The sequence below is a fragment of the Haliotis cracherodii genome, unplaced genomic scaffold (assembly GCF_022045235.1).
Source record: "Haliotis cracherodii isolate W230 unplaced genomic scaffold, xgHalCrac1.p SCAF_10, whole genome shotgun sequence".
Lineage (NCBI taxonomy): Eukaryota > Metazoa > Mollusca > Gastropoda > Lepetellida > Haliotidae > Haliotis > Haliotis cracherodii.
In genome coordinates, this window is record NW_027266265.1 from 49,088,209 (window position 1) to 49,232,387 (window position 144,179).

General features: G+C 40.7%; 6 protein-coding genes across 16 annotated transcripts; 3 read left to right on the top strand and 3 right to left on the bottom strand.

The window, feature by feature from the left end:
- Positions 1 to 3,070: 3,070 nt before the first annotated feature.
- LOC139451823 (probable tRNA N6-adenosine threonylcarbamoyltransferase) lies at positions 3,071 to 20,106 on the top strand. Its single transcript, XM_071233128.1, has 13 exons — positions 3,071 to 3,220; positions 4,355 to 4,494; positions 6,595 to 6,714; positions 7,755 to 7,856; positions 9,426 to 9,499; positions 10,799 to 10,894; positions 11,464 to 11,513; positions 12,000 to 12,078; positions 13,166 to 13,265; positions 14,215 to 14,271; positions 16,595 to 16,670; positions 17,938 to 18,036; positions 19,919 to 20,106. Exons 2-13 carry the CDS (start codon positions 4,380 to 4,382, stop codon positions 19,956 to 19,958), a joined length of 1,008 nt encoding a protein of 335 aa, XP_071089229.1. The 5' UTR covers positions 3,071 to 3,220; positions 4,355 to 4,379; the 3' UTR covers positions 19,959 to 20,106.
- A 3,718-nt stretch (positions 20,107 to 23,824) lies between these two features.
- Positions 23,825 to 81,692, top strand: LOC139454481 (protein phosphatase 1 regulatory subunit 16A-like). Of its 9 annotated transcripts, none has more exons than XM_071236218.1 (12): positions 23,825 to 23,911; positions 39,519 to 40,077; positions 43,783 to 43,853; positions 47,662 to 47,807; positions 50,670 to 50,773; positions 52,005 to 52,129; positions 53,066 to 53,191; positions 53,668 to 53,743; positions 54,467 to 54,578; positions 60,490 to 60,561; positions 71,453 to 71,567; positions 74,561 to 81,692. In XM_071236218.1, the coding sequence occupies exons 2-12, from the start codon at positions 39,807 to 39,809 to the stop codon at positions 75,290 to 75,292; spliced, it is 1,950 nt and encodes a 649-aa protein (XP_071092319.1). In that variant the 5' UTR covers positions 23,825 to 23,911; positions 39,519 to 39,806; the 3' UTR covers positions 75,293 to 81,692. The 9 variants fall into 9 exon arrangements, with proteins under 9 accessions (XP_071092319.1, XP_071092317.1, XP_071092313.1 ...); XM_071236216.1 differs by lacking the exon at positions 23,825 to 23,911 and adding an exon at positions 34,527 to 34,575; XM_071236212.1 differs by lacking the exon at positions 23,825 to 23,911 and adding an exon at positions 34,940 to 35,036.
- A 2,521-nt stretch (positions 81,693 to 84,213) lies between these two features.
- LOC139454483 (F-box/LRR-repeat protein 8-like) lies at positions 84,214 to 92,901 on the bottom strand. Of its 2 annotated transcripts, none has more exons than XM_071236224.1 (2): positions 92,842 to 92,901; positions 84,214 to 86,803 (listed from the first exon to the last, which is right to left on the bottom strand). In XM_071236224.1, the coding sequence occupies exon 2, from the start codon at positions 86,793 to 86,795 to the stop codon at positions 85,659 to 85,661; it is 1,137 nt and encodes a 378-aa protein (XP_071092325.1). In that variant the 5' UTR covers positions 86,796 to 86,803; positions 92,842 to 92,901; the 3' UTR covers positions 84,214 to 85,658. The 2 variants fall into 2 exon arrangements, with proteins under 2 accessions (XP_071092325.1, XP_071092324.1); XM_071236223.1 differs by lacking the exon at positions 92,842 to 92,901 and adding an exon at positions 88,102 to 88,243.
- LOC139454482 (F-box/LRR-repeat protein 8-like) lies at positions 91,415 to 96,726 on the bottom strand. Its single transcript, XM_071236222.1, has 2 exons — positions 96,633 to 96,726; positions 91,415 to 94,999 (listed from the first exon to the last, which is right to left on the bottom strand). The coding sequence occupies exon 2, from the start codon at positions 94,958 to 94,960 to the stop codon at positions 93,806 to 93,808; it is 1,155 nt and encodes a 384-aa protein (XP_071092323.1). The 5' UTR covers positions 94,961 to 94,999; positions 96,633 to 96,726; the 3' UTR covers positions 91,415 to 93,805.
- Positions 96,727 to 101,587: 4,861 nt separating this feature from the next.
- On the bottom strand, positions 101,588 to 116,330 carry LOC139451834 (syntaxin-16-like). 2 transcript variants are annotated; one of them, XM_071233137.1, is made up of 8 exons: positions 116,144 to 116,330; positions 112,843 to 112,937; positions 111,960 to 112,012; positions 110,034 to 110,140; positions 108,680 to 108,842; positions 107,171 to 107,277; positions 103,943 to 104,086; positions 101,588 to 102,609 (listed from the first exon to the last, which is right to left on the bottom strand). In XM_071233137.1, the coding sequence occupies exons 1-8, from the start codon at positions 116,222 to 116,224 to the stop codon at positions 102,427 to 102,429; spliced, it is 933 nt and encodes a 310-aa protein (XP_071089238.1). In that variant the 5' UTR covers positions 116,225 to 116,330; the 3' UTR covers positions 101,588 to 102,426. The 2 variants fall into 2 exon arrangements, with proteins under 2 accessions (XP_071089238.1, XP_071089245.1); XM_071233144.1 differs by lacking the exon at positions 112,843 to 112,937.
- A 5,441-nt stretch (positions 116,331 to 121,771) lies between these two features.
- On the top strand, positions 121,772 to 133,239 carry LOC139451852 (Fanconi anemia core complex-associated protein 24-like). Its single transcript, XM_071233153.1, has 7 exons — positions 121,772 to 121,787; positions 125,405 to 125,534; positions 128,100 to 128,239; positions 129,713 to 129,865; positions 130,684 to 130,828; positions 132,120 to 132,151; positions 132,645 to 133,239. Exons 2-7 carry the CDS (start codon positions 125,414 to 125,416, stop codon positions 132,708 to 132,710), a joined length of 657 nt encoding a protein of 218 aa, XP_071089254.1. The 5' UTR covers positions 121,772 to 121,787; positions 125,405 to 125,413; the 3' UTR covers positions 132,711 to 133,239.
- Positions 133,240 to 144,179: the final 10,940 nt, after the last annotated feature.

The window sequence follows — 144,179 nt, forward strand, 5'->3', positions numbered from 1 at the left end:
ATCATGTGATGGAGCAAAGATTAAACTTTGCTTTGTCATGATGAATCTACACTTTCATGTCGACACTGTAGATACTATTTGAAAGAAACAATAAATAAAGGCGTTATGCGGTATACCCCCCTCATCCCAGCCCACTCCGGGAAATATAATTATACGTACGTTCGATTAGTAAAATTTGAGTCAACCGATGTTACCACTTTTCTGGCAGCCAGGGTTGACAACATTCAACCTTAGTTAACCAGCGTTAATCAAGGGGAACTTAGGACAGTAACAAAAAACATCCCGCATATATAATGTAGCCTTAATAACAGATCGGGAGATCATATATCGGTATATGGTCTCTGGTTATAATAATATGGCCGCCAGGAGAAGGGTCAACACAACAGCAATTGCTATAAGTTACACACAACTACGTGAAGTTTACAATAGTTTCATTGCTAGTGTCAATAATACCCATGTACATTTATAATAATATCAATAATGTACATCTTTTGCCAACGCATGACCCCCGTACCACAAATATTTATTGTCTACCAAAGTTGTTTATCTTGCAAGTAACTACCCTTGAAGTGAATAGAAACTTTGAAAAAAGTGTTTCATTGCTTGACAAAGCCCAATCTCATTAAAATCAGATCTTAGTTCTCGCTACCGCTAAACAAAGCGGTAGCGAGAACTAAGATCTGATTTTAATGAGATTGGACAAAGCTTCCATTGTACCTTTTCTATTTTTAATGCATTTAAAAAGATGAAAAATGAACAATAACGCATTAAAGAACATTAAACGGGATGCAAATTAATCATCAAAGTTGTTTTATTGATTTAAGTTATTCTAAAGTATGTATGTCAACAATCGAAAGTTAAATTTCCCTGACACATTGATACATGTACAATCAATACATGGTTAATTGTATTCATTAAAATGTATATTCATCACTGAATCAATAAATAAAACTAATTAGCTTTAACGGAGACGTAACTTAATGGGGAGGCTGCTAACCAGAGTACAGCACCCCAGGGGTCCAGAGGTATGGACAACCTAGGTCACCGAAGTATGACGTAAATCGGTTAACATGAGCTAACATTGGGCAACCAAAGTTAACTTGGGTTCACCTGGGTCGTCCTGGGTTTTGAAATCGAACGCAAGCTGTGTCAACTTAATGGAATCGTATAGGAAACTACTAGTGAGTGAGTATGGTTTTACGGCGCATTTAGCAATATTCACCATGGAGAGGCCGGTGGCGGTGGTACTACCAAACTAAACTAAACTTCTTTGAGAGGCATTTGGAAGCTGGAGCACTAGGTAAGGATAACATATATGGATGAACAACTTTTTTTATGACAATTAGGAGCGACGTTTCGGTGTAGATTTTAACACCGTTATCAAGCAAGTGAAAGGCCTAGTGCTCTTTCTTTAGGCTGTTGTTGGGGTCTTTGTTGAGCTGCTTGTAGGCGATTGATCAGCGGATGTTGTCGGTTAAGGCATTGACGTGGGCTGTATCAGAGACCATAAAATAGATCTATTTTATGGTCCCTGGTTGTATCCATGGTGACAGTTGCCTTGCCTTTGTCTGCGGAGCGATGATGATATATAGTGTTGTCGGATTTTACAATATTCGGGATTTTCCTGTCATGATGAGTGAGGTTGGGTTTCTGGGGTTTGGGTGCTGGCAATATGGTGTCGCGGGAAGTCAACATACCCCCTGGGGCTAGTTGTAAACTCTTCTCGATGTTGGCGATGAATTCATCGTTGCTGGCCTGGATACTTGCTCGATACTTGGTGTTATAGAACCTACACTGAAACGTCGCTCCTAATTGTCATAAAGAACTTGTTCATCCATATACTAGTATCTTATCCTTACTTGGTACTAGATTAAAGACTTGAGTTCAAACACATGTGGGAATTACACAGGTATACACTACATTAGCTGCAGCTAATAGAGACAATGATTTGTTAGATCACAATTTTATGCTCTGCAAAAAGAACAGCTAATTGTGATGTGATCCAGTTTATTGCAATGCTCGGAAATGACTCTACATGGTAAACAAGAGCTGACTTTATAGTTGGCAGCTTACTGTGCATGAATGTATCGGCATATCTATATTTTTTCACCAAGATAAGGGATGTATCATGTATGAAGCTTGACGAGGCGTGCATCTGCTGTCGCTGCGCTTCTTGCTCTGCACATGTCATCTGAACTGACCAAACATTCATACTTTACATTCAATGCTATAATTTCACATTTTGAAAAAGGCACGATCATCTGCAGCAGATAGAAGAATTCAGAAAAAAAGTCTGTGATAAAGAATAAATTTATATTAATCTTCATGTTACATTTCTACATTTATGGCCCAGGTTATATTACAACATCTGTTATTACAAATGTTAAAAATAACTTTTATGGGGACATTATGCATGGTTAAATGATTATGAAAAAGTGCAGGACTTTGCAACTTTAGGTTTATATTTGCCGTCTCAAATTTCCAAAACCCAACACTTCCGTCATTTCATCACGCAGGCAGTAGTATTCGACATCCTCTACTTCTCCGGAAGTTGTTCCAAATTTTATAACAAAAAGACAGACATATATGATTCCAATCCTCTGTCATGTCATTCTTTGACATGCGTTTTAAAATAAATTGATCAAGATTAACTTTCTTCCTTGAACATTTAATCCATATCTTCGCAAAAAGAAAGTTTTTGCAAAATTATTTCGAAAAAGAAGTTAAAATAAAGTAATGATGAGGTCTAGGTTTTGTGCAGGGTGGGTGCCATTCTAAAAAGGCTCGCGGTTAAATACCTAACATTCATAAATATCATCCTGATTATTATTCAATTGCAGAGAGAAATCAAATTTACCAATAACAAGTTTTAGAGTACTAAAACAAAGCATGGTGATGAACAAAGTCATCTTGGATATATGTATAAATATTTATTTTGACAAACCAAAGACGTATATACGTCTTTGGACAAACCAATACCGCTTATACACAACTGTCGCAATGTATGTTCCATTGGGTTCACGGTTCGTTGTTTTCCGTCCATCTTTTCAAATAACCCACATGTATTTACTTCCGGTCAGGAAGCACATGTGTTTGTTGTTGTGATGTGACGCAATATAACATAATCTTCAGTCATTACATTTGTGTTAATTGAAATCACCAGTTTCCTTTGTTTCTATTTGTTCTTTTCAACGATCAGAGTCACCCGAGTAGAGTTTGGGTAAGATAACAGCGACAGTAGCGGTGTTGTGACTTTAGTGTGAGGACAAGAGTCATGAGTTCAAGGGCTGATACTGAACAAATTACTGTAGACAAACCATTCCCGAACCTAGCCTGCCTAGCATATATTAATAAGGTATATTTAGGATTTTTAAATATCTGAACTAGGATTAAGCACATGTCATAGTGTTTGTTGTTTAACGCCGCACTCCGCAAAGTTCCAGCAAGTTCTCTTTGACTCCTGTACCCTACATCAGCCTCAGAAATTGGTACTAGTCCTTTCGTCCTTACCAAACTGCCCAATAGTTAAAGTATCTTAAGGACTAGTAAAAAATTGCTCTTTTTAGGGGTTTTGCTGTACGTTATCATTATAAGGACTGGTGGACCAAAACTGTTAGTTTCTATCGCTCTAAACATGGTAAATAAAGAAGTTGTTATCCATAAATTATCTCTGCTTTGTCATTCCTCAACTTCTAAGTAATGCCTATCAAACAATTCAGCTGTCAAGTCTGGACAGATTAAACAAATGAACTTAATCACTGGTCACACAAATTAACCAAAGATATTGTGGAGAAATGAGTGAGTGAGTTTGATTTTACGCCGCTTTTAGCAATATTCCAGCAATATCACGGCAGGTGACACCAGAAATGGGCTTCACACATTGTACAAATGTCGGGAATCAAACCTGTTTCTTCAGCATGACAAGCAAACGCTTTAACCACTAGGCTACCCAACCACCCCTGGAGAAATGAAATGGTCATAATATCCACTACTGAATTGTGTATAGAGGAAGGAAAAGTGAGCAGAACACAAACGGGTGTCCTTACATTGAATAAATGTTAAAGGAACTGCAGATTTTTCAGTCGAGACCCTTGTGAGCTGACCAGCCTAATGTTGAAAGTGTGAAGAGACAGGTCATGCTTACCATGGTTACTGTACAAAGACATCATTATCCAGAATAATATTCACATACTTTTGTTCAAATTTGGTATTTATTAATAATACATTGACCACTTGGCAATGCTTAGAAACCTGCGCAATGTAGTTGTGAAAAGAACATTTGCATTACTTTCTTATGACCTTGCTTCATTCGTGTGATCACATGAATTATGTGTTGTATCTATTCTGACTTCAGCGTAATTGACTGTGCCTGCAGAACAATGGTGATAGCTATAGGTTTTGAAGGCAGCGCCAACAAGCTGGGCATTGGAATCATACAAGATGGAGTTGTCTTGTCAAATCCTCGCCATACCTACATCACACCACCAGGAGAAGGTAAGCTGGGTCTGTTTAGATCTACATGACATGCCTACTGTTATGAGTGACACAGTGTCTCAAGTAACAAAAGGAAGGGCCCTTCTCAGTTTGACTATTAAGAATATTTATTTATCACCAAAACCTACAATAGTTCAGTAAATACACAACTGCGAACACAATCTGGCAAACTAACATATATGTGGCAAAGCAAAATGGGTGAATACTCAACGTGATACAGAAACTCCTCCAATTGGACAAGGTCTGGATCATGGTCACAAGAATATTTCGATCACAGTTTGTTTAGCCAATGACACATTATGTACATCCTCAGTCTAATTCAAATAACAGTTCCACTTTCCTGTCACTCACAAATGATCGACATGACCGAACACATCACAAGATTCCATTGGTAGGAATGTCACAGACCGACATGACCAAATACATCACAAGATTCCATTGGTAGGAATGTCACAAACGGACATGACCGAATACATCACAAGATTCCATTGGTAGGAATGTCACAAACGGACATGACTGAATACATCACAAGATTCCACTGGTAGGAATATCACAGACTGACATGGTCAATACATCACAAGATTCCACTGGTAGGAGTGTCACAGACCGACATGACCGAATACATCACAAGATTCCATTGGTAGGAGTGTCACAGACCGACATGACCGAATACATCACAAGATTCCACTGGTAGGAATATCACAGACCGACATGGTCAATACATCACAAGATTCCACTGGTAGGAATGTCACAGACCGACATGGTCAATACATCACAAGATTCCATTGGTAGGAGTGTCACAGACCGACATGGTCAATACATCACAAGATTCCATTGGTAGGTGTGTCACAGACCGACATGGTCAATACATCACAAGATTCCACAGGTAGGAATGTCACAGACTGACATGGTCAATACGGGGACATAGTGAGTGTGAGACGTCCTGGATCTGTCTCAGCTCTCATGAGCAACTCTCTCAACTCTCAACACGTGGGGGTAGGTATACACGACCTGGCAGCTGGAGAGTGTGCAGGAGGTACCCAATGGATGCAGGTTTGCCACAGATACTGGTTGGTGCTGACAACTTGAGGTTGATAATCACAACAAATCTAGGCTTTGAATCCATGGCTGAACTAGGCTGGAATTTCTGGGCTCGATCGTAGCGCCACCAGTGGCTATTACGAGATATGTCCCTTCTATGCCCCTCCTATTGACAAATCTGATTCCACCTCTCATATCACTTGCATTTGCTCCAAACAAAATGGCAGTGGCCAGTGAAGACGATCTGATCGATAATCATGATTATGATAGTCTATATTGTATCAAAATAGGCCTTACTTCACGAAGTGCATAAAATCACAAAAGCACCTCGATTCAAAACATGCTCGCATCATTAAACATCGCATTTATGTCAACAATAAGACATTTTAGATAGCAGAAATACCAACTTAGACATATGCTGAAAACAAACAACTATGTATTCAACATCACTGTTTATTGAGCAGAATTTGTAACAAATGTCATTCAAACTCTTAATAACATCCTGTGAATTGTCACTGCTTGGGTCAAGACAAGAGTTCTACTCACTTACTAGTATGTCATCACTGATCACACCTGCAAGTCCAGACAGACGCCACCCACGCAACACAGTGTCTTTGTTCTTTGCGACTGCGTCAAAGGCTGATACAAGCCAGCGCATGTATTGTTTTAGCTGAAGTACTCTACTCACCGCTAATAAGTGGTGCTATTTGGTGTGTGATTGGATTAATGTAAGGTTGGATTAAAGTGAGGATTCTCCTGTAAACCTGACAGAGGATATTTCTTTAGATATACATCCACTGATGCTTGAGAGGAGGGGGTGTCGCATTCATATTGAGTCACATTTTTGGCTAGGGAGGGAGGCTTTGGAGACCCATTAATTTCACGATTTACAAAACTCAGGCCTCTTTAAGTTATGAGGTAAAAATCCATCACAGGGCATCTAGTGTAGAGTTATGGAAGTAAGACTGATGAATGTTCCCAGCTCCACATCTGCAATGTTCAGCTGGGGCAGCTGTACACTAAGCAGTGGTCTTCATCCATCATGTTGTGTTCCTGCAGGCTTCCTGCCGAGAGATACGGCCAAGCACCACAGGGAACACGTCCTGCAGGTTCTCCAGCAGGCTCTAGATGAAGCCAAGATCAACCCCCAGCAGATAGATGTGGTCTGTTACACTAAAGGTGGGTACATCTACTGTTTTTGACCCAGTTCGTCTATATTAAACAAGATGAATCTTTACAGACTATTTTCCTAACAACCAATACTAGTCCTAAAAGGCAGTCTAATGATTGAGCCTTGTTCAAAATGTTGTTGAGAATGGTTGGTTGGTTGGTTGGTTTGTTGTTTAATGGCGGACTCAGCAATATTCCAGCTGTATGATGGCGGTCCGTAAATAATCAAGTCTGGTCCAGACAAACCAGTGATTGATATAATGAGCATCGTTCCACGCAATTGGGATCAATGACATGCATCAACCAAGTCAGTGAGCCTGACCACCCGATCTCTTTAGTCGCCTTTTACGACAAGCATAGTCTCCTTTTACGGCAAGCATGGGTTGCTGAAGACCTGTTCTACCCCGGATCTTCACGGGTCTGTTGAGAATGGATTGTACTTGGATGGATTTTCTCTTTTGAAGACCCAGTTGTACCTTTGCTGACTTAATGTCATGAATAACCAGAGGCTGTTGGTTATCTATGCCAGGCCTATGAAGCATTGGGTTTTATGTTAATTTGATAAAATCAACAACAAACCTATCCATATCATCTGGGCATTGACCAGTCCCCACTTGGTGTTTTTATGTAACAGGTGGTGAGTGAGTTTGATTTGACGCCGCTTTTAGCAATATTCCGGCAATATCATGGGGGACACCAGAAATGGGCTCCACACATTGGACCCATGTTGGTAATCGAACCGGGGTCTTCGGCGTGACGAGCGAACACTTTTACCACTAGGCTACCCGACCGCCTCACCTTGTGATATCCATGTTAAGCTGTGCCATGTCATCCTTGGGCTAGCACTATGGAACCAGCATTAGTCCGGACTAGTACCAAACACACATGTGCATGCACGTTGCTATATAAGTGCAATGATCTTGAATGCGACGTTTAACCCAATTTTACCTCATATTTTATTGATTGGTAGTGTTTATATGGTATTTTTGTTATGCTTCATCCATGACATGTTTTGTATGACTTGGATATGGTTACTGATTGTGTTTCAGGGCCAGGGATGGGGGCGCCTCTAGTGTCCACTGCTATTGTGGCACGCACTGTGGCTCAGCTGTGGCAGAAACCCATAGTGGCGGTCAACCACTGCATTGGGCGTATCCTTGTGGCAATCTCTTGAGGAAGTGTCCCTTCCTTGTGTGTTGTTAACCCTTCCCATATCCCCACACACCACATCAAGGTTAAAGTCTTTCTACTTCTATATAGTGCATCAAGGCTAACATCTACTTATCCACATACATCCACCCCTAGCCTTGCTCCAAGGCTGTACTGAATGATAACTCCATGGATGTGTAGTAGTTCTATCCTCCTAAAAGGCAAGTCTAGATATGTGGACTAAGGACTGCTGTCTCTTACATGCAAAGCTTGTTATTATTTACATAATCTGGAAAGTATTGTTTCAAACTGATAAATATTGCCTTAGAGACTTGTGCAAGTCTAATCCACCCCTGTTGGGATTCTGGGTTAGAATTCGTTCTATGCTTGTTGGACGAGGTGACTAGATGGAAGGGGTGGTCAGACGCGGTGACCTAGTTGAATGAGCATCATCATAACACGACAGTATGGGACATACCTCATAATATCAATCACTGTTTTTTCTGAACTAGAATCAATTAGTAATAGGCTGGCGTCATGTGACTGGAATAACGCTGAGTGCAAACAAGCCAAACAAATATACATTTGTATATCCATGGCACATTCACGACTGGCTGGAAGTAGAAATTGCCCAGGAATATAATTATTATTTTATTTGTTTATTTAAAGGCAAGGGAAGACCTGGGTCAAGGTCTTGTAATGTTTCCCTTGTGTTGAGTGTCTCGGTGTACTGGTGGTATGAGGAACTTGATTCGTGGAGTCAGCAGTGATTGAATGACATCAGTAAAAGATGAGGACAATCAGTCCTCCTTTAATGTAGACCTATGTCATTTAGAAAAAGTTTAAACATGCCAGTATCCATTAGTGAGTTTCACTTCACGGACAGTAGTGCAGTTATATCGTCAAGATGTTAGGCAGTATGGTTGTTGTGAGACCTTTGATTCGGGGTAGAAGAATAGGTCTTCAGCAACCCATGCTTGCCGTGAAAGGGGACTATGCTTGTCGTAAGAGGTGACTAACGGGATCGGGTGGTCAGGCTCACTGACTTGGTTGATGCATGTCATCGTATCCCAATTGCGTGGATCGATGCTCATGATCTCAGTCACTGGATTGTCTGGTCCAGACTCGATTATTTACAGACCGCCGTCATATAGCTGAGTCCGGCGTACAATGACGAACCAACCAACCAAACCAACCAACTGTAAGTGAAGGAGTTGGCTTTTCCGCTGCAATAGTCCAGCTATGTCACGGTAGGGAACATCAGAACTGGGCCTTTGTTATGAGGCAGTATATTGTTGAAGATGTGTTTGGTGTGATTGTCAGTGGAAGCCAATGATTTTGTCACTGTCAAATGACCTGAAACAGGTCTGTTTTTGAATTCCGAATAGTGTTGGAAGCTGGCCGGGATTCTGTATTTTCAAATAGTAGATAAGACGCAAGGCAGCTTGCAGACCGTATCCATATCATGCATATAGCTGGAATATTGCTGAGTGCCATGTTAAACAACAAACAACAAACAAACAAACATACAAACAGACAATGGTAGTTGTGAAGCTCCTTATCCAGGTCAGACATAGAGATGGGGCGTCTGATCACGGGAGCCAAGAACCCTACAGTTCTGTATGTCAGTGGCGGGAACACGCAGGTCAGTCTGGTCTTAGATTAAACATCAATCATAGTGTTAGACACAGTCAGTTTTCTGCAAAAGTCTGTGGGGACACTGGTAAGAATAGGTCCCCAGCACTGTTGTACATGAATGATGTTTTGATTTGATTCTGTGTCACTGTACCCCAATGGAATGGGGCCTTGCTCTTAATATCAACCACTGGTTGCCTAGCTGGGACTCACTCATTTACAGACTGCCATGATATAGCTGAAATATTGCTGACTATGTTGTAAAACAACAAACAAGCAATGTTAAAACTTGTTTGTTTGTCAAGTAACTTGTTATGTTATGGATGAAGTAGTTATTTTCTTCCTCCAAATATTATTGTAACCATGTCTGAATTAAGCTGTCCATTAGTTTGAATCAGCTGTACCCTTTGACTACCTTCTGCTAGTGTGCAGACTTGAGTTATGTCTTGGATTGAACATAGATACAACCGAACCTCATTGTGTCCAGCTTGGAAGTGTCAAATTCGCGGTTGTCTTGAACTCTCCTTCCAATCCTTGGGAATTCCTACTTTATTTATCATCATTTATACATGAATCTTTTGAACTGAATGTTGTGAATTCCAGGTTGTCTTAAACTTATATGTGATTCCCACATATCCAAATTAAGCATGAAATTCCCCTTATGACTCGAACAGTTAAAAATAAATAAATGTTCACACACCCACACTTGCCAAACGTCAACTCTCTTAACACTCAATTGACTGACCTCACTGCGATCGCCGTAATTACATCAAAGACAGGATGGTTTCTACCAACATGCCAACACCCAATCGAGCCTCATTAACAGGCACATCTTACAAAGGTGCAAACTGATTTCTCCAGCGCATCAGCAGCAGGTTACTGAAGTGTTCTCACATGACTGCCGATGAGACGTGAAAATTGATTAAGATTATGTTAGTGAATCAATTATTCGAGCTATGACTTATACAATGATGCTTATGTGAGAGTGAGAGATCGATGCTACGCTTGAGTTGTGGCCCCTTTCACTACCAGCAGCCTAGACACCGAAATATACGTGTCTTGAAATCTAGTCTTGTGTTCAGACCTAGTAATAATCTGTCACACTAGAATGTTTGGTTTTCACTTTGTTGGTTGTCTCGAGCCCAGGTTAACGCAGACTTTTTTCCTGGTCCCCAGAAGTTTTGACACAATGAGGTTCAACTGTACATGCAGTGTATTCTGGAAACACAGGCCTTGTCTAGCGTATTGTTGTCGCTTGAGGTTCCATGAATTATTGTGTGATTTGGCAGACAGTGTGTCTCTGTTCCAGGTGATAGCATACTCTCATCGTAGGTATAGAATATTTGGTGAAACAATTGACATAGCTGTTGGAAACTGCTTGGATAGATTCGCCCGAGTTTTAAAGGTAAGGCATTAGCTTTTCTTAACTACAACCGAATATATATGAAAATGATGTTTACCTCGAGATGGTTTTTCTTTCTAACTCTCTGTGTAGCAAAGTTCATGCTAGTGTAATAATACCCTGTGCACTCACTCTCTGTGTTAAGCTGAATGATCAGGTGCAGTAAGGCTAATTACCCCTATGGTAAGAAATATCCGAGTTCATAAAATCACACCTTGTTTGAACACTAGTGCAGTTATCACTACATACACATCAGTGTATTGCTCACGTCATCCAGACGGCTTTGTTGACATCTTTCAACTCTTATTGTGATGTAAATTTGGAATGCCATCAAACTAGAGACGACATCATAGTTGAAGGTTGTTGACGTCATTCGACTCGTGTAAGAATTCATGTTTACCCGTGCTCTCGCGTGGGAAATAAAGAACTCAGACACTCATTTTGTAAACTTAGTATGAGACACATGCTGCTATGACAAACTCTCTATGTACTCTGTTTGGCTGAGTTATTGCTAGAGCAGAGAGCACATGTTATGTTGGAGGCCATTAATCCTCACCGTGTCTGCGTTGCAGTTGTCCAATGATCCCAGCCCAGGTTACAACATAGAGCAGATGGCTAAGAGGCAAGTAGTCCACTTTTGTCCACAACTGTTGCAGTCACTACCTTACTGCTGTACTGTATTGATGTGATGCATGTTACGTGCATATTGGCAACAGCAATCATAATCCGGAATAACAATTTCTCCTTTTGTATAACCCAGCGTGCATGCTGAGAGTATGCTATCACCTGCAACAGAGACACACTGCGCTAAAAACCCCTGTGTTTCCACCGAGATGTACACTGTGGCATGTTTGTCGTCTGCTTGAATGTCACCTTTTGCCTTGGTAGTACACTAGAACGGCTGGATGGCGTTGTACAAAACCTTAGAGGTACGACGGTCGTAAGCCTATGTTAAGGTATGGGAGTTACGATCACCTCAGCACTTAGATCGCTTTGTACAACGGCACCCTGGTTGTGTTTATGATAGTTAATCCTTGTCCTTGTAACCACTATTCACAGGAATCTTGTGTTGTTGTATTCACAGTGGTGGTGTTGTGTTTTTCTACAGAGGGAAGAAGTTCCTGGAGCTGCCATATGCCGTGAAGGGGATGGACGTTTCCTTCTCAGGACTACTGTCCTACATTGAGGTCAGTCACAGCGCTATTTGTGGAGGTTAAGATATCAAACATACTGTAATTCCTCTATTGGACGCTTGGGCGTCTCTTAGATTATTGAGGGCCCCTGACCCGGCATGTATTAGAGACCAAACATTAAATTAGACAAATGCAATACAGTTCTTATGGGTGGGTCTGCAGCCAATTGTTATGGATCCATATATTGGCTGTTGATGTATTCATACACATGGTTTTGGTGTGAAAAGACTGAATATATTTAAGAGAGGTTTCAGTAGGAAAAAGGATACCTCTTTTTAATCAATCAGAATACAGCATTCTTCAATGTCAGGGTAGAATTATCCATTATCTATGAATGAGTTTGGATTAACATCGCTTTGAACACATCTACACGAGGCAAGGGAGTTAACTGATTGTAAAAGTCCAGTTTCCACTCATGCCCAGCTAGGGTGCAATTTCATGGTTCAATCATAGCACCACCAGTGGCGATTACAGGTTATGTCCCTTCTATGTCCCTCCTATTGACCAATCAGATTGCATCTCTCTTATTACTTGCATTTGATTAAAACAAAAGGGCAGTCCAAGTCAAGATGATCTGATCGATAATCAGATCTTTTTTATAATAACATCGGTCTAACCTCGCGAAGTACATCAAATTGCTTGAGCACCTTGTTTAAACACATAAAAAGATTTGAAAAACATCTGTCGACACCCATTTGGTGGAACACTTGCTCTGCAAATTCTGCAGTCGACATGGCAGTCGCCATGTTGTTTATGAACTGCATGTTGATTTCATTCTGCGATTTTGATTGGACTCTGCATAGACTCGTTAGTCCAGCCAAAATATAACTCCATAATCTCAGCCCAGTTCAGCAAAGGTGGAAACCGGTGGGGCTAGGACGATCAACTGTGTGATCTGATACGTATCAAGATTTCTTACTCATGATACGATATGTATCACGATACTTGCATGTGCTCTTATCTGTGGTGTGCAAGCCATCTTTTTCATAGACAGATGGAGTGACATGTAGTACATCGCAGTGTATGTTTATGTGTACCTGGTTCTGAGGTGAGACATCACATGTAGCATCTGTGTATACAGGAGCGAGCCCCGCAGCTGATCAAGGCAGGGGAGTACACGCCAGAGGACCTGTGCTTCTCCCTGCAGGAAACTGTCTTCGCTATGCTGGTGGAGATAACAGGTGAGGCTAATCCGTCCCCAGATACAGATTACAGGTGCGTCTAATCCATTCTCAGGCGGAGATAACAGGTGAGACTATCCAAAAGGTGCAGACAACAGATGAGAATAATACATTCTCAGGTGCAGATTACAGGTGAGACTAATCTGTCCAAAAGGTGCATATTACAGGTGAGACTAATCAGTCCCCAGGTGAATATTACAGGTGAGACTAATCCGTCCCCAGGTGCAGATTACAGGTAAGGTTCATCAGTCCTCAGGTGCAGATTACAAGTGAGACTAAACCGTCCCCAGGTGCAGATTACAGGTGAGAGTAATCTGTCCCCAGGTGCAGATTACAGGTAAGGTTCAGCAGTCCTCAGGTTCAGATTACAAGTGAGACTAATCAGTCCCCAAGTGCAGATTACATGTGAGACTAATCCGTCTCCAGGGGCAGATTACAGGTAAGGTTCATCAGTCCTCAGGTTCAGATTACAAGTGAGACTAATCCGTACCCAGGTGCTGATTACAGGTGAGACTATTCTGTACCCTGGTGGAGATTACAGGTGAGACTAATCAGTCTCCAGATGCAGATTACTGGTGAAACTTACCTGTCCCCAGGTGGAGATTACAGGTGAGACTAATCCATCCCGGGTCGAGATTACATGTGAGACTAATCCTTCCCCAGGTGCAGATTACAGGTGAGGTTCATCAGTCCCCAGGTGAGGATTGCAAGTAAGACTAATCCATCCCCAGGGGCTGGTTACAGGTGAGACTGATTCGTCCCCAGGTGCAGATTGCAGGTGAGACTAATCCATCCCAGGTCGAGATTAGAGATTACTTAAATTTTTAATTGTGTGTTGTGTTTCTGTAACAGTAATGGCACATTGTTTACGATACTGAGAAGGAGGACCTGCATATGAGTATTTGAGCATGTGTTACGTTTCCTATAACCAGTGCTGTGTGTATTGCAGAGCGAGCCATGGCACACTGCAGGTCCGAGGAGGTGTTGATTGTGGGAGGAGTTGGCTGTGAGTCTTGACCTTCTCACCATGTTTCATGATACTTGCCATAGTAGTAATATTTCTAACACTGGCTTATATTCATAAGGGAAAGTGATGTAGAAATATCCCTGTGGTGATTCCAGGGAAGAATGGGTTTCCAATTTCCCATGCATGTCGTAATTGTTTGCAATCTCATTAAAATCAGATCTTAGTCCTCGCTACCGCCAAATAAAGATCTGAGGACATCCCATTTCGGGTCACGTCAGGCCAACCTTGCTCGAACTTTGACCGACCAATGGAATGACCAATCAGAAGGCAGCTTTCTCGTGCTTTACGGCACTAATTTCAAATTGGCGACTATGTTTCGAAACATATTTTGACAAATACTCGATTAAAAATTTGAAACATGGACAAAAATACATTCTGGAATGGATAATAGATAGTATAGATTGTATGGATTCAGTCGTTAAAATCGTAACTATCGTTCTGAATACCCGTGTTAAAGTTTTCGAGGATGCATGATTAGAAAGCACATTCCGACTGTCACTTTCATGATCTGGTAAGCGACGCTTTGATTGGTCGGATGAAAGGTCGTTCTGACGTGACCCCTACTGGGATGTCCTCAGATCTTTGTATTGTTGTAGCGAGAACTAAGGTCTGATTTTAATGAGATCAAATTGTTTGCTGTTTAATGCTGCACTCAGCAATATTCCTGCTATATGACAGTGGCCTACAGATAATTGAGTCTGGTTCAGAAAATCCAGTGATTGACATGAGCATTGAGCCACGCAATTGGGATACAATGATACGATGCAAATAACCAAGTTACGGATCCTGACCAGCTGATCTTTTTAGTCCCCTCTTATGACAAGCATAGGTTGCTGGGGACCTAGTCCAACTCGGAAATCCCACAGATTCCAGGGTTAAAACTTAACAGTTTTTGTCCACTAGTCCTTATAATGATAACATATAGCAAAACCCTTAAAATGGGCCAATTTCTACTAGTCCTTAGGACACTTTTACTATTGGGCAGTTTGGTAAGGACTACAGGACTAGTGCCAATTTGTAACGCTGGATTCCAGAAGTAGGTGCGCGTCTTGAGTTTGACACCTTGCTCTAACCATGTTTCACATTGTCCTTATAATGATAACATATAGCAAAACCCTTAAAATGGGCCAAATTCTACTAGTCCTTAGGACACTTTTACTATTGGGCAGTTTGGTAAGGACTACAGGACTAGTGCCAATTTCTAACACTGGATTCCAGAAGTACGTGCGCGTCATGAGTTTGACACCTTGCTCTAACCATGTTTCACATTGTTCAACATTGTGGTATCTTCTTGGATATAAGGTTGTAGAAATATCCTTGAGTGGATTTCGGGGTAGAATAGGCCCCCAGTATCCCATGCTTGTCTTAAGAGCTGCTCAAGGGGATCTGTGGTCTGACTGGTAGACTTGGTTGAATGCATGTCATCGTGCCTGATGGCGTGTGTTGTTGCTCATGCTTTTAGTCACTGGGATGTGTCGTCTGCATATTCACAGGCAGCTGAAAATCTTGCTGACTTGTCCTGAAGTCAGAGCAGACCGGCCTAATGGAAGCAATTGTTTTGCATGATTATGGGTATATATTACTGTAACTACGACATGGAGGATGACAATATATCTTTACACATTAAAGTGACCGTATCACCAGTTATGTATAGGGCTTTAATGTCTGCACTGAATATACTCAACTGGAAAAAGGTTTTTGCATTGATAGATATTTTCTCAATTAAAATTTTGAAAAATAAAATAATGAACATTCCAGAATGTCTAATTTATGGTTGGGATTGTATGGCAGCGCTTTCCACGTACTGTGCAATGCCTCCTCCGTTCAAATGTTTATCCTACAGAAGCGAGAGATAGACAATAATTTTGATGGAATCAGTCGTTCGGAATACCCTGTGTTAACATTTTCAAGGTTGCATGATCAGAAAACACATCCCGACTGTCGTTTTCACAATCTGGTAAGCGACGCTCTGATTGGTTGGATGAAAGGTCATTCTGGCGTAAGCCGTAATGGGATGTCCTCAGATTTTTGTTTAAGGATAGCAAGAACTAAGTTCTGATTTCAATGAGATTGATGAAGCTTTTAGCAATATTCAAGCAATATCACGGCGGGGGACACCAGAATTGGCCTTCACACATTGTACCCATGTCAAGAATCAAACCCGGATCTTCGGCGTGACAAGCACAAGGCTACCCCACCGCCTTCCTTCTTCATGAAGCAGGATAAGTTTGCATACATTTCGTCTTCAGACATATTCAAGTCACTCTGGTATCAGTACCTTAGGTCTGCCCTTCTGCTTCAGGCAATAAACGACTTCAAGACATGATGGAGAAGATGGCTGAAGAAAGGGAGGCAATTCTGTATGCTACAGATCAGAGGTGTGTGTACAAGAGTTAGCTCCCTTGAAGCATGTGCCTTCTCTCTGTGGACCAGCAGGGACTGGGTGGTCATCTCTAATTCTGAACATTTGAACAAAAATCTTGTTTGTTTCCTTTAGGTTAATAGACAGCTTAATGAAGGTGAAAATTAGATATGAGGTCTCACAGTACAGTCTTTTCTGAAATAACTTTGTAATCTAAGATTGTGAGTTTTTGTTTGTTGGTTTGTTGTTTAACGGCACACTCAGCAATATTCCAGCTATATGATGGCGGTCTGTAAATATTTAACTACACCGTCTAGTGATTGACACCATGAGCACCGTTCTACACAATTAATTGACATGCATCAACCAGGTCAGTGAGTCTGCCTATCCAATCCCGTTAGTCGCCTCTTACGATAATCATGGGTTTCTGAAGACTTATTCTTACCCAGATCTAGGACATGTCTGTATTCTGAAATGTACCATAAGTAAATCAGAATACACAAATTTACCCAAGTTTGTCAATTCTGTGGCACAAGTAGGCGTTTCTACACCTCAATGCGTGAAACCAGCTAGGTATTCTCGCGGAAGTACATCGTAATTACATGGTCATTTACCAATAATAAGCTCTGCTTTGAATCAGAGAAGGAATGTAGCTAAAATTGCCCATAACCTTGACATGTAGCTATAACTGAGGGACATGTTCATAGCTGTTGGATGTAGCTAGCTTTAGCTGGCATTTCAGTATGGAGTTGAGGTGTAGCTATTACTGACAAAACTACCTATGGTGTTACCAATTAAGCCTTGGTCCACATGCCCAAAGCAATCTTAGCGCTACGATGATAGTTACTAGCATACTTTAACATAGACTTACGATAGTCGTAGCGCCTAGAACGCTTTGTGCAAGTGGTCCCAGAACTCTAGATAAGCTGCGTATTTGTGTAATCAAGTTCTTTTAGTTTGTGTGGATCTCTCATAGACAGACGCCTCAGATGTTTTGCTTGGAAATGTCAAGGAATGACACTTGGTCCTTTTATTGAAAGAACTATTACACCCCCACGCAACACAAACCCCATTTTGCATCTTCAATACGTCGAGAATAATGGATAATCACTTCATTGTTATGGAGGTTAATGAACTGTAAACAAAAGAAAATGATGGATGTCTCTCCACTAGCCTATCACAGTGTAAACATGTATGAATATTTACCATATTTAAATTATTTTTTTTGATCTCCTTTAAAGCAAACTCGTTCGCTCACTACAGCAGAATATCTGTGTTTGCAGCTTCTGTATAGACAATGGTGCCATGATTGCCCAGGCCGGGTGGGAGATGTTTAAAGCCGGGCAGACAACTCCGCTAAACGAAACAAGCTGCACCCAGAGGTAGGAAAGGCAGTCTTAGATTACATGTCTCCGAAATGTCTTAGATCCATAGATTTACGAAAATCTCACAAATTGTTGCATGAACATACCTTATTTGACATAATAAGCACCCAGGGCGCTCTCAAAATTAGAATTAGGAGGCTCTTATTAGAGTATTATTTTGGTGAATTAAACAGTTGAAAGATTTCATGGTTTATGCTGACAGCCTGAAATGTTTACATAAGACAAATATATTTTTCCAGAATTAAATTGCCCATATTTAAGAGTGCATATAACACACAAGTGTGTATTATACATAAATAAATAAGTCTTTTGTACATTGATCAATTGGAAGGGCTGCTGATTGGGATTGTTCAATAGCAATGGGCGCTTATTAGAGCGGGGCCTTTATTACGTTGAATACGGTATATTGATTTTGGCAGTACATCTCAAAACACATCAAATGGGGATTCAAAATTGTATGACAAGATTGTTGTGGTTTGAAATCTCATGTAAAAGAATGTAATTTAATTTTTGTGCCCAACTTGCTAAATATTACCAACATTTGAATATGTGTTTTTAAAGTGTCGTCAATATACATTGTAACAGAGGATAGTATTCTGGAAAAGTCTTACCCCGGGGGTGGGGTACTCTTTAAAGCAGCTGTAATGGTTTCTGGAACTTTGTATTGTCAGGTGTGAGTGGAACTTTGTATTGTCAGGTGTGAGTCATACTTTGTGGTGTCATCCATGTGAACTGGACATTGTCTTTCATGTGTGATTTGGGGGCCCAGTTGTCTAAGGCGCCATGATTCACTGTGCAGAGTTGTGTCCCTTGGACACGCCAGAAACCTATGATTGTAGGTTCGAATCCCGGTTCGCCCCAATTATGTTTCTAGGTTTGTCAGCACCATACCCATGCTTGTGGGTTTCACCGAAGTTGTAAACGCCTGAGAGCTGCATCACTTCGGGCTTTCCTCCCACATTACGCTGACACACTGCGATATAACTGGAATACTGTTAAAAGCAACGTTAAACCCAACTCACTCACGGGATTCACTGTGCAGACTTCCATCCCTTGGTCGTGCCAGAAATCAGGGTCAATTAACAGTTTCATGCTGATTATGTCCTTTGTGTTGTCAGCACCAAACCTGTACTTTAGGTTTTGCTAAAGTAGTAATCGTCTTTGACCTGCATCACTTCAGTCTTTTCTCTCACATTAAGCTGACATGCCATGATATAACTAAAATACTGTTAAATAGGGCTGGCTAAAAAGATAGATAATCAGAATAATCGTTGATGTAAAGAAATATTAACGATTATCGATATGAAAATTGTATCATCGATAATATCCTACGTAAACAATTGTGATGAACTTTACCAAAACAGACTTGCTATTATCAAGCATGTCAATTGCCAAAGATGCAAAGCAAGTGTTTTTGTTATAACTTAAATGTCCACAAAAGGAATCCATGCATAAATGTGTCACCATTCACCAGTGGTATGAAGTATGTTGATTTCTGTCGGAGTTTTTTGCTTGTTTGCTCAAAGTTACTTCTCCGATATTTATCAAAAAAGGAGCGATATCTAGTTGTCAATTATCGATCTCTATTATCTGTATCGATAGCCAGCCCTACTGTTAAAAGTGGTGTTAACCAAACTCCCTCACTCACTTTCTTGAATCCGGGGGCGGTCGGGTAGCCTAGTGGTTAAAGCGTTCGCTCGTCACGCCGAAGACCGGGTTCGAATCCCGACATGGGTACAATATGTGAAGCCCATTTCCGGTGTCCACCGCTGTGATATTGCTGGAATATTGCTAAAAGCGGCGTAAAACCAAACTCACTCACTCACTCACTCTTGAATCCGACTTGTCTGTAATGACAGTGGTTTCAATGATATTTCAGGTTTCGAACAGATGAAGTTGAGGTGACATGGAGGAAGTGATGCCACTGAGCAGTGACATGCTGGAGATCGGACTTTGATGATATGGGACCAATATGTCCCCATCTGGACACACGGACTTGCCATGGTGCTGACACGAACATGTCATATGCTTTGTACATAGGAAACTGTAAATAAATATCTATTTGAATATATGCCTTAGCTTGTCACTTTGCTGGAAGCCATTGTACATGTGAGTCATGAAATAGAGCATTGACTGTGTTTTAGTCAAGTTTAAATACTTACCTTAAACAAACCAGATATATGTGGAGATAGGTGTGTGTTAGATTGTTGGTACTAAAAAACTCAAAAGTACCACCACATACGACTTTCAACATGTACATATTGCTCAAAATGTAAAGGACAGGACAGCTATCCAGTGACTAAGAGACTAATACCGGTATTCCGATCTGTCTAACTCTACCAGTTAGTTATCCCCCGACCCAACGAAATTGGCAGGGGATATTGAAATAGGGTCCGTCCGTGCATCAGTGTGTGTGTGCGTCCCGAAACCGTTTCTGGAGCATAACTCAGAAACCGTTAAGTATTTCCCCCATGAATCTTTGCATGTCTATCAGTCTCATGGTGAACTGGTGCCTTTTGCCATTTAGGAATTTTAAAAATGTTTATTTTTTACGTTTCCATGGCAACAAGTTGGACTTAGGTTCTATAAGGGTGGTGTTCGATTCCAGATGAAATTTTCCACATCTATCAGACACATGCTGAATTGTTGCCTTTTGCTATTAATGAATTTTAGAAATTTATTTAAGTAATAACACAACTCATTACAAATACAGTTACATATTCTGTCATAAACTGCAGAAGGCAAAACAACACCAGTAATAACTTTTTTAGTGCTGCAATCAGGCCATTTACAAAAAAGTCCAGTGAACATAGTTCACAGGAGCTAATACATTGCACACAACCTGACATGTCATATTGGCGGGGAATATGAGTATTTCATGCTTGTTCAGAATTACTCTAGAGCACCAAGCCCATGACTACTCTGTCCTTCAGACTTACACCAGGACAGCTAGGCAGTGATTCGGTGGGGTGGTTCCAGGTAGATTGGATTTAGGCCAGGGCCAACTGGTACAAGGCATTCTTAGTTGTATGGCTATAGTGAGTCTATGTTAAGGTATGGGAGTTACGATCATTGTAGTGCTAAGATCACTTTGTGCAAGTGGACCTAGGACAGGTAATAGATGACTCAAAGTTGTTCAAACACCAGGGGACCAGTGGGGTGGTAGCCTAGTGGTTAAAGCGTTCACTCGTAATGAGGTAGAACTGGGTTTGATTCCCCACATGGGTACAATGTGTGAAGCCCATTTCTGGCATAATTGCTGGAACGTTGCTAAAAATGGTGTAAAACCAAATTCACTCACTCACATAAACACCAGGACAGCTGGCCCGTTGATTCAAACAGATTCAGACACTGGGGTTAACTAGTCTGTTGGCTAAAACAGGTTCAGACACCAGGACAGCTAGCTCGCTGGTTCAAACATGTTAGTCAGAGGAAGCTCTTTGAACCCACATTGTAGCAGAGCAGCCTTGCCAAGTCAAGAAGTGTGCGAAGAGGCATTGTCATGAAGTAGTAGAACTTCAGCAGGCAGCATACCTCGCTGCTTTTCTTTGATAGAATCTCTCAGACGATGAAGCAAATCATCATAGTAGGCACCAGTAATCGTTTTTTGACTTTCTGGGTAATCAACAAGTATCATACCCTTTGCATCCCAGAACACAGTGGCCATAACTTTTTCACCAACTTGAATGTTTTTGGTGCTGGAGAACTGGAATAGTGCCATTCATCAAGGCTTGTTCTCCCAGCCTTAAACATAGCTGCCCAACATTTAACAGAGGAATAGTTAGGGCACTTGTCCCCATACAGTTGTGACACGTGGTCATTGATTTCTTGGAGAGTACTTTTCCCTTTAGTCGATAACTTGATGACTGCTCGGTACTCCATTTCTGTGTCGATTTCGACCCCTATCACGTCCAACTGGATGTCACTATTAAACAAACGGCCTCAACAGACCAAATACACTTGAAATGAACTACTCAAACAATGTACCACATCGACAAGTTCACTTTGTAAGGCCCATAGTTGAAAGTTACTGAGGCTTAGAACTTTATGACCAACCCTCGTATTGTTTATACCAAGGGGATCCTACAACTGACAACCTATATTTCAAATATTTACAGAACATCAGTTGCCGATTTTGGTCTATTATTGTGGTAATGTGTGACGCACCATGCAGGATTAAGCAATGTGCACTCACTCAATCGACAACCAGTAGACACTTACCTTTGTTTGTTTCACAAAAAAAACCTACGATGTGTCATATTGTTCACATTATGTCCACAGTTGAGACACGTGACACTACTATCAGTGAAGGAGTTTGCTTTTCCGCTGCAATAGTCAAGCTATGTCACTGTAGGGAACATCAGAACTGGGCCTTTGTTATGAGGCAGTATAGATTGTTGAAGATGTGTTTGGTGTGATTGTCAGTGGTAGCCAATGATTTTTTCACTGTCAAATAACCTGAAACAGGTCTGTTTTTGAATTCCGAATAGTGTTGGAAGCTGGCCAGGATTCTGTATTTTCAAATAGTAGCTAAGACGCAAGGCAGGTTGAACAGGGTCTCTCGTCGCCTTCGTGTCGCTTTTATATAGGTACAACCAGCTTTCTAGAAACTGTCTCATCCCGAAACATCTTGAACAACCTCGCTTGCCATGTTTGTCAACGTTCAATGGAGGTAACTGCTACACACTTCTTGTAACAACCTGTCCACCACAGCATTCTACATTGTACCAGCGCTTCAACCCGTGAAGATCCAGGGTAGAATAGGTCTTCAGCAACCAATCCTTGCCGTAAAAGACGACTAACGAGATCGGGTGGTCAGGCTCGCTGGCTTGGTTGATGCATGTCATCGATCCCGATTGCGTGGATCGATGCTCATGATATCAATCACTGGATTGTCTGGTCCAGGCTCAATTATTTACAGACCGCCGTCACATAACTGGAATATTTCTGAATGTAGTGTGAAACCAACCAACCAACCAAAAAAACCCAACCATACCGCGAATAGTGTGTGTCCGCCGAGATATGCGGCACATACTCAGGTAGGGTGTGGCATTTACATACCATACTCAAATAGACATGGGTTATGTGTAACAAGTTACGAAGAATTATTAATGTCAGGACACTTTAACTTGAAAAAAATGTAGATAGGCTAATGTCGCCCCCGCCTCGTCCCAGCTTAAAGAAATGGCTGATCTGTGGCCTCCGAAGACATGCTTTATGTAGGTAAATAATCTAGTATATGTTTTATTCTGGTATATCACCATACAGAAAACGGCTAACGAAATACACAAAACAGAAAAAAACAGGTCAAAAAGTAAAGTCCACCTCTGGGGTTCACAAGGCTACTTACTGATAACCACTTGGGCAACATTCGCACAGCCTTCCAAGGTTAGGCGGAACGCTCACTACAACTCTACATTATACATGAGGTAACAGTTGCACCATCACACACGCAGAATGTGCCGATGAAAAGGGTATGCGAAAAGAACGAGTCTGATTATCGAAGCACGGCGGACATTCTTTGGATTTTGCTTGATAACGTAAGCACTTCAACGTAAGCCTGCACAGTGTTATTACCGTAGAACATTTTTTGTACTCGTTTACAAGGAGTTTTCACTCCTTGTTTCCTTGATGTCAATTAGGCTTTCCGTCCCGAACTGTGTGCCTGAATGTGATTGGGTGACCAGGTCTTGCATAACTTGAAACAAGCTGGGTTGCTGAAGACCTGGACGCTTACTATTCCGAAGGTTGTCGTGCGGCCATGTGTTATATGATCTACTGTTGATCTGACGATAACCTCATGGTAACGGATAACGTACCTACGATGTGTTGGAATGTATTGGCATCCGCAATGAAACGTGTCGCATCCAAAGTAAGTGCCCGTTTCCTATAGATTAAATGTACGTGTGTGTGTGTGTGTGTGTGTGTGTGTGTGTGTGTGTGCGCGTGAGAGAGAGAGAGATGGTGTGTGTGTGTGTGTGTGTGTGTGTGTGTGTGTGTGTGTGTGTGTGTGTGTGTGTGTGTTGAAGCTCTCTTAGAACCCTGTCGTTTCCCACTTGACACAAACATTGTTCATGTTCCGAAGCACTGTGTTGTCACAAGCATTGTTCATGTCCAGAATACAGACGTTGTCACAAGCATTGTTCATGTCCAGAATACAGTCGTTGTCACAAGCATTGTTCATGTCCAGAATACAGTAGTTGTCACAAGCATTGTTCATGTCCAGAATACAGACGTTGTCGTAGGGATGGTTCATGGCTAGAGCACAGTGGTTGTCGTGGGGATGGTTCATGGCCAGAGTGCAGTGGTTGTCGTAGGGATGGTTCATGGCCAGAGTGCAGTGGTTGTCGCAGGGGTGGATCTTGGCCAGAGCACAGTGGTTGTCACAAGTATTGTTCATGACCAGAGCACAATGGTTGTCACCATCAGATTTGGTGTTTCAGTAGTGGTTTCATCGATGGGGATTACGGGGACGATGAGTCTACAGAGCCCCATTTTGTCGTAAAGGCTGACCAAACTAAATACGGTGTAAATCATCAACCGCTGGTTTGCCTGACCCAGGCTCGATTTCTAACAGGCAGCAGTTTTAGTATTGCTAAATACTGCGTAAACCAGCATTAAATAGTTGGATGGGCGACTCCGGCTTGACTCCTAAGAGGTTCTAGGGGTTCGGTCCTGCCCCACACTGAAGCACATGTTGTTCGAAATATGCCTCTGTTCACCAAGCAGTAAAACGGGTAGGATGAGATGGTAATGTGACAGTTAAACTTCTCGTGCCTGTCAAGGCAACTTTGGATGTATACTCCCCAGGGAGCTGAGAATGGAAATCGAGTGCACACTGATCCACGCTTTGAGCATGCACCGAGTATACGGAGGCTTGCACAATATACGTACACACATCACTATTTTTTATTTGATACAAATATGTCATATTCTAGTACATGCAACATTTCACCACAGAGCTCATTTTGATCCCATACGTTTCAGCTACTGTGACCTGCTGATCACCTCTTAATATGAGACCCTGGGAAATCCGGATTAGAATGCCTCTAGTTACCTTTGTGTATCGTCAGAGGGCTAAATAGCCCGAAAATGTGTCTGTCTGTCTGTCTGTCTGTCTGTTTGTTACTTAGCTTAGCCGATGGCGAGGGACATTGATCATCATATCAATCACTGTTTCTCTGATTAATTATCTAAATGCCGCCGTCATACAGCGGCAATATTGGTGAGTTCGGCATCAACCTCAGTCACTATATGGCTGAAATCATACCGATGCGACGATAGATTTTAACTCACTCACTCATTAACATCAACCAAACGAAACGTCTTAACATGCAAGATGAACTAGCGTTTTTGGTAATTGGAGTTCACCACAGTTGACATTTAGCTTTCCTAAAATAGAACACAAAGCTAGACATCCGGCCTAACTTCTTTACATTTAAAGTCCAATGGCCAGTGTACTGGTAGACATTCGAAGATGTATGCGAAATACATTGAACAAAAACTTCAGGGATCATGAATATTTTTGGTGATTTCTAAAAAATACTACAAAAATATCCCAAAAATTATTAATGATCCCTAACTTTTCTTGTTCAGTATACATGTATATAAATTCTCGTTCCCATTATACCCTATGATTGTCCAACGAGTTTTAATTATATATGTTCATGAACATTATATATATGTATTTCATGAACATAATATCTATGTTTTTCATGAACGCATTATATATACATTTCATGAACATAATATATATGTATTTCATGAACATGATATATATGTTTTTCATGAACGCATCATATATGTATTTCATGAACATAATATATATGTATTCCATGAACATAATATATATTTTTTCATGAACGTATTATATATGTATTTCATGAACAGCTGTAAACCAACACCCACGCTGTAATAACAATGTACTCTGTAACAACATCAAGCGTATTGTGTGTCACGTGGTAACCACAAGTAGGCTCAGACCAGGAAATGAAAGCGACTTCCTTTAGTTTGTATTGTTGGTATTTATTACGCTTGTAACAGTATATAATCACACACACATAAAAGAAAAAGAAACATTTGCAGCAAGTTTGACACAGTTAAGCTAAATCTTCAAAGACACTTCAGAAACATAATTCATTTGGTTATGTGTCAGCTAATTTTGAGTGATTGACTGTGTGTGGTTTTACGCATCTTTATATTGTTCTTATATTTTCATATATTGTACATCTGTATACCGTCCTTATCCAGATACTAGTGTCTGCTTAAATGCGGTTTATTTGTTCCCCGACCAGTAGATACGTATGCATTAAACTCAACTCCTTAGTTCATTGGGTCTCATTATATCAACCGCGGGTTTGTCTGGTCCAGACTCGAGTATTTACAGGACGCTATGATAAATCCTGAATATTGACTGCGACGTTAAACAACATTCACTCGTTGTTACTTGGAAACTGCGCTAAACAAGATGATAATAGGAGAAATACGAAAAGAGACAAGTGAGAATTGAGAAGGGTCGGAAGGTGGAAGAGAGGAGAAGATAAAGTATCAACAGAACGGGATTGTAGTGACACAGATTTCGGCGAATACCATATTACTGATTCCCGTGTTTATGCGAGAACGTTGAGCGATTACCACTGGAGCGTGAACAGGCGAGCCCGGTTCTCACGCTGGGCGACCCGCTGCGATAAAAGACAAGGAGTCAGCGAGCTGCCTTGCTACACACCTGTATAGAAAGTAGAGCCCTGCGTGAGATCATCCACAACCTGGCTACTAGGCCGCAGCCTCACCAACGGTATACCCAGTGCATTGATTTGAGGAGATTCTGGTTATTATTGTGACAGAATAGCAGCAAGCTGAGAAAAAATAAATGATTTGTGGTTCCTTATATGCCAACATATAAAGCTTAATATTGAGTGAGTTGAAATGTAACGTCGCGTCGGCATTATTTCAACCATATAGCGACAGCTCATTCTTGAAAAAGAAATGTATAATTAACAGAGGGCATTGCTCTGTAGGCACTCAGGGTACACTATGCTCCCTCAAACCCTTCACTCCTTCACGTACCACTCATTCAAAATATGTCCTCAAACCCTCTTAAAGTGTTCTTCCAAATGTATTACCCTACTCCTCCCACACTTCCAATCACTCGTAACTCCTCCACACTTCCCATCACTCGTAACTCCTCCACACTTCCCATCACTCGTAACTCCTCCACACTTCCCATCACTCGTAACTCCTCCCACACTTCCAATCACTCGTAACTCCTCCACACTTCCCATCACTCGTAACTCCTCCCTCACTTCCCATCACTCGTAACTCCTCCACACTTCCCATCACTCGTAACTCCTCCACACTTCCCATCACTCGTAACTTTTCCCACACTTCCCATCACTCGTAACTCCTCCACACTTCCAATCACTCGTAACTCCTCCACACTTCCCATCACTCGTAACTCCTCCACACTTCCCATCACTCGTAACTCCTCCACACTTCCCATCACTCGTAACTTTTCCCACACTTCCAATCACTCGTAACTCCTCCACACTTCCCATCACTCGTAACTCCTCCACACTTCCCATCACTCGTAACTTCTCCCACACTTCCAATCACTCGTAACTCCTCCACACTTCCAATCACTCGTAACTCCTCCCACACTTCCAATCACTCGTAACTCCTCCCACACTTCCCATCACTCGTAACTCCTCCCACACTTCCAATCACTCGTAAATCCTCCCACACTTTCAATCACTCGTAAATCCTCCCAAACTTCCAATCACTCGTAACTCCTCACACACTTCCCGTCACTCGTAACTCCTCCCACACTTCCAATCACTCGTTACTCCTCCACACTTCCAATCACTCATAACTCCTCCCACACTTCCCGTCACTCGTAACTCCTCCCACACTTCCCGTCACTCGTAACTTCTCCCATACTTCCCATCACTCGTAACTCCTCCCACACTTCCAATCACTCGTAAATCCTCCCAAATTTCCAATCACTCGTAACTCCTCCCAAATTTCCAATCACTCATAACTCCTCCACGCTGCCAATCACTCGTAACTCCTCCACACTTCCCGTCACTCGTAACTCCTCCCACACTTCCAATCACTCGTAACTCCTCCCACACTTCCAATCACTCGTAACTCCTCCCACACTTCCAATCACTCGTAACTCCTCACACACTTCCAATCACTCGTTACTCCTTCACACTTCCCATCACTCGTAACTCCTCCCAAACTTCCAATCACTCATAACTCCTCCCACACTTCCCGTCACTCGTAACTCCTCCCACACTTCCCGTCACTCGTAACTTCTCCCATACTTCCCATCACTCGTAACTCCTCCCACACTTCCAATCACTCGTAAATCCTCCCAAATTTCCAATCACTCGTAACTCCTCCCAAATTTCCAATCACTCATAACTCCTCCACGCTGCCAATCACTCGTAACTCCTCCACACTTCCCGTCACTCGTAACTCCTCCCACACTTCCAATCACTCGTAACTCCTCCCACACTTCCAATCACTCGTAACTCCTCCCACACTTCCAATCACTCGTAACTCCTCACACACTTCCAATCACTCGTTACTCCTTCACACTTCCCATCACTCGTAACTCCTCCCAAACTTCCAATCACTCGTAACTCCTCCACACTTCCAATCACTCGTAACTCCTCCAAACTTCCAATCACTCGTAACTTCTCCACACTTCCCGATCAACGATCAACAATATTCCAGCTATATGACGACGGGCTGGACCAATCTGGATCAGACAATGCAGTGATTGATATTTTGACCCACGCCGTCGGGTAAGATGACAGTCCATCAACCAAGTCGCCGTGCCTGACCACTCAATCCATTTGGTCGTCTCCCACAGTCAGGACAGGTTACTGGGGACGAGGTTTATCCCGGAATCTCCACTGGGTGACACAACGGTAAGCGCTGACCCAAACCACGTCGGCGCACAATCCAAAGGATCAATCACGTGACCGAACACGTCACCGATTACCTCGTGTATCATGCATCCATTCTATTATGATAAATAATAACAGAAGAGAGATATAATAGACTGAATAATCGAGGTTGTGTACGGCTATCTAAGGTATACCCAATTTTATCGGGTAGATGAAATATTTCCCTTAGTAAAGAGGAGTTTGTACCAAGGACTCGAATCACTGATTCGCTACTAAGTTAAAGAAAAGCTTTGCTTAGGAAGAATGTTTATATAATTTTCTCTTGTTAAGACGTCAACGACGACTGATGGCATGGGTCGTTCAGCTGATGTAAGAACTTTCTGACACGCGCCGTGCGGATGTAAGATATGAAATGATGATACTTCCGTATTCAACTTTGTATTATTATTATTATCCAGCTATAGTCAGCCTGGTATTGACATCTACCTTACCTGTACAACATTGTATCTTACACTCCTGTACAACATTGCATCTTACACTCCTGTACAACATTGTATCTTACACTCCTGTACAACATTGCATCTTACACTCCTGTACAACATTGTATCTTACACTCCTGTACGACATTGCATCTTACACTCCTGTACAACATTGTATCTTACACATCTGTACAACATTGTATCTTACACATCTGTACAACATTGCATCTTAAACCTCTGTACAACATTGTATCTTACACTCCTGTACAACATTGCATCTTACACACCTGTACAACATTGTATCTTACACTCCTGTACAACATTGCATCTTACACTCCTGTACAACATTGTATCTTACACTCCTGTACGACATTGCATCTTACACTCCTGTACAACATTGTATCTTACACATCTGTACAACATTGTATCTTACACATCTGTACAACATTGCATCTTAAACCTCTGTACAACATTGTATCTTACACATCTGTACAACATTGTATCTTAAACTCCTGAACAACATTGCATCGTACACACCTGTACAACATTGCATCTTACACTCCTGTACAACATTGCATCTTACACTCCTGTACAACATTGTATCGTACACTCCTGTAGAACGTTTTTCTTACACACCTGTACAACATTGCATCTTACACACCTGTACAGCATTTTATCTTACACTCCTGTAAAACATTGCATCTTACACACCTGTAGAACGTTTTTTCTTACACACCTGTACAACATTGCATCTTACACTCCTGTACAACATTGCATCTTACACACCTGTACAACATTGCATCTTAAACTCCTGTACAACATTGTACCTTACACTCCTGTACAACATTGCATCTTACACACCTGTAGAACGTTTTTTCTTACACACCTGTACAACATTGCATCTTACACACCTGTAGAACGTTTTTTCTTACACACCTGTACAACATTGCATCTTACACTCCTGTACAACATTGGATCTTACACACCAGTAGAACCTTTTTCTTACACACCTGTACAACATTGTATCTTACACTCCTGTACAACATTGTATCTTACACATCTGTACAACATTGTATCGTACACTCATGTGCAACATTGTATCTTAAACACCTGCCCAACTTTGTGTCTTACACACCTGTACAACATTGCATCTTACACTCATGTACAACATTGTATCTTACACACCTGTACAACATTTATCTTACACACCTGTAGAACCTTTTTCTTACACACCTGTTCAATATTGCATCTTACACACCTGTACAACATTGTATCGTACACTCCTGTACAACATTGTATCTTACACACCTGTAGAACATGATACATTGCACACCTGTACGTGATCATATGTTCACCTGTTTCAGGGCATGTGACGATATGCTTCCTATATACATTGTAACCTATGCAATCCCACACAGGTGTAAGTTCTAGGTCAAATATCTTTCCACGGCTCCTATTTCAATCTGACACACTCATGAAGCACACTTCTTAGACACTTTAAATATATATCTCGGTCTGAAAACACAGCTGTGTACCGGGAAGCGTTTCGCGGAGACAGGCAGACCAGCATACATACCAGTACATTAGTAAATGGGTGCCTTATAACCTGATGGACGGGTCCATTCACTATCACAAAATACAGAACACAATACAGTACATGCCGTTTACACCTCACGGGTGTGTCCATACACTGAACTCGGGGGTATACAGGTGTTGTACCTTATTATAAACTTCATCAACTTCATCCCAGTTACTAAGTTAGTATTATTAATAGTGTACGACATGGGTCGGAGAGCAACCATTGGCCCTTCTGACGTCAGTGTGGTTGCGACAGCCACCCCCGCCCTACTCCAGTAGGCTGGCTATCTGTGTAAATATTACATATATAGTAACTTGCAGGACAACATGATGTGTCATAGCTCAGTGTGTGTCATTATAACACTCCTGTCTACTCTTGTTCAAATGCGATGCTTATCCGGGTCTGGAGGGAAGGGAGAGGCCTCTCTCCATTTTTGCCACATATAATTTTACAGTATAAATGTGGTTGCCAACCCCCTTTTTGGTACGCAGGATTCGGGGGTCTATTTAGAGGGTATCCGGGACTTGGCAGTAGGGTACGCGGGACAGCAGATTCAACATTTGAAAAACATTAATGGTGTACGTAAAAGTTTTCATTATCATATAAAATATATTTTAATAAGTCGTCTAAGGCACCACGATTCGCTGTGCAGAGTTGCGTCCCTTGGGCACTCCAGAAACCTATGATTGTGGGTTCGAATCCGGTTCGCCCCGATTATGTTTCTAGGTTTGTCAGCACCATACCCGTGCTCCTGGGTTTCACCGAAGTGGTAAACGTCTGAGACCTGCATTACTTCGGGCTTTCCTCCCACATTAAGCCGACACGCCGTGGAATAACTGGAATATTGTTAAAAGCGACGTTAAACCCAACTCACTCACTCGATATCTTTTGGGTAATTTAAATTTCGAATCGCACCTTTTACTCAGTGCTGAAATATGTCTCATGTAGGATTCGGGATTCGGGAGGTGGCGGTTGGCACCCCCATAAGTCCTTGAATACCTATAATACCTTACATTATAATATGCACCCATCGTATCTCTGCAAGGGACGTGCGTGGCATGGTTGTCTTGATATCTTCGTGACACAACTACAGGTTATGGGTCTGCGTTGCTAGCACTGTGTGTAACAAGGGGACTACAATGGGCGTCAGCAATGGAGTGACTACAATGGAGTGATTCACCTCACTCTGGTTATTGCTTTGCGCACATAATTATTTCTGACAACTTGAGTGTGTGAGGGAGTGTGGTTTTACGCCGCTTTGGCAATATTTCAGCGATATCACGACGGGGAACATCAGAAATGAGCTTCACACATTGTACCCATGTGGGAAATCGAACCCGAGCCTTCGCCACGATGAGCGAAATCGTTAACCACTAGGCCACCCCATCGCCCCTCCGACAACTTGAATATAGCTGTGATATTGACGCTATGATAACTGAGATATAGCCTTGATGTTTCTCAGATATAGTCGAGATACAACCCTCATATCCATGAGACATAAAGTCGAGATGTCACGATAAGGCCAAATGTCACCGAGATGTGTACGGGTAGGTCATAGACATTATAAGCTAAGACATTATCGATCTTTTGTGTTAATGTCAAGCATGGGGATTCCGGAGCAGTACCTCATGCTTGTTAAGAGGACACAAACTCTATTCAGCATCAGCGATTCTATCGTAGCGCGCAGACTGTCGTAAGTCGTATCGTCTTAGCGCTATGGTGGCTTTTTGGAACAGGGACCTTGTTTCTGCCACCCATGTGTGTGACCTTTATTTAAAGGGGGGCTAGCCGAGGGATAATCAGCAGTCCCAGCAGGTTGGACTCAAGTCATTCAAACACGACTACCTAACTGCTACCAGGATATGTCTCAGTTTAACTCATGGCAACAACTCCAATGTCTTGACCTAGACTGGAATTGGGCATGAGAGCATGGAGCAGAGTCTCCCTTTAAAATCGTACACCGAGAGCGTGTACCGGCACTCACGCTGTCAAAAACTGATTATTTTCCGTGTGTGAGTGAGTTTGGTTTTACGCGTCTTTTTGAAGTATTCCAGCGGGGAACACCAGAAATGCGCTTTTTTGTATCTATGTGGGGAATCGAACCCGGGCGTTCGGCATGACGAGCGAATGCTTTAACTACAAGGCTAAACTACCGCCCGATTATCTTCAGAATGCTTGACATCAATATATATTAATGAGTGAGCTTAGGTGGCGGATACGTCGGTCATTGGTATTTTCTTATTTACAGGGCCTATTTTCACAGAGCTGGCAGGGTGGCCTAGTGGTTAAAGAGTTCACTAGTCACGCCGAAGGCCCGGGTTCGTTTCCACACATGGTCACAATGTGAGTGAAGTTGTGATATTGCTGGTATTTTCTAAAAGCGGCGTAAAACCATACTCAATCACTATAAAACAAAGCGATCTTTCTAGGTCTATGTAAGAGTGGTGGAGTGACGCTGGAGTCGTTTTATGGAGCGAGGATGTCATTATCCTTTCTTCTACCTGTTTTTTTATTATTTCAGATTACGTTACCTGGAGGGCCTGCGTGATGTGTATGATATTGTGCTATTGATATTTGGTGATAAGTTAGTTCAGAATCACGGGTTTTGTTACGTGCTGGTCAGCCATGCCTGCTATCCGTGGGCTATTTAGATATACCTAACAATCTACGAGGACTAATGGCTTATATGTTCTTGAATAATAGTTGTGTGTCTCGAGCAAACTGCTGGCGTCTTACAACATTCATTCAAGAGGAACGGATAATCCGTAACTCAAAGTGATAAGGAAGGCAATCATATTCAAAATATCAGCCCAATAAAAACCAGTTGTTCGGATGACGTAACGTGATAAATCAGTGACGTCATGAACATTGTGCTTCAGCCGGCCAATCAGGTTTGAGAAACTCAAATCAGCAAATAAAAGGGAGTTATTACCCTCGATCTCTTCAAGTTCTGTTTGTTTGTAGTTTAACGCCGCCCTCAGCAATATTCCAGCTATATGACGTCTGTAAATAATCGAGTCTGGACCAAACAATCCCGTGATTGACATCATGAGCATCGATCCACGCAATTGGGATCGATGACATGCATCAACCAAGTCAGCTTGCCTGGCCACGAGATCCCGTTAGTCGCCTCTTACGACAAAGCATAGTCGCCTTTTACGACAACCATGGGTTGATGAAGACCTATTCTACCCTAGATCTTGAAGTGGTAACATTGGTGTTATGTTAACTGTTTATCTTGTTGAATATACGTTAAGCAGTTGTAACAAGTGGTTGTCTCTAACTACTACCACAGCTGAAGTGCATCAGGTCATTATGTCAGCTAAGTTGGTGCGTGCATCGGGTGTAAATTACTGCTATAATAGTAGCTGGTGAACTCCGAGATCTTTAGTGCCAGCTTTTATTCTCTTTACGCATACCGTGTGCGTCAATTATAACAAACGTGCCAACGTGAACTATTATGCAGGTCTTTCTCTGCATAATCAACTATACATGCTGCAAGTCTCGACAGCGCCTTACGCGAGGCCGTTCGTTTCACTGCATATGGAGCAAGTCAAGGGCGGTATGTATATATATGCATGTCGAGAACAAGTTTGCAATCCGTCTGCACGTTGATAACTCGTTTATAAACCTGTGTTGACAACATTCGTCCTGCAACCCACTGCACCCATCCCTGCTTATAAACTCTACTTTGTTTACGAACGCCTGAGAAATGATTCATTATGTTCATTCTGCTGCAACACGCGACCCTGTAGCTAGTTGATTATAACATTAAACTAGCAGTTAGACGCTGTCATATAGCCTGATTTTCCTAACTGCTCCTATCGAGCTGACCTCGCACGTTCAATCCATGCCGTCACGACCTCATACCCGGCCTCTGTGTATTACCTGTTCATAACACACCTGACCAACACCTGTCACATGACATTGTCCTCCGTGCGTAGCGCCACCTACCGGTAAAATGTCTACCGGGACTTAATCTGTCGACCTTGCCTAATATCGTCACGATGACCGGGTTATGAGGTATGTACCTCACCTGCAAAAAGAATATATGGTTAGTTCAATACTTTGTGTATATATGTCTGCACGATGTTGTATTTGTGGCGAGAATGTCGCCCGATGGTCGAGTCAGAACTCAGGTCGACGCGACGAAGTGTGTCGTTTGGCCTCTATACTTGAGTTGTCGCATTGTAACGATTGTTGACAAGCCATCTACAGCTTACACAACCGAAGTAGCTTTAGTTTGTAATGGTTTCTGATCTTTCTACCTTAGAGAATACTTTCAAATGCCGTTTTTTATATGTTTACCACTTTGGTACGGATTGAGAAATATTTGACACACCTAAGGCGAGACAACACAACATCGGCTGTATATTGGATAGCTGAGCGGAAGTTCCGTTCGATGTCAGATCCAGCGGACTGGTCTCTAATGTTTTCTAAATGTTCGTGCACACAGTGATATTATGTAGAACATATGTTGTAGTGAACAGTGTAGGTGAATGTTTTTCTCGTGTAACGGTTAGCGAGCCAGGGAGAACTCGGTGGTGAGACAAGACTGATGTAGAGAGAGACATTACGCCAGTACAGGTATAGATCTAGGTCAGGTAAGATGAAGTTAAAGTAGACGAGTCACATACATACAGGTGGATTTAAGACGGATTACAGGTAGATCGGATTAGGTTATATAATCCTCTGCAAATATAAGCTCCCGTATTCAATGATGGAACACGCTAGATGTTACTAAGTCTCTGCAGGAAGTGATTTTACTGACGTAGCATTTTGATCATATAATCACTATTGTGAAAAAATGAATTTTTGTTTACTGAGTTGGACCCTATTTTATTGTATTTCATTGAAATTTGTACTGAATGTAATAGCACAATTTCAATTAGGAAACATTGTTACTGAGTGAGTGTTATTATGAAAGTATTTCATGTTTAAACATTGTAAACATAATGTGTTTTAGGTCCTACTTGATACAAACATATTCCAGCATGATACCTGGGATATTAATAAATATATATCACAACTGAAACAATATCATATATGTTAGAACAGTGTTAATAATTTCCTCTGCTACTGTATTCACATGTGCAATACTAAGATGGATTAAGTTAAAATAGGATTCAGTGATTATAAATACCTTATTTCAGTTGTATGTTCAATATCTTGTGAGGTGGAGCAGTCAACTGATTTAGGACTTATTGTGTGCTAGATGCCACACCAAATGAAAATATCATATATTTATTTTATGATATTGGAAAGAGTAGTTATTATTACTGTATATAAGTAAGAAAACAATAGAAATCTGACAGTTTATAATGTTATATGAACAAAATCAAAGTTGTACAACTGGCTTGACATACAGCTTGTTATGAACATGTTTATTCACTTGAACAAAATGTTTTTATTATTTTACACATTTCAAGGCTGCCATGATTACATGTCATGTTGTGATTATGTCTTTATACAATGCTGGGTGTGGCAATAAGTATGCTATACTTAGTGTTGCATAGAACTGATTGGTTAATCATTATTGTATAACAAGAATCGCTTTTCTGTTTTCTGTCAGTGGTGCTATCAAGATAGCCACAGGCTTTAGTGTTGTTGCTTATGATTGTGTAAATGTCATTTTCCATTCTTGATGGAACAGTAGATTTTCAAGGTGAAGGTCATCTGTACTCAATATCTCGTATGGCCACCATTAGAGTAAAAAACTGACTGGCATCATCGTCCCATGGAAGCAATCAGATCCCGGATTGTGGCCTGGGGAATGTTCACCTCCTCTGCCTGCTGTGTTTGTGCAAACTGTCGGAGGTTTTGTGGTTGTTGCTGACATGCTCACAGCCATTGATCCAGTGGATCCCATAAATGTTCGATTGGGTTTAAATCTGGAGATTTGGAGGGTAGGAAATGTGGCTGAAGAGTCTCATCCGTGGAATGTTGTGCCGTTAACTTCACCAGAACTTGCGCTAAGTCTGTTCTACCAGTGTAGGAGATTGCTGCCCACATGATCACACCACCACCGCCAAATCTGTCTTCCTGTATGCAGTTTTGTGCATAACTTTCCCCGCAACGCCTGTAAACACGTTGTCTATCATCCACACGGCCAGCATAAAACAGGACTCGTCACTGAACCAAACTTGTCTCCATCGCAGTTGTGGCCATACTTCGTGACCTTGACACCATTGATTTCACAGCCGATGATGCAAGTCCGCCAAATGACACCTCGAACTAGATGTCTAGTGGGAATACCTCCAGCATGTTAACATTTCCTCACTGCCTGGGCTGATATCCTACACAATCCTGCCGTATTTGTAGAGGTGGCTATGGTGGTTATATCACGGAAGTGACATAGATGTATGAATCGACTCGTGAAGTTCCGGGTTAGGACAGGTCTTCAGCAATCCATTCTTGCCATAAAAGGCGACTATGCTTGTTGTAAGAGGCGACTAACGGGTTTGGGTGGTCAGACTCGCTGACTTGTTTGATGCATGTCATTGGATCTCAATTGCATGGATCAATGCTCATGATGTCAATCACTGGATTGTCTGGTCCAGACTCGATTATTTACAGACCGCCGTCATATAGCTGGAATGTCTGATAAACGGTTCTTCAGTCTTGTAATGGTGCTTGGTGCTATGTGGGAAAACCAGGGTAAAGCTGAAGATGATTCTCCTGTTTGTAGTCGGCTGAGGGTGTTGTTTAGCATTGGGCTTCCGTCATTTGGGCTGTAAGATTGTGATGGCACGCAAATGAAAACCCAACGTGATGTTGTATGTGTATGTCATGTTGGTGTGAAGTGGTTCATGTAGATGTCTATGGCAACGTAAACCTCATTAGAATACTTTTTTATTTGTGCAAAATTTTCAAAGATTGAAAATTGTGAAGAGACAATGTTGCTTTTTTCGGCACTTGGATATGTATTGTTCAAGCAGCTGCACAACGTCTGGTGTTTGTCTGATGTTCTATCCATTGTTTTTTAAAGACATTGGTCACATTCATCCTGTAATGATGAAGGTCAAGTCAGTTTCTCCATTTTGCGCAAGTTATGCCAAGGGATGGCTGGACTGGCCTAGTGGTAATAGCAATCGCTCGTCATGCGGAAGACCCAGGCTCAATTCCCTTCATGGGTACTATGTGTGAAACCCATTCCTGGTGTACCTGTCATGGTATTACTGGAATATTTCTAAAAGCGGCGTAAAACCATACTCACTCACTCACTATTATGTCAGTGTTACTTGACATAATAGCGAGTGAGTGAGTATGGTTTTACACCGCTGTGCATCACTATATGTTAAATGAACAAAGCTATCATTGCAGTATGATGCAAGATGTGCTTTAATTTGTGTGAATACACATTTCGTGTCTTAATATGATGCAAAAGAAATAGCCACTCGACGTGTGAAGGAAACATTCCCTGATTAGAAGGGAAATAATAGTAGCTGCACTGAAATGTTTTTTAGTAGATTTGAATTTATTAATAAACCAGTTGTTTAAGACTTTTATATAATTGTACATACAAGCAGAAAATAGATATTTATGATTAATCTGACAGCCCCCGTTGTCTAGTGGTAGAGCATCCGCCCGGAGAGCGGAAGGTCCGGCGTTCGAGCCCCGGCCACATGAGACAAAAAGACGTTAAAAGATGGTGCTTGTTGTTACCCTGTCTGGCGCTCGGCATTAAGGGGCTAAAATAAGGACTGGTCGGCTCGGAGTCAGTATACTGTGTCAGTCCGGGCTAGTACAAGCAGCCACACAAACACACACGTACATGCACATCGCTATATAAGTGCAATAATCTTGGACGCTACGTTAAACCCCATTTCACCTCACCTTATGATTAATCTTCATGCTATTATACCCTTGTATGGTTTTGTATCAATAGTCGTATCGTGGCACATGATATTGTGGTGCACTAATTGTTCTGTGGATCTTAACACAGCCCTTGTTTCTGGGCTGGTTCTTGTGGACCGTGTCTGAAATCAATCTCATTAAAATCAGATCTTAGTTTTTGCTACCGTTAAACAAGGATCTGAGGACATCCCATTAGGGTTCACGTCAGAACGACCTTTCGCGATCTTTGACCAATCAATGAAATGACTGACAAGAAATCGACATTAGCCAATCAGAAGGCAGCTTTTTCAAGCTTTACAACACTAGTTTCAAACTGGCGACTATGCTTCGAAACATATTTTGACGTATTCTCGATTAAAATTTTTAAAACTGAATAAAAGAACATTCTGGAATGGCTTATAGATGGCCTATATTGTATGGATATAATATGAAACCTGTTACTGTCGTTCGGAACCCCCTCTGTTGAATATTTCGAGGTTGCATGATTAGAAAACACATTCCATGTGTCACTTTCATGATCTGGTAAGCGACGCTCTGACTTGTTAGATGAAAGGTTGTAATGGGATGTCCTCAGATCTTTGTTCAGTGATAGGGAGAACTAAGAACTCATTTTATTGAGATTGGTCTGATATCTGTTGTTTGTTTCAGGTGACTTGCAACTAGTCCACAGAGGACCAAGGTCGACTCCGCCCACCTTACAGGAGGCCCACTTGTAACCTACTGTTGGATGTACTTCATGTGGAGCCTCTCTCGGACAGCATAGGCAACTTCCTGTAGACGTAGGCCCTGTGTTGGCCTATGGGGAGCAGGTGTGGCTTGTCACCGGCAGACTCTGATTACTGTCCTTGGCTTCTGTGATGGGGCAGGACTCACTGTGTGGGCGTTACCTCTAGCTGTGTTCTCCTATACTTGTGATATCTGACTGACGCTGCCAGGATGACTGACCATAGCGAGCTGGTTAATGAGATGGCGTCCGTGGAAAGGATGTCCACTCAGGATCGGCTAAAACATGCTCGGAAACGGCGCACACAGCAGCTGAAAAAATTTAGCCAGTATGAGAAACACTTGGATAAGGAGTCAAAGAAGAAGAAATCTACATCTCAACAGAATTCTATCCAGAGACAGAAAAAAAAGAAAAATATCCGAGTCAAATTCATAAGTAGCATAGCATTGTTGGAGTCTGCTGCAAGAAATGACATTGAAGAAGGTAATAAATAACATTATTTACCAACAGTATTGTTACTAGCAGCTAGGGAGTGGGTTGACACAGAAGAAGGGAATAAATAACATTACCGGGTATTTACCAACAGTATTGTTACTAGCATCTAGGGAGTGGGTTGACACAGAAGAAGGGAATAAATAACATTATTTACCAACAGTATTGTTACTAGCAGCTAGGGAGTGGGTTGACACAGAAGAAGGGATTAAATAACATTTTTGACCAACAGTATTTGTTACTAGCAGCTAGACCTGTGAAGATCCGGGCTAGAATAGTTCTTCAGCAACCCATGCTTGCCGAAAAGAGGACTTTGCTTGTCATAAGAGGCAACCAACGGGATCAGGTGGTCAGGTTCGCTGACTTGGTTGATGCATGTAATCAATCCCAATTTTGTGGACTGATGCTCATGATGTCAATCACAGGATTGTTTGGTCCAGACTTGATTATTTACAGACTGCCATCATATAGCTGGAATATTGCTGAGTGCGGCGTTAAACCAAAAACCAGAAAAGCAAAACAAAAATTGCTAGGTACTTGGTTGACAGAGAAGACGGTAATCAATAGAGGATATCAGAACTAGTCACAAGTTTCATAAATTTGGTATGAAATGGGAACTTGTTTAGTATTATTTTTTTACTTACCGCTTATTACTTTAAAAAGATCACTTCTGTGTGTGAATAGGGAGATATCTACGCGATCACCAGCAAAATCCTATTGAGTTTAACAGAATCATTCTTCAAACACGTCGAAAGTTGACAGGTATTAATTTACTACCATACAGGGGCCTACCTTTAGCATTCAGGGGTCCATCCCACAAAGTTATCATATCGCTAAGGTTATCGTAGCTCCCATATTTTATCATAAACTTACGACTGTTGTTACACTATGATCGCTTTTTGGAATGGGGCCTTGCATCACAACGTTTACAATCACGTCACAATACCCTATGACATAAATCGTAAAATTTGGTTGCAAGACACTCTGGAGAAACAATGCCATGTCGAGTGTGCATGAGCTCTTCTCGGTGATATATCATCTCTACACGCAATGTTGTTGAATGAGCCAAGGGATGTTGAGAGTTTTCAATATTTGTTACTTTGTTGGTCAAACTTGTTCCATTAATTGTGTCTACTTTGTAAACTTGTTCTGGCAGAACATAAATATGCGCTTTGTTTTTCATCACTGTGTAATACCAGCTTATTGTTATTAAACGGGTGATGTCTTCAAGGGCGAGTAATAAATAACACTATTTACCAACATTATTGGTTCCAGCAGGTGGGTAGTTAGTGGACATTGAAAAAGACAAGAAATAACATTATTTACCAACAGTATTATCACTAGCTGCCAGGTTCATTGGTTGAAATGCTTGCACTTGTTCTTCCTTTCACCATGGTAACATGGAAATCTGTTGAGAATACTTCACATGCTCAGTGCAGTTAATCATTAATTATCATCCAGAATTTTAAAACCAATATCTTTGTACATGTTGTATTTAAAAGTTCCTAATTATTGATAATTACTGCCGACCTGTATCAATAATTCAGTATTGGCAAAACCGACAATTTTGTGACATCCATTGATTTCTTGTAGATAGCTTTTAACAAATACAGATGGAATATGGCAAAATTTGGTAATTTTCTCTTAAAATAAACAGCAAATTGTTGAAATGAAGTCAAGAGTTATCCGGATTTGATGATCAAACATGGATTTATCTAGACCTACTTGAAAGCTCATATGCAGCCTCAAGTCTGACGCAAATGTCAGTAAAAAGTCCCAAATTAGAATGAAATATTTGCCATGTCATTTTAGTATGGTAATAACAATGTTATCACTTTGCAGAGGGGTCTTGCTATTCACTGATAGCAGAACCAGTAAACATGAACAGGCTTTAATGTTTAGTGTTATGGTTTTGCATTGAGTGGAAGAATAAAAGTACCCCTGAATTTATGAAAATAAGGACTTTAAAGAAAATCCCTAATTTGAACAAACTTGTTTTATATCCAATTTGTCTGCCTAGGGAACTTTGTTTGGAATCCTTGAAAAATCCCTGTCAAATTCTTTTGTTCGCAGGTGAATGTAAGTCACTATTAATATGGTCACGAGTAACCATAGTAACATGACATTTGTTATGTCCTGGTTTGAATGTAGGTCAGTGTGAAATCAGTTATGACTTTCATTTTTTGTTTTTTATTTTATTTCTCTTTGGAGTTACGAGTTTCATTGGTAAGTGCCCGGCTCACAGTGCCTGGCTGCATTAACAGAGCATGAAGTAAATATTCAGGCCCACATTTGTTATGTCCAGGTTTGAATGTACGTCAATATGCAGTACGTCAAAATTTACATTACCAAATTTGTTATAGCCAGGTTTGAATGTACGTCAGTATGCAGCAAGTCAGTTATCACATCACCCAATTTGTTATATATGTACCAATGTTTGAACATATGTCAATATGCAGTATGTCAGTATTCACGTGACCAAATTTGTTATGTCAACTTTTTAAAGTGGATCAGTATGCAGCAAGCCAAAATTTACATGACCAAATTTGTTATAGCCAGATTTGAATGTTCGTCAGTATGCAGCAAGTCAGTTTTCACATGACCAGATTTGTTAAATAAAGGTTTCAATATAAGTCAGTATGCAACAAGTCAATAGTTGTAAGGATTGAATATTGGTCGACAGTGTAAATGTGAGGCATGTCAAGAGTTACCATGGTTGCATCAGCATGTTAGGGTTCCAATGTAGGTCACATGTGACAGGTATGAAGCAAGTTAAGAATTTCATGACCATGTTTATCATGTTTATGTCTAGATTTTAATGTAGGTCAACGTGAAGTAGATTTAACTTTTGATCTAACAGTTGGTTTATTGATTTAGTTATTTATGTTTGCAGAATGTCTCTATGTGATGGAAAACCCACATCTGAGGGTATATTTTCGATTTAAACCCAGTATTTGTGTTTTATTCCAAGGATGAGAGTTTTAATAAAAATCTTGCTGCGAATAGCTGCAAGATTGCTGATTGGGTGTTTGGCAATAACAATGGAATATCCATATGTTAAAGCATATTTGACTAGCTAGGGATATCAACTACAGCTCTGAAGGAGAAATTAGTGTCGTAAAGTGTTTAAATGATATGGCTTCATGTTTGCATCCAAACTTATGTTTGAGCCTGTGTACAATATGAGGGAGGTGAACCAGTTTTGTTTTGGTAGACATAACGCCCCAAAATATAATTTGGTTTAGTTGGAGCATTTTTGACATTTTGTCTGGATAAAGAGTAATCATACTGTTTTTAACAGAATTAATATAGAAGCTTTACAGATAACAAGGTGCTTCCTGTAAGTAATCTTTGTTGTGCAAAAGAAACAGACTATTTTTTGATCGGATGTTTGAATAAAAACTTTCTGTTTCCCTGAGGTAGGCTCTTGTGGTACCTGTGAAAACCGCTAAAAGCCAACTCAAAAGGTGGTCTAGGTGCACTGGCCAGATTTAACATAGACAATATCATCATGATGAATAAACTAGAATATCATCATGATAATATTCTGTGATATGTAATCTAGATAATTGGCAGTTTGCTGCCATGCAAGTCTATGTAAGCATGTTAAGCGCAGTAAGTGGTATGTGCTTACCATGGTTAATGGTTAATTTGTGGTGAAATGCTTAGTAAATGTTTGCATTGTGTTTTTTACAGTTCGGAATCTTTTACAAACCAAGACTGACCCTAATGTTACAAATGAAGATGGACTGACAGCATTACACCAGGTAAGGCTTAGTACCTGTACATGTTGTTGGATATTGCCATCCTCAGAAATTCATTTTTTAAACTAGTCCAGAGGACTTGAGGGAAAAAATATATTGACCTAGTCCTGCTTGAATGAGACAAAAATGTTACTGTGCTTAATTTGCTGTCAGTTTTATTCAGTTCCAGTTTGTAAAAAAACTGAAGCATTGAGAACTAGTTCAGAATTATGGCTTATGGGGACTACCATCATTATATGTTTACTTGTCCTCAGCATAATTTAGTAGTCTCAGGCTAGCAGGCTAGTGCGAATTTCGGGGGCTGTGTTTCTGCTATGTTGGTGCCCAGTTGTTCCATATGTCTAACATGTCTCAATCTTCAGCAACCTGTGTTTGTTGTTAGAAGCGACTAACGGAATCGGGTGGTCAGACTCGCTGACTTGGTTGATGCGTGTTATGTTATCCCAATAAGGTGGATCAATGCTTATGATGTCAATAACTGGATTGTCTGGTCCAGACTCGATTATTTACAGACCGCCGTCATATAGCTGCAATATTGCGGAGTGTGAAGTTTAACCTCAAACAAAAAAACGAATAACATGTCTCAGGCGTTGCAATTTCTGTGCAGAGCTCTGTCCCTTGGGTGTGCCAGAAACCTATGATATTGGGTTCACATCCGAGGTTCATTATGATTCGAAATACCTCTGATTATGTGTGTCACTAAACATGCCAGAGTGGTAAACATTTTAGATCTACCTCCTTTAGTAGTATGACGCTGTGAATAATACATATCTTTTAAGGGGGCACGGGTGGCCCAGTCGTCTAAGGCCCTGCGATTCGCTGTCCAGAGTGGCGTCTCTTGGACACGCCAGAAACCCATGATTGTGGGTTCGAATCCCGGTTCGCCCCGATTATGTTTCTAGGTTTGTCAGCACCATACCCGTGTTCGTGGGTTTCACCGAAGTGGTAAACGTCTGAGACGTGCATCACTTCGGGCTTTCCTCCCACATTAAGCTGACACGTCGCGATATAACTTGAATACTGTTAAAAGCGGCGTTAAACCCAACTCACTCACTCACTCACATATCTTTTAAAGTGATGTTGAACTCAATACACCATGATACACTACTGCAAGGTTTTAATCTTGTGTTTTATGTTTCGGGGAAAGGGGAAATGAACAGCGTACCAGAAGCAGTACAGGGAGAATATGATGCACTCACTCACCTTATCTGCTCCATTTGAAACAAAAACATCTTGAACAATGTGAAAGTTATCCTTGTGTCAAGAGGGTATTTCATACTTGCAATAGTTTGCTGATCGTGCCTAGATATCTATGCATGCCATGAAGATATGAGTTGTATTGATTCTAGGGCAACTGTCCACAAGGAAAAATATATATATATATGTACATATATAATATATGATATATGATAACTAAATAAGAAATAGTTGAAAATAAAGTAAGATAGAATAAAAATATGAATAATTTCTGTTTTTTATTTAACACTATAGGCCTATATTTGGAATTGTAGAACTATCTTGACGTGCCATATATTTTTTAACAATCATTTCTTTTTTTGGCATCAAGGTGCATGAACATGAGAAATATTCTGTACATAACCATGATAAGTAATCTCACTCTTGATATTTCGGATGGATATGTAGTACGCCATATATACAGTAGCAGTATAAGAATAAATATGAAATAGTTGCATCAATTATTATTTTCCGAAGTTTGGTGGGGGTACTTGCGGTGATAGATCCAGCCATTTTCCCTGCTCGTACACACTCATACTCATTCATAACTCTCTTGTAAAGGAGGGGACAGAATACTGTAAACAGGGAATTTTTTGCGACCTTTTTATTATTGTGAGTTTTGCGAACGATACTCAATCGCAAAAATTAAAAACGCAAAAATAAGTATAAATAATACATACATACTTTATTCATTGCAACACGTCATCAAATGTTGAAATCATCAACCAGAACTACAAGTTACTCAATAAGTTAAAAACACAAATGAATGCAGAATGGTCACACAATACATCACAAATGACAGTGTAAACAGACCAGTTAGTGTCACTGTTACCTCACAGTAATTCTGCCTTCTTCCAACCTCGCTTGATTGCATCAGTGTCCTTTGCAATTTTGTCCACACATGACATGACACTGAGTTGAGTCAATTATCGTATTTGATAACTGGTCGCAATCTCTTCCGGTCAACTTTCCGGCCAACTCAGAAAAACTAGCTTCGGCGAGAAGCTGTCTATTGTTTGGTACGCGAGGGGTCATCTCAACACGGCAACTCGCAAAAATATCTCGTCGCAGTATTGTCTTTGGCGTGGTATTCGCAATATTTTAACGGCGCAGAAATAAAGCTGTTTACAGTATTCCAGTGGGCACTTCAATGTGACTTTCCTGCACTCATGTTTGTCTAAGAACATCCAGATTCAACTGAAACAGAGATATCAGTGAACATGCTGAGCGTTTTCTATGTATAGTGGTCAGTGTTTGCTGTACTTACAGTGTGTACCTGTGAAGACCTGCATTAGAATTGGTCTTTAGGAACTAATGCTCGTTGTAAGAGGATTGGGTGGTCAGGCTCGCTGACTTGGTTGATGCTTGTCATCGTATCCCAATTGCATGGATTGATGCTCATGATGTCAATCACTGGATTGTCTGGTCCAGACTCGATTATTCACAGACCGCTGTAATATTGCCGAGTGCAGCCACAAACAACCTACTTGGACTGTGAGTGAGTGTGTGAGTGTGGTTTGACACCGCTTTTAGCAATATTCCAGCAATATCACGGCGGGGGACACCTGAAATGGGCTTCACACATTGTACCCATGTCGGGAATCGAACCCGGGTCTTCGGCGTGACGAGCGAACGCTTTATCCACTAGGCTACCCGACCGCCCCTACTTGGACTGTGACCACCATGGACGACAAAGTCTAGGTGGTGCTAATGACTCTCATCATGAGTGATAATGGTGTAGATGTCAGCCTACCAAAACGACCTCATAAATATGTTGTTGTGGTTTCAATTACACTTATTTTTAAAATAGAGTAGGCAATGGTAGGTAGGTATGTATTATTTTTAATATAAACCTACGACCATGTTGGCGAACTGTTTGATTGGCATTGATTTACTCTTGCTTGACAATGGAATAAGGATACATACCGAAACATCACATCATAGTAGAATAATGAAGTTTCATCCGTAACATATCTTGTCCTTACTGTTTAGAACTTCTGTAAACTATTATTGTAACAAAAAGTGAGTACTCATAAAAAAGTTAGGGTCATCACCTGAGATTTAAGTTAGGGTCATCACCTGAGATTAGTGTTGGTCTGGAAATCGGACCCTCATAGCTAGTGTTTTAGGCCAAACGACGTTTATACGTCCAAAAACTAAGAAAAAGAATAAGGCACAGTTTCCTAATTGGCCGGTAATGGATTGGGTATGGTGTGTGTTACGTTATTGAGTTGAATGATGTGACTGATTTCGTATTATTGTCTAATTTCAGTGGGTTACCATGGTTACTTCTTGTTGACATATATATGATTAGAAATGACTTCAACATATTCTTGCATTTATGGCGGTATCAACATAAAAACCAATATGCACATTTGCATAGCGCAAAAAAAACAACAAAGGATATATCAAGTGCATTGTTACATTGTTACCTATTTGTGATTTTTGCATGATTAAGGGGTATCCTGGGGTCCATAGGGTCTCTATAGTATTTGAATCTAGAGCTTCCAATTTTTACTTTTAGCATTTGACAGTTGACTTTCCATCTCTGATGTGTATGTTTCCTCCATTGCAGTGTTGTATTGATGACAACACAGAGCTACTGCAGCTGTTGCTAGACCATGGAGCTAATGTCAACGCCAAGGACAGCGAGTTGTGGACGCCGCTGCATGCTGCTGCCACCTGTGGACATGTGCATTTATGTAAACAGCTGATAGACAGGTAAGCTGCCATGACCTGTGACAGGAGCATTTGACCATGACAACAGCTGATAGACAGGTAAGCTGCCACGACCTGTGACAGAAAAATGTTGACCATGACAACAGGTGATAGAGAGGTAAGCTGCCATGACCTGTGACAGGAGCATTCGACCATGACAAAAGGTGATAGACATGTAAGCTGCCATGACCTGTGACAGGAGTATGTGGACTATGACAACAGGTGATAGACAGGTAAGCTGCCATGACCTGTGACAGGAGTACGTGGACTATGACAACAGGTGATAGACAGGTAAGCTGCCATGACCTGTGACAGGAGAACGTGGACTATGACAACAGGTGATAGACATGTAAGCTGCCATGACCTGTGACAGGAGAACGTGGACTATGACAACAGGTGATAGACAGGTAAGCTGCCATGACCTGTGACAGGAGAACGTGGACTATGACAACAGGTGATAGACAGGTAAGCTGCCGTGACCTGTGACAGGAGAACGTGGACTATGACAACAGGTGATAGACAGGTAAGCTGCCATGATCTGTGACAGTGACTGCACTGCCGGGACTTTGTGTGAAATCTTAAACATTATGTAGGGCAACACCCTCCTCTTAAACATTGTATTGGGCAACTCCCTCCACTTAAACATTGTATAGAGCAACACACCTCCAGATAAACATTGTATGGGGCAACACCTTCCACTTAAACATTGTATGGGGCAACACCCTCTACTTAAACATTGTATGAGGCAACATACCTCCAGATAAACATTTTATAGGGCAACACCCTCCATTTATACATTATATGGGGCAACACCTTCCACTTGAACATTGTGTGGGGGCAGATCTTCCACTTAAACATTGTATGAGGCAACATACCTCCAGATAAACATTATATGGGACAACACCCTCCACTTGAACATTGTATGGGGCAACACCCTCCACTTAAACATTGTATGAGGCAACACCCTCCACTTAAACATTGTATGGGACAACACCCTCCACTTAAACATTGTATGGGGCAACACCCTCCACTTGAACATTGTATGGGACAACACCCTCCACTTGAACATTGTATGGGACAACACCCTCTACTTGAACATTGTATGGGGCAACACACTCCACTTAAACATTGTATGGGGCAACACCTTCCACTTAAACATTGTATGGGGCAACACCCTCCACTTAAACATTGTATGGGGCAACACCCTCCACTTAAACATTGTATGGGGCAACACCCTCCACTTAAACATTGTATAGGGTAACACCCTCCTCTTAAACATTGTATGGGGCAACACCCTCTTCTTAAACATTGTATGGGGCAACACCCTCCTCTTAAACATTGTATAGGGCAACACACTCCACTTTAACATTGTATGGGGCAACACCCTCCACTTGAACATTGTATGGGACAACACCCTCTACTTGAACATTGTATGGGACAACACACTCCACTTAAACATTGTATGGGGCAACACCTTCCACTTAAACATTGTATGGGGCAACACCCTCCACTTAAACATCGTATGGGGCAACACCCTCCACTTAAACATTGTATGGGGCAACACCCTCCACTTAAACATTGTATAGGGTAACACCCTCCTCTTAAACATTGTATGGGGCAACACCCTCCACTTAAACATTGTATGGGGCAACACCCTCCTCTTAAACATTGTATGGGGCAACACCCTCCTCTTAAACATTGTATGGGGCAACACCCTCCTCTTAAACATTGTATTGGGCAACGCCCTCCTCTTAAACATTGTATGGGGCAACACCCTCCTCTTAAACATTGTATAGGGCAACACACTCCACTTAAACATTGTATGGGGCAACACCCTCCACTTTAACATTTTATGGGGCAACACCTTCCACTTAAACATTGTATGGGGCAACACAATCCACTTAAACATTGTATAGGGCAACACCCTCCACTTAAACATTGTATGGGGCAACACCCTCCACTTAAACATTGTATAGGGTAACACCCTCCTCTTAAACATTGTATGGGGCAACACCCTCCACTTAAACATTGTATGGGGCAACACCCTCCTCTTAAACATTGTATGGGGCAACACCCTCCTCTTAAACATTGTATGGGGCAACACCCTCCTCTTAAACATTGTATTGGGCAACGCCCTCCTCTTAAACATTGTATAGGGCAACACCCTCCTCTTAAACATTGTATAGGGCAACACACTCCACTTAAACATTGTATGGGGCAACACCCTCCACTTTAACATTTTATGGGGCAACACCTTCCACTTAAACATTGTATGGGGCAACACAATCCACTTAAACATTGTATGGGGCAACACCCTCCACTTAAACATTGTATGAGGCAACACCCTCCTCTTAAACATTGTATAGGGCAACACCCTCCTCTTAAACATTGTATGGGGCAACACCTTCCACTTAAACATTGTATGAGGCAACACCCTCCACTCAAACATTGTATGGGGCAACACCTTCCACTTAAACATTGTATGGGGCAACACCCTCCTCTTAAACATTGTATAGGGCAACACCCTCCACTTAAACATTGTATGGGGCAACACTCTCCTCTTAAACATTGTATAGGGCAACACCCTCCACTTAAACATTGTATAGGGCAACACCCTCCACTTAAACATTGTATGGGGACAGATCTTTCTCTTACACATTGTGTGGGGAAGCATCCTCCATTTAAACATTGTATAGTGCATTGCTCTTCGCTGAAACATGTATATGTTCTATAAGCAATGGCACTTATCTTGACCTTGTCTTCAGGTTGACTGGTAGTACAAGTTACAGTTTAACGATAGGCTTAGATATTTGTGAGTGTACTTCATGGCCCATTAGAGGTACAAAAACTATTGTTTTCTTTCAGGGGTGCTGAGTTGTTGGCTGTCAATGCTGATGGCAACATGCCATACGACATCTGTGAAGATGAGGAAACGTTAGACTATATAGAGACTCAGATGTCTATGAGAGGTACCCAGTCTTTTTTCAATTCTGTCGTTTGCACTCACCTTGACATCATGGTTATGCATGACTCTGCCGTTCTTGTCTTTCCATCCGATGGTAGTTAAATATCTCCATCTGAAAAACTATTGTGAACAATTACAATTGCACTTAGTATGATCTGTGTGTCCCTTATTTCAACAGAATAAGGATTTTCATTTTGGCCAAAGAAGATGGCTTGATAATTTATTCATGAAAAAATACAGACTTTATCTGAATGCGAAGTCTTCTTTTCTTGTATCTATGGACAGAATCATAAGAGACGTAAAGGCACCTTGTTCAAATTGATCTTGTAAAATTCAGATTGGTTGCCATTCAAAAATGTGAAACTGAAATCTGTAAGATATTGAACAACACTGTGGACACAGACATCTCAAATAAGTTAAAAGTGTTTAGCATAAAAGTTAAAGTTTAGGTAAATGATATTCATATTCATCTGCTATGAAATGTAAAACATTCACTCTGCAACTTGTACATCCATGGTTGAGAATATCTCCCAGCTCTTTAAGTCATTGGGGGGCGGTCGGGTAGCCTAGTGGTTATCGCTCGTCATGCCGAAGACCCGGGTTCGATTCCCGACATGGGTACAATGTGTGAAGCCCATTTCTGGTGTCCCCCACCGTGATATTGCTGGAATATTGCTAAAAGCGCCGTAAAACCCTACTCACTCACTCACTCACTCACTTTAAGTCATTGTGAACTTCTGAACCTGTGATGCTTGGATGATGAAGTGAGTTCAAATTATGTTAGACACTGTACATTAATCATATTAATTAACTTTATCCTATCCTCTCGTTGCTTTGTGGAAGGACAGCATGTGTATTAGATCCCTGTTTATGCAAGTTTTGTATGCTATTGTGGGCAAACATTTATGGTCTAAATGGTCATTTTGAAATTTGTTGATCCGAAAATTATTTGGCAATTTTATCCATGTGTTCATTCAGCTTGTTATAGAAATAGAATTGATAAAGAAAATATATAACCTACCATCTTACCCTGCTCTTCCCAACATGTGCGAATATTATTTTCAGACTAAACTTGATGAATGTGCAATGCTTTCAACAAAATTAAGAAAGTAATGGGCCTATATAAATTATATGATTACTAAAAGTCCTGTTTGATAGCTCATTGGTTGATATTCGTGACCAGATGAAGTCTTTGATCAAGTGACATGCCAATAGAATGTGTGTTGATCTTGCAGGCATCACACAGGAGCAGATAGACGAGACACGACTGGCCACAGAGAAGAGGATGTTGGACGACCTCAAGGCTGCGGGCAATGAACGCCGAGCCCTGGAACACCGGCTTGATGATGGAGTGACGCCTGTAAGTCTTTACATCAACTTGAATTCTCGCTAATTGACGTATGACAAAGAAGACACAATATATGGATAACGTCTTTTTTTACTGTGATGGCAACGTTTTGTTATGGATCCTTATATCGTTGGTAAGCAAGGGCAATGGTATATTGATCTGTACAGAATTGTCACCATTACAGTAAAATAAAGAAGTTGTTATCCATAAATTGTGTCTACTGTCTTACATCCACTGTTGTTGAGGCTCTGTGCATCAAGATCTGTATGGGAACCAGTAGCTCAATATGGTCTGTGTCTCAGGTTTCAACACAAAAATGGACAGCTAATTATATTTTTAAAAATATGTTAATGCCAATTCACCATGTTCTCTTTGATATTAGAGAAAATTTCAAAAAGTTTACCCGTTGATCCTTCGTAACTAACTCCTACCCATGTACGCAATGTCAATCAATAGGATCAACCCTTCTTCCGCAATGACTAGAAATGTTACGATATATATCAAACTATAGATGCATTGCTGTTGATTGCTCTACAATTTTAACATATCAATAGGAATTAAGACACCAATGGTACTGAAGATAGTGTGCATAACAATTGATTGTTTCAACAGACTCTATTAGTTATTAAAAAAATCAGCTTTGACAGTCAAATTTCAAACCTGCTGTGTGTTGATTAGCAAGGATTATGACTTCAGTTTAGAGTTACTTCCCTTTGGTTTGAGTAGCAACAAGAGGAAAATATCTGGCAATACTTAATTCAGTTTTATTACATTGGTTGTGTAATTATCAAGCCTTTTAGTTGTTTTAATACTATCGTAATACTGTTGCAATAGTGAATATAGCCCCAGTAGTCTCCCCTATTGAAGAGTAGAGTTAACTGTCAGTTTAGAGATGTCTGCTTGTGTTCTACTTTGTTGATTTTCACTCACTCTTACTTTTGTCCTCAGCTGCACATAGCCGCAGCCAATGGCTACATAGAAGTGGCCGACTATCTCCTGACCAATCATGTCGCTATCAACATGCGTGATGACGACTCATGGCAACCTATACATGCAGCAGCCTACTGGGGACAGGTGAGTTGCTGATGAACCAAACAGCTTGAAGTGAACTGTTGTCTGTTCCTGTTGGGGGCGGTGGGGTAGCCTAGTGGTTAAAGCGTTCGCTTGTCATGTTGAACATCTGGGTTCGATTCCCCACATGTTTTTAATGGTGTCCCTGCCATGATATTGCTAAAAGCTGTGAAAGACTTGCTCACTCACTCTAGCTGTTGGAGTCTGTTTGCGCTTCAAATATTCAAAATCATTTAGGTACAAGTAATATTGTTATGATGTGCTAAAATAATCATGATAATGATCACACTTCATGGTGTGAACATATATTTTGTCCTTAGTTCTCTTTCAAGAGCCCATTTCTGGTGTCCCCCGACGTGATATTGCTGGAATACTGCTAAAAGCGGCGTAAAACCATACTCACTCACTCTCTTTCAAGATGTATCCCTATGTTATTTATTGGAGCTGTTGATGAAAAAGAGCCTACATATCTTTTCCAGCCAGAGATTTTGGAACTCCTTGTCCAGAATGGAGCTGATCTTGATGCCAAAACACGAAATGGAGAGACTGCTTTTGGTATTTATCATGTTTATGAACCAACTGAGTTTACTTGGCTTGTCCTATGATTATGGGTTTGAATCCCGGTTCACCTGATTACGTTTCCAGGTTTGTCAGCACCAAACCCATCGTGATCATGGCTTTTACCAAAGTGGCAAACGTCTGAGACCTGAATCACATCGGGTTGTACTCCCACATTAAGCTGACATGCTGTGATGTATCTGCACTACTGTTCGAAGCGCCATGAAACCCAACTCACTCACTCACTACATATCTTGTCCTTGTCAAATAACTTCTGTAGTACTTTGATTTTATGGAGTTGTTCTGTAGGATATTGCACCCTCCCCAATATTATTTGGGGGTTCCTTATTATTCTTAGGTTATCATGCAGTGCAAAGACACAATAGTTAACATTTGTGCTGTTACATCTTACCACAAAGATGGATTTGCCCATGCTTTATTTTATCACCTCTGTATAGATTCGTTAATTCCTGACCTTGATTAAATATTGGCAGACGATGTCAATTGATCGTGCTTGTATCAAGCAGAACTTGAGCTTGCAGAGGAGAGAATGCTTGTTGTAAACCAAAATTGTGTAGAACACTTGAGATTAACAGTTGAAACAAATTTTTACTTGAATATTGAAACTCCCATTGTAAACTGATTTGCTTTTGTAGTGAATGGATCAGCTGTAACTTTGGTAACCACTTGATGTGTTTCTATCTATCTTTCCGTGACCAGATTTATGTGAGGATCCCGAGCTCAAACAGAAGATCCTTGACATGAAGGATGAGATTGAGACAACGCGGAACAATCGGTTGCCTCAGAGAAAACACCGTATTAGTACCAGAAGGTAGGAGGCACTGCATGCTTGTTTTGAAACCAGGCTACAGAGATGCACGGTGGGAACTCCACTGGCATAGAAGTAGGGATCATATGGGTTCTCAAATAGGGAGCTGAAGCAACATGTGGATGGTTCCTAGGGCGTCTAGGGCGTACGGGCTGGAAGCTTTTTGTAAATGGTGGTGCATACAGGTAGAGCACACTTAAAGATACCTGGACATACTCGTAGGCAGAGTATAAAGAAACGTGGGCATACAGGTAGGATCATATAAAGAAACGTGGACATACTCGTAGGGATCATATAAAGAAACGTGGACATACTCGTAGGGATCATATAAAGAAACGTGGACATACTCGTAGGGATCATATAAAGAAACGTGGACATACTCGCAGGGATCATTTAAAGAAACGTGGACATACTCGCAGGGATCATTTAAAGAAACGTGGACATACTCGTAGGGATCATATAAAGAAACGTGGACATACAGGTAGGGATCATATAAAGAAACGTTGACATACTCGTAGGCAGAGTATAAAGAAACATGGGCATACTCGTAGGGATCATATAAAGAAACATGGACATACTCGCAGGGATCATTTAAAGAAACGTGGACATACTCGTAGGGATCATATAAAGAAACGTGGACATACTGGTAGGGAGCTCTTAAAGAAATGGCGGCCCAGTTGTCTAAGGTGCCGCGGTTCACTGTGCAGAGTTGCACCCCTTAGGCACGCCGGAAAACTATGATTGTGGGTTCGATTCCCGGTTTGGCCCTATTATGTTTCTAGGTTTGTCAGCACCATACCCGTGCTCGTGGGTTTCATCGAAGTGGTAAACGTCTGAGACTTGCATCACTTCGGGCTTTCCTCCCACATTAAGCTGACATGCCGTGATATAACTGGAATACTGTTAAAAGTGGCGTTAAACCCAACTCGTTCACTCACTCTCACAGAAATATCTGCATGCAGGTTGGGAGATCTTTAAGAAATGTGTGCACACAGGTAGAGCTTTTAAGGATGTATGGCCATACAGGTAGAGTTTGTAAATGTGGGTATACACGTATTAAGCCTTTAATGAAACGTTTTTTCTATCGTCAAATTATGTTGAAGTTATTCGGATTTGTGAAATATGTGTGGCATGGGAGGCTCTTGATCAAGTAATCCCTAAATGACAAGTCCTGACACATCTGGAGACTGGTTTCAAATGCATGAATATATAATTGTGTATGTGTTTGATATTCACATGTGACACAGTATTTGACACATCAATATAACATAGAACAGTTATATCTTACAGTTGTCTGTACATTCATCTGGTAACTGCTAGAAACATGTGCTAGGCACAGATGTTCACATTTAGAAGATGTGGAAGTGTTGTCCCCTTGTCACAAATCCGTGTCACATTCGTGAATAAAGCATGTGTTTGAGTGGTGTTCATTAAGCCTATTGGTTGCTTTTTCTGGCCATGTAATCTGAAGTGAGCTTGTAGTAGTTGTCAACTGTATTGAAGGAAAGGACGAGTTGACGATGTATGCATTGTGACTTACTTGGAGTGAATAAGATTTGCATGGAAGTTGTTTTTGTTGTGTTGTCATACTGCTCAGGATAGATGTTCACTGACACAGTGTGTACTGTCCATAGAATGGCTGGATCTGCTGATCATGGCTTCAAATCCCTTATTATGGTTATTATCTTTGGTTTGTCTGAACCGGTGGGTTTCATAACTTCCATGGTCTAGCAGAGAGAGCATCTACCTGGAGTTTGATCCCTAGACACGTCATACCAAAATATATTAAAAGATGGAACTTGTTGTTACCCTACCTGGCGCTCGGCATTAATGGGATAAAACAAAAACTGGTCAGCTCAGTCAGTATGCTGTCTGAGTTGGGTATCATGTTAAACTGTGGTATGTCTTAAGGGGCAAGCACTATAAAATGGGCATTAGTTTGGACTAGTACAAGCAGACAAGCCCATACGTGCAGGCACATTTCTATACAAGTGCAGTGATATTGAACACAATATTAAACCCATTTTCATCTCATCTCGCCTCAATTCCGGCTGTCTTCCCATATCAAGCTCCCTACACAGAGACACTGAGTCAGACTACATTCCATTCATCGTTGTATGTTGTGTGTGTATGGGAGTAGTGTCTGTGTGTGCATCTTCCCTAGGCAAGGGAGTTAACTGACTGTCAAAGTCCAGTTTCCACCCTTGCTGAACAAGACTAGAATTTCAGGGCTCGATCGTAGCGCCAAGAGTGGCTATTACGAGTTATGTCCCTTCTGTGTTCCCCCTATTGACCAATCAGATTCCACCCCTTATATTACTTGCATTTGCTTCAAACAAAATGGTGGCGCCCAGTTAACACGATCTGATTGATAATCAAAATCTATATAGTGATAAAGTGGATCAAATCACGTTAGCACCTTGATTAAAAAGATGAAAAAATTTGAAAAATATCTATTGATCCTGAGTTGGCGGTACACATGCTATGCAAATCCTGCAATCGACTAAAACCTGTACTGCAGTTTACGAAATGGATGTCGATTTTATTACGAGATTGATTGGACTATGCGCAGACTTGTTAGTCCAGCCAAAATATGACTCCATAATTTCAGCCTAGTTCGGCAAGTGTAGAAACTGGACTTTTATAGTCAGTTGACACCCTTGCCTCGGGAAGATGCTGTGTGTGTGTGTGTGTGTGTGTGTGTCTGTGTGTATATTCATAGTCACATGTAAGGCGTGTATGTTGGCTAGTCCAACAATGCATGGGTAGATGGTTGGGTCTGTTGCATGACATTATTGTCCTCTGTAAAAGGAAAAATATTTCAAACAAATTAAACTGAGTGTCATAAGATTGTGATAAGAATCAGATACTGAAGACACTCTAAATATTTTGAGTTTATTTCATAATAGTATTCATAATAGTAATAGCATTTCCACTATCTTTGTAGTTATGAAATAAAGTTATTATATTATCTGTTTCCCTTATTATCATGGTTATTTTACCAAAGAATTTGCAGTATTGGATTTGTACTTGTTTCATGGCTGGCATCATCATGCTTATGTGCCCTGTGTAAAGCTAGGCTTGATGTTGGGTGCGATTATTGCTTGCCTGTATGTAGTGTCTTCTGCACTTGAACAAATGGAATATCTATACACGGTGGACATGATACTGATGCTACCTAATCCGTATGGTTCAGTGCTGTTGGCTGGCATCAGAACCTTTCTGTTCAATTAACATTTTGTAAGATCCAGCGAAAATCACCAAAGTGTAGTCAACTTGTTACTATTCTACTCAAAACAAGTTAAGGACCACCTGATTCTTTCATATTACTATATTTAATCAGTCCTGGCATGTCAGGTTAAGTACTGCTATATTACTACAGTTAATCTGTCATGGCAAGTTTGATTAAGTTTAGAAACATGAAAGAATCACTATTTTTAGTAGCATATTTGTGAACTGCAGTAAAGATATATTTTTTTAATCATTTTGTTCTTTCGGACACAATTGGCCAACCGTGCTACAGTTCTGTACAGAGCGGTGTTCCTTAGATGTGCCAGGAGATCCTGTTATCTGGGGTCAAATCCCTGATTTGCCCTAATTATGATCCTTGGCGTTTCAACACTGTAACGGTGCTTGGGATTCCAGCAGGGTGGTGAATGTCGAACTCCTGCATCACTTCAAACTTTCCTCCCACATTTAGCTGGCATTCTGTGATGTAACTGATGTACAGTTCAAAGCAGCGTAGAACACAACTCACGTATTGTGTTGTTGAATGCTGAATTGGATGACCTCATCAGCGTCCAGAGTTCATCAGTCTGACATTGTCCACAGTGTATGGGAATTCTTCATATGCACTCTGCCTGCCCTTCATTCAGATTAATTGTTTAACTTCTATTCCAGATTTCTTTGAGTTGTTTCTTGCCTTGATACATTTTACAAGACTACATGTGCATCCAGATAAAATAAATATATACTAAATATAAAAAACTGATTATCTATATTAATCTCTAATAAAACTAACTTGTCCACAGTCAGACTTTTCAAGCTCAACTGGCTGTCATGCATTTTCTGTCCTCTGTTCCTCTGTTTGTAAAACTCTTGATATCACAGCTTTTGCAAGTCAAACCAGTGTCTTGATATTTTGTTTGGTTAGGATCACATGACTTAAAAACAGAGTCTTTCAAGGGGGTTGATCTCAACCCTTCTGTTGGCATTTTGCTGTACCTAAGTTTTTATCTTAACTAGGGGTATTAGTTACTTTAGTGTTGAACTTGAATTTATACTTAATATAGAGGTTGTTGTTTATGCTTAATATAGAGGTCATCAATAAGTGTTTATGAAGTACTGTCATGTCTCTTCAAGTCCTTATCATCAATGAGATTTTAAATAAATAAAACTAGCTAAACTAGGTTGTAAGCTACTTGTTCTGTGTGTTTTTTCGGTGTAACTTGTAAAGGTCTTCAAAATTCAATGTTTGTTTGACAATCAGTTGAGCACAAACATGGTCTGAGGCTCTTGTCCTTCTGCCTAATATATGTACTTAACTGCATGCTACATACTTCCTACCTTCAGGTTGTTATCCATATGACATAGGTTCCACAATTAACTTTCCCTTAATGGTCTCTCTATCTCTCCAACCCCCCCTTACCCTTCACATGGTCTCTCAAAACCTCCAACTCACCTCACCTTGGCGGCCAATTTAGGGGAAAACAAGATATTTTTCAAACTTGGATTTTTTTAAATTTTCTTACTGTATTCGACGTAATAAGCGCCCTGCTCTAAAAAGCGCCCACGGTGATATTTGCTAATATATTGGCTAGTGCACAATCCAATTAGCACCCCTTCCTATTGATCAATGTACACAAGACTTATTTATTCGCGTATAATACGCACTTGTGTGTTATATGCACCCTTAATTATGGGCAATTAAATTCTGGAAAAATATATCTGTTGTATATAAACATTTCAGGCTGTCAGCATAAACCACGAAATATATCTTTCAACTCTGTTTTTTTTCACCAAAATAATATTCTAATAAGAGCCCCCTATTTCTAATTTTGAGAGCGCCCTTGGCGCTTATTACGTCGAATACGGTATTTTTGTAAGTTCTGTGGAATTTAGAAACTGTAGATTCAAATAAGGACTTTTACTGTTCTTTAGCTCCATATTTGTGGCCGAATATCAGCCTCTGAGCAGGCCTAGATATGTCCACTGTCATTCCAACACACTTTAACCTGACCAGATGGTTTCTCGATCTTTCCAACCCACCTTCAACTGCACTTGGTCACTCCATCAGTTAAACCCAGCTTTGATTATTACCCTTTGGTTCTCCATCTATCCAGCCTACTTTCAACACATCCTTGGAGTTCTAGGCCATGTAACAGTCACTGGTCCCACCTTTTACATATTATCCATGTGTCCAGTGATCATGGTTGAAGGTCAAACCTCTGTTGAAGGTTCTTTTGTACCCATGCCCAGTCTATCAGTTCAAATAACAAAGGCATTTTAGGCATGAACTTAAACCTGTAATAACAATAGGGCATGAAGTGAATCTTTTTGCCGAAATTATAAATTTACTAAACAAAAGAGCATGAACTTATTTTTTGCTGAAATGATAATTTATTATAACAAAGAGCATGAACATGACGAAGTTAGTCCTTTTCCCGAACTGATAAATCATTAAACAAAAGAGCATGAAGTGATTCTGTTGCTAAAAAAGGATAAATCTATCATAATGGAAGAGCATGAAGTTAATCAAGATGAAATAAGAGTCTCGAAAGACCATTTCCTGTAAGATTTGAATGCACATGAAGCTCTTGGAGTGTTCTCACCTCCAGCACCATGTAGGATGATGTATGAAATGATGCCACTAAGGCAGGCATGATCTCAAGCCTGATGCTGCTCTATATTTCAGCTTGACTCATTCCCCAGGGATGCTGTATAGCTCCAATTCCTCACTGAGTGAGAAAACTCCCAGTAGTCACAGGTTAGACATCACATGATAGATACCATATATATCATTGTAATATGTCTCTCAGTCTACTCTGCTGCACCATCTTCGCTTACCTTTCCACATCCCAGCATTATCCTTTGACTGCTTTAGTATTAACCAACCCTGCATTCTAATAATCAATCTCATCTCATAGATCAGACTTGTATGAGGTAGACCACTATTGTAACAGACTTAGGTTGTGTGTTTCCTTGACAGAAATATTAACCAGGTCAGATTTGCTGACGACTACAAGACTGTGTGTGCTGACCACTGAGGTGTACTGGCTTTAAGGTGTACTGACTATGGGCATGTACTGATATATATTTTACTGAGTTCCAGGTGTACTGACTACAGAATTGTACAGAACTGATGGTTGGATGGACAAGGATGTAGCTTACTGTAGGGTGTTCACTGATGGTTGGAAGGACAAGGGTGTAGCTGACTGTAGGGTGTTCACTGATGGTTGGAAGGACATGGGTGTAGCTGACTGTAGGGTGTTCACCGATGGTTGGAAGGACAAGGGTGTAGCTGACTGTAGGGTGTTCACTGATGGTTGGAAGGACAAGGGTGCAGCTGACTGTAGGGTGTTCACTGATGGTTGGAAGGACAAGGGTGTAGCTGACTGTAGGGTGTTCACTGATGGTTGGATGGACAAGGGTGTAGCTGACTAGGGTGTTCACAGGGTTGGATGGACAAGGATGTAGCTTACTGTAGGGTGTTCACGGATAGGTTTGATGGACAAAGGTGTTGCTGACTAGGATGTTCGCTGAGGGTTGGATGGACGAGGGTGCAGCTGACTGTAAAGTGTTCACTGATGGTTGGAAGGACAAGGGTGTAGCTGACTGTAGGGTGTTCACTGATGGTTGGAAGGACATGGGTGTAGCTGACTGTAGGGTGTTCACTGATGGTTGGAAGGACAAGGGTGCAGCTGACTGTAGGGTGTTCACTGATGGTTGGATGGACATGGGTGTAGCTGACTGTAGGGTGTTCACTGATGGTTGGAAGGACATGGGTGTAGCTGACTGTAGGGTGTTCACTGATGGTTGTATGGACAAAGGTGTTGCTGACTATGGTGTTCACTGATGGTTGGATGGACAAAGGTGTGGACGACTGTAGGGTGTTCACTGATGGTTGTATGGACAAAGGTGTTGCTGACTATGGTGTTCACTGATGGTTGGATGGACAAAGGTGTGGACGACTGTAGGTAGTTTACTGGTGGTTGGATGGACAAGGGTGTAGCTGACTGTAGGGTGTTCACTGATTGTTGGATCGCCAAAGGAGTAGACAACTGTAGGATGTTCACTGATGGTTTGGTGGGCATGGGTGTAGCTGACTGGTGGATGGACACAGGTATGGCTGACTGAAGGGTGTTCACTGATGGTATGATGCACAAAGGTGAAGCTGACTGTTGGGTGTTCACTGACTGTTTGATGGTATAAAGATACTTTCTGACTGAAGAGTATTTTCTGAGTTAGATGGACACACAAAGACACTGGCTGGCTGTAGGGTGTTGACTGTATGATGGACAGGCCTTTGCTGACAGAAGGCTACACTGTCTTAATTGCATTTTTTTACAGTATCATGAAGTGACTTCAGTAATGACAGTAGTAGGATGTACGGCCAGTAGGTTCTGAGTTTCTGTAGAGTGTACCCAAGTGTGGTGTCAGATGTTCTGACTGTAACAAGTGTAAGGTGCCAGGGGACTGTTGAAGGGACTGACACTCGGACAGAAGGATAAGACACCTGTATACTCTTGAACTTCAGAATGGCTAGGTTTACAAACACAGCTTTGGTCTCTGCATGGGGTATGAAGATAATTGGCAGGACGCCTGTACATGTCAAAATGCAATGAGATTATTCAGAAAGGACACTTACAAGAGTTCTATAGAATCTGTACATTAGATGCTGAAGAGAAGCTCTTTGAGTGCCTGAAATCTGTCTTAGCTGGCTGCTTTAGCCTCTGCATAACACACCTCCATACTGATTAACATTTCCCTCTCCTTCTAACAACAAGGTGTAACCCTGTGAGTTTGGCTCACGCTGCTGGCATTCACAAAATGGACCCTGTATCAGATTTGTGTATGAGAAACGTTTGTCTCAGTAGAAAAACAGTTTCTGTCCATGTTTTTGTGTCCTGTTTAGTGTGCATGATCTACATGTGAATTAATTCTAATTTTGATGTATCTACACACGTCTGCCAATGAAAATCTGCAGAGAGCAACAGAGCTATGTCATATGTACACCATTTAAATAGAAATAACCACTCACAAACTGAAAACAAGATCCAATCCCCATAAAGTGTGCCTCATAATGATTAAAACCCACATATTCAATGGAGACCGCTACGAACTGAAAGTGTACACACTTGGTTCGTTGTGGTCTGCGGGATTTACTAAATTTTGTTCAATTAAAAATGTGGTGGGTTTTAATCATTACGATTCACACTTTATGGGGATTAGATCTTTTGTAATTTATATGGCTATTTCTATTAATATGTGTACATATTCAATTAGGATGCGCTCTGCTGGTTTTCATTGGTAGGCCTGCACAAGACACGATGTGTTGCACTGTTATTGATTTGAGTTGTGATGGGTTGTGCGACAGGGACAGAAGCAAGGCTTGCTCATCTCGCATCAATGACATGAGTGACGTACGGTAAGGCAACCTTGTCCTCGTGACAGAACAGGTTATAATATTCATGGTTTCAAGCTCGCTACCAGAGGTTGATGGTGATGGCCTAACATTGTATTCTGCGTGGTTATTAACTGATGTTACTGGCTTGATAATAAATATAATTGATTTGTTTTGATTATCTTAAAGAGCAGATTTTCCCACATAGATGAGGGTGGTGGTAATTATAGATGTGTATGACAAACATGTTGTGTTTGTCCAATGGTTGCAGCATGTGGTCAGTTACCTGCCTTTGCAGCTGTCAGCCATCAGGTGCATGTGAAGTCTCCCGATTAGATGAGATTGAAAGTTATTTGAAGCTGGACATAGTACCATGTACATGAATGACCTTCAGCTAGATGCATGTACTATGGCAGAATTAGGTGTAATGATCTGTGACATAACTGATATATTGTTCAAAGTGGCTTTAAACCCAAGTCACTTGCTCAGGGCAAGATGAGGTGTTGATGTTTGATACATAGTTTGAGATTAAGTCAAGTTATGCTTGCCATTACTCTTATGTTTAGAGTTAGAGTGAGTGAGGGTCCACTCTAAGATTCAATTACCTCACTTCTTAACAAGCTGGTGAAATTACTATCATATGCTGATTAGGATATTGATAAAAAGGTTTTTGCATCACCTTTTTATGAACTTCAAAAACCTCAAAGTCATTATTTACGGAAACATTTCTGAAATATTATTAACTGTCTTATAGCTATTAGCATGATTAGTTTGAGTGAGCATGTATTACTGAAGGATTTAGATACATATTGAATAGTAACTATTTTGCAAAATGTACTTTGTAAATCTTTTGGACAAGGTCTGAATTGTTAACTGCATATCAATTTACCAGACAAGGCCATACAAAATGGTTGAGAAGTTGAACTCAACCATTAAAGCAATGTTGGCCATTATCGGGTCATGACGATATATCATATATAGAGTATACTTTTTTCTTTTCTTGTCACATAACATGTTTATCTCATTGAGTGATCTGCAAAGTTTATATTTTCATGAGTGGCACAGACACAAATGAAAATGTCAACTTTGCAGGTGACGAAATGAAATAAATATACACCAACCGTGAAAATATCTCCTTTCCCCCAGTCACTCGATGAGAGAAACATATTTCATGGAATATCGTATTTATTATATACTATTAAAAAAAAGTAGGGGATATTTCATTTTGCGATCATACTTGAAACAAATGCAAATGAATACGAGACAAAGTAATATAGATCCTTACAGAGGAAACATTTCCAGTGAAATTCAGCTCCCAAACACAACAATGGCAACCCCAGGATCTGCACGTGATGCGAGTGATGATCATGGGGGTTGAACACCACGACTTTGAATTTGAAGGTTATACCCACTGTGGAAGGAAATTTGAAGGTGGAAACATCAGTTTAATCATTTTGGAACTCAGAAAATTAAATTATTTCATTACATATGTAAAACCTTGAGACATATTTTTTTTTTTTCTTCCTACCTAACAGGCAGGGACATTTCACCACCCCTAGTTATTGCGACTTAAAAAGAAATTCTGTGTTTGCAGAATCTTAAGAGATTTAAACAAAAGCCAATAGAGGTCAATAAAATTAATTATAATAAATTTGGATATGATTATATACAAAATCTACTTCAACAAAAAATATTCTTGAATTCTATGAGACCACTGTTGGAAGCCAAAGAACACGCTAGTCAAGTAGCGAAAATCGTGTTTTGTGAAACGAAGTCTCCATTGACGAGTTACGTGAGAAACTTACAGTTTAAAACGAAAATGTTTCAAGAGAATAACAAATGGCAAGAAGCATTATTAACTCCATAAATGACTATCTGTAATTATTTTGCCTTGTCAGTGTGGAACTAGTGTAAAATGGAAGTCATCAGTTAGTGTATGGGCTTGACAAATGAGACAATTTGTGGGGTCATAACTTGTAAGACAATAATTCTACCAAAGTGTTATGTTCACTGCAGTGAAATATCAAGTGTTATGTCCACTGCAGTGAAAATATCACATTTCTCAACTTCAGAAAACATGTTATTTGACAAGAAAAGAGACAAATGTTTATTTCTTTCTTATTTTCTTGCATGATTTTCATGATGTTAATAGTGAAAATAGTTCCAGCATAAAGTGTAATTTCACTTGAGTGAAATATGGATTTTATATTTTCATAAAAAATTAGTATTTCATTATTAAATGCAGAATTTTTTTATATACTCTTTATATGTAGAAGTGTGTATGTTAGTTTGCAGTCTTGTTCCTAGTTACTGCCTATTGCATGGTGCAAATAATTACTGGAATAACAATATACACATAAACGACATAAGCTTTGCTTTGGTTAATGTTTGAATGCTGTGAAGCACTACTCCATATTGGATATCAGCGTTGCCTGTTACAATATAACATATATAGCAAGCCTTTCAACATATTTCTCTGTTATCATGTTATATTTATGTGAGTAATATCATCTACAATGAGATAATAAAGCAAACACATCAGGAACCCCAAGTGGGTAACTGGAGCTATTAGTCATGACGAGCTGGTAATTGAGACCACTTACTCATGAGTCAGTCAGTGGGCAGATGTAACTTGAGGACATCCGCAATTCAGTTTTTTTATATATATAGTCAGACAGTCTATATATGTGTAAAATGCATGGTTATTTTAAGTTCATCTGTTAATTTCTCTAAAAGTTGTTTTGATACAGGGGCGGTCGGGTAGTCTAGTGGTTAAAGCGTTCGCTCGTCACGCCGAAGACCCGGGTTCGAATCCCGACATGGGTACAATGTGTGAAGCCCATTTCTGGTGTCCCCCGCCGTGATATTGCTGGAATATTGCTAAAAGCGGCATAAAACCATACTCACTCACTGTTTTGATACAGATGATTTGCACTGTTTTTCCAAACAAACAAGAAGTTGATCATCAGGTAGTCATTAACATTATTACAATAATGTCTTCAGCTTGAGTCTCCATAGGAGATCTCATCAACTTCTGCACATTTACCAGGAGAAACCATCTCTTTGTTTCCATGAGAGCCAGAGATGTCATCTACTTGTTCCCCTGATAGTAGAGATGTCATCCACTTGTTCCCCTGATAGTAGAGATGTCATTCACTTGTTCCCCTGATAGTAGAGATGTCATCCACTTGTTCCTCTGATAGTAGAGATGTCATCCACTTGTTCCCCTGATAGTAGAGATGTCATTCACTTGTTCCCCTGATAGTAGAGATGTCATCCATTTGTTCCTCTGATAGTAGAGATGTCATCCACTTGTTCCCCTGATAGTAGAGATGTCATCCACTTGTTCCTCTGATAGTAGAGATGTGATCCACTTATTCCCCTGATAGTAGAGATGTCATCCACTTGTTCCCCTGATAGTAGAGATGTCATTCGCTTGTTCCCCTGATAGAAGAGATGTCATCCACTTGTTCCCCTGATAATAGAGATGTCATCTACTTGTTCCCCTGATAGTAGAGATGTCATTCACTTGTTCCCCTGATAGAAGAGATGTCATCCACTTATTCCCCTGATAGTAGAGATGTGATCCACTTGTTCCCCTGATAGTACAGATGTGATCCACTTGTTCCCCTGATAGTAGAGATGTCATCCATTTGTTCCCCTGATAGTAGATATGTCATCCATTTGTTCCCCTGATAGTAGATATGTCATCCTTGTGTTCCCCTGATAGTTGAGATGTCACCCACTTGTTCCCCTGATAGTAGATATGTCATCCACTTGTTCCTCTGATAGTAGAGATGTCACCCACTTGTTCCCCTGATAGTAGAGATGTCATCCATTTGTTCCTCTGATAGTAGAGATGTCACCCACTTGTTCCCCTGATAGTAGAGATGTGATCCACTTGTTCCCCTGATAGTACAGATGTGATCCACTTGTTCCCCTGATAGTAGAGATGTCATCCATTTGTTCCCCTGATAGTAGATATGTCATCCATTTGTTCCCCTGATAGTAGATATGTCATCCTTGTGTTCCCCTGATAGTAGAGATGTCACCCACTTGTTCCCCTGATAGTAGAGATGTCATCCATTTGTTCCCCTGATAGTAGATATGTCATCCATTTGTTCCCCTGATAGTAGATATGTCATCCTTGTGTTCCCCTGATAGTTGAGATGTCACCCACTTGTTCCCCTGATAGTAGAGATGTCATCCACTTGTTCCTCTGATAGTAGAGATGTCACCCACTTGTTCCCTGATAGTAGATATGTCATCCATTTGTTCCTCTGATAGTAGAGATGTCATTCACTTGTTCCCCTGATAGTAGAGATGTCATCCATTTGTTCCTCTGATAGTAGAGATGTCACCCACTTGTTCCCCTGATAGTAGAGATGTCATCCATTTGTTCCTCTGATAGTAGAGATGTCATTCACTTGTTCCCCTGATAGTAGAGATGTCATCCATTTGTTCCTCTGATAGTAGAGATGTCATCCACTTGTTCCCCTGATAGTAGAGATGTCATTCACTTGTTCCCCTGATCGTAGAGATGTCATCCACTTGTTCCCCTGATAGTAGAGATGTCATCCACTTGTTCCCCTGATAGTAGAGATGTCACCCACTTGTTCCCCTGATAGTAGAGATGTCATTCACTTGTTCCCCTGATCGTAGAGATGTCATCCACTTGTTCCCCTGATAGTAGAGATGTCACCCACTTGTTCTCCTGATAGTAGAGATGTCATCCACTTGTTCCCCTGATAGTAGAGATGTCATCCATTTGTTCCTCTGATAGTAGAGATGTCACCCACTTGTTCCCCTGATAGTAGAGATGTCACCCACTTGTTCCCCTGATAGTAGAGATGTCATTCACTTGTTCCCCTGATAGTAGAGATGTCATCCATTTGTTCCCCTGATAGTAGAGATGTCATCCACTTGTTCCCCTGATAGTAGATATGTCATCCACTTGTTCCCCTGATAGAAGAGATGTCATTCACTTGTTCCCCTGATAGAAGAGATGTCACCCACTTTTTCCCCTGATAGTAAAGATGTCACCCACTTGTTCCCCTGATAGTAGAGATGTCATCCTTGTGTTCCCCTGATAGTAGAGATGTCATCTACTTGTTCCCCTGATAATAGAGACGTGATCCACTTGTTCCCCTGATAGTAAAGATATCATTCACTTGTTCCCCTGATAGTAGAGATATCATTCACTTGTTCCCCTGATAGTAGAGATATCATTCACTTGTTCCCCTGATAGTAGAGATGTCATCCTTGTGTTCCCCTGATAGTAGAGATGTCATCCACTTGTTCCCCTGATAGTAGAGATGTCATCCACTTGTTCCCCTGATAGTAGAGATGTCATCCACTTGTTCCCCTGATAGAAGAGATGTCATTCACTTGTTCCCCTGATAGAAGAGATGCCATCCACTTGTTCCCCTGATAGTAGATATGTCATCCACTTATTCCCCTGATAGTAGAGATGTCATCTGCTTGTTCCCCTGATAGAAGATATGTCATCCACTTGTTCCCCTGATAGTAGATATGTCATCCACTTATTCCCCTGATAGTAGAGATGTCATCTGCTTGTTCCCCTGATCGTAGATATGTCATCCACTTATTCCCCTGATAGTAGAGATGTGATCCACTTGTTCCCCTGATAGTAGAGATGTGATCCACTTATTCCCCTGATAGTAGAGATGTCATCCACTTGTTCCTCTGACAGTAGAGATGTCACCCACTTGTTCCCCTGATAGTAGAGATGTCACCCGTGTGTTCCTCTTTTAGTAAAGATGTGATCCACACTCCCTGATAGCTACAGATGTCATCCACTTGTCCCCCTGATAGCTACAGATGTCATCCGCTTGTTCCCCTGATAGCTACAGATGTCACCCACTTGTCCTCCTGATAGTTGAGATGTCATCCACTTGTTCCCCTGATAGTAGAGATGTCATCCACTTGTTCTGATAGTAGAGATGTCATTCACTTGTTCCCCTGATAGTAGAGATGTCATTCACTTGTTCCCCTGATAGTAGAGATGTCATTCACTTGTTCCCCTGATAGTAGAGATGTCATTCACTTGTTCCCCTGATAGTAGAGATGTCATTCACTTGTTCCCCTGATAGTAGAGATGTCATTCACTTGTTCCCCTGATAGTAGAGATGTCACCCACTTGTCCTCCTGATAGTTGAGATGTCACCCACTTGTTCTCCTGATAGTTGAGATGTGATCCACTTTTTCCCCTGATAGCTACAGATGTCATCCGCTTGTTCCCCTGATAGCTACAGATGTCATCCGCTTGTTCCCCTGATAGCTACAGATGTCGATCATCCACTTGTTCCCCTGATAGCTACAGATGTCATCCACTTGTCCCCCTGATAGCTACAAATGTCACCCACTTGTTCTCCTGATAGAAGAGATGTCACCCGTGTGTTCCTCTTTTAGTAAAGATGTGATCCACTTTTTCCCCTGATAGCTACAGATGTGATCCACTTGTTCCCCTGATAGCTACAGATGTCATCCACTTGTTCCCCTGATAGCTACAGATGTCATCCACTTGTTCCCCTGATAGCTACAGATGTCATCCACTTGTCCCCCTGATAGCTACAGATGTCATCCACTTTTCCCCCTGAAGATAGAGATGTGATCCACTTGTCCCCCTGATAGCTACAGATGTTATCCGCTTGTTCCCCTGATAGCTACAGATGTCATCGCTTGTTCCCCTGTAGCTACAGATGTCATCCGCTTGTTCCCCTGATAGCTACAGATGTCATCCGCTTTTCCCCCTGATAGCTACAGATGTCATCCACTTGTCCCTCTGATAGCTACAGATGTCATCCACTTGTCCCCCTGATAGCTACAGATGTCATCCGCTTGTTCCCCTGATAGCTGCAGATGTCATCCGCTTGTTCCCCTGATAGCTGCAGATGTCATCCGCTTGTTCCCCTGATAGCTACAGATGTCATCCACTTGTCCCCCTGATAGCTACAGATGTCATCCACTTTTCCCCCTGAAGATAGAGATGTGATCTACTTGTTCCCCTGATAGCTACAGATGTCGTCCACTTGTTCCCCTGATAGCCAAAAATGTCATCCACTTGATTCCACTTTGTCCCATGTTATGTCAAATGTCTCATTGTCAGCTAAGAATGTCACACAATTGTGACACTTTTCTTGTGTGTTTCTTTTTCAATTGGAATCTTTGTTTAGCTGTATCTGTTGTCCAATAGTATGTGACCTTGCCATGCTTACTGTCACCTGTTCATTAATGACCTAACAGCTAACACTTCCTAAAGGGCACCTGTCATGCAAGAACTGGCAACTTAGTAGACCTGTTGTTTTCTAAATATATAATAACTGTCTGTGAGATTGTCACGTTTCATGGCAAAATGTGCATTTGTTAATGGTTTCATTTGGGTGTGTCGTTCAGATCATGTGTGCCAACATGTTCTGCACATGAGACGGTACGATCTCTGATGAAACAACAGATTATCACTAAATAGCACTAATGCATAGTGTAATGATATTTTAAGGGTTAATGCGTATCATGTCAGGTGACTCCACCAGAGAGATTGTCTGTATTTACCTTCATGATTACGAAACAGTTGGCAATATTTAGTGTATATTCTGTCTTGGCAGAAAACAACAATGTTTTGAATCTTGAAGTGTTATTGACACCTTTAAATCTTAAACTGGGGTTGAAACCAAAGTGAGAGATATTTAGGCTATGATTCCATGCCTGAAGACTCAAATTATAGTAATTTTTTAATCTATAAATCTTTTCCTTGTTAGTGTTGAACTTTGATATCCTTGATAACTTTTATTCAGTGTTTGGATCCAATCTTGTGTTCATGAAATATGCAGTGTAGAATAAATATAAAGAAAGATACCATTTTGAGCGATTACTTCCAGAGTATTATTTTGGCCAATGCCTGATAGACCAAGCATTTCGTTCTCTGGTGGGGCTGGGAGGTAATGTGTTTGAGAATATATATATTTTACAAATATGTTCTTCAACATGTTGAAGCAGTGACCACAAAAAAGTAGCCAGTCTTTCAATAACACCACACAGAATATCAAATGGTTATAATGATGAAATAAATAACACAAGTTTTAGAATCTTAGTTTTATATATTTCGGTTTTTGTTAAGTCATTGTGGTCATGACATTTATCACACAGCTGTTATCCCTTGTCTGGGATGACATTTCATTATCAGTTGGGACAATAATACCTGTATACCCTCCTGACATGTCGCCTCTGTTTCCAGTGCCTCCATCCGTCGCAGCAGTCTCCGCGGTGAGAAGAGTGTGTTGTTCAAGAAGGAGGCTAAAGAGGAAGCCCTACACTTTGGTCTGCTCCCAATGGAGGACAACGATGATGTGGTCAGTAGCCTGCATATGTCATATATTGCTGACACAGCACTTGTGAAGGAGGAGGGGCAAGAAATTCAGAATGTCGAGCTTCTGTAACCTGAGTAAATGCCATTATCTCAATACACCAGGGGCACTGGGGTAGCTTGCTATGATTGGGGTTAAGTGGTTACACTTTGGGACCTAACTGTTCGTGTATTTTATACAGTGACATGCTTGCTATCATTAGTTTCAACTACAGGTTTTCCTGGCCTGTACTAAATTAATAAAAGCCAACCTGATACAGCTGGCATATTGCAGATTGGCATGACACAGTAAAGTCACAGGCCCTTGTTCTTAAATACAGAATGCCACAATACATTCTTTTTTCTCAATGTGCACTTAATTGTCACAGTAGTAGTCAAATGACAGTATTTGACATCAGTAATCACTTTATATCTTGAGGCTAATGTGAAGAAAGACGGTTGGGTTGTGATTAAAACTATCACAGTACATGAAGCTGGCACCTTCCTTATCCGGGGAAGAGAATGCTTAACAATGTGCAAGGGGTACATGTATTAGTGACAATGAAAGCAGGTGAGGAATACCTATTGTGACTAATTCTTACGAAACTTCTACCTCATTTACATATCTGCCATAAATCCTGTCTTTTGGCTTCAATCACATGAACTAAAATTTTCAGATTTTCAACAGACGCTCTCTTCTCTTTCAATTACACGCAATTAATTGACGCCAAGCAGTCTTGTAACTACCCATGCTGTGACGTCACAATGGTGGCCATGTCACTTTTTGTCCTTTGTGTGCTACTTTAGTGGGAGTGACAATCTAGTACCTGGTAGTAGATCACATTAACCTAAGATTATTCTAATAACGGACATATAAATAAAAATATATTTAAAGTAATTGTGCTGCTGGAAGAGACTACACGCACGTGAGTATAGCTGATGTTGGGTTTGTGAGGTCGCCGTGCAGTCTCCCACCACCCCATGCACATTGGAGAAGAGATGTGAGAAATGCACCCACACATCTGAAGAGATATTCTCCAAAATGTCAGGGCTGCCTGCTCTCAACCTGAGCCTCATCCTACAACTCCCGAGTGAATAGCAGGAGATGATGAAAGACATGCTTGATTCTAAGCTGTCGGATATGGACACTAAGATCGCGACGGTAGCTCTGGCTGAGACTACCAGATCTTCGTCCACAGCCGAAAAGGGGAAGATCTACAAGCTGAGCCGCCAGCCCACGGGCCACGGCATGGAATCGCGGTTACCAACCCATGAACCAGTCACTAGACCAGAGAACAATACCATTCAGGAGCCGCACGGAATCCATGGACAGCCTGTTCACGTCAACCAGCCATACCTGACAGAAGCCATATGGCCCCACAGGCCTGCCTCCCATGGCATTCCAGCCGTCGGATAAGCCGACCGGCCAGCCAGCCAGCCATGAGGACTGCTACGGCATGGCTGCCGTTACCCAGGGGCTACAAGCCGGACGGAGACATATTATACTGGAGTCATGGTCACCGGAGGATGATGAGCCCTACGGGGCAGAAACTGAGGGATATGATTATCCATCCCCCATGGGAGATATCAAGGGCTACTCAGAGCCGGAATCAGAGATTTTGGAGGAGACTGACAGATCTTGTAGATCTTGTACACCCTTGATTTACTCTGCTTATTATGTGTAGGATGGATTAGAAGCAGCTTAAATATCATCTGTAACCATTTACCGGAAGTGGTGTCATTGCCGGAAGTGATAGAGAAACCGGAAGTGACATCAGCCGCAGATATAGCCGAACAAAGCCCTTCTAACAAGGAAATGACGTCTTTGGGGTAGAGATAGACCTTGTGAGACGTCATTACGAAAAAGGGGAAGTGACGTAATGACCGGTATTATAGGTCACTAATCCAAGTTAATTATGGTCAAAATCAGCAAATATAACGGTAAATCTAGTGATAATATCACATATTTGATGGATTATTGACATAGTTTTCGAATTTTCAAGACCTCAAGGGGAATTTCAGAGGAAATTATCTCAGTTGGATGAGAATCAGTACATTATGGTTTCTGTCAATTACACAGGGAGTTACTAGAGGCAGATCAAACCAGGGTGACCTGTGAAGATCCGGGGTAGAATAGGTCTTCAGCAACCGATGCTTGCCGTAAAAGGCGACTATACTTGTCGTAAAAGGCGACTAAAGGGATCAGGTGGTCAGGCACCCTGACTTGGTTGATGCATGCCATCGATCCCAATTATGTGGATCGATGCTCATGATGTCAATCAGTGGATTGTCTGGTCCAGACTCAATTATTTACAGACTGCCATCATATAGCTGTAATATTGCTGAGTGCAGCGTTAAACAACACACCATCCAACCAATCAAACCAGGGTCCCTCTGGTATATTCTGGCAGATATTTAATAGAGGTAGAAGTTTTGTAAGAATTATTGAACAATATATATCATTGTTAATAATTCTAAGAATATTACTACCTCACACCTCCCCAATTCATCTGCCTCTAGTAGAACATGAGGGAAAAAAGTAATATGGCCGCAATTGTGACGTCACGGCGTGGGTAGTTAAGAGACTACTTGGGGGCAACTAATTGTTAGTAATTGACAGACAGGAGGACGTCTGTTGAAAATCTGAAGATTTTAGTTTGTGTGATTGAAGCCAAAATACAGGATTTGTGGCAGATATGTAATAGAGGTAGTATTCTTAGAATTATTAACAATGATAGCTATTGTTTGATATTTTAGGAAAAAGGAAGCCATAAATAGCTCAATCTGGATACATATTAATCATCACATGAAGCTCATTTATCATGGTATGTTAAGGGTCACTGGGGTTTTCTTCACATGTATAAGGCATTGTAAGGCCACAGTGGTAGGGATTGTGGATTGTCACGTTACGTTAGGTCACAGAGCTTTCTTTAAGAGCATTAGCTCCATGAGACATGATGCAAAGACAACATAAATGTATGTTCCTTTAATTGCTTCCAGGATGATGATGACAAGGAGACATCCCCCATCACCGACATCGATGATGTAAAGGTGACCATATCAGATGATCAAGAACAGGATTCACGAGATGGACCTCCAAGCCGCCCAACCAGCACGGCAGTCTCATCTCGACCTACAAACTCTCAACCCACAGTGCAGAAGGAGGACTTCAAACGACCCCCTGCACAGGCTGCACCAACTTCCAAACCAGAAATGGCCAAATCTCAGCAGCCACGTCCACCTTCTGAAAGCCGCCCATCAGCAGAACATCGCCCAACGAGTGAAAATAGGTCTGTCCCTCAAGGTGACAAGGTTGTTCCTGGTGGTGCTGCAGAGCCAGGAGCTAGTGCCAGGGTTCCCCCAGGACAGCAATGGCAACCTGGAGCCCAACAACATGGGTCACAGTTTGGTACCCTGGCAGATCTCAAAAAGATTCGTACTGAGAAGCGTGTAGTAGATCCTCCACCAAGACCAAAAACACTTGATGATCATCTTCAGGACATGTTTTTAACCAGCTTACAAAAGGACCCTGTTATGCAAAGTACCAGTGTTCCGAAACCATCAGCGAAAGACAAAACACAAAATGGGCATAATAACAACAACCGAACATCAATGTCATCATCCAACCGCAATACCTATCCTCATGATGACGGTCGACTGAAGTCATTCAAGACTCATGCAGTGATTGGCGGGGATGATGATAAGGACACAAAATGCTGTGTAATATCATAGTAACTGGCCCAGCAGGATATGCTTGACACTGATACAGTGTTGCATGTTAACTGATCGAAGTAGTGATATGTCCTTAAGCAGAAAGATAGATTCTCTTTGAGAAATATTAATGCCATGTCATCCTGGAGAAATTGTTTGTGTTACCATGGTTACAAGCCATAAGAGACAGATGAGATTCTCTTTGAGAGATATTAATGGCATGTCATATTGGAGAAGTTATTCATGTTACCATGGTTACAAGCCACATGAGACAGATGCTTGTTGTGTCCTGAACCAGGAGAACGGTTTCCAGTACAGCGTACAAATGGCGTCACACTGATGGAGAATCAATGTGAATATTTTATTTGCAGAATTTTTCGTGTTATTCAAGAAATAGTCACAGATTACCATTACGTTTTGTCATCAGATGAAATCTGGTGATTAGGCCTTCACTACGTTGTCTACAGTATCATGCTTGAACTATTTAAGTTGCGCCATGTCATTGAAGTTTTAGTTGTTGAATGCATATATCCTTTCTTGTGGAACAGTTGTGGCTTATCATCAAGTCTGTGTTGACCATAGCACTGTCACATGCCACTGCCTTAATAAGCGTTATTTATCTTATGTAGACATCTTACTTTTAGTCTGGGCATGTCTGTATAACTCGACTCATAGTTTGCAAATATTAGCTTTATTTATTAGATTGAGCTGTAGTACATCCATTGTCGATTGCCCCTTCTGCCTGGGATCTTAGGCTGACTCAAATAATGTGCCCCTGCTGAAGACCTAGGGTCCGTTCAACAAAGCTATCGTAGTGCTAGGGTTATCGTAGCTCCCATACTTTAACGTAGACATACGACTGTCGTTGTGTTACGATCGCCTAGTGGAAGGGACCCAGCCTGCTCTCGTATGTACAATCCATCAACTGTTTGAGCTTTCATCTCCAGGGGCTGTCAACGACCTCATGCAATAGAACATGATTTGAGATGTTTTCTATGGCAAGCATTGTTTGCCGATATGAGTGCAAGTCGGATAGCTATGCAATAGGAGACATTCCACCTCCCCAACTCCAGCCATCCCCTTCCAAACACCACCTTGTGGTTGATATTGTGTCCTTCCCTCAGACATTCCAAAATTAGGCAGCACTTCTCTTTTGGGTTTTTTGGATTTGACCAAAAGCAACAATCAGAAAATGATATGAAATAATTTAGATGCATTTTTTGACAATGATAAATTACTAAATTCAAACATTACTGCAAATGTTTTATTTATATTAGTTGCTTAAATATACTGTATATAGTTTCTGCCCATTGCAAACACTTTTATCCAGAGAACAATGCCATCTATGAAATAATTTAGATGCATTTTTTGACAATGATAAATTACTAAATTCAAACATTACTGCAAATGTTTTATTTATATTAGTTGCTTAAATATACTGTATATAGTTTCTGCCCATTGCAAACACTTTTATCCAGAGAACAATGCCATCTATCACAGTGATACTACATGTTACTATAAAATGCAGTAAACACCTTGCACTTTAAGCAGATTTAGCAATTATTGTTACTGACTAAACTGATGAAGACAGTGAACTTAATGCTCAAAAAAATATTGAGATACACCAGTATATTTTATTTATATTTAAACCTAAGAAAGGTTAAAAAAAACCATGAAAACCATGAAAGCAAGAAGTGTTGCCTTACGTCCTCTACGTGTGAAAGTTTCCTGCAATCCTGTATGTGTTAAAGTGTTTCTTGTAATTGTATATATGCGTGAAAGCAGTTCTTGAGGCCTTTGAGTTTGAATGTTCAACCTGTTCAAAGCCCTGTGATGTGAATGTGTTTCCTTGAGACACTAGCACTATAGTGTTAGTGGGATTGTTCAACCTGTTTAAGCCCCTGTGGTATGAATGTGTTCCTAAATCTTTTAGTGAGCATGTGATTGTTCACGACATTTTAATATGATTGTGATCCTTCAAGACTGATATATATTAATATAATCCTTTATGCCCATTTGTGTGAATGTGATCTTTCAAGTTCTTTTAGTATGAATGTAATCCCTTTTCCCTTTTTTTTGTGAAAGTGTTTACGACCCTTTCGTGAGACTCAAGTAATGTGAAGGTGTTCCCAGTGTGTGAAATGGTCTCAAAATATTGCTGGCCAGGTGCGCCAGCTAGCCTTAAAAGTTACTAGTCAGTTTCAAATTTCAATAGCTTAAATATGTGACAGCTTATTTACCCTGAAATTTGATACTGCGAAAGTATCAATGAAGTTAACCCAAATTGCAAATCTGAGTCGACTATTTTGAAGGGGGTAACTCTGAGCTCGTAACCTTGCAAAATCAATTCATTACGATTGCTGGTTATACTGATATACAGAAAAGGGATAACTGTGCAAAACAAAATCTCCATTAACATTTCAGTAGCCAGTCGAGAATGTTTATCCCGACCGACAATTTGCTAGCCACGGGCTAGCAGGCAGGCAGCTATTTCGCACACTGGGCCTTCCTCAAAGCCTTCAAGTATGGCTATATTTCCTGGTGTGAAAGCGTTCCCAGCGATCCTGTGTATGTAAATGTGTCTTCTTCAGCAGTTTGTCACAAGGTTGTTATTTTTTATAGACTTCTGTACATAGAAGTATCTGCCTGTTATACCATTCATTGTGAAGCAACCCTGCGTTTTGTTAAATGGCACATTACTTGACGAAGGGTGCTAGGTGCAAACATTACATTATCAAGGTTCATGGAAAATAGGCATTTCTATGTTGTTATTGGTTGTTTTTTTAAACTTTGTATATAAACTAAACGGTATTGTTCTGTCAACTTTCCAGTACATTCCAGGTTGTATATAGCCATGTCAAATGAAGCACCGTCGGAACATATTGCCACCAAGTGATCACTTGCACGATGACATACCATTGAGTTAGTTAGCTCTTTCGCTTCGCCTTACCATTGAGTAAGGTCTTCATTGTCACATACCATTGAGCAAACAGAGGCAATGACATCAGGGTTATGTTTAGCTATTCTTTCAATCCATCACTTGCACCTACACAGAACTTGAGGTCTGAATCACAGAATACCCCAATTTCTCGGCCAAGAGATGGTGGGAATCCTCATGGTTAAGCGTCAGGCCGAAGGCCCTTGTTTGATTACCGTCATAGGTACAATATGTAAAGCCCATTTCTGGCATCCCCTGCCATGATATTGCAGGAATGTTGCTAAAAGCAGCGTAACACACTACTCGCTCACTCACTCACTCATTCTCTCTGACAAGCTCCTGGTGGCTCACCCTGGTGGTGCAAACGCTTAACCTCTCTATGTTAAACGTGTGTTTAGGGTGAACATTTAATCCACTAATACTTTAATATCCTTTGTATAACTGATAAACTCCCAGCCACTCAAACAAGCACATTCTTTGTAATCAGGAAATAATCAGTTTTATCTTTTGCTTATGGCTATACACTTCATCTACCAATAGTTTTATCAGTGTTGGTGCTATTTGGACTCCTGATAAAGCCAGTAACACGAATAGTTATTTGGGACTTCAGGATTTTATTAATCCATTGATGCACTGAACTTTTCATATCCTATTCTCAGTGTATGAAAGCTTTTCATTAGTTTTTAGTGTTTTTATGAAATTTTAAACCTTTTTATATTACAAAACAGAATTTGGTGCCCATGTGTATTTGTGACAAGGAAATATGTATGCAGTGAGAGCTACAACAGTTTGGTGGTCACTAGTGCTGGTGTATCTGACAGGGTAGTACATGCAGTGAGAGCATACCTGTAGGTGTAACATGTAGTCTAGGAGATAGAAAACGTAACTAGTAGTTGAGGGATGATTGAACCCTGGAAACATATTGAGGTATAGACAACAAACAACAGGCAGATCCAGGACTTTTTAAAGGGTGGGGAGTCAAGATTGGCACGTCATCTTGATGAAGTCACATGACTTTCAATAATAAAGAGATATATTTGTTGGGTGGGGGCCGGGATTTGTCATTTTTGAAAGCAAGGGGGTTGGACCACATGAAGTCATCCTCTCCACCAGCCTCTCCCCCCACGCCCCATGAATCAGGCACTGAAAAGCCTTGTCACTCACACCTCAGTAATTGCCCTCCGGAGAGTAGCCCTCACTGAAATATAGGTCTTCACATGCTTTAGTATAGTATATTTTAGAAGTATCTGAAATCAAATACATTGATATTAATACTGTTACTCCCATATGATTCAGTCAGAACCTTCTGCCCCTCAATGTTCATATTGCAAATAACATATCTTGCCTGCATTAGGACTACTCAGAATCTGACCTTGCTGCCATCAGGCCAGACTAAACTAGGTGTGTTCCTGGTGATCCTTATCTGGAGCCTTTGACCCTAAACCGTTTTTCGTGTTCTTTTGAAGTGGCACCAAAGCTATTAAAACCATCCTGGTATTGTCCATATTTTATGTCACAAGAGTTAATTTGCTGCTCATCACTTTAGTCAAACCAGTAATTATTTTCATTTTAAAACAGGCTTTTACTGACATACTGCAAATTACTGTTTTCAAAAGAAAACGCCCACAAAAACGGACTTACATATGCTTATTTTGGGATGGTCTGAAATAGGAAAGACATGTTGTTTAGGTCATCTCGCCCTGATGGATTTGGTTACCCTGATCACCATGGCGTTGGTTTGTCTGTCAGGAGTGGTGCCCCTTTGATACTGATCTGAGGGAGAATGAGTTGTAAGGAAAACATGAGCATACATATGACATTGTTTGAATCCCATGTTAATTCGATAGTTCTACATCTTCATTTGTCATTTTTGTAGCATGCCTTTTAAGTTTTAAAATATGAATATAACTTCCAAGTAAAGTATGGAAAAACTAATGAATTGAATTTAATGCATTTGAATTTTATGGCACATCTGAAAACATGATGTGACCATCACGTATTCTGTCAACTTACCTGAATGATATATGGGGAAGGAGGTATATAGTAGGTGGCAATTCTTCATTGCCAGGAACTGAAATGTTATAACTAGGTTTTGTCATTGGTGCATTAGCTAACAGTGTCCATGCTTGAGACACATTCAGACATTCTAAAACCATTGCAGAGCATTAGTCAGGAATCAAATGAAGACTTGTGAGATTGTTGTATGTGTTAGGGCTAATCAAATAGGTATGGCAAAAATTGGAAGACATATATTCCAAAGTGAACTAAGCATTGAGCACTTTGTCTATACAAAATGAAGTCGGGACTGAGCACATTTTCTGTACTGTGTATACAATGTCAAGTAGATAAATATCAGACCAGATTGCATCTTCCTGAGGCAAGGGACTTAACTGACTATAAAAATCCAGTTTCCATGCTTATCAAACAAGGCAGGAATTATGGAGTTATGTTTTGACACATGCAGATTTATCCTTGAGGGCATTTTGATCACTGGAGATATTTTTTGTAGCTTTTCTGCTTGACATTTGAGGAAGATTGAAGGCCTGCACTGAGCAGTGCCAAGTTAGTTTTGCTTGATATGTTAAAGAAATGTCCATTTTAGCCATGCCCATTTAGAGTAGCCACGTACATAGTGAAGTAAGTGTTTATCACTTAGTACCTTACCTCCCTTTATTTGTTAATGGCACAGGGAAGGCGTCAGTGAATTACCTCCCTTTGTTGGCCAATGGTAGTGAGCTATAGACGATTACATCCTTTGTTGGCTGACATTGCTGGAGTTGTACGAGTAGATTACATCGTTTGGTTGGCTGACAGGTCAGCAGATTACCTCCCTTTGTTGGTCAATGGTAGTGAGCTATAGACGATTACATCCTTTGTTGGCTGACATTGCTGGAGTTCTACGAGTAGATTACATCGTTTGGTTGGCTGACAGGTCAGTGGATTACCTCCCTTTGTTGGTCAATGGTAGTGAGCTATATTAATATATAATATAGACGATTACATCCTTTGTTGGCTGACATTGCTCCCTTTGTTGGCAGAACCAGAAAGATGTGGCAGTCTGGTTTAGATCTGGTAGAAAATGAGATGTCATAATAGTAGGGAGGATGCAAAATGCTGACTTAGGGTCATGTTAGGCAGTAAGAAATGTAAATGGTAAGTTGACTGTACATAGCCCCTGTTGTCAGTGATGCTTCCTTGATATTGGTAAGGTGTGCTGATGCATGTACCTTTGCTCATTTACTGCAGGCTGCTCCACTCCCAGAACATGGCTCACGCCATTCACTTTCTGAGGAATTGTTTATACATGTAATGTTATTCAAAAGGTATATTTTTAATATGTGAGTAATCAGAGACCTGTTACAAGAGCTGATGTCCTGAAGTGTGTGCCCCTGTTGACAGAGTCTTTGACACAATGGACATTAGCTGGACAGATGCCCTCTGTTGATTGGTGTGAAACGAAACAATGACAAGAAATAAATATTGCTTTTCACATTCCTGTTTGTTTGTTATGCATGGTATTGTCAGGAAGTGTTATTGGTGTGCGCGCGTGCGTAATATGCAGAGTTCTCTTTGTGTACAAAATTGCAACTTCTGGCTTTGCATTGGAATGGACATTACAATATGGGCTCAGTGATAAATAAATATAATCATCAATGTCACATCAGATGTATCAACTGTTGAAAAAACACACATCTCCTTCTTATAAATTGTACATTTGTATAACGCATCTTGTCAAGATATCCTGCTCAAGAGCGCTCCATCATATGCTGAGGAAGATGGTCTGGAGGGTTGAGTTGAAGCTGCTGACACCCACTGGAAGCTCATTCCATCGATCAGCGCCCGCTCTGCTACAGGTTCTGTGTCCATATGTTGCTGTCAGGGCCGGTGGAACCACCATCTGTAGTTACCACCAGATCACAATGCCTGTTAAGGCGGGTAGAGCCTTGTTGTTTAATGACATACTCAATATTCTAGCTATGTGACAGCGGTCTGTAAATAATCGAGTCTGGACCAGACAATCCAGTGATGGGCATCATGCGCATCAATCTATGCAATTGGGTTGCGATGACATACATGAACCAAGTCAGGGAGCCTGAACACCCAATACTGACTCTTAGGACAAGCATAGTCGCCTCATGGGTTTCTGAAGACCAATTCTAACCTGGATCTTCATGGTAAAACCTTGTAAGTTCTTGTAGGTACACTGGTGACAGACCATGGAAGAATTTGTTGACAAATACCAACATCTGGAACATGATTCTCTCCCTTACTGGTAGCCAATGCGGTTCTTTGAGGGCCAGTGTAATTAAAAGGACCTTATAGTCAACGAGTGAGTGAATATTGAAGAATATCGCATCTGCAATTTTGCAGCTTTTTATTCAAGGCCTAAACTTATCTTTCAAAAAGTTTTATTGTAGACATGTGGAGGACATTTCTGCATTAGATGCGACAGTGACAAAATTATGTCTGATGCAATCCCATAGTTTGACTTGCTTGTACCGTGTTTCATATTTTGTCAGGTGAACAATTTACTTGCCTTTGTATGTGTTTGTGACAGATGCCACCGGTTGAGCTGGATATGCTTGCCTTTTCGAGAACACCTGGTATAATCACTTTTTCATTGTGAATGGACTCTATTTTTTACGACCGCCTCCGTGGTCCAGTGGTAGAGCGTCCGCCCGGGGGTGGAAGGTTGGGTGTTCGATCGTGGCTGCGTCAAAAACGTTTAAAGATGGTACTTTGTGTTGCCGCGCTTGGCATAAAGGGGCTAAAACAAGGAGTGGTCGGCTCTGACTCAGTATACTATGTCTGAGTGGGGTATTCATGTGAAACCGTAGCATGCTATCTCAGAGAGCTAGCCATATATAATTAGCATTAGTATGGGCGAGTACAAGCAGCCGTACACACACTTGCATGCACGTCGCTGTATAAGTGCAATAATCATGGACACGACGTTAAACGCCATTTCACACGGATTTAACTCCTACATTTATTGTAACTGATATCCCATGAAAAAACTCGTTAAAATAAAGTCACAACTGATAGGCTATGAAGCATGTTTGGCTATTTATTTTTTTATCTTTTCAGTTGAGCCAAGTCGAGGAATTTTACTGTATCCGAAGAAGACAATTAGTTGCATGTAAACGCTCTCATTATAGGAGTCGGTCATGGGAAATCTCTATATACATTAGACACATGCAACAGGAATAATATTCCTCGTACTGACGACTTATGGGTGTATGTAAAAAAAGCAATGGAACTTGGTCATGGGAAACCGCCGTATGCTTTACTTTAATCACGATCAAACACAATACTTTTCCATAGGACCTGGGTCACTTCTGATAAAAACATCCTTGAAGTTGTATGATAAAAACACCCGCATTAATTCATTTTCAAAAGGTAGTACAACTGAAGATGTATAACATTGTAAACAATTCGCATTCGCACAGTGTTACCGGTTGCAATGAGGGTGATATATGCCCGTGAAGATCCCGGGTAGAACAGGTCTTCAGTAACCGATGCTTGTGGTAAAAGGCGACTAACGGGATCGGGTGGTCAGGCTCGCTGATTTGGTTGATGCATGTCATCGTATCCCAATTGCATGGATCGATGCACATGCCACCCATTACTGGATTGTCTGGTCCGGACTCGATTATTTACAGACCGCCGTCATACAGTTGAAATATTGCTATGATTCTATTTAATGATCCACTGCATATGGTGCGAAGTATTCCAAGATTCAATAACCATTCTTAAAACACTGTAGGTGCCTAATAATGCCTGAGTGAGCATAATCCAGCCGAGGCCAGGCAGACCGGTTGTTGACCGCATGGTACACGATCCACGCCTCTGGGGCATGATGACACACGATCAGCCAGGTCAGACACTGGAGCCTCACGATCCTCATTCTTCATTTCTCACATATTTTGCCCAAGAAACACCACGAGTAATTTGACTAAGTACAAGACATGGACAACGGTGCTGATGAAATTGTCCTTTCCTTGGACAATTGCTTTATTGGCGTCATTGAGGTTGTGAAGCTAGAACATCTCTACTGGTGGTGGTGCCCAGCTGGGCAAGATTCTAAAGTTGTTGATTGGCTTCAAAGTTACGAATAGATTAAGAATCGTATGAGTGACTTGATTTTCCACCTCATACATGCACCAACTAAGTACAACTGGGCTAACTGTGGTATCTAGGCATATTAGGTTTAAAAGAGGTGCCGGCTTTACTTGCTAAAACCTGGGAAAAGATCTCCTCAAATATACATGTGTAATTATCTGAACTGAAGCTATACCCATGTTATACCCAAATGATATTGTTCTTACAGTTGATGACATCACGATATTGTTCTTGTAGTTGATTTTTAATGAGGAATTGACTGGCTATTCTAAACGTGCGTTTAAAGAAGTAAAACCGACGCAACTTTAGGTCATTATGCAACACTAGAGAAATAAAACACCAACCATATTTAAACATGGTTTACGTCAGAGAAATCACTGGAATGTGTTGTTTCCGAAAGTAGAATCAAATCGCCCCTTTGGGCATTGTTGATTCTACTTCATGAATCAACAGATTCCAGTGATTTCTCCCTTACTGAAAGTTACAGTCCCTTTTAACATTCTACCATGGCGTTGATGAATGCTTGATTCTGATTGGTTAAAAAGGGGTTTTCTTTTTGCTACGGAAACCCCTTTCAACTACATGAAGCCTTTTCACCAAAGAACGTGCGCATGAATACATACAAAGCCTACATATCCCTAAAAAATAGCTGCCGATCGATCGTCCCCATATAAACTGTAAAACGAATATTTATTTCCTCTAATACACGCTGGGTCTCTAATACACGCCGAGTCAAGGGCTCTCGCGAAATTAATAGACGGCGTAGCGTCAAATAGAGGAAATACGGTAGTTTGATATCGGATGTTTGGGGCCTTCTAGGCCGCAACCCTGACTGCTTCGATGATGACATTTAAAGATTCTCTTCGGTTATTATTATTGGTTTGTAAATAACCAAACCGTGGCTGCGTTAATGCTTGTGATGATTATTTATTGGCTTTCCTGACACCTAAAGACTGCGATAACTTAAAGACTGATAAAAGTAGCGTTAAAGCATAGGAACTCAAGAACTCATTCACAAGGCAGGACGTCCCACGTGTGTAACCGATGTTTTACTCTGTGTCTTCATTATTTGCAAATCTGTGAAACAAAGAGTGAGGGAGCCTGTTTTTTCACACCGCCTTTATCCACATTCCAGCAATATCACTGCGGGAGACACCAGAAATACGTTTCACAAATTGTACCGATGTTGGAAATAGAACCCCGTGTGACGAGCGAACGCTTTAACCACCTATCTACCCCCACCGCTCTGTGAAACAATGACAGTTGGTCTTACTTAAAAAAACTTGTCCCATACAGGATAACGAAGTGGTTATCGTTCCTTTCATTTTAGTTGACTTCCGGATCTGGTTCCCACTTAAGGACATACGTTCCCCTCTCCTTCATGTCAGGACAGAGTGCCAGGATCTTGTCCACCACCGGCTTCTCCAGCACGCAGTACACCAACAGTGACGTCAGCCTTTGACACCTGGTGACCAAGTTGATGAGAGAGTCTCCGAGTTCAGCACAACACTGCGTGTGCAGCACCACCTTCTCCAGAGTCTTGCTGTAGAAGCTGGCTGCTAGATTCACCTCGTCGTTGAAGATGCCGCTAGCGATCTCGAAGCGAAGCTCTACAACTGGTATTTCCGGCTTCATTATTACAGCAATCTTATGCAAAGGACATGTATCAGTAAAAGTCAAACGTACTCTAAGATTCGGACACCTGGTGGTAAGATGTGTCCAAGCTTCAGATGACAGCTCCCCTATGTATGCTTGTTCCCATCTACACGCGATACTCAGATAGTCCAGAGGAGCGCGGTCGACTCGAGCTAAAGCTTCCAGAACTTGGTCAGTGAGGCTGCAATGGAAAAGTGCCAGATGTGTTAGGCTCCTGCATCTATCTGCAAGTCTTTCCACACAATCAGGAGGTACTTTGCAAATACGAACATTATTACTGATATCTAGAGATTGCAGTTGGGGGTTGTTTTCCGACAATAGGTCAAAAACAGTGTTGTCGTACGACACTGCCAGTCCACTAAGATGAACGTGTTTCATTTGCCGACTAACAGAGTCTGTCTGACGGTCAAACAACGCTTTCAAAGCATCTACAAACTCCTTGCCATTGTAGAAGAGAGGGTTGTCTCCCGTGAACTCAATACACAACTTCATCAACTGTCTTCCCTCGACGTGGGAGAGCACATAAAGGGCTTTACATGCATTGGCTCTGTTCTCCGCCTCACGCTGGTTTAACAGGATTCGCACGGTCCTCATGTGTTTGGCATACTGGTCGAGCCACTGAAGACATCGGCCGTCGTGAGGTTGCTGGAAGTTGAAGGTGGTGGTGTGCCAGAACTGGGGGCATCTGTAGCAACGCTGCCACGCTGTGCAGGTTCTGCCCGCCCTGGCTCTGTCTTCCAGGCTGAGGTAGGACATTATTGCAATGATGGCATGATCTGGCAGTGTGTCCCACGATACGTTGTCCATAGCAGGCGCTGTAATGGTGAAATGATTGAGCGTTAGGTGGCATGATACCCAAATCGGTATCATTGAATTATGTCGTGTTTTATAATGAACTGGTCATGCTACCAATAAACACATTTGAGATCGAAGAGGGAATATACTTGGGAATATAATAAACTACGCCAATGTTTCGTTTAGAATTAAAATGACATATTATTACTATTGTTTTAGGGACAACATTTGCTGTAAATATCAGAAATTGTTAAGTTGTTTTAACTAATGAAAATATGAAACATGAGTTTAAACTTTGAACCGGACTTACCGTTGAATGCACATTAGGATTTGTCTCCTGTAGTGCATCGCCACGTATTATTATCTTTCGAAGGGAGTAAGTTATTAAGTAAATGGAGGATCACCCCAAAACATATATCCGATTATATACGGAATTATTTCCGTTTTTAGGCCTATGGGCGTAATTACAGGTGGGCCTAAATAGGGAAATCCTGGTACATGCCTGACATAAAAAACAAAATTCTGATGCTGAGTATGGTGGTGGAACAAGGATAGCGAGCCTTGCCAATTTTAGATAATGTAGACTGATTTTGATTAAATAATATGGAGATATTTCGCAGTAATGGTACTGAACTATGACTACCGACATGGAGTAATGTGGAGAAGAATTTTATAATATCGTCTACATTAAAGATGGCAAGGTGAGCTAAAATGAAACAAAATTAGTTTAAGGAAGAGATTATATGGATGTCAACTTCTTTGTTATGAGGAACACAACGTTTCGGAGTATATGCTTACTCCTTCATCATTCACCTGATGAAGGAGTAAACATATACTCCGAAACATTGTGTTCCTCATAACAAAGAAGTTGACATCCATATATTCTTTTCCTGACGTGTATCACTTCTAAATGCCTTTCAAAGACAAAATTAGTTTAAATGCAATTAACATGAGACTTGAACAACAGTGGGACGTATATGCACTTAGAATAAACGGTCCTCATAACGGTTATCTCCCTGTGCGGCTTCGCGCGTACTACATGTACCTGCGACGGGTGGGGCCATATACAGATAATAGACATTGCTTGTAAAGGCATTATCGTCACATATTTTTAAAAAAGTCATGAATGGAAGGCATTCCATGCATCTCGGAATCGTTTCCCTCGCATGTCAATACCAGACGTACGTGTTACAACGAGGAAGCTATTTAGTACACTCAAGCCAGGCATGGTCCCCGCGTAATATAGGACAGCGGGTGGGTCACGCGTCCAAGGGCGAATATGACAACGACGATAGCGTGGATGTTACCTGTAACTTACCGTTATGTATGTCTGTATACAAGCACACACACGGCCCACGTCACTGTTGAATGGGTATAGGATTACCAACAGGTCCTGGGAACGGGATTTCAGTGTGAACGACAGCTGCCTTCTCCGCCACTGCGACAGCCTTTATACATGTTCGTTCTAAGGGTTACAAGCCGGGATGATACTGTTAGCCGTTCTCGAGATACGGAGATTGTCCATATAGGGATTGTCCATATAGGGGTATCTGATTCGCATAAATGTGCACATATATATGAAACTATCTCTGTTTGCTATATGAAGCTATCTACGATTGCTATATTAAACTATCTCCGATTGCTATATGAAACTATCTCTAATTGCTATATGAAACTATCTCTGTTTGCTATATGAAGCTATCTACGATTGAGAAAATGGATTGACTGGCTGTCCCCTGTTAATAAAACATAACTTTCTACTAATAGAATATTGGATTCCACAGGTATTAATGAATACTTATGACTTCTATAACACTCTTAGTAATAGTAGTGAATAATTTAATGCTGATTTTATAGCAAATGAACATTTTTGTGAGTCGTTAGATTTCCATTGTTTCAGAAATAGGTCATTGGGACAATGAGGGTTTGACATGTCGAACTATGGAACTATCTCCTATTGCTGTATGAAACTATCTCCGATTGGTGTATGAAACTATCTCCGATTGCTGTATGAAACTATCTCTGATTGCTGTATGAAAACATCTCCGTTTGCTATATGATGCTATCCCTGATTGCTATATGAATCTATCTCCGTTTACTATATGAAACTATCTCCGATTGGTATATAAAACTATCTCCGATTAGTGTATGAAACTATCTCCGATTGGTGTATGAAACTATCTCCGATTGCTGTATGAAACTATCTCTGATTGCTGTATGAAACCATCTCCGTTTGCTATATGATGCTATCCCTGATTGCTATATGAATCTATCTCCGTTTACTATATGAAACTATCTCCGATTGGTGTATGAAACTATCTCCGATTAGTGTATGAAACTATCTCCGATTGGTGTATGAAACTATCTCCGATTGCTGTATGAAACTATCTCTGATTGCTGTATGAAACCATCTCCGTTTGCTATATGATGCTATCTACGATTGCTATATGATGCTATCCCTGATTGCTATATGAATCTATCTCCGTTTACTATATGAAACTATCTCCGATTGGTGTATGAAACTATCTCCGATTAGTGTATGAAACTATCTCCGATTGGTGTATGAAACTATCTCCGATTGCTGTATAAAACTATCTCTGATTGCTGTATGAAACCATCTCCGTTTGCTATATGATGCTATCCCTGATTGCTATATGAATCTATCTCCGTTTACTATATGAAACTATCTCCGATTGGTGTATGAAACTATCTCCAATTGCTGTATGAAACTATCCCCGATTGCTATATGAATCTATCTCCGTTTACTATATGAAACTGTCTCCGATTGGTGTATGAAACTATCTACGATTGCTGTATGAAACTAGCTCCGATTGCTATATGATGCTATCTACGATTGCTATATGATGCTATCCCCGATTGCTATATGAATCTATCTCCGTTTACTATATGAAACTATCTCCGATTGGTGTATGAAAGTATCTCCGATTGGTGTATGAAACTATCTCCGATTGCTGTATGAAACTATCTCTGATTGCTGTATGAAACTATCTCCTATTGCTATATGATGCTATCCCCGATTGCTATATAAATCTATCTCCGTTTACTATATGAAACTATCTCCGATTGCTGTATGAAACTATCTCCTGTTGCTATATGATGTTATCTCCAATTGGTGTATGAAAGTATCTCCGATTGGTGTATGAAACTATCTCCGATTGCTGTATGAATCTATCTCCTATTGCTATATGATGCTATCTCCGATTGCTATATGAAGCTATCTACGATTGCTGTATGAAACTATCTCCGATTGCTATATGATGCTATCTACTATTGCTGTATGAAACTATCTCCGATTGCTATATGAAACTATCCCCGATTGCTATATGAAACTATCTCTGTTTGCTATATGAAGCTATCTACGATTGCTATATTAAACTATCTCCGATTGCTATATGAAACTATCTCTAATTGCTATATGAAACTATCTCTGTTTGCTATATGAAGCTATCTACGATTGCTATATCAAACTATCTCCGATTGCTATATGAAACTATCTCTAATTGCTATATGAAACTATCTGTGGTTGCTTTATGGAACTATCTGTGATTGGCATATGAAACTATGTGACTGGCATATGAAACTATCTGTGATTGGCATAAGGAATTATCTATGATTGGCATAGGAAACCCTCTATGTGACTTATTATTTTCGGTCACACGCAAAATATTTGTTTTTGAAAGGAGGACCCATACAAAAAAACAACAACACAGCGCACCCAGAATTTCTAATAAACAATTGAGTTTCTGTGGTGACATCTGAGGTCGGTCCTTCAGGTTAATCTTGAAGGCAGGCGTCGTTATTATTGGAGTGGGTGGAGTTTAATGACAATTTCAACATTCTTTTTAGTGATGATGCGGCTCAAGTAGACATTGGCGGGAATCCCAAAGTTACCTTTCTTGTAAAACCAATGAGTATGGCTATAATGCCGACAGATCAGGGATCATAATCGGGTTAAATTTGGCGTGCGGATCCTGGCAATGGGTAGCAACTCTGCACAATGTATTTATTGTGTCGCAGGCCAGTGGGGCACCCGTTTATCTTGAATGCGATGCCGTCCTTCCCGCCAGCCACCAATGACCAGATACCGCAAGGGATTTTATTACTGGAACTGAAAGTATGTTTGGTTGGTACATTTTGGAGTGAGTGAGTGAGTGAGTGGGTGGGTGGGTGGGTGGGTTTCGGACGGGTGAGTGAGTGAGTGAGTGATCCCAGATGTATACTACGGCCCAACCACAAAAACCGGTGACTAAAAGTATGAGCAACGATCCATCCCATCTGGGCACGAACGACATTGAATCAGTTAGGTCATACAGTCTTACCATCCCATCTGGGCACGATGACATTCATTAGCTTTGTCATACAGTCTGACCATCCCACCTGGGCACGATGACATTCAATCAGCTAAGTCATACAACCTGACCATCTAATTCTAGTGTTTTGTCGGCCCTGACAAGCATGGAGTAGTGCAGACATATTCTCATCCGGAATTCTGATAATACGGATGGTAAGTTTAGATAGTCGGAACCATGAGGTGTCCGAAACTTTGCACAGCTATCGGCAAATCGTGTAAGATAATTCACAACTAATAATGTACAATAGCATTTGCGAGTTTTATTTAAAAATATAACAAGGAAAAAAGGTGAACCCATTGCAACATACATACCATCTTTTACATTTCATCTGTTTAATACATACTGATATTTTATACAGCAAGTTAACCATCCTCGATTACTAAATGTGTCATAGCTCCATTGTATTGTTTACTAATATATACTGAAGCCATTCGCCACCTCCCCTTGAAGATACTTGCCGTAAAAGGCAACCATGCTTGTCGTAAGCTGTGACTATGCTTGTAAAAGGCGACTATGCTTTTCGTAAAAGGCGACTTTGCTTGCCGTAAGCTTTGACTATGCTTGTAAAAGGCGACTATGCTTTTCGTAAAAGGCGACTTTGCTTGCCGTAAAAGGCGACCATGCTTGTCGTAAGCTGTGACTATGCTTGTAAAAGGCGACTATGCTTTTCGTAAAAGGCGACTTTGCTTTCCGTAAAAGGCGACCATGCTTGTCGTAAGCTGTGACTATGCTTGTAAAAGGCGACTATGCTTTTCGTAAAAGGCGACTTTGCTTGACGTAAAAGGCGACCATGCTTGTCGTAAGTTGTGACTATGCTTGTAACAGGCGACTATGCATTTCGTAAAAGGCTACTTTGCTTGTCGTAAAAGGCGACAATGCTTGTCGTAAGCGGAGACTGCTTGTAAAAGGCGACGATGCTTTTCGTAAAAGGCAACTTTGCTTGTCGTAAAAGGCGACCATGCTTGTCGTAAGCTGAGACTATGCTTGTAAAAGGAGACTACGCTTTTCGTGAAAGCGACTTCTCTTGTCGTAAAAAGCGACCATGCTGGTCGTAAGCTGAGACTATGCATTTGTAAAAGGCGACTATGCTTGTAAAAGGCGACCTTGCTTTTCGTAAAAGGGGACTATGCTTGTCGTTAGAGGCGACTATGCTTGTCGTAAGCCGAGTCTATGCCTGTAAAAGGCGACTATGCTTGTAAAAGGCGACTATGCTTGTCGTGAAAGGCAACTATGCTTGTCGTAAGAGACGACTATACTTGTAAAAGGCGACGATGCTTGTCATAAAAGGCGACAATGCTTGTCGTGAAAGGCGATTATGCTTGTCGTAAGAGAAAACTATGGTTGTAAAAGGCGATTATGCTTGTCGTGCAAGGCAGCTACGCTTGTCGTAAAAGGCAACTATCCTTGTCGTAAGAGGTGACTATGCTTGTAAAAGGCGATTATACTTGTCGTAAGAGAAAACTATGATTGTTGTAAGAGGCGACAATGCTTGTCGTAAAGGGCAACTATCCTTGTCGTAAGAGGTTAGAGGCGACAATGCGTGTAAAAGGCGACTATGCTTTTCGTAAAAGGCGACTATGCTTGTCGTATGTGGCGACTATGCTTGTCGTATGTGGCGACTATGCTTGCCGTAAAAGGCGATTATACTTGTCGTAAGTAAGAAAAGTAACCTGTCGTCTACTCACCAGTGTACAGCGTTCTCCGCTATCCTCAACTCTCCATATAAAGGCACACTTATCTGTCAGTTATTTATAGAATTCGAGTCAGCTATGGGTGAGTGAGGCGCGGTATTAACCGACTCCAGCAGTGTAGCTACCACTGTGATGATACTGCTGGACTGGGTGTACACATGGAATAAATCTGGGTCAGACCTGTGTCGATTGCTTTCACCACATGGCTACACCGGAGCAGCCCATGCTTGCCGTAAAGGGCGACTATGCTTGTCGAAAGAGGCGACTAACAGTATCGGGTGGTCAGGCTAACTGCCTTGGTTGATGCATGTGATCGTATCCCAAATGCGTACATCGATACTCATGATGTCAAGCATGGGTTGTTGAAGACCAATTCTAACCCGAAATCTTCACGGGACTCCAGGGTAATGATCATATCAGAATGGAGATACAATACACTGGGTAGACGAGGATGTACGCTAGCATTCGTTTCAACGATTTCGAATCAGAGTTGCTGTGAAACGCGAGGATAAAGTTGGATGATCATATCGTTGTCCTTTACAATGGGAAATCAGCATCAAACATACAATAGAAAACTTTCAAATAGAGATGAAAAGAAATCATGATTTGTTTGCGATTATATACACATCCTCCTCAATTCCGGATATGCACATTTTGACATATGCAGTCGGTGTGTTTAGCGTTTTCGATTTTATACACATATAATTAATTACAGCTGGTGCTCATTTAATATGCATTATGTATGTTCTCTCATTGTGGGAAATAGTCATTTTGTTCAACTGGCGTCCGACATGAACAAACGTTTGGGGTCACATCCTCCTCAATTCACATTATGACACATGCAGTCGGTGTGTTTAGCGTTTGTGATAATAAAATTACTGAAGAATTTGTTTCTGAATATTGTCCACTGGTCACACTCCTTCGTTAGATGTGATGAGGGGCCGTTGAACACATATACTTAGTCCCCTTCTTCTACGCCTACAACCCAAGGTTCCGGTTCCTGCTCCCACTTGAGGATGTACGTGCCCTTCTCCTTCATGTCAGGACAGAGTGCCAGGATCTTGTCCACCACCGTCTTCTCCAGCACGCAGTACACCAACAGTGACGTCAACCTTTGACACCTGGTCCCCAAGTTGATGAGAGAGTCTCCGAGTTGAGGAGAGTTCCTTGTCTGAAGCACCACCTTCTCCAGTGTCTTGCTGTAGAAGCTGGCTGCCAGGTTCACCTCGTCGTAGATGTATGTAAAGGTCTCCAAACGAAGCTCTACTACTGGGATTTCTGGCTTCAGTATTACAGCAACCATGCGCAGCGGACACGTGTGGTCAAATCCAAGCACGACCCTCAGCTGTGGACACTGCTTGACCAGTTCGGACCAGGCCTCTGACGTCAAGTCTTGAATGTATTTCTGTTCCCTTCTGCACAGAATAGCAAGATGCTTCAGTGGTTTGCGCTCGGCCTCCGCTAACGATGAGAGAACGCTATCCGACATGCTGCAGTGGAAGAGGCGGAGGTCGGTGAGTTTTCTACACCTTTGTACAAGCCTCTGAACACACTCAGGTGAGATCTTGCACACGAGGTTCCGGTTCAGAATATTTAAAGATTCAAGCTGTGGGTTGTTCTCAGACAAAACATCAAATACACTATCATCATATGCTACAGATATTCCGCTTAGGTCTATGTGGCGGAACTGAACTTTCTGGGATTCCATTCGACACCCAAACAAAGTTTTCAGCTCATCTACAAACTCCTGGCCAGCGTAAAACAGCGGATTTTCCCCCGTGAACTTTATGTGCAATGATGTCAACCTTCTTTCTTCTGCGTGGCACAGTTTATGGAGAGCTGTGCACGCATTTGCTCTGTTCTCCGTCTCATGCTGGTTTAACTGGATTCGCACGGTCCTCATGTGTTTGGCATACTGGTCGAGCCACGGAAGACATCGGCCGTCGTGAGGTTGCTGGAAGTTGAAGGTGGAGGTGTACCACAGCTGGGGGCATCTGTAACAACGCTGCCAGTCCGTGCAGGTTCTGCCCGCTCTGGATCTGTCTTCCCGACTGAGGTAGGAGAGTATCTTGACCACAATGTGGTCGGGCAACGACGAGGGGGATGGCTCCATCGTAGCTACCACGGGTGCTTTAGTGTAACACTACAGGTGCTGAAAAATACACAAGGTCACAATGACGTAATGGTTATGCCATTTCTGAATCACAACATACAACAGGCTCCTACTGTGTCACTATCACGCTATGGTGCCCCTCCATCAATTGTCCAACTCAGGTGTCATTAGCCTCCCCATGGTGCATCTAGCCTCCAATCGTGCTACTCGCTTCCCTGATGTAAGTCGCAATGGTGTCACTAGCCTCCATCTAAATGTCACAAGACTTCCTGTGGTATCATTAGCCTCATATGTTGTCAATAGCTTCCATATGGTGTCGACCGCCTCCGTGGTCTAAAGGTAGAGCGTCTGTACGGAGAGCGAAAGGTCGGGGGTTTGATCCCCGGCCGCGTCATGCCAAAAGACGTTTAAACTTGATACTTGTTGTTACCCTGCCTGTCGCTCGGTATCAAGGAGCTACAGCAATGACTGGTCGGCTCGGAGTCAGTTTATACTGTGTCTGAGTGACGCATTCATGTAAAGCTGAGGCATGGTAACTCAGTGGGCTAGCACTATATAATCGGCATGTCCGACTCGTACAAGGAGCCACACACAAACACACACGTCCACGCACGTCGCTGTACAGGTGCAATAATCTTGGACGCGACATTAAAGCTACTTTTAGTTGACCTCACCCTATGGTTTCACTCGCCTTTCTGTGGTCATTAGCCAACGTGTTTTGTCACTAGTCTCCCTTTGGGTCACTAGCCTCCCTGTGGTGTCGCTCGCCTCAATGTGGTATCAGTCGTCGCCTCCCTCTGGTGTCATTATCGTCCCTATTGTGTCATAAGCCTCTCTATAGTGACATTAGCCTCCTTATAGTGTCATAGCCTCCCTTGATGGCATGTGCCACGCTATTGAGTCATTACCCACACTATAGTGTCACTACAAACTGGGGGCGGTCGGGTAGCCTAGTGGTAAAGCGTTCACTTGTCACGTCGAAGACCCGGGTTCGAATCCCGACATGGGTACAATGTGTGAAGCCCATTTCTGGTGTCCCCCGCCGTGATATTGCTAGAATATTGCTAAAAGCGGCGTAAAACCATACTCACTCACTACATACTGACGGTTATTTGTTCTTAAAGTGTTGGCTCCCTTTGACAGTGACCAGGATTCGATCACAACTCTACTACCATGGTACACCTTATCATACTCTGGCATAGTCAGAATCACTGCTAAAGACTCATAAAACAATTACCCCTTATTCACTTGTAATTGTATATTTGAATGTACATAATGCCTGATAACGTGGTATTTTACGACTACTTCTTTTACAGTTACCTCCCTTGATTAACTGCTCCATTCCGACTCGACGCAATTTATGGACTTGCTACATCCTTTGTGCTGTGTACAGGACACACCGTCTACGACAAGATGTGGCCAACACACACATTGTAAAATAATGTTATAGGTATATCAGAATATCACCGCGCAAGGTAATGTCACGCCCTGGCCCATCAATTCACGTGTTTCCACAGGTATCAACTCGGGACCAGTAATTGAAACATGGAAGTCTACAGTAAATATACTATTTTCCACACAAACAGTTTAGAGATGCAACATTCCATGTACATCTGATTATAGTGATATGAGAACCAATAAAGGTTGAAAATGTCACCTGTCGCCTACTCACCAGTGTACAGCGTACTTCGAACCTGTTGTAAATATTACTCGCACAACAGAGTTAACTCCGCTGTTCTCAACTCTCCATATATAGGCACACTTATCTGTCAGTTATTTATAGAATTCGAGTCAGCTATGGGTGAGTGAGGCGCGGTATTAACCGACTCCAGCAGTGTAGCTACCACTGTGATGATACTGCTAGACTGGGTGTAAAAATTGAATAAATATGGGTCAGATCTGGGTCGATTGCTTTCACCACATGGCTACACCTGAGCAACCCATGCTTGTCGTAAAGGGCGACTGACTATGCTTGTCCTCAGGCTCGCTGACTTGGTTGATGCATGTCATCGATCCCAATTGTGTGGATCGATGCTCATGATGTAAATCACTGGATTGTCTGGTCCAGACTCGATTATTTACAGAGCACCGTCATATAGCTGGAATATTGCTGAGTGCGGCGTTAAACAACAAAGAAACAAAACCGGTTTAGTTGTGTTAGTATCTATATATTACACATAAAGTTTAGATCCCATTTTCAGATACGTACTTCTTATCTTCTCGCTTATTGATTGTTTGTTGTTTTATGCCGCACTCAGCAACATTCCAGCCATATAACGGCGGTCTGTAAAAAATCAAGTCTTGACCAAACAATCCAATGATTGACATCATGAGCATCGATCTAGGCAATTAGATTTTGTTTGTTTATGTTTAGCGCCGCACTCAGCAATATTCCAGCTATTGCGCTAGGATACGATCTCATGCATTAACCAGGTCAGCGAGTCTGACCACCCGATCCGTTAGTCGCCTGTTACGACAAGCATGGTTGCTGAAGACCTATATTCTCTACCTGGATCTTCTCGGTTATTGATTTGAGTCAAATGACTTGTCAGGCAACAGGGAATCTCACAAAATCACTCGAGGAAGGGAAGTTCACTTTGAAATGGTGGTGTTTCGTGTTGAAATTATGAAAACATTTGTGGGAAACTAAACATATATGAAATGCTTACATGGTTTATGATAATCGATTTGTGTGAAATATCGCTTCAGTTTCTCGGGTTTAGGTGAATGCTTGTGTGGATGCCTACGGTTTTTCATAAGAAATGGATTGTCAAGTCGTAACATCAACTCTCTCCATTTGCAGAGGCAACATTTATTAAGTTGAATTTATTATTGGTTCTAGCTCCTTAAGATTTGGTTGGTTGGTTTGTTGTTTAACGCCGCACTCGGCAATATTCCAGCTATATGACGGCGGTCTGTAAATAATCGAGTCTGGATCAGACAATCCAGCGATTGACATCATGGGCATCGATCCACGCAATTGGGATAGATGACATGTATCAACCAAGTCAGCGAGCCTGACCACCCGAACCCGTTAGTCACCTCTTACGAGTGCAGTCACCTTTACGACAAGCGTGAGTTGCTGAAGACCTATTCTACCCCGGATATTTACAATCAATCAATCAATATTGATTGATATTTACAGCTCCTTAAGGAGAGGTTTCAGACAATTTACCGATATGGATAATGGAGGTTAGGTTATGAGCGACACAAGGCTGCCAACACCCTTTGGGTAAGCGGGATTCGTGGGTTTGTTTTAAGAGTATTCATGATTCAACAGTATGGTACGCAGGGCGCAAATAAGATCGTATTTGGTACGTTGACTCATGCAATATTTTCGATACTTTTTCAGTAACTTAACTGTTTGCGTAAGGCCTCCGTCTCGTGGTATAAAACCTAACGCCAGACGCATGAACCACACATGTACCCTGAGTTATACGGCTCCAACGTATTATAGACAATGATAGGTTGTCTATTGGATAGTTACTGATGTAAGACTAACCACTAATAGACAATGATTGGTTGTCTATTGGATAGTTACTGATGTAAGACTAACCACTAATAGACAATGACTCGTTGACTCTTGGATAGTTACTGATGTGTGACTAACCACTAATAGACAATGATAGGTTGTATATTGGATTGTTACTGATGTAAGACTAACCACTAATAGACAATGACTGGTTGACTATTGGATAGTTACTGATGTGTGACCAACCACTAATAGACAATGATAGGTTGTCTATTGGATAGTTACTGATATGTGACTAACAACTAACAGGCAATGATTGGTTGTCTATTGGATAGTTACTAATGTGTGACTAACAACTAACAGGCAATGATTGGTTGTCTACTGGATAGTTACTGATGTGTGACTATCAACTAACAGGCAATGATTGGTTGTCTATTGGATAGTTACTGATGTGTGACTAACAACTAACAGGCAATGATTGGTTGTCTACTGGATAGTTACTGATGTGTGACAAACCACCAAAAGGCAAATCTATTTTGTCTATTTGGTAGTTACTGCCATGTGAATAACTACAGTACTAATAGCCTATGATTAGGTGTCTATTGGATAGTTACTGATGTAAGACTAACCACTAATAGACAATGACTCGTTGACTATTGGATAATTGCTGATGTGTGACCAACCACTAATAGACAATGATAGGTTGTCTATTGGATAGTTACTTATGTGTGACTAACCACTAATAGGCAATGATTGGTTGACTATTTGATAGTTACTGAAATGTGACTAACAACTAACAGGCAATGATTGGTTGTCTATTGGATAGTTACTGATGTGTGACAAACAACTAACATCAATGATTGGTTGTCTATTGGATAGTAACTGATGTGTGACTAACAACTAACAGGCAATGATTGGTTGTCTACTGGATAGTTACTGATGTGCGACAAACCACCAAAAGGCAAATAACCACGAACAGGCAATGACTGATTGTCTATTTGGTAGTTACTGCCATGTGAATAACTACAGTACTAATAGCCAATGATTAGGTGTCTATTGGATAGTTACTGATGGGTGATTAACCTCCAATGGACAATGAACAGTTGTCTATTGGATAATTGCTATGTGTGAATAACTACGAATGGACAATCGCCTATTGGATAAAACTGCTGTGAATAACCACTAACTGACAAGAATGGTTTGTAACCGTTTTGCAGCTCATCTTTAACAGCAACAAGTACAACAAAATCACTCATTTGACCATGTGTTTATCTGATATATATTGCAACGTTTGATGACAATAAATATTTACAACAACATAATATACAAACAGTCAGTAGATACAAAGATATACATTATGTACATACACAACTTACACACATCCGTTCCAAATTACAGAGATATTTGAATAGCTTTAAGCGGAATGATTGTAAGATATACAGTTCATATAGCCACATGCTCACTTCCGGAATGATGCAAGGTTCCAACACCAGTAGCTGTACCAGGTGGAACACATGTCCTCACACCTACCAACAGGACAGAAACCCATCATACCAAGGGACATTGATCATGCTGATGATGACTGGGACAGTGAAGTTTAGGCCATTATTTAAAAAAAAGTTATCATCGATGCAGGTACAATATTTCAACTCCTGGTAATATGAAAACATGTATACTACTCAAAAGATGTTAAGGACCACCTGATTCTTTCATGTTACTATGGTTATTCTGCCATGACAGATTAACTATAATATGAAAGAATCGGATTATCCTTCACTTCTGTTGAGTTGTATAAACAACAAATGACACGTTATTTATCGCAGTCATGACACACAAAATGTGACTACTCCATGTTTTTTAAAGAAGCATCAGTATCGCTTAAGATGACGCTCAATTTGAAACTCATATACTAGTATTTCCAAACCGTTTACTCAGACTTTGCCAGAAAGAATTCTGTGATCCAACAATTAAATAATAAATTGTCTCATTTTAAAAATATTTTATCATAAAATGCTTCCATCAGTCACAACTGCAGTGATGTAGCAGTCCTTGTGAATCAATGTCAGCTGCAATTATTCTTCAGATGTCATGAATCATTAAGCAGAAACGAACCACTGACTCACTTTTTCCTCCTTCAATGGCAAGCAAGGGTTTGTTTGATCTTTAATGCTGCGGTCAGCACAATGTCAGCTATATGACAGCTGTCTGTAAATAATTGAATCTGGTCCAGACAATCCAGTGATTGATATTGTGAGAAAGGATCCATGCCGTGGAGTAAGAGATACCCAATCAACCAAGTCACCAAGCCTGACCGCCCGATCTGTATTGTCGCATCTTATGACCAGCATAGTTGCTAGGAACCTATTCCAACAAGGAATATTTCCCCACGGGATGGCTTGTGGGTGAGTTTGGTTTAGCCCACTGTGAACCATATTTAAGTCATATCACTGTGTGGGAGGAACAATCCGCAGATACTCACACCACAAAGGGAAACAACTCTGCACAGCATACTGCAGTGCCTTAGAACCCATGCCCTCATCGCTCAAATTGTCGATTGTCTCCAGTTGATGTTCGCCCATAAAGTTAAGAATAAAACTCAACACTGATTAAAGCCCTGTCCATCCTATGTCACCATGCCCAAACATCCTGGTCAGTGATACACCACATATGTCAATGGTCCTGTATTTTACTCTCATAATAATGTACCCACAATGTCTTCTTCACATTCAATTGATGATTCACACAACCAATAAAAAAGACTGAACGTTTGAACTTTTGTGGCTCAGTTCTGTTGCTCATTTTGTTGATGAAATGTTTCTGGTTGAGTAATTACTTGGATGCAGATCCAAATAGCTTTCTTTGCCATACAACTATCCTAGGTCTTTCATTTTTAATTATCTACTTGACAGTTTTTTCCCCTTTCAGATACAAATAAATTTAATTTTGTTTTTAAAAGTCTGTTTCTTTGATTGTTTGTTGTTTAACGCCACACTCAGCAATATTCCAGCTATATTACAGCGGTCTGTAAATAAATGAGTCTGGACCAGACAATCCAGTGACTGACATCATGATCATCGATCGACGCAACTAGGATACAATGAGATGCATCAACCAAGTCAGCGAGCCTGACCACCTGATCCCATGAGTCACCTCTTACGACAACAATAGTCGCCTTTTACGGCAAGCATGGGTTGCTGAAGACTTAAATTGGTAGGGTTAAAATAATAAAACCAATGATCACTTTCACAACCATTAAAGAGCACATTCTGGAACCACTAAGCAACAGTTACATTTATTACAGACTTTTATACACTATATGTTACCACGGTTACAGACCTTGACAATTATCCTATGCTCTTGATCCTAACATTTTTAATTAGAGAAGTATTAACAGACTGAGCCGTAAGGAACATGACGGTCCTCATAATTCTCATGTTGTTCCATATTTGTTAAAGTTTACATTGGTGTGTCCATAAACTAAGTAATTAAAACAAGATGCCTTAAGGTAGGGAAGGTACAACAGTTGTATTGTAAAGATCCCTTTGTGGAACAGAGTCCTGGGTACACTTCACATGATGATCTTAGCGCTATAACTCTGATACTTAAACATAGACTTACGACAGTCGTAGCGCTAAGATCATTTCGTGCAAGTGGGCCCTGGGCCCGTTACACAAAGCGATCTTAGAGCTACGATTGTCGTAAGTCAGTGTTAAAGAATGGGAGTTACGATCGACTTAGCGCTAAGATCACTTTGTTGAACGGGGCCCTGGTCGAGTGCTAGCTGAGAGCTTTAAGGGGGACCACCATGAAGACAAGACCTGTAGGAGCCTGTAGTTAAGAACATGTAAGTCTTGTCTTGACCCTTGTCTGCCATCACAGCTCTCGGCTAATCCAGGGCCTGCTACTTTGTGCAACACCGTCAGTTATATTTACAAACCTGTACAATCTGTAGACTACGACATAAGTTACCTGAAGACTAAATCACAATTGAATGTTAACTTTTTACAGCAATTAATACGATGACTAGAAATATGATAAGGACAGCCAAGACGATTATTATGTACATTTTTCGGTTCTTCTTTTGGTATTTTTCTGCCTTCTGTAACTGCTGCAGACCCTTCTCGACGGCGACGGAGGAATGTTCTATGTTGTAGTCAATTCTGTCCAGAAGGCTGCCCTGCAACACAGACACATAGTAGGGGTGCACTGGTACATCGTGAGTTTTCATGCAACAATACGATACATATACAATTTTGACTGTATTGATACAAGATGATACACTTGCTAAAATAAATTATTTACTACTCATTTAATCAGTCAGAGACTGCAAAATGTGTTGTGATTAGCGTTTCATTTTCACTACTAAATATAGCCACTATGAACATGTGTCTACAGCTAGCCTTTCCCTTTGAACCTGCTCTGAAATATTTATAGCCAAGACGTTTCCACAAGATTTGATGAAAATATGAGCATCGCGAGCTATGTATCATGATACTTATTGCATCATAACCTTTCTGTATTTTTTCACCCCTACATCATAGTGAGTGAGTGAGCGAGTGATTTGGCTTCAACATTGCTTTTAACAGTATTTTAGTGATATCACAGCTTGTCAGCTTAATGTGGGATGAAACCCTGAAGAGATGCAGGTCTCAGACGTTTACCACTTTGTTAAGAGCCACAAGCACGGGTATGGTGCTTACATACCTAGAAACATAATCGGGGTGAACCAGGATTTGGACCCCCGATCATAAGTTTCTCGAGTGCCCATGGGACGCAACTCTGCACAGCAGATTGCGCCTTAGACGACTGGGCCACCTGTGCGCCCAACTGGGGAGGAACCACTCACTTATACATTGATGCTGGAGGTAAATCAATACCCCCAAACTCCAAGCCCTTTGATACGATTTACGAACATACAGGCCTGTATGACAATATTTGATGGTACAAAACACATAATTTTCGCTTTCTTAATGTACGAATAAAAGATGTGTTCTGTTTATAATCATTTACCAGTAGTCAAATTTATACCGAAACATGGCCTTTGTGTTGATACTTTGGCGTTTAAAGATATGTTTCATGTCATGAAAAGTATATCAAGATAAGTATCATGTCACGAAAAGTGTATCAAAATATGTATCGTATCTTCAGCCCTCTGTACCATTTCACGATACACAACTTTCGACCTGACTATAGAATTGTAAGACTAACTAGTGACATGAACATGATGAAACAATATGTCAAATCATGTCCATATATCTTAATGTACCACATACAGTAGCTCTGCACATCAGACTTCAGTGCATCGCGGCACTGACACAGTATGATATTTGCTGTGCAGAGTTGTGTCCCTTAGGTGTGCCAGAAACTAATGACTGAGGGCATGAATCCTGGTATATGGATGTTGGAACAGTCAGTGTAAGTGGATGCAGTTTACATCTAAGCAAACGGTTATGATACATAATCTATCGGTCAATATTTATTCATCAAAAGATACTACACTCTTCTCCTACCTGATCTACTATCATCGACGATAAGTCTTTAAAGATTTCATTAAGATCCATGATTGAGCGGACAATCTGGGACACCTCCTTCTCCCTTGTCTGCACCATTGTTGTGTTGTCCTCCACCAGCAGGATCTGGTCAGCAGTGAAGCCCTGAAACATCATCGGTCAGTCAGTCAGGAAATCACTGAACAGAATGCAAGTGCACCAAGCTTGTATTACTACACATGCTCTGTTGATACTGGTGTTTATCATCCCAAACCGGCTCCTACAGGAGATATCGCTGCAATGAAATTGCATCACAATGCTTGGCAGACCATCGCTATGTCACAATCAAATGACATCACTAATGGCTCTGCTACTTAAGGTGTTACTGTTAGTAGTCCATTTTACACTTAAGACACTGCTATCCCCAGCCAGTCATACCAAAAGATGTTAAAAGATGGTACTTGTTGTTACCCTGTCTGGCGCTCGGCATTAAGGGGCTAAAACAAGGACTGGCCAGCTCAGAGTCAGCATACTGTGTCTGAGTGGGGGATTCATGTTAAACTGCGGTATGGTATGTCAGTGTGATAGCACTATAAATTGGCATCAGTCTGAACTAGTACAAGCAGTCACACACACACACACACACACACATGCATGCACATCGCTATATAAGTGCAATAATCTTGGTCGCGACGTTAAGCCCAATTTCACCTCCCCTCACCTCTTCTAAGACCCTGCTTATTACTGTCTACGAACTGAAAAAGTTGGAAGAATGATTTTGGATGATAAATAGAATCACATCCTTGTGCCTTTTGATATCAAATATATCTACAGGAGTCGATAAAAGTTTAAAACTCTGAGGCTGACTTGGGTGAGATACTTCATTTATCATCCCAAACTGGCTTCCACTGGAAATACCACTTGGGTGAGATCAAGCCAAATCTGCTAGGAAATACTGATACAATGATATTGCATCACAGACTATCATGACCTCATCGGTTACAATGATGTGACAATCAAATTACATCAGTAATATCTACAACTAAGGTGAGCTCACAAGACGTTTTGGACACATTCATGCATATTCATTTTCGTGACATACATGCATTTACATGGTCCAAACCACCTTTGACCATGGCTATGCATGAATGCTGCTGAAAGGTATTGGGGTTACCTGAACTATTTACACTCAAGACACAGGTTACTACTGTTTACAAAGTTAAAAAGTAGGAAAAATGATTTTGGATGACATATAACATCTCAGTCTTGTGTCATTTCAAATGAAATAAATCATCCCTCATCGATAAAAGTTGAAAACTCCTCAGGAAGACTGAGTTTTAAACTTTTATCGACTTGAGTTGATATATTTGATATCAACCATATAACAAAACACCTTATTAACTTGTTTATTTAGCTGGACCAAGTGTTCCTACTATATCAGGTCTGGACAGGGTATGTTTACACAAAAGTGAGTGAGTGAGTTCAGTTTAAAGCCGATTTTTTACACTATTCGAGTTATATTGCGGCGTGTCAGCTTAATGTGTAAGGAAAGCCCGAAGTGATGCAGGTCTCAGACGCTTACAACTTTGGTGAAACCAACGAGCATGGGTATGGTGCTGACAAACCTAGAAACATAATCGGGGCGAACCAGGATTTGAACCCACAATCATAGGTTTCTGGCCTGCACTCACCCAGTCATATATATCATCATCACAGCCAGCACTGAACTCACCCGGTCGTATATGTCATCATCACAGCCATCACTGAACTCACCCAGTCGTATATGTCATCATCACAGCCAGCACTGAACTCACCCAGTCGTACATGTCATCATCACAGACAGCACTGAACTCACCCGGTCGTATATGTCATCATCACAGCCAGCACTGAACTCACCCAGTCGTATATGTCATCATCACAGCCAGCACTGAACTCACCCAGTCGTATATGTCATCATCACAGCCAGCACTGAACTCACCCAGTCGTATATGTCATCATCACAGCCAGCACTGAACTCACCCGGTCCTATATGTCATCATCACAGCCATCACTGAACTCACCCGGTTGTATATGTCATCATCACAGCCAGCACTGAACTCACCCGGTCGTATATGTCATCATCACAGCCAGCACTGAACTCACCCAGTCGTATATGTCATCATCACAGCCAGCACTGAACTCACCCAGTCGTATATGTCATCATCACAGCCAGCACTGAACTCACCCGGTCCTATATGTCATCATCACAGCCAGCACTGAACTCACCCAGTCGTATATGTCATCATCACAGCCAGCACTGAACTCACCCGGTCGTATATGTCATCATCACAGCCAGCACTGAACTCACCCGGTCGTACATGTCATCATCACAGCCAGCACTGAACTCACCCGGTCGTATATGTCATCATCACAGCCAGCACTGAACTCACCCGGTCGTATATGTCATCATCACAGCCAGCACTGAGCTCACCCAGTCATATATATCATCATCACAGCCATCACTGAACTCACCCAGTCATATATGTCATCATCACAGCCAGCACTGAACTCACCCAGTTGTATATGTCATCATCACAGCCAGCACTGAGCTCACCCAGTCATATATGTCATCATCACAGCCATCACTGAACTCACCCGGTCGTATATGTCATCATCACAGCCAGCACTGAGCTCACCCAGTCATATATGTCATCATCACAGCCAGCACTGAACTCACCCAGTCGTATATGTCATCATCACAGCCATCACTGAACTCACCCAGTCGTATATGTCATCATCACAGACAGCACTGAACTCACCCGGTCGTATATGTCATCACCACACCCAGCACTGAACTCACCCGGTTGTATATGTCATAATGACAGCCAGCACTGAACTCACCCGGTCCTATATGTCATCATCACAGCCAGCACTGAACTCACCCAGTCATATATGACATCATCACAGCCAGCACTGAACTCACCCAGTCATATATGTCATCATCACAGCCAGCACTGAACACACCCGGTCCTATATGTCATCATCACAGCCAGCACTGAACTCACCCAGTCATATATGTCATCATCACAGCCAGCACTGAACACACCCGGTCCTATATGTCATCATCACAGTCAGCACTGAACTCACCCAGTCGTATATGTCATCATCACAGCCAGCACTGAACTCACCCGGTCGTATATGTCATCATCACAGCCAGCATTGAACACACCCGGTCGTATATGTCATCATCACAGCCAGCACTGAACTCACCCGGTCGTATATGTCATCATCAGCAATATTTACTTCCTCCATCATGGAATCCGGACCGATACTGGTGCCAAAATACTGTCGTGACCGCTCCTCCCTTGTCTTCAACTCTACATAGAAACATCTCAGTATTACATACTCTGTGTAAAATGCACATCAATTTGAGAAAATTTTCATTTTCAATAAATTACAATGTACCCGCCATCTATTACCCTAAACTATACATCCTTCTATGTCTCTAACCCTACATCCTTCTATGTCCATTACCCTGCATCCTTGTGTGTCCCTAACCCTGCATCCTTGTGTGTCCCTAACCCTGCATCCTTCTATGTCTCTAACCCTGCATCCTTCTGTGTCCCTAACCCTGCATCCTTCTATGACTATTACCCTGCACCCTTCTGTGTCCCTAACCCTGCATCCTTCTGTGTCCCTAACCCTGCATCCTTCTGTGTCCCTAACCCTGCACCCTTCTGTGTCCCTTATCCTGCATCCTTCTGTGTCACTTATCCTGCATCCTTCTGTGTCCCTAACCCTGCACCCTTCTGTGTCCCTAACCCTGCATCCTTCTGTGTCCCTAACCCTGCATCCTTCTGTGTCCCTAACCCTGCATCCTTCTGTGTCCCTAACCCTGCATCCTTCTGTGTCCCTTACCCTGCATCCTTCTGTGTCCCTAACCCTGCATCCTTCTGTGTCCCTAACCCTGCATCCTTCTGTGTCCCTAACCCTGAACCCTTCTGTGTTCCTTACCCTGAATCCTTCAGTGTCCCTTATCCTGCACCCTTCTGTGTCCCTAACCCTGCACCCTTCTGCGTCCCTAACCCTGCACACTTCTGTGTCCCTAACCCTGCACCCTTCTGCGTCCCTAACCCTGCACCCTTCTGCATCCCTAACCCTGCACCCTTCTGCGTCCCTAACCCTGCACCCTTCTGCGTCCCTAACCCTGCACCCATCTGCGTCCCTAACCCTGCACCCTTCTGTGTCCCTAACCCTGCACCCTTTTGCATCCCTAACCCTGCACCCTTCTGCGTCCCTAACCCTGCACCCTTCTGTGTCCCTAACCCTGCACCCTTCTGCGTCCCTAACCCTGCACACTTCTGTGTCCCTAACCCTGCACCCTTCTGCGTCCCTAACCCTGCAACCTTCTGCATCCCTAACCCTGCACCCTTCTGCGTCCCTAACCCTGCACCCTTCTGCGTCCCTAACCCTGCACCCATCTGCGTCCCTAACCCTGCACCCTTCTGTGTCCCTAACCCTGCACCCTTCTGCATCCCTAACCCTGCACCCTTCTGCATCCCTAACCCTGCACCCTTCTGCGTCCCTAACCCTGCACCCTTCTATGCCCATTACCCTGCATCCTTCTATGTCCATTACCCTGCATCTTTTTGTGTCCCTGAACATCCCTAATTCTTGCAGCCACACTATAGCTCTTGTAAGAAAATTTTGAGGTGAAATATCTAAACATGCTAAACATAATCATACATAAAACATTTAATCAGCCAATGAAAAACTCACTTCTGAGATAATTTGATTGACTTTTCCGGAAATTTGTGGACATTTCCTGGATAGCACGTGCTAAGGATGACAAAATGTTCGCTGACAGACGCTTCTCTTGGTTGGTCCCATGCAAGCTTCTGGAGCCTATGGAATGGACTAATCTCTGACACCTGGTAAACATCTGAAATAAATAAGTGATCATATGTAAAGTCTTGCATTGGACGACCAAAAGTAAAACACAAACTAATCCTACAGATGTATGTGTGTTGAGTTACAAGCCTGAACTTTGCTTTCTACCTTTACACGATGAATACAGGAACGACTGTCCTTAGCAGCAACCTTCAAGGTATGCACGACCAGATTAACACGATTATTGCTGCCAGTTCAACAGGCTGTACATAAAACCAGGGTTTCACGTGAGGCATAAATGTGAGTCCAGAACTCATAAATGTTGAGATTGGTCGTAAAAACATAATATACTGCGTCTTGAAGGACGCTCAATAATATTCACAGTACCTACAGCGCATAAAGAGCAGTTATGGTTGTCTTGTAATTTCATCCATCAATCATGACAACTGTCCACATGATCATTGATTCATTCCAGGCTCTAAGAAATTATCAAAACGTACAGGACACTACACCATTCCATTACTTTACAGGACTCTCATACTGCCTGCAAGGACCCTTAAAACTGATAATTAGGATACCCCTAGACCCCGACTTTCGTAAGTCAAAGTAAACTCACAGGACATTAGGTGTTTTTTTGGCTGTTTGTTGTTTAACGCCGCACTCGGCAAATTCCAGCTATATGACAGCAGTCTGTAAATAATCGAGTCTGGACCAGACAATCCAGTGACCATCATGAGCATCAATCCATCTAATTGGGATCAATGACATGCATCAACCAAGTCAGCGATCCTGACCCTCCGATCCCATCGGTCGCCTCTTACGACAAGCATGGGTTGGTGAAGACCTATTTTACCCGGATCTTCACGGGCCCAGGACATAGGCAATGATCCAAGCATAAGCAATGACCCAAGCCATTTCAGAATGACCACCCAAACTCAATTTCAGTTTGATGGTTAACACAACACTCAGCAATATTCAAACTGTAATGACAGCGGCCTGTAAATAATTGAGTCTGCACCAGACAATCCAGTGATTGACATTATGAGCAATGATCAACACACTGGCCTACGATGACACAAAATCAACCAAGTCACTGAGCCTCACCACCCGATCCATTTGGCCGCCTCTTATGACCTATTCGAACCGGAATCCCCACAGAATCATTTTAGTTTTCTCTTGTTACAAGCATGAGTCCCTGTGATATATTCCGACCGTTACTCTCCACAGGGTTGGTAACCGGTACCTGAGTTATTTCTTGGGTCTGGATCTCAATGGCATGTTCCTCATCTACACTGTCGTCTAATGTTGGTCGATTCAAATGTTTGTCATGGAGAGCAGACAACTCCTTCACTGAAACAAACACACACATACATGATACTTACACTTAACACTAAGAAGGTGTTGGATGCTACATCAATCTCATTAAAATCAGATCTTAGTTCTCGCTACCGCTAAACAAAGATTTTAGGACATCCCATTGCGGGTCATTGGAATGACCAATCAGAAGGCAGCTTTCTCATGCTTTACTGCACTAATTTCAAATTGGCGACTACGCTTCGAAACATATTTGGACAAATTCTCTATTACAAATTATGAAACCTGAACAAAAAACAATCTGGAATGGATAATAGATTGTCTAGATTGTAAGGATTCAGTCGTTAAACCCGTAACTATCATACAGATTACCCCATGTTAAAGTTTTCAAGATTGCATGATTAGAAATCACATTCCAACTGTCACCTTCATAACCTGGTAAGCGACGCACTGATTGGTCGGATGAAAGGTCCTTCTGATGTGACCCCTAATGGAATGTCTTCAGATCTTTGTTTAGCGGTAGCGAGAACTAAGGTCTGATTTTAATGAGATTGGATGCTACATGTACTTAAGAACAATAGCCAATACACAATAAGGGACAATAACTGAAATTGAAGTGGGCCCACCATGATCAGTCAGAAAACCGTCGATGGTTGGATTAGAACTCCTAGCCAGTTCAAAATATGCAAGCCAGTATTCATTAATTTAGTTAACATTATTAACAATCACTTGCAGTAACATCTAAAAGGCTAACAACATCAATATTGTGACAACCTGATGCATTCACTATAAAATCGTCCTGAAGACGAAACCGCAGTTTGCTACTTGTGCTTTATCACCAACAATCTCATTGCTGTCAAATATAGCTGAACAGTAGGGCTGTTACGATTCACTCGCATATTCGGGGAATCGAACCGTATCCATTCATGAATTAAATTCGTTATTCGTGGCCTCTAGGATTGAATATTTAAGAATATGCAATCATGTGCATTTACATACCCTGTACCTAGAAATATCCATAAGAACATTATTTGCATAGATTTCTTTAAAGACAACACTCTTATAATATTTAATTTGACAGGATTGTGGTCACTGGTCCTTGTCACATTTGAGCAGATACTGGTATGGATAAGTGGATAAGTGCAGTATATAAATCTATAATATATCAATATTTAACAAACCACGTCAAAGAATTTATGTTGTTATTGTTTCACTGAATATAACAAATACTACATCAGCTGCTGACATGTTATTGTATTCATGATTTAATAATCGTATTCGTTACCCTATATTCGTGATACGAATCGTATTTTAAATATACATGTATTTAGTAATTGCTGCAACTAAAATAACATGATATTGGAATACATTATTCCTGACAAAAAAATAGTTTCAGATACAATTGTTCTCGATCCTTGCATCAAATCTTTTAAAGTTCTATCATTGGGTAAGTTTTAACCGAATCACCAATAGATCCCAAGAAAACATGTGCACAGCTGATTGCTGTTTCGAGCTTAGTTACACATGGTAATCTTAATCCCTCCATGTAAAACAATGCCTAGCAGAACAAGAAATATAATTTAAATGGTAAATCAATATGCCTGGTGATTTTTTATCTCAAATTTGTACTGACCAAGTTTCTTATCACCCGTTCGGTTACCGGAATTCGCTGAAGGGGTACGGTGTAATTTTTTCTGCTCATAGTATTTGAATTAAATTTTTTCCAAAATACTGAATCCACTAGAGGGGGTCGCGCATTATACTTGGGTGCACAATATACTGGTACTCAAGAAAACAAAATATGAGCACATCAAAAGATTCATGATGAAACTCACATGAGAAACAAACTATTTACCTCTTTGTTTGATTCGGGATATTTCAAATTGGACCTCCTCCACACCATCAACCCTGCAGCAGATAAACATGTGATGTACAATCAACCTTTCAACCCAGTTTACCATGTGAAATACAGTCAACCTTTCAACCCAGTTTACCATGTAAAATACAACCAACCTTTCAACCCAGTTTACCATGTGATATAGTGAGTGAGTGAGTGAGTGAGTGAGTGAGTGAGTGAGTGAGTGAGTGAGTGAGTGAGTGAGTGAGTGCGTGAGTGAGTGAGTTATAATAAATAAAATAATAGGGGTGAAATGATGCAGCGAGGTCACAATACAACATTTTTCATGATACATAGGTCATGATACGATACGTATTGTGATACACATATTTACGTCAAATTGTGTGGACACTTCTTGATAATAAATATTTCAGAGCTAGTTCTAAAGGAAAAGCTAGCTGTAGATACAAGTTTGTAGTGGCTATATTTAGTTGTGAACTTGGAACGCTAATTACAACACAAAATTGCTGTGGGGTCATTAAACGAGTTGTAAGTAATATATTTTAGCATGTGCATTGTCTTGTATCTATACAGAAGAAAACATATGGTGTACGGTCGCATGAAATCTTATGATGCATCAATGTATCATTTCACCCCTATTAAATAACAGAAATTATCTTCAAAAGCTATTTGAACATCCTGAAAATTGTGTACTTTTGCCACAATGGCCTACTGACATGACAATATCATGACAATTTGTTGACTGTCACCTGACTTCCTTGTATATGCATATGCTGACTGGTGGGCTATTCAAATGGGGACACAATGAGTTGACATGATTGGTGTACTAATGGATACCCACCATATATCTATTCTATCTAAAAACAGTTGCAATACCCACCATTCTGGAGGCAGTCGAGATGACCTTGTCGAAGCAATCCCCAGTTCAGGGTCAACAGAAGCAGAACCCATGAGTGCCATGCGGTCATCTGCTGTCTGAAAATACCAACCAGACCTGTGAAGACCACCAGACTTGCAGGTTGTGTAAAGTGCTGTGCAAGTCAACATTTGCTCAATGATTTTCCTCGAGACTAACTGCAGTAGGACATACTTAAAATTTTATCAACTCTTGATCATGTTGATACGACATTATTCTAAATCTTTACCAAATTTGAAAAATAGGGTCGTTAAGGCATTTTTGATAGAAGACCTTTCATCATTTGTGGTGACATATATATGTAACAAGGACTAAATACAGTTTGGAACATCATGCACATGACCAATCCAAATGACGGCAGGTTCTGAGTTCGAGCACACTTTAGACTTGCTCTCTGATTGGTTGATCAGAGTACGATGTTGCCAGCAGCACATCATATTGTTAGAAGTCACGGCTGCACAATGGGTATCCTTTCATAACGTACTAGAAATAGATACATTCATTATTTGTGTTGAGAAATCAAGAGATATGAAACTGATTCTTCAACATCAAAATGAAAATCATGGAAAGTGAAAGAACCAATTTTGTGACATAAACACCATTTTTTATCAATAATCTGGACAAGTGGTATTTTTAGTGTTTACTTGTCCAGGGACAGGTTCACAATCATTCACTTGATTCACTGTTTCAGAGACAATTCCATAAATAGCCTCTGCTTGTTTCAGTGAAACTTGAAAAAAATATGGATTTATCTCTGATTACATTTGATAACTTTTGGAGAGAGGTGAGATAATTAATCAAAACTCACAACTAACTCCTAAGATTGCAATGGGTGTTTTTATCGGAAAGGGCAGGGGTAGAAACTAACATTTTTAGTCCACTGTTCCTTACAATGATTACATATAGCAAAACCCTAAAAAATGGCAAATTTCTACTAGTTCTTATGATACCTTAACTATTGGGCAGATTGGCAAGGACTACAGGACTAGTGCCAATTTCTAAGGCTGAAGGGTAATTAACCCTAGGGATTGTAATGGGATGCTTGATCTTCAAGTTAGTATTCAGGGTAGCCTTAACTAGACTCATATACTCTCCAAAATAAAGTCCTGCATAAGGTTAAATAGAAACAACCGTATAAAGGAACCCTCAAGCACTAAGAAACTCTCAAGTCTCAGTTTCTTTCCTCGACTTAAAAAGGGGATTATAATAGTAGGGCTGGGACAGGTAACTGGGGTCAGGTGGGTACTGTGCAGGACCAGTGTGTACCCATAGGATTACCTGGACTCGTGGTAGGTCACGTGATATATATTGTTTCATGAAAAAGAAATATCTAGAACTCTATGTTTAGACTGTTTAGTCACTTGTGTTCGCATTTCTTTCTGACTATGCACACATTTTATTTCTTACTTTTATTTGTTTGAATAAAGATAAAACTTCAGTCAACTTTAGTGTATGCATGACTTGATGGTTTTATAAGTGTATCTAAATACATATTTTCCAGGGCTATGGTCAAACTATTCCCAATTAGACATTTTGTACATTTCTCTTGAAACCTACAGTGGGTACCCAGGAAGGGTCGGGTACCCAGATAGTAAACTTGGACTTGTCCCAGCCCTAAAAAATAGGCTGCTAGCGCTGAGAAGGGATGGGAACGGGATTCATGTTTCACAAAAACATGCTCTGGGGTCTCTGCGTGCTGTCACTGAATCCCTGCAAAGAGCCTTTTATACAGCCACTTTGAAGATATATTGTCAAACAACTCACTGTTGCAGATGTAGTAGCAAAACAATATGTAAAGCGCACCGAAAGGCTTGCATTAGGGCAGTCTGTTCTGATTTTAGAATAACAGTGTTTGTTAAGAAACAAACAAAACGTCTGGTCACGTGATATGCAAATTACCCTCTGGCAGTGGTGTTACGCTAAGTCACCACTGCGCCGGAGTGTGACTAAATATCACGAATATGTTTCAGTTTAGCTACTATCATAATGGACATGTTACTGTTTCCTCAGCACATCATGTTTCAATTATCCATGTATTGTATCATGTATCCCATCCCCAACTAAATAAGGGTTATAGCTATTACGGCACCTCAGCAAAACGTCACCCGGTGAAAACAGCACTGATTGGTGAAATCGGCACCTTGCCGCAAGTGAAAACGGCTACTTTTGCCTTGCGAAAACGGCACCATATAATTGTGAAACGTTACATTAGAAATTAGCCTCTATTTCAACTAGATCTATATTCCAACTAAGCCTGTACGTAACTCAAATTATTGTGAAAACATAGTATGCTTTAAAGTGAAATAAATGAAATCATACTCACATCGCCACTTACAAACACAAATAATTGTGAAATGTTAAAATAAGTTTCCTCCAATTTACTCGCCGACTCTGATTGGGAGGCACAACAAACTTATTGTGAAAATGTTATATGCTTTGAAGTTTTAAGTACCTATTCAATTTAACTTAATGTCAACATGGTCAAGCTGAAACTGTATCACAATTATTCACAATGGCTTTTTGATGTGTTGCATGCGAGAAGAATGTAAGAAAAAATCAACATGCTGTATTATGTGACATAAATTGTTATCGTTATTAAAAATAGATATGCCGTTTTCGCTAGAGAAATCGGTGACGTTTTAGCCTGCCCCCACTAAATAACACAACTATGTGTATCGTTGAAGCTCAAGCAAAGTATTTACCGTATTCTACATAATAAGCGCCCACTCAAATAATTTGCTAATATATTGGCTAAACAATCCCAATTAGCACCCCTTCCAATTGATCAATGTACACAAGACTTGTGTACGCACTCGTGTGTTATATGCACCCTAAATTATCGGCAATTAAATTCTGGAAACAGATATTTGTCGTATATAAACATTTCAGGCTGTCAGCATAAACCACAAAATTTATCCTTTAACTCTTTTTTTTTTTACCAAAATAATATTACATAATATTGTAATAAGAGCCCCCTAATTCTAATTTTGAGAGCCCCCTGGTCGCTTATTACGTCGAATACGGTATTTCCTTTCACCTGTTATTGTTATTGTTATGTTAATTTGTGTTTAGTCTATATATTTGGGGAGGAAATACATGTGCATGATATCTGGCAGTACATGACAAGAAAGCATGTACATATTTAAGATCTGACATTTTGTTTTTCCTGTTTCTCCCATATGAATTATACCCTGTAGCAGCTATGAAGCTGAGCGGTCTGCTTACATCGTATGATAATTAGGCCTAAGTCAGTGTCACAACTCACTTGTTCTGAAAAGATGTGGCGACTTTGCAAGGCATTATTTCTCATTAGAATGAACACTTCAGTGAGACTTCTTGTCGCCATTATGGCAGAAGACCCGGGAATCGGGTGATCTTCACTAATCAAAACGACCAGATGATTCAAAACGATAAACGTGTTGTCGGTTCCATTATGTCATTTCTTATGATAGAAGGGGCCTGAAGATTCCGTTCCTTTTCCGGTGTGGTCGCTTACACCGTTATCTAAGCTCCCTGCAGCGAACTTAAAGGTAGCACGCGCGCTGCTTTGGAGTTTGGAGCTAAGCCATGCTTTTTCGGATATTTAAAATGTGTTATTTAGGAGATAAACATACTGTGTTTTCAGTGTAGAGCTAGGTTACCTGTAGATTTAACCCCGCTAAATTGAATTTGGAACCGAACGCGCAGCGGTTTCAAATGTTAAATTTAGCGCGGTTAAATCTACAGGTAACCTAGCTCTACATTGAAAACACAGTATGTTTATCTCCAATCTACCATGACTAAATAAAACGCGAACTCTTTGGTGTTAGCAAATATACTGAGTGAAGCGGCATGGGTTGAGTTCAGTGTTTTGAGTGGGTTATCGATCTGAATTACGGAATCACCGAACAAAATATGGTGCTGTATATACTCAAGCAATTTGTTTACACCGTAATACTTCATTCGAACATATGACAGGCATTGAAAGCATATAAGCACGGCAACTTGGTAAGCTAACATGAGGTGGGCATTCCTAAAGAAAACAAAGCAAGCTTTGCAAGGCTTTCGCTCGATACATCGCGAGTCACCATCATGACGTCATATCGCTCATTGTGACGCAAAGGATATGACGTCACAGTCGTATATAGAAAAGCGCCACAATTCCAAACTCTCTGTTGTCTCCAAATGTAAATACATTCCCTTTGTTGATTTCTGTCGTTTTTTTCAGCACGAAATGTATTGCCACACATCCTTTGAATATTGTAGTAACCGCATCTGTGCATTTTGTAACCTGTAATTGTAGGTATAATTATTTAAATATGCCTACCGACAGTGACTGAAAATAGTACTTTTTTATGAATATTAGCTTCCGCGGTGATGCGGCCGTCAAACCAGCTGTTTCAATCAGAGGGGGTTTATTGTGATTTAATAGCCTCTGATTGATCAATCAGAATCGAGTAAATTCCAAATTCATGGTAGAATTCTTATACTATTCTACCATGAATTTGGAATTTATATATGTGTATACGTGTCGTTATATCGAAGAACTCATGGAAGCACGCACATTTATCTACGATCTGTCCGCCGTATAACGTACAGAGGTTCTCACCTATAATAACCATGCTTGCTCTCGTGCTTTGCTTACAGTTTATATTGATCAGTATGACGAAATATGTACATGCCATTTCGTAAATTCTAAATACCTCTGTCCACATTCCATCCGCCTACTCTGAACCCATTAAGCAATACGCCCCCATTATGTATACTTAATCCTCTTCCATTGGCTTCCTGTCTTATTGGCTTCTCTACCATGTGTTCTCTGTTCATCAAGTTGCTACAGTGTTATCCTTCTAGTTATTGAGAGGCATTTAGAAGTGATCACAGAAGGAAGAGAATTTATAGATGTCAACTTCTTTATTAAGAGGAATACAACATTTCGGAGTATATACTTACAGTCAACTACGGTTATAACGAACTCGCTTATAACGAACTGACGGATATAACGAACTTACATTTTGGTCCCGATTATTTGCTGAAATTATGCTGTATATATGCTTATAACAAACTACGGTTATAACGAACTAAAATAAGAAGTCCCTTTGAGTTCGTTATAACCGAGGTGTACTGTACTCCTTCCCCTGATGAAGGAGTAGGCATATACTCCGCGTCGTGTGTATGCTTACTCCTTCATCAGGTGAAGGAGTAAGTATATACTCCGAAAATGTTGTATTCCTCATAACAAGGAAGTTGACATCCATAACTTCTCTTCCTTATTATCTTTGTGTTTTCATTACTTAACCTACTCATGTTAATCTCTCTCATGTATGCAATTGTTGTTAATGTTAATCCCCCACCTACTATATAGATTCTGTACCATGTTCATTATTCAGCCTTGCTTGACAACGGTTTTAGGACTTTTGCCGAAACGTCGCCTTTACATGCAATAACTAAAGAAGTTGCTATCCATACATTGTGTGTACTTTGTCATCGGTCAACTTCTAAATAATGCCGATCAAACAATTCAGTGTGGTCCTGTGAAGATCCGAGTAGAGAAGTGGTCTTCAGCAACCCATGCTTGTCGTAAGAGGAGGGTGGTCAGGCCCGCTGACTTAGTTGATGCATGCCATGTTATCCCAATTGCCTAGATCGATGCCCATGATGTCAAGCACTGCATTGTCTGCTCCAAATATTATTTATAGATCGCTGTCATATTGCCGGAATATTGCTGAGTGCGGCGTTAAATAACAAACAAACAAACAAACAAATAGTGCGACTGTATCACTGAGCAGACTGAGATTAGTTCCGGTATACAGTGTTATTTCACACGAGGGAAACATAACCAATATTTATCATCACTTACTTAAGAAATATACGACGCCTAGGAGTTGTATACTGTACCCAAAAAACACTGCAGAATTATTTAAACCATGAGGGGCGCGCCCCCGTGTAGTTTATTGTCCCTGCAGTATTTTATTGTACGGTAAACAACGACCACGAGTCGTTTATTTTTTATATCAACATCATGTACAGCATTTTAAAGATGTAAATATAATGTACGAGCTTTAAAATATTTAGCCGTATTCCGAATGTACTCAATTTACGTTTTGAAAACCAAATGTAGTACATTGTTGGCAGTAAAATTACCTGAGAGAGATTTTGATAGTCTGGAATCCCCCCTTTTAAAAATGGTGGATCCGCCCCGGTAACACAATAATACTATTGTATACTGCCATTGGAATTGAATAATGTTCCAGACTATTCGCTTGGTTTTCCCACCATCGTCAACATGGATTTGACCCAGTGATGTGCGACATGACCTCCACGCTCCAAAATGTGAGCGTATCCTGCCCCACCGGTGACACACTTCACAAACACATGCAAAGGCAAGTCAATTGTTCACCTGAAAAGGGAACATATGGTTCAAGTCAAAAGTGCTAATTACATCTGAAATCATTTTAGTCACCGTGGCGTCATATTTGAAAATGCACTCCATATGTCTACCATAAAATATTTTGAAAGTTTTACAGATGCCTTGAGCGTTGTAATCTTAAGCTTGATTAAAAAAACTTTCGAGCAAGAGTCGTAGAAAGAGCATGCTCGATTGAACCTCATGAGTTGTAAAATGTAGATTACTCGACATGAAGGGAATGTTTACTATTGAAATGTTGAAGTCTCTTGTCATACTGTCCTGTGGAGAATTCTGAATCTTTATGCATAGATCTCCTTTATTTCTAGTTCCGGTGGATAAATTAGTGGAAGAGTGAGTGGGTGAGTTTCATTTTACTCCGCTTTTAGCATTATGCCAGCAATATAAAGGCGGGGTACACCAGAAATGGGCTTCACACATTGTACCCATGTACAGCTTACGTGAAAGAACCACCACGACCACCTCTATAACTACGGCAATACCAGGATGGCGTAGGATATCAGCCAAGACAGCGGGGAACCGTTTAGGCGCTGAGGGTATTCGCGTTTGACGACTAGTTTGAGGTGTCATTTTGACGAACCTGCATCGTGGGCTGCGACATCAATGTTGTAAAGGTCACAGCCTATGGAGAAAAGTTTGGTTTAGTGACGATTCACGTTTTATGCTTTGTCTTTCTGATGGTAGACGTCGTGTTCACTTACAGGCGTCGCTGGGAATGTTATGCACGACACTGCATATACATGAAGTGGACAGCTGCAGGTTTTTGGTGGTAGCGTGTTGATATAGGCGTCCATCTCCTACACTTGTAGAACAAACTTGGTGTACATTCTGTGGAATTTTAACGAATGGGACACGGATGGGATTATTCGGCTACATGTCCTTCCCATTACCAATAAACGAAAATCATTTTCGAAGACAACGCCCGACCTCACACGGCAAGACTGATAATAACCTTTTTCAGGAATCACAAAAATGGTCCTGCCATGGCCCTCCAGGTCTCCAGATTCAAAACGAAATCGAATATGTATTGGATCCACTGGATCAACGGCTGTGTGCACGTCAGCAACCACAAAACCCCTCGACAATTGGCACAGGCACTGCATGCGGAGTGGGTGAACATTCCCCAGGCCACAATTCGGGATCTGATTATTTCCACGAGACGACGATGCCATTCAGTTTTGGACTCAAATGGTAGCCAGGTACAAGATATTGAGGAACAGATGACCTTCACCTTGTAAATCTACTGTTCCAAGTGTACCATAAGGAACCTGAGTCAGTGCCAAAGAACTGTGCCAATTTTGAACATTCGATTACCATCTGTTGATTATTCATATGATATATAAATTATATATGTAAAAACACTTTTGCCTTTGCAGAGTATATTTAGATAATAAGTTAAAAATAGAACTTTTTTCAATTATCCATGTTTCCAGTTGTGATAAATTTGTACCGATCCCCCTGATTCGATGTGTCAATTTATGCCCCCCCCCCCTTCCCCCCCGCGCCCAATCAACACCAGAATCAAAGAGCATAAAACCTCCACCATCAAATCCGACAGCAAATCAGCCATCTCGGACCATATCATCAACTGTCCCAATCACATCATCAACTGGGACAACGTCCAAATCCTCGCCAACAACCTCCATGACTTCACCAAAAGAAAACTAACAGAAGCAGTCCATATTCGCCGCCACAAGCCATCAATCAACAGAGATCAAGGCTATTTCATCCCATCCGCCTACTATGAACTCATCAACCAATAATCACCTGTTTATTGGCTTCATGCCCCCATTGGCTTCTAGCTATGTGTTTTCTGTCCATCGTGTTGTGACAGCATAATCCCTTTGTTGTCACACCTACCTATGTTATCCCACTCTTGTATGCCCTTGTTGTTACTGTTAATCCTCTATTGTTAATCATCCACTTGCTATATATATTCTGCACTATGTCCCTCATTCAGTCTTGCTTGACAACGGTATAAGGATCTATACCGAAACGTCGCCTTTTTACAGTATTAAAGAAGTTGTTATCCATAAAAATTGTGTCTATTTTACCTGAATTGAAGTCCTTGTAAATGTTTCGACGTTTTGAGCATTATGAATATGATTGCTAAGTGGAAAGAACTTGAGGTGAAACTTGTATTCATCTTTTAACTATATCATTCCTGGGATATGAAAACTGATGTATCACACACAGATAACATCACCAAGTATAATCACAAGACATTGAATAACCACATGCATCACTTGTAAGGAGAATTAAGTTAAGAATTACTCCCAGGTTATAAAGCTGCAGTCATTTGATATTTGCACTAATTAGAATAAACACATACAGTTCATACGCATACAAGATACAGATACATTCTTGGAATAAAAAAAACTACAAACAAAATAAAACAAAATGGAAAGGTCGCATTGAAATACTTGTTTTAGTGGTATTCTAATTCGTGATCTGGCAATCAGTTATAGCCTCCCTTTGACGTTCATGGCGGCTTTTGCGAAAGGTAAAGTTACACTTTTCATGTAATAACAAACATGCGAAGCTTTAAAAACATAAGGCCAGTGAAATTGGTCCCGTCCATAATTTTTAATAGGTATCCACTTATCTACCTTAGTTATGTGTATGTGCTCGTGTGTGTGAATCAAGAAAATTTCGGTGCTGCACAGTTCACTGTTTTGAGACTCGAAAGTGGTCGTCACATTGGTGAAATGTAAACGATGACACACATCCAATTTTCAACAGTGATATGTGCATTAATATTTCGTGTCAGCTCACTGTTGTCCGAAATCGTACACATAATACATGGAATTAAACAACCACGTTAATGAAATACCATTAGCATCTATATTGTAGCAAATTTAAGACGCACATGTCGCCAATTATGCCCCGTTTTCTACCACTGTATTATGGTGGATTTAAAGGAATAATTGAACACCCAGTATAAAAAAGATAGATGTAATAATTTTGGCAAAATAATTGATTTATTCCAATCTAGTGTTTTTTAACTATGTGTGTGCTTGTAAAATTGTTGGGTCTAAATGGCATAATAATAAAGAATATGTTCATTTTTTATTTTGAATGAATTTGGTACAACAGCATACACATCCATGTGTAGAGCGGGGGTGGCAGTACCAGGACATCGGGTTTTCCCCACAGGCCATTTAAAAATTTGTCTGCTAGAGATAATTCTCTCAACAAGCCGTCCACGATCACCTTTCAAGACTGCCACCCCCGTAGGTTTTCATACATTATCGCTAAGCAATGCTGTTTTCGGTCTTAAATTAGTGTATCCCAAACGATTCATTTTAAATTAACTTTGGTGTAAGGTAGGATTTGAAGTAAATGTAACGACATTCCATGAAAGAAGATGACTCGAAAATTCAATAGATAGTACTGTTAAAGCGATGTCCGGGTACCACCTCGATGATAAAAAGTGGTAAGGGAGTACTCGGACATGTTGTATTTAAATTAATCAATTAAATATCTTCACATTTTAACATATAATACTTTATTTTTGGTGTACATAGTGATATATAAATTGATATAACTTAATGCATGATTTATAAAATCAGATGGAATCTTTATTTGCGTATATATCATAAAGTAATTATATTTAGATATCTACATTCACCTATCTAGAATAAAGCAGATTTTCTTCAAAATGTCTTAATAATCTGTGTGTCATTATCTATTATTGCATTTTAATTTTACGGATTTTTAAAATATCTATAGAATCTTTTCAATTTATTTTGATCTACTAATATAATTTACAACATTTAGAAAGTGAGCCAACATGAACGTAAACCTTTGCTTAACCTTGAAATCTAACAAAGGCAATTGAAGCAGTCACCACTCGCAGAATTTCCGTAGTGCTGGTGTAGGGGCGACCTCGAGCAGGATTTGCTGCTCAACGTTCTGAGGTGAGCTGGAGCTCCGCTCACCTCATGTACGCCTGAGCTGGAAGGTCCGCTCATCGCTGTGTTTGTGTTGTCAGAGCAGGTATTCCGCTCATTGTGCAGTTGTTGTTTATTGTTTACATGTTGTGCATAAAGCGTTCCGGGAAAGTGATGTCGATTTTGTTCTTTATTCCCCCAAGAACTAATTCCACGTCAACATGCATGTTGACATAGCTGAAATACTACTCGCTATTGTAAATTTAGATACTTGTATATTTTTTTCTATCGATAGGTATTTTTTCACATTTTTCATGTATTACCACTTACATTCATGGCCTTGATGGTTGGTCTTGACCCCGACAACTGGTTTGACGGGAATGCAATGTAAAATGATGATGCCAGAAGTAGTGGATACACAGAGATGTGATGTAGGTGCAAAGGTGCGACCACCATCACATAGACCAGTAGACTGGCGTCATGTCGGTTGTGTAAGGAGACAGTTACTGAGGTTTTTAGCTCAATATTCAGGACAACAACATTATCAGTATAACCCGATTTTACACCGAGAGGGTGACTCATGATGCCCAAACTAGAGGCGGTGGTCATAAGCAGGACTATATTGTTTTTATGTTTTGTCCGGGGCATATTGTTGAAAACGTATTGAACGCCATCAGAATGCGGGGGGCTAATATTAAGTTATCAGTGTAGATTATGATTAACCACTTACTGTGGGTGACATTTGATCATACATTTTTTAAATCGTTCATATTTATTGTTTACCGCATACGTTCAATCGATGGACCAGCTACGTTAAACTAAGCAGCAAGCGTCTAAAAAATAACCAGTCATGTATGATACGACATGTTAATAATGAGGAGTATGTTTCAATGTCGCCATTGCATTCTAATTCCATTGCATTTTTTTAAAAAAAGCAACATATGAAGTGTCCGACTTCTGCCTCTCTACTGATGGTTATTTCCGGTTTAGTTTACGAGAAAATACACACGGTAATCGTAATCTCTGCATATAAAACAATGCCTTTGAGAGCAGGAAATACATTTTAAATGGTAAATCATCATGTCTAGTGATGTTTTATATCCAATTTCATACTGTTATTGTCCAAGTTTGTTATGTACCTGTATATTAACTTGAATTCGCTGAAGGGATATGATGTGGTTTTTTGAAAGTGCAAATTAATACTCGATAAAAAATTTTTTACACTATGAATCATAAACAACTTCTATTCTAATCTTATTTTAAACTCCGAAACGTGTGACGTAGATCGTGTTAGGTAGGCAGAGCATGTATGCTGTTTTGTACACTCCCTACGACTCGACCTCCGTTAAACCGTTGATCATCTATTCCGTTCATCAATTATTTGGACCCCAAATGTAGCTTTGTAGCAAGGGATCACTGTATCTTCAATGCCATACTTTTGAATCGTTAAATGTCATATTTGTTATAGTCTGACTTATGTGTCAACAAAGTTTTCACGATCGGGAGCGCATGAGCCATGACTTGTGTGTTCAAATAAAATATTTCATCAAAGCTAGGCCAAGCGAAGCTTCTAATGTGAGCATTAGACCTACTTCGCATTACAAATTCCAAGAAATGTAGTCAACTGTCCATCATTCAATTTCCAAGAAGCATGTGCCATATATGGAAGTGTTACTACGATCGATCAATGAAACAAGCCTGGTTCTCATGCCTGACATCAAAGTGTATTAATCCCATTGGTTGACTGGTATAACTGTATGCAAATTAGACTGCCATTCTGTGACACTAGCAAAATATTAGCCCATGAAATATCGTAACATGATCACATGAATACATTCTCGTGAAACTTGACCCAGTTCATTTTGTATGCTCTACTTGTCCACGGGCATGCTGGAAAAAGTATATTACTTGCCCGACATCTAAACGTTACTTGGCACGGGCGTCAGGCAATGGTATTTTTCAACCCGTGCACTGGGATTAATATTTGACATTTGTTTTATCATTTCTAAAATTTCTTACATCAGGTAAATTGCTAGACTAACATCTAGTCTCTGAAATGAACATATCGTACAGAAACAAAAGGATCCCAGTGACTCTCTCCTGATACTGCAGTGATCTAGACTTGCCAAACATTATAGACTTGCATGGGCTGTATTTGATATATATTTGTATCAGGATCTGTAAGACAGACTAGTAAATTGCATGTCTGTGATGTTACTCATTTCAGATTCCTGACATGGAATTGTCTCAGTGTACACAAGCTGTTGCTCAGGGATTGTCTGAAATACGTGTTCCCTTGGGACATATCCTTGTCAGTGGACGTTGGAGAAACACGGACCTCGTCAGCACACTTCAAGGTCAGAATGAAGAGACTGTGTAGCTTAACTATGCTTTTGGGATTTGGGGTCTGAATATGTCCCAAATACTTCCTGCCTGTCAGAATTTTTTTGTTTTGGTTTGTTTGTTATTTAATGCCGCACTCAGCAATATTCCAGCTATATGATGGCGGTCTGTAAATAATCAAGTCTGGACCAGACAATCCAGTGATTGATATCATGAACATCAATCCATGCAATTGGTATACGATGACATGCATCATCCAAGTCAGCAAGTCTGACCACCTGATCCCATTAGTTGCCTCTTATGACAAGCATAGTTTCCTTTTATGGCGGGGGCACGGGTGGCCCAGTCGTCTAAGGCGCAGCGATTCGCTGTGCAGAGTTGCATCCCTTCGGCACGCCAGAAACCTATGATTGTGGGTTGGAATCCCGGTTCGCCCCGATTATGTTTCTAGGTTTATCAGCACCATACCGGCTCGTGGGTTTCACCGAAGTGGTAAACGTCTGAGACCTGCATCACTTCAGGCTTTCCTCCCACATTAAGCTGACACATATATAACTGAAATACTGTTAAAAGTGGCGTTAAACCAAATTCACTCACTCACTCACTCCTTTTATGGCGAGGATGGGTTGCTGAAGACCTGTTTTACCCCATATCTTGCCTGTCAGAAGTTTCAGACAGAAATGGAGAGTGGCTGGTGGAGCCCTGTGGGTTGTGTATCATTGTGCCCTGATGGCATGGTTTGTTCCCATGCTTGCAGTTAAGGGTGCATATGATGGGTTACTCTCTTTATGCTGTTATAATTATATAAGTCCAATACAGGTTTGTTCCTGTGAGATATTTCCCTCTTTCGTACAGTGTTGAATTTGGGAATCATTTGTCTATGACACATGTTAAACATGTTTGTTTCAGGTAGTGCAGTTATTCATTTTGAAGATGTGAGACTCATTTGTTTCAGGTAGTGCAATTATTCTCTTTGAAGATGTGAGACTTGTTTGTTTCAGGTAGTGCAGTTATTCTCTTTGAAGATGTGAGACTTGTTTGTTTCAGGTAGTGCAATTATTCACTTTGATGATGTGAGACTTGTTTGTTTCAGGTAGTGCAGTTATTCACTTTGATGATATGAGACATGTTTGTTTCAGGTAGTGCAGTTATTCAGGTTGAAAATGTGTGAGACTTGTTTGTTTCAGGTAGTGCAATTATTCACTTTGAAAATGTGTGACTTGTTTGTTTCAGGTAGTGCAGTTATTCACCTCGAAGATGTGAGACTTGTTTGTTTCAGGTAGTGCAGTTATTCTCTTTGAAGATGTGAGACTTGTTTGTTTCAGGTAGTGCAGTTATTCTCTTTGAAGATGTGAGACTTGTTTGTTTCAGGTAGTGCAGTTATTCATTTTGAAGAGGTGAGTCTCGTTTGTTTCAGGTAGTGCAATTATTTACTTTGAAGATGTGAGACTTGTTTGTTTCAGGTAGTGCAGTTATTCACTTTAAGGATGTGAGACTTGTTTGTTTCAGGTAGTGCAATTATTCACTTTAAAGATGTGAGACTTGTTTGTTTCAGGTAGTGCAGTTATTCACTTTGATGATATGAGACATGTTTGTTTCAGGTAGTGCAGTTATTCAGGTTGAAAATGTGTGAGACTTGTTTGTTTCAGGTAGTGCAATTATTCACTTTGAAAATGTGTGACTTGTTTGTTTCAGGTAGTGCAGTTATTCACCTCGAAGATGTGAGACTTGTTTGTTTCAGGTAGTGCAGTTATTCTCTTTGAAGATGTGAGACTTGTTTGTTTCAGGTAGTGCATAAGGTAGTGCAGTTATTCTCTTTGAAGATGTGAGACTTGTTTGTTTCAGGTAGTGCAGTTATTCATTTTGAAGAGGTGAGTCTCGTTTGTTTCAGGTAGTGCAATTATTTACTTTGAAGATGTGAGACTTGTTTGTTTCAGGTAGTGCAGTTATTCACTTTAAGGATGTGAGACTTGTTTGTTTCAGGTAGTGCAATTATTCACTTTAAAGATGTGAGACTTGTTTGTTTCAGGTAGTGCAATTATTCACTTTGATGATGTGAGACTTGTTTGTTTCAGGTAGTGCAGTTATTCACTTTGATGATATGAGACATGTTTGTTTCAGGTAGTGCAGTTATTCAGGTTGAAAATGTGTGACTTGTTTGTTTCAGGTAGTGCAGTTATTCACCTCGAAGATGTGAGACTTGTTTGTTTCAGGTAGTGCAGTTATTCACTTTGAAGATGTGAGACTTGTTTGTTTCAGGTAGTGCAATTATTCACTTTGAAAATGTGAGACTTGTTTGTTTCAGGTAGTGCAATTATTCACTTTGATGATGTGAGACTTGTTTGTTTCAGGTAGTGCAATTATTCACTTTGATAATGTGAGACTTGTTTGTTTCAGGTAGTGCAGTTATTCACTTTGATAATGTGAGACTTGTTTGTTTCAGGTAGTGCAGTTATTCACTTTGATGATGTGAGACTTGTTTGTTTCAGGTAGTGCAATTATTCACTGATAATGTGAGACTTGTTTGTTTCAGGTAGTGCAGTTATTCACTTTGATGATGTGAGACTTGTTTGTTTTAGGTAGTGCAGTTATTCACTTTGATGATGGTCTTGGAGTTGTTGATTTCCACCCATCCACTCGCACTGGAGTCATCTATGTTTCTGAGGCTGACATCGTCAGTGCCAGTGGGTACAAGAGGAAGGTGGCTAAACTGAGGAAGGTTTGTTTTAACATGTATCAACTACATCTCAAACATTATGATACAATACAGATCCATGAAGATCCGGGATAGAATAGGTCTCCATCAACCCATGCTTGCCGTAAAAGGCGACTATGCTTGTCGTAAGAGGCGACTAGCGGGATTGGGTGGTCAGTGACTTGGTTGATGCATGTCATCGTATCCCAACTGCGTGGATCAATGCTCATGATGTCAATCACTGGATTGTATGGTCCTGACCAGATTAACTAGTAGTGCAAAAGGGTATTGCTGTCGCCATTTAAGAAGTTAAGTTGATGTTTTCAGTAGTTGTATTATTTTTGTACCACTTGTATCATCAACATATGATACGTAACTAACTGTCGCACTCAGGGGCTCAGAAAAGTTGGGGAAAGGAAGGTGGGTGTAGAAAAACCCTTGTGACCCTCTCATGGCCATTTTATGCGACTGGGTTCCGTCTAAGGGCAAACAGGCATAACTAAAAGAATTGTCAACTCGTTGCATCATGATTCACATATATTTCCCATATGTCATGTATATTCCAGATGCTATCAGGACTTAAAGTATTATACAGTATGATTGAACACATTTAACTGTAAGTTGGGTATATGTTAAGATGCAAGATACATGTAAGATCAAACGTTATTCCTGATGGGTTCTTTGACGGAAGTACTTAAAGTCACACGCTCATTTTGAATGGTTTGTCGTATTTTCGCACAGGTTATGGAAAGGGGCGAGTGGTGACATATGGGATAAAACAAAACACAATACACGTAATTGCAGCATTGACTTGTATAAGCAGTGATAGCATTTCATAACATTTCTCAGTTCACTAGACACTTCACTAATGACTGGTAGACGGGCTTGTCGGTGATCAGATATCAGTTCGCTGTATCCGTTTGCTACAGAGAGTTCGTTATATCCGTGTTCCATCATTTCAGTGTAAGGACATGTTCAGAGTGACATATGCAATTGCAGATGTATTCATATTTGCAAGGGATTTCAAGGGCCAGTTTCAGTATAAATATTTTCATCCCTATGGTCTTCTCAGTATTGATTGATTGATTGATTGATTGATTGATTGAGTGACTGTTTACATATTGAGACTTAAGAAAATGACAGCAAAAATTTAGCTCCATATTATTTAACAAATATGTGTATTGTATGAATCTACAGTGGCCATCCAAATTCTGACTGACACACCGCTTCAACCTCCCTACCCTTGACTTTTGCTGCAAACATTTCTACCATATACATTTATGTGAAGACAGAATCTGACGAAACTGTCAAACCAGCAACACTCAGGTCAATGTCCTGCTTCATTAGAACTTGTATACATTCGTTACTAATAACTTAACTTGGAAGATTTGTTTTTCTGCAGACACCTGCTTTGAGTTTTGTGCCAAGATGTTAGTTAGACAGCTAACAAAAATAATATACCCCTCACAGACAGTACTAAGAATGTTGTCTCTACAGGCCAACAGAGTACGTGGAGTGGTGATAGCTGAGAAAACAGCCACTAGTGGCCAGTATTATCAAGAGCTGCAGAAGTTTGTTATGCTGGAGATAGGCTTTGTGCTGCTTCCTGTAAAAAATCAGAAGGAGGCTGCAGGACTTCTTGCCCAGATGGTAAGACGAAAGTTAACATTTGGTTTAACCACTGGGCTGAAATTAGGGTTGAGTGATTGAAATGATTTAGTTTGGATTTTTTAAGAAAGTACAGTTGGTGGATCCATCAATTAAATGAAAAATAATTTCCATGCACTCTGTGTGAGTGACTGAGTGAGTGAGTGGCTGAGTTGGTAGGTGGGTGGGTGGGTGGGTGAGTGAGTGAAACTACTTTAATTTGGTTTTATCCTTATTGAACCTTTCACTACAAGGCCCCTATTGTTCCGCGTCATACCAAAACATGTTAAACTAAGCTACTTATTACCCTGCCTAGTGCTTGGCATTAATGGGATAAAAAATAGTCAGGTCAGCTCAGAGTCAGTATACTGTGTCTGAGTGGGGTATCCATGTTAAACTAAGTCATGGTACCTGAGTGGGCTAGCATTACAGACAGCCATTAGTTCGGACTGGTACAAGCAGTCACACACATGCATGCACGTCACTATTTAAGTGGGGGCGGTCGGGTAGCCTAGTGGTTAAAGCGTTCGCTCATCACGCCGAAGACCCGGGTTTGATTCCCGACATGGGTACAATGTGTGAAGCCCATTTCTGGTGTCCCCCGCCGTGATTTTGCTGGAATATTGCTAAAAGCAGCGTAAAACCATACTCACTCACTCACTCACTCACTATTTAAGTGCTGGAATATTGCTAAAAGCGGTGTAAAACCATACTCACTCACTCACTCACTCACTATTTAAGTGCAGTAATCCTGATGGTAGGCCCAATTTCAGCTCACCTAACCTACTTGTGCCGCTACAATGAGATTGTTTTATTGCCAGGTGGATGTGGAAAGTAAGTCTGAGACCAACCTATTCTTAAAGAAGCCCAGACCAGTGTGTGTTGACATGGCTCTCCTCAACAGCCTTCAATGCTTCCCTCGACTCGGAGAGGTCAAGGCCAGGCAGCTGCTGCTTCACTTCGGGAGTAAGTTGTGATTCTCATTCCTGGGATCAAAGAGATTTATCTAAGGGGAGTGCCTTGTTTGAAATCTTGTTTCTTTGAAGTTAGCAGGTTAGGGAAACGTAACTGCTTTCTATAAATAATAAAATTAAGCTAGCAGAAAAAGTAGGTTTCGATTGACTTGAGCCAAATGAGCTTGATCTGCCAATTGACCTGAGCCTATTCCCCTTTAAACTCTAAATAGATGCTGAGGCATTGCTTTTACCTTTACACTTTCATCATGCTCTTGAATCATGTCAGTTTTCCTCGAATTGGCTTGTACTCTCTCGTGCTTACTGTCTATGACCGTAGAAAGGACGGATTTTGAGGACCTTTCTCTGAAGAACGCCTGTGAAGATCCGTGGTAGAATAGGTCTTCAGCATCCCATGCTTGCCGTAAAAGGCGCCTATGCTTGTCGTAAGAGGTGACTAATGGTATTGGGTGGTCAGGCTCGTTGACATGGTTGATGCAGGTCATCAATCCCAATTGCGAGGATCGATGGTCATGTTGTCAATCACTGGATTGTCTGGTCCAAACTCGATTACTTACAGACCGCCGTCATATAGCTAGAATATTGCTGAGTGAGGCGTTAAACAACAAACAAACAAAACATGCCATCAACCACGTCACCAGACCTGACCACCCAATCCATTCACCTGGCTCTTGTAAGGACATTTTGCTGGCTACTCATACCCGATGTCCCCACAGGTCTACTGTTAAGGACAACACAAAATGCAGAAGGGAGAGGTTTTATGCTTGGGGACAAGGGTAGATGTGCTACAAGATCATATCTTAAATTAGCAGCATTTCAGAATAATTGTTTTATGTGTTTTTTTGTGTTTATATTTTCGTATGCATTAACTTTCCACAATAATTACTATTATGATTAGTCATGAAATAGGTTGTTTCTGGTTGACTACAGCTAGTAAGTGATATCATTGCTTACTTGATATTAATCATATTGTTACATTAGTATCATCCTGAAATATCTACAGAGCGTAATATCAATGATGAACTAAGACTTTGTTATAACATGCATGTTAGATACCCAATACTAGTGGTATGGGTTTAAAAGTGTATGGTTAGTGACTCCACATTGAAATTATTTCAGTTTTTCCTGAACAAAGGTAATAAAATATTTGGAAATTGACATACAATTTCGACAAAAATATTGTCCATTACAGTGTTTATGAATTGTGAAGAACTGTACATCTACATTGTATTACGATAACTGTTCTCTGTGTGTCATTGTGTTTTACTGATTTCATTCAACAGGTTTACGGGCTATAGCAAAAGCCTCTTTAGAAGTGAGTATGTTTATTCATTCATCAAGACGGTGACACAGACCTCTCTACACATTTCAGGACAGAGACACTGACATCTGTACTTTTAAAGACAGTGACACTGACACCTGTACTTTTAAAGGCAGTGACACTGACATCTGTACTTTTAAAGGCAGTGACACTGACATCTGTACTTTTAACGGCAGTGACACTGACATCTGTACTTTTAACGGCAGTGACACTGACATCTGTACTTTTAAAGGCAGTGACACTGACATCTGTACATTTAACGGCACTGACACTGACATCTGTACTTTTAAAGGCAGTGACACTGACATCTGTACTTTTAACGGCAGTGACACTGACCTCTGTACATTTAAAGGCAGTGACACTGACATCAGTACTTTTAAAGACAGTGACACTGACATCTGTACTTTTAAAGGCAGTGACACTGACATCTGTACTGTTAAAGGCAGTGACACTGACCTCTGTACTGTCTTTTTTTGTCTTTCAACAGGATTTATCTTCCATAGTAGGAAAGGCAAGTGCTTCCAACATAAGAACATTTCTTGATGAATCCTGAACAGAAGAAGACTAGAAATACTTCACTAGAAGTGACTGCACTTGATAATGTGCCGACTCAGGGGCTTGCTGACAGTTGTGATGTGTGTTGTGATGTGTCCTCAGTTTACTGTTCAAGTTGATCTGTGGACAAACAATATGATGATAGTTGGAGTGTCATGCTTCATCTCGAGTCATGGAACTATGACGTCACATCTTATGCATTCATTAGCGTCAGACCCATGAAGATACGGGATAGAATCAGTCTTCAGCAACCGATGCTTGCCGTAAAAAGTGGCTATGCTTGTGGTACGAGGCGACTAACGGGAGGCTCGCTGACTTGGTTGATGCATGTCATCGTATCCCAATTGCGTGGATTGATGCTCATGATGTCACTCACAGGATTGTTTGGTCCAGATTCGATTTTGTACAGACCGCTGTCATATAGCTGGAATATTGCTGAGTGCGGCGTTAAACAACAAACAAACAAAACCCCATTTCACCTCCCCTTCAGGAAACCTATAAAGTTACAAAACCTGAATTGCCAGTAGCTTATAAAATGAAACGCAAAAGTGATTTTAAATGTTTATTTTATACATCATATTAATTAACAGATGATAATCGATTGTCCAAAGTTGGTACACATCATTGTCATTGACCCAGGTTTCATATGGTACAAATGAAACAGTAGATTTTCAAGGTGGAGATCAACTGTTTTCAATGTCTTGTATGGCCACCATTAGAGTCCAAAACTGACTGGTCTATTGTCCCATGGAAGCGATCAGATCCCACATTGTGGCCTGGGGAATGTCCATCCACTCTGCCTGCAGTCGGAAGTTCTGTGGTTGCTGACGTGCTTGCAGTCGTTGACCAGTGCATCCCACAAATGTGAGATTGGGTTTTGAATCTGGGGACCTGGAGGTCCATGAAAGAAAAAGTCTTTCGCGTGTGCTCGGGCGTTGTCTTGTTCGAAATTACGTTCACTTGCACCACAAAACCTGTCCACTTCCTGTATGCAGTTTCGGGCATAACGTCCCTTCTGTAACTATAAACACAACGTCTAACCATCCGTACGGCGAAGCATGAAACGGTTCCTCACTGTCTTGTTTGATATCTTACGATATCCTGGTATTGCTATAGTTGTAGAAGTGTCCGTTTTGGTGCTTTCGCGTAGCCGTATTAATCTCTCCTGTGCACTAGGAGTGAAACGTAGTAGACCGGATCCGGGAATGTCCCGTGCTTCTGATTACGGTTCAACAGTCTTCTAAATGTGCTTGGTGCTACTAATAAAAACCTTGCTACAGTTGAATATGATTCTAGTGTTTGTAGTCGGCCGTTAGGTTGGGCTTCCGCCAGTAGTGGCATGTTTTTGATGTTCACTTGCTTTGAGATTGCGATGACATGCACATGAAAAGCCAACGTTCTTATTGCACAAGAAGCGACGTTGCGTTTGGATGTCATGTTAGTGGGTTTTTGTTCTCTTTTGTGCGATTTTTCTATCTTTTCACCAAATGCCTTCACTACCTCACTGTAGTTGTGTTTTGCTCAGTGTTGATACAAATCTTTTGAGGGGGTACATAAATGTCAGTAATGCCAACAGTTGATGGCAAAACTGATATAACCCTCAATATGTAACATAGAAATTGCCGGTATACTCTCGCTGTGCTGAGGTTATGTGCGAGTGAAGTTGTAAAAACGGCATACCTCCAAAAACGACGTAACGTAACAATGGTAAACCAACAATTTTCAATATTCACACCATAATAGAGTAACTTTTTATATATTTAAAAATTTGCGTGACGCCATTTTGCCCATAAGTGAGTAAAACTCCCACGTTATCTTTTCAATATTATGTTGGAAAATGCATATTAATGAAATACTTGTATATAATAAATAAATAAAATCATATCCCGGAAATCTGTGTTTTATTTCCAACACACTCAACTATAACTATAAAATTATTTTGTACATACATGTACTTCAACATGAAGATAAACGAAACAACATTTCAAAACAAAAGTCACTCGCCTTGTGTTTTCTTCAGCGTAGTAAATCATGTTTTTTTATCTCATAATATTTTCTTTGGAAAAAACCCGTCTTAGCCAATCTGAAACGTACACGCCTATATACTCAGCATGTTTGTACTTCTCTCACACCAACAGATATTTCGCACGGTTCGTGTTAATCGGTTCACTCAAAATACACCCACCGTGCGATTGCGGACATTTCCATTTGGACGTCAACGCCATGTTTCAGACGGTTGAAATGACAGAGACAGTCTCGTGTCTTTATATATCCTGAAAACGGTTGTTTTCGTTTAAAAATATTAAGAAGCGGACAAATAACAGAAAACTAAAAAAAGAACTGTTTGAATATAATTGGTCAATCCAAATAGAGTTGCCTGTCGTAAATAGAGTGTCATAAATGCAAGAAATCCATTTGTACCATCTTTCAACGTCTTTTGGTATGACGCGGCAAAGGATCGAACCCCGGACCTTCCGCTCTCCTGGGCGGACACTCTACCCCTAGATCACGGAGGCGGTCCTATGACGAATCTATATGTAGTGCCTGTATGATGAGTGTATAGTGTATGAGTAATGGAATATTTTACAGCGAGAAACCTCATTCATCATTAAACAACCTTTTAGATATTTAGCACACATTAATCTCGAATAGTTGATAAACATAACTTAGTAAGTACACCAAATATACATACTTAATTTCTGAATGACAAAATGTTTGCTTTGTGAAAGTACGACTTTGGTGATTTTGTTGTGTCATTGAAAGAATTAATATTTTTCTGTTTTTTCCTGCTTTATCTGATAATAGCAAAGTAATATTTTATAATTTCTAATTAACTTCTAAAATGTATCAAATAATATCGTGTCATGTGATTTCACTCTTATTTACTAATATTTTAAACAATTTGTCTCATTAATGTAAATGAGAATTTGTAACACAAATGTGTGACGGCAAGAAGAATCATGCAGTCTTGTGTTTATTTCACAAATTTATATAATATATGATCCCTCCATGCTCTAATTAGCTTGGCAAAATGAAACAAATAATAAAACAAAACACATTTACTGAAAACCATGAACAGGTTTACGCGTTTTATTTTAGTATTGTAAATTTCCTTTCATTACAGTGGACACTTGAAGATCCGGGGTAGAACAGGTCTTCAGCAACCCATGCTTGCCGTCAAAGGCGACTGTGCTTGTCGTAAGAGGAGACAAACGGGACTGCTGACTTGGTTGATGCATGTCATTGTATCCCAATTGCGTGGATCGATGCTCATGATGTCAATCACTGGATTGTCTGGTCCAGACTCGATTATTTATAGACCGCCATCATATAGCTGGAATATAGCCGAGTGCGGCGTTAAACAACAATTCCATTCCACTCATATTTTTTTTGCACGAATCAGTTTATAGGAAGAAACCGTACCCATAATTCCCTATTCCTTATTCCTTATGAAAAGGTACAACGTCCCTATATTAAAAAAGGAAGATGGAGGAAACATCAGGACCTCATGTGGTCATTCATGAAAGGCGGAGAAGTAGTATTCAGTTTTTAAAGAACCATCCCTTTTCTAAGCAGACAGGGGCGGTCGGGTAGCCTAGTGGTTAAAGCGTTCGCTCGTCACGCCGAAGACCCGGGTTCGATTCCCGGCCTGGGTACATTGTGTGAAGCCCATTTCTGGTGTCCCCCGCCGTGATATTAATCGAATATTGCTAAAAGAGGCGTAAAACCATACTCACTCACTCTTAGCAGACATTAACTTTATCCTATAAGCTTCAGGAACAAATTCGTAAGCCTTGAAAACTTTCAGCTTTAGCAATCAGATCAATAGGGAAGGCAGAATAAGCTTCCTGAGCTTTTCCCCTAAACGCATTTAGCACCAAACATCGTCCAGTGATGTTGCGGCCATTAAAAACTGTTAGCCATCTTTCCAAAATGTAAGAAAAAACTTCTCAACATCACGTGAAGGGAGGAACAAGTATAATCTGCTTGGCTCTGTGAGAGAGATCATTCTGCAAATCAATTTGCTTCAGCTTAATTTCTTTATCAGATTCAATTCCTAATTGCTTAATCCGAAATTCCCTAAAATTTGTGATGTATTAAATTTCAATCCCTCACGAGCCCTAAATTTCTGTTACTTGTCAATTCCCAAATTGAAACAATATGTTAATCCAGAAATCTGTACGTAAAAGTACTTGTGAAACGATCAAACCAGCAACAAGTGGTGTACAATCAACACATGTATTACAAAATCAATAGAAATTACTGCACAGTATATAGAGAGTATTGCAGAGTGTGGCGTGAAACAACAAACAAACAATATATGAACATGTATGATAACAGTCATGATACGAGTCTAAAATGCACTCTCTTCCGAGCGCCAGAAAAGACCCTTTGCGTAAATACCTCATCCTTAGTTTTTTGAGGGATGCCCACTGACATAACTGATCTTGTAATCCCTTCTGCTTCTTTCGATTGTGAATGAGCATCAATGTCTGATGCTTGTATGAAGAAAAAAACAGCAATTACCTCACGGCATTCATTGGGTGATGTATCTGTTTAATAAACATTCACAGGTCATCTATAAACTGAGACGCGAGGTCCCCAAAATGAGGCTACCACCCACTATGGTACGCGAAGGATAAATCATATGAGGAAATGTAATCTACAGTCAGTCTCATGGAGCATGTGTCTTTAATAATAGTTTAACTATCATAGATATCAAAACCGGAACAAGGAGACCGAGTCATCCATGTCCCCCACCTTGCTTGCAAACTTACAATGCTTACCATTGAAAATAAATATTGTTAAAGTATGCAGATACTTCATTAAAATATTTTCAAAAGGTCTGAGTTTTTAGACAAATATACCAGGAAGTTTACATGAAACTGTTTTCTAGAGTCTCACAAATCAGAGTCCGTATAATTTGTCAATGTCACACTACGACCTGGAATTTATGTGGGCCAGCACTATGAAAACGTGTGCATTAGGGAACGAGGTTATGGCGATTCAGTCGAAAAAGTCTACACACGTGTGACATGTATACACTGTATACTAAAATAGCTCACCACCAGTGCCCACGCATACTAAACAGTTAATCAACCAATGAAATGCTGTGAGATTGTTGTTGTATCCTTCATATGATCATCAGATATTGATGCTCATTCGCAATCGAGATAAGCAGAAGGGTCACTAGATTAGTGATATCATCCCAGTGGGTATCACTCAACAAACTAAGGACGAGGTATGTACACAAAGGTATTTTTGTCTGGCAGTAGAGAGTGCATTTTGGAATAATATCATGAGGGTTATCATACATGTTCACATATTATTTGTTTGTTGTTTAACGCCGCACTCAACAATGTTCCAGCTATATGACGGCGGGCTGTAAATAATCGAGTCTGGACGAGACAATCCAGTGATTAATATAATGAGCATCGATCCACGTAATTGGGATCGATTACATGCATCAACAAAGTTAGCGAGCCTGACCATCCGATCCCGTTAGTCGCCTACTACGACAAGCATAGTCGCTTTTTAGGGCAAGCATGGGTTGCTGAAAACCTATTCTACCCCGGATCTTTACGGGTCTCTGAATTAGTGAATGAAGAAGTACCATTTGTTCAGTACAAATATATATAATTCTTGTTTCCTTGTTTTCGGTTTGTACATTCTACGAATGCCAACATTACACTATTTAACCAGTTATGAAAGGCATTCGACGGGTTCATCTTCAGTGATGGTCTAAAGTTGTGATCCCAATAGGTAGAGGAATGCTCACGATATTTTGGTCCATAATTGTATAATTTACGAAGCATTTTATTGTCGGCTATATATTGAGGTCATCTATGAGTATATGACCAACATGTTGGCAGCAGTGGAGGTAGGACCCAGTCCACAATCTTTAACACGTTCCTATAATTGAACAACTAAGATGAGACGTTGTTCCTATAGCGAAATGGAACTGTTGAGAACTGATTTTCCGATACAGCCCGGATTGTGCACTCAACTCTGTTTAAAGCAGTCGAAATGTGAGTATCATACATATGCATTTATTACGCAGGTCATGAACTAAAAGAACATTTAAGTGACTATGAACATATATGACAGACTTGTGTAAATAGGGGATACTACATGTATTCTTATAAGTGCATTTGTGACCTGTACCTCACCATAAGAATATCACAAGTGTTCTTTCAATCTGTTCCTTTAATGTTGGCTAGCATTGTGAACAACCACCAGTAGCTAAAGTGATGGCGTAAATCCTGCTGGGGTATCAAGCAGGAAGCAGAGGTACTGCAAGTCCCCATGATCCCCAGCAAGGTGGCCTACCTTTGGTTACTGGTGGCCGAAAGCCCGTGTTTTAAAACCGTGTACACGATATTGCTATGCTCAAATATGTTTCAAGAATTGTTTTTAGATCTAGTATGCTCAAATATGTTTCATAAATTATTTTAAAATATAACCTTGTATAAATTACTAAACTGTGAATATATTAACTTGGTCTCGACGCTATATGGCTGTAATAATGCCGATGCGACGTTACATTTTAACTCACTCACTCTAGATCACAATTACAAACATGCAATTGTCTTTCCCGATTTACCTTCGAACTCACCTCTGTAAAATTGGAAGTCGTATTCAGAAGAATGTAAACGAATGTATTTAGTTCAGTTGAGTATATCACAAACGCGTTTTCTTTTCAACTGGTTCCTTCATCATTCAAGTTCATGTCGCATGTACATTGACATTTTTCCTGATTTCTTGCTTCATTCGTCACAGAAAACGTTCTCCGTTCTTATTTTCTGATCCCTGCCTATCTTGAAATGTCTGTGAACTCTCCAGTGAAGATACTGGGACACTTAAATGGCATGTTTTGAGTACCTGAAGGTAACTACTACGTCACCCATTTCAAGAACTAATATTCCGAAAATAAAGGTCTATTTCTAACAGTATGACCTTTCTCATAAGCCAAAACAGAGTATTTTTGCATACGGCAGCCACTGAAGCTGGGGTCCCAGGCAGAGTCTCGTTGTATTGAAGACTGTGATTTCAAATTATTTCATGACCAGAGCCTTACTATTGTCTCAACTAATAGTTAGTAATCAAATAATTTAGATCTCTGTCTTTATGTTAGTGGTAGGCACTACTCCCCAGAAGACATCTAATTCGTAACTACATGTATGCGGCAAAAAGTGTTCAATTGTTGTCCGATAATTTAAACGCGTATTGATGCTTAAATATCCGAAACTTGTTTGAATTTGTTCAGAATGAAAACATTTTAGATTATTGAAGCAAAATGATACAGTATTCAAATAAGCAAGTATTCAATGTCGAAATGTGTTTAGGTTGGAAGACATTATCCAAAGATGTGTGACTGATCACTTAAAGACCTAAATTGTATCACATGACGATCGACATTTCTCTTCTGACTTGTGCTTGATTTTACTGCACTGTGATTTAACTTTCCCAAGACTGCATGAATTTGGCAATAACGATTGTTGCAAAAGTAAATCTGCTGTAAACTTAAGCACTTCATACTGATGCGCTAAAGGTACGGTATAACTAAGAAATGACACCATTAAAAGTTCATTAGAAGGAAGTTTCATAAAATCCTTTGAGCCTGATTTTTTTTTTGGCGGGAAGATATTTGATTTTTTTAGCGAGAAGATATTTCGTCGCTTGCAGAGCTGGTGTCTTCTGTGTAAAGTACCAACCATTAACAAATGTACAAGATTTAACATTTCGTAAATATTTTTAAGTATTCTAAATACTTGACCATTAACATTACCTGTCCAGTGTTTGTAAAATAAACTTGTCCTACTCACTGAATTGAACGCTGGCTTAAGATCTATGAAGGCACAATAGAATCTACTTTTATGTAACAATAAGTATTTTTTAATCAAAGTATTGATAACATACATATCATCAGATGTCCTAAATCCTTTTCTAAACCCACCCTGCTCAGGTACTAAAAACTATCTTGATCTGCCCAATCGTTTAAACGTTTACACATTATCTTAGCAAATATTTTCCCTGAACACCCAAGTAAAGAGATGGGTCTATAATCAGAAGTGTTGCTTCTACTGCCTTTTCTGAGTAGAGGCATAATTACACCTAGTGACGAGGCTTTAGGATAAACATATTTCGTCCTTTCAATAATTTCCAAAAGTCCGCATTTATAGTTTTTAATGCTGTTTTTAAACTGTCACAATGTGTATTAGAAGCGCGTTTTGACGCCTGGTTGCAGAGGTGTTTATAGTGGTTCCATGACCCGATGTATTCATGCCGTGCACGAGCGTTGTTGGCGGCTTGAAACACACACAGCTTGTATCCTGCATGTAATGTAGCGTTTGGGCATTCGTCGTCGTACCAGTTGCTTACCTTTGCAGAATTTGACGTTTTCGATGTTTTCTTACAGTCATTTGCACAAATTAACTTATTTTGAAATTCGTCATATACACTGTCTACATCACAGGAAAGTTCAGCTGTTGTTATCAGCATTCCATTTATCTACATATTTTTCATTAAAGTTCTGTGCCCAGATATATCTAACTCTCGGTAACATATATTCGTGTCCATTAACGGGATGGTTATGTAATGTAAATAACGAAAAACAAAGCGGCATATGGGAAGATCCTACTTCTGTCATTACCTTAAAGTCACTTAGGATTGATCAAATAGTCAATAACACTTTGCCCATCATTTGTGATATATGTAGATTTACCAATATCTTTGTCACCGAATAGTCTTCCATTATAGGTTCTGAGACCATTTCTTTTACACAACTCAAGTTGTTCACGACCTCGCTTGTTAACAATTGTGTCCTGTGATGTTCATGCGCACGGAGTATCTTGTGAATAGCCTGCTTCTTCTTCAAATGGTAACAGAGTGACGTCATAATCTACAATGTGGCGTCCCAGTTCTAGTGTTTAAATCACCAGTGATGTAAACATGACAGTGTTGATATTGAGATTTAATGTTTGATATATCATCTTCCAAGATATAAAATATAGGTTCATCAGCGTGGATGCAAAACCCAACAGGCAAAAAGTAACAAATACATATGAATACTGGAAATTGAAATAAAGAGTTAATTTTCAGCCACAAAATATCATTAGATGTCTTTTCCAACATAAATCATGATATCGTCTTTAATTATAGCACACACACCACCATAGTTTCTAATAGCTCCTGTAGATTTCTAGTATGATGCAGAAATGTATATCCAGGGAGGGAGAGATTATCATTCTGATTTACCCATATCTCAACAAACAAGATGATATTGTAGGATGCAATTAGGTTAATAATGTTAATGTCTATAGCCATGTCACACACATTTTAATAGTGCTAATCTTGAAGCGGATGAATACACTGTGTCAAAGGTATAGGTGTCAGAGGTTCAAATGATGAATGCTGATTGGCTCGCTTCCACCACTCACCAGATAACACACTGCAAAGTAGTCCATCCAGTGTCCAAGTTTAGAAGAAAGGGAGATATCTGCTCACATCTGGAAAACATAAGAGATGTTTGTGTGAATAAGACATAAAAAAATGAGTTTCGAACAATTTTGCTACCACAGAATCTTTGACTAATACACAGACATGGCACACATTAAATATGAAGAAAATAGACATATGATAAACATTTCTAATTGACCCATGAAAAGTACATATCATAACACAATGTGATGATGGCACCCAAATAAAACTCCAATATGTAAGGAAGAAATGCAAATTTGATTAATGTTATTACATATAATTATTGTTCACATGACATTACACACATACTTATGTAAGGAGAAGAAATCCTTTATATGTGAAAGAAAAATTACATGTCGGCAAAAATGGACCCAAGAAAGGGACACGATACCAACTAAAATGATCATCAGCGCCATATATGAAAGTGCATGATGCCATACATGTGAGGGATCGATGTGCTGAAAAGTAGGTGAAATGTTAACACTTCAGGTTCTAGTGACAAATGCAATACCTGTCCAAAAACACCTGTGAAAGTCGTCAAATAACACCTTTTCCCCAAAAATATAACACTCAGAAAAATATGCAAGTGCAAGGTGACATAGCAGTCATGTGACTTCATGATTTCTTCAGTTGAAGGGATGCGCTGTCAAATATCATCGGCTACCCAACCGTATACTTAGTTGCAGAGAAAAAAATGATAACCACAACCATGAAAAGAACAAAGAAATGGTCAGAAGTTAAAGGTGCACTGCTGCTGAAAATGGATTGATGAGGAAATTGTGGCTTGTTGGAGATGTCCTGGGGAATTGAAATGGAATTGAGAACAGACAATAAAAGATGCAATCCTGAACCGACAGAACTGGTTAGTAAGGAACTGAGGCAGGTCATTTGCTGCAGTTAGCTCAAGTAACTCAAGGTCCCCATATGCCAGTCCTTCTCAAGGCGCATGTGGTATATGTTGTCATTGCCATCATACTGCACATCATACAGGTTATACTGTGCAAGGTTGGAAAGGTCATCATCCTCTGCATAAGAAGGTTGTGTACCAATGCAGCTATGGCACAGAACTTGTCTCTCGTACCATGCGTGTCCGCGCTTGGTAGACAGTTTCCACTGGTGTGTGATCCGTCTTCCTATCAATGGGACCTCTACACTTTTTCTTCTGGGGCAGACCTGGAATTGAGTATTGGCTCAAAATTCGCTTGCGAGCAGCACTCAATGGTCCCTGTCGATCTTCTTTGGAGGTGAAACTGGCAGCTGCTGAGGGTTGTTGTATGGTGTGCACAGATTCCTCGTATGTCGCAATAATGAGTTTTAAGTGGTTGGCCAGTTCATTGTTGGTGAAGGTTTTTCCTTTGAGGCTGTACTGATAGTACGCTCTCCCAATGCCGGGTGCTTTCACAACCTGCATGAAATAAGACAGATTTGTCTTCAAAGTCTGAGTAAGCTCTCGACTGCAGAGATTATTACTGTATTTTGCCAAGAGGTCATCAACTGCTTCAGTGCTTGTTCAGTGTCCCCCTGCTGCAAGCACACCATCAACTGCCTTTCCCCTGGATATGGACTGTCTAACAGCCTTCTGCTCCTGTTTTTGTTTCTTTGACTCCAGATGTTGGATACGCTCCTCCTTCAAGTGAAGTTTTCTTTCCTTGAAGAGCTTATGTAAAACAGCTGACTTGGTGCGGGCCACATCAAATGCCTTCTTCTTCTCCTCCTCCTCACTCAAAGAATCAAGCCACGAGATGGTTTTGTTGTAGGTCCACAGAATGGTGCCTTCCAGATGATGAGTTGTTGCATTAGGTTTGAACTGTCGAAGACGTTTTAATGTACCAAACATACTTTCAGAAATGCTGTCTGTGATCTTGAAGTATGACTTGACAGAAGGGATCGCTGGCTGTTGAACTGACGAGAAATGTGACTAAAGTATGTGAAGAGATAAGACCAAGAACATCAAGCATGACATCCATCTGGCTGTCAGAAGAAGGGA

Coding starts and splice junctions, on each gene's coding strand:
- LOC139451823 (XM_071233128.1), top strand. CDS start 4,380: ATGGTGATAGCTATAGGTTTTGAAGGCAGCGCCAACAAGCTGGGCATT. Junction 13,266..14,214: donor TATGCTGGTGGAGATAACAG/GTGAGGCTAATC, acceptor TGTGTATTGCAG/AGCGAGCCATGGCACACTGC. Junction 14,272..16,594: donor GATTGTGGGAGGAGTTGGCT/GTGAGTCTTGAC, acceptor CTTCTGCTTCAG/GCAATAAACGACTTCAAGAC.
- LOC139454481 (XM_071236218.1), top strand. CDS start 39,807: ATGACTGACCATAGCGAGCTGGTTAATGAGATGGCGTCCGTGGAAAGG. Junction 40,078..43,782: donor AAGAAATGACATTGAAGAAG/GTAATAAATAAC, acceptor TGTTTTTTACAG/TTCGGAATCTTTTACAAACC. Junction 50,774..52,004: donor GACTCAGATGTCTATGAGAG/GTACCCAGTCTT, acceptor TTGATCTTGCAG/GCATCACACAGGAGCAGATA.
- LOC139454483 (XM_071236224.1), bottom strand. CDS start 86,795: ATGGACAACGTATCGTGGGACACACTGCCAGATCATGCCATCATTGCA.
- LOC139454482 (XM_071236222.1), bottom strand. CDS start 94,960: ATGGAGCCATCCCCCTCGTCGTTGCCCGACCACATTGTGGTCAAGATA.
- LOC139451834 (XM_071233137.1), bottom strand. CDS start 116,224: ATGGCGACAAGAAGTCTCACTGAAGTGTTCATTCTAATGAGAAATAAT. Junction 107,278..108,679: donor TCAATCAAATTATCTCAGAA/GTGAGTTTTTCA, acceptor GTTTCTATGTAG/AGTTGAAGACAAGGGAGGAG. Junction 102,610..103,942: donor CGTCGATGATAGTAGATCAG/GTAGGAGAAGAG, acceptor TCTGTGTTGCAG/GGCAGCCTTCTGGACAGAAT.
- LOC139451852 (XM_071233153.1), top strand. CDS start 125,414: ATGGAATTGTCTCAGTGTACACAAGCTGTTGCTCAGGGATTGTCTGAA. Junction 128,240..129,712: donor AGGTGGCTAAACTGAGGAAG/GTTTGTTTTAAC, acceptor TTGTCTCTACAG/GCCAACAGAGTACGTGGAGT. Junction 132,152..132,644: donor TAGCAAAAGCCTCTTTAGAA/GTGAGTATGTTT, acceptor GTCTTTCAACAG/GATTTATCTTCCATAGTAGG.